This window comes from Colletotrichum godetiae (genome assembly GCF_030913485.1).
Source record: "Colletotrichum godetiae strain CBS 193.32 chromosome Unknown BDP55scaffold_42, whole genome shotgun sequence".
In the NCBI taxonomy this organism is placed as follows: Eukaryota; Fungi; Ascomycota; class Sordariomycetes; order Glomerellales; family Glomerellaceae; genus Colletotrichum; species Colletotrichum godetiae.
In genome coordinates, this window is record NW_026851290.1 from 1 (window position 1) to 108,676 (window position 108,676).

Consider the following 108,676-nt stretch of genomic DNA (forward strand, 5'->3'; position numbering starts at 1 on the left):
TTGATACGTGGTGTCGTGATTCTGCGCCTTTGGGACGACTGTGTTTGAAGGAGGATTCAGACTGCTCTTGAGTCTTGGCTGACCTTTCGGCCTTTCTCTCAGGTTACTGTTTGCTGTCAAGGCTAAGACCGCGTCGAATGCTCCAGGTCCCCAATTGTTTATGGATCGCCATTCGATAAACGCTATCGCAATTTGCCAGGGGTTCCTGGTTTAAAAAAAAAACGGCCCTAATTTGAACCTTGTGCAAAGCCCCAGCATTACACTATTTGCTTCGAGTCCTCGACCATCGTGGGCCGTGGCCGACGGGAGTACAGAGTACTCTGAATTCTGTGTGAATACGTACCTTCATTTGTCCGTCCTCGGAACTCATCTCTCACATCGCTCCAGACATTGTGTCTTCCTGATGTGCCACAAGTGATGGTCGCCTGTCGTTACGGTCCGCAAAACAATGCGGCTCGACCGCGTGATCAACTATGAACCGCCAAGTGCGATGTTGATTGAAGGTAAGAAGTAGCGAAGCCGGAATCATGAATAGAAAACTCGAAAGACGCGGAGAAGCCTTGATATCACAAGCGCGTAAAGCGGCACTCTACCAAAAATGGATACCAGCTAAGATCGCTCAACGAGTTGCCGACTCTCCGATACTCCAGCCGCCTCCTCTGGACATGGGATATGGGCGACAGGGATACGCTCATAATGTAAGTGCGTCATGCTCCCCAGACCACGGTGGATATCGTCAAGTCGGTCGCACCAATGCCGAGCATTGGAAACGTCGCCTTGTACGGCACATGATATCCAACATCATCTTCACCTGCTTACCGCCTCGCCTCACCTTGCTCCGAAACGCGATAATCATCCGCTGGCGTTATTGGCAATTGCATCATGGCCATCATCCTGGGATAGACACAGCCATGGAGATCTTCACACGATTATGAAGAGACTCTGAATGGGTATCAAGTTGTCTTACCCAAACTGACGGCAAATGTCTTGGCCTCACCGTTGTTGAGATGACAAGACAGATTGGAGCGGGCTATGCCATCGTCTGATGTTCTACCTCTCGCCCATCACTGGTACGGGCACTGCGCAGCCCGTTCTTGGCGGTGCTTCACTACCTACGTGTTTGCTTCCACGAAATCACCTCGGAATGGGACCAGTTGTTCCAGGAGGTCGTACTCGCCAAAAGCCCTCAGTCTCGAGCGCGCCTTGTCACAGCGCCAACATTCCGAGCGGCGCGACTGCTACCGGTACTTACCTGCATGAGACTTTGACGCGGTAAAAGCTTCGACTCCCGGGATATTGTCAATATCCAAGCTCGCTGGCTCAACAAGCCGAAATAAGGCTATAGAGATCGTCAGAATTTCCTTGGCGATTGAGAGCAAAGCGTGCGCCGAGCAACTCAATTTCAGCACTGGCGCCGTGCGTAAGCAATAGAAGCAGTATGCAAGCACGATGCAAAGCTAATTTCGGTTTTATAAAAGATATTCTCCCGAAGTTCGACAATGACACTGCACAGCCCTACGAGCAGCTGGCCAATATATCATAGCCTCCGTAGAGACATTAATCATCATCAATCGAATGGATTCAACACCAATATCCGAGCAGATACATGCAACCGCTGGTGCGTTGTCTGTGCCCCTTGCCGGCGGCATGCTTCCGGGATTCTGCAACGGCACCGGTATAAGCATACCCAGATATTGGCACGTATCTAGCTCGAAGCGCTGTCTCATCAACTCGGGCTAGCGACTTATTCAGGACAGTGTTGTTGTTTCACTGGTTGCTGTCATGTATGCATTTGGCGATCCCCATTGAACGAGGTTCCGGCCCATGTCGTTGAGTTTTGATAGAATATCAGCCGGACCACTCTAGCAGCTGACACGGAGCAACAAGGCTCAGCCGTACTCTGTACCTTACATGGAATGGACTCGAGAAGTAACGCGGTTCTGGGCACCGCTGGCTCGGCGCGCCAAATCTAGTGGTCGAGCGGTAGGCATGTTGCGTATGCCAAGCAGCCTGTCGCCCTGCAAAAGTTCGCATCCTGTCGGCCGAACTCTGTTTTGCGTTGACAGCTCGGTCCACTGGACTAAACTTAACTTGCCTTTACCATTGTGTATTGGAGGCTTCAGGGTTGCAAAAATTACCTACGGATACTGCGATCCGAATGAAGTCGAGAGAGTGACCAGCGATTATCGCTGATGTGGCAGACTCCCCCCCGCTTTCTCACGTTTGCATTCCAAGCTTGAGAAGGGCTCGCCAACAGCGGTGCAGGTCGTCAAACTGACCGACTGTCACCGCTTCCATGTCAACCCACCAGATTTCACAGTCACCCGCGTCGTATCCAGCCATCCGTGATGTTCGCTTGGATCGAGACCAACCAAAGCGGCATATCATGGGAGTTGAGGGTGTGCTCCAGAGGTTTTGTGACAGCCCTGTTAGCCACGACCTGTTTCAGCAGACATTCGCGACTGGAGTTGTTCCCCCACGCTTGTCGTGACTGCAGCACCCCTCCAGGAGAGACGGTGAGTGGCTCGCTTGTTACACTACTGCAGGTGGCCCGAAAGAGAGGTTCAACACATAGCAAAGTGAGCCAGGCCTTGGCGGCGGGCGCTGGCGCTGCTACGCCGTGCGGAGGAGAGGAGTGGATGGTGGGAAAAGGGGAGGACGGACGGATCATGGATCCTGTCAGTTGACCGTACCAACCCGAGAGACCTCGCGGACGACTTGGCGACCGAGATGCTCCGAAATGAGCCCCGGAATTTTGTGTCAGTGACCGACAGTCCGACAGTCGGTCCCATATACTGGCATGCGCTTTTTAGCCGGCGACGCTGGAGCCGCCAGTGGGCAACTTCCCAATGGGGCAAAACCGGGCGACTCGAAGGTTGGGAAACGTTTGACTGCCAGGGCGGAACCGGGAGGAACGGACCTCGCGATGTTGGAGGGCTGTCTTCCGTCCATTCTTCCATCGAGTCCGTCTTCGTGGTGTGGTATTTGGACGGATACCAAGACAACGGCGCCTTGCTCGAGCCTCGATGTTTCTAGTGCATTGTTTGACCCTGCTACACATCGTTGGCTTGGCTGAACTAAGAGTCTCTGGCAACTGCCGCCCTTACCCCCAACTTGCCCCCAACCCTGAGAATGGGAAGTTGTTGGGATGGCGTCGCTGAAACTCAAAAAATGATATTTCTCAGAAGCTCCCAGCGGATTGGACACGGATCTACATGCATACGAGGCGGTTGTCGCATTGAAATGCCACCTGGAACAGAGAGCAGCAGGTCTAGACTTGGCCGATGGAAGACAAGACGCGTCTTGTTCGTGGCTTACTCAATGTCTCGCGCTGGCTCAGAGCGCATCTCACAATTCTTCTACCGCTGCATCTGATGCCAGGGGGAGTGTGTCGACGAAGTTTTGGCATGCCAAAATCAGCATGCGATGTTCACGCCTCATCTCGAAATGGACGGCCAAGGAGATCTGCCGGGTTATTAATGGGATTATCGATTCCCGATTCCCAACGATCAGCGGCCTGAATCAAAGGCTGTGCCCTGTGAGTTTAGCCTTATTCGACTTCTCCTTGTACTCCATACGGATACCGATTCGCAAACTAAAACGTGGGGGCGGAGTCTCCCCGTCCTGAGATGTGCCATATCATCCCTCTGTCAGTTGAGGCCGAGAAGCGTTGTCGATACTTGACTGGAATGGGTTGAGTATAGGTTTTCTGACAGTTGGTGATGTGGCTGGCTGCCAAGCGAAGCCACCTCATGGGATCCGTTTAGGGACGGGACTCACCGTACGGGGAAACATTTCGAAACGGACTTATTCCTCCAATCGAAGCTCCTCCTTTGCCAATTCACCACCGTCAAAATTGTCACCAGCCTCTCAATCTCTGAGTCCCCCCCCCCCCCCCCCCCCCCCGAACTTTGCCCCGTTGCCTTCCGCCCGCTCGAGCCCTCGACGACGGGCTCCCGCCAAGCCAAGTGGCGGTGAGCTAAAGGCCCCCGAGAGACCTGGAGCTCGTCCGCCGCCCTTACCTTCGCTTCACTCTAATCCCCGTCTACAGACTACAGCAGCCCCCCTCACTGAGTGCATTTACCTTCACCTCTCGGGTCTTTTGCGGCATGCTTGACAGGGCTAGCTAGGCGCTACAGTGCGCTGGTGCCAGCAATGTAGTGTAAGTCGACAGCTGCTGCTGGTAAAAGGGGCTGGAAATCTCGCTTCAATGCTTGCTGCATCCTCAAGCTGGAGATGCGAACGACCTGTTGCAGCCCCTCCCCCCCCGGCTTGATCCTGGGGAAGCTCATGCGACTGCCTTCTGTTTCTGAACCTGAAGTGCCAATTCGGTTCGCCGTAGCTTTCCGAGCTGCAGACCGTCAACAAACGCGTCTGTAGGTATGTCCTGTCCAGCGCCCTCGTTCCACGGCAGGCGGGCAGCCGCGTCGAGCAGGCGTCTGCTTCTTCCGAAGACACTTGGGTCAACGAGATGCCCCGACATGGGCGGAGAGATATTAATCTGGGGTTCGCGGGGTACAAGTGGCTTACGGCCACGATACGCCGAATCCTCGATACGATGCTCCTTTGTCCCGGAGGCAGTCACACCCCCAGGAACTCTATCCCGGATGGGTGGGAGAGAACAGGCCATTCTTACACTGTCCGCACATGCGGCATCTCGAAAAATCCCTCATGGCTGATATGCACCATTATGGAGGATGGTGAAGATGACGGTCTTGTTTCCTCGCGGCTTGCCAATCATCCCTGCAGAATCACGCCCTCGCTGTATCCGTACCAGATACTTTGGCCAGTTCAGTCTGCAATCCTGCACACGATCCGGCCGTCGCAAAGCTTCTGCGGCTCAATACTCGGTCGATGGGCTTCGGACACACGGTCACGGACGTGGCATATACAGGTACTGGAGTTCGGCATCCATAGCTAACACCTGGCCATTTTCCGATAATTTCATTATCGTCAGAATTTTCCATTTGCATTGTAGGTTGCCATCGCCCTAGGTGGGGAACTGTGTCTGCAGCTTTTGACATGATCAGACTTTTTTTTTTGGCCATGCGTGCCATGCCGAACCAGAGAGAGCGCGAGAGCTTATCTTTCCCTCTCGTGTGGCGAAGAGGGCGATCGTCCTGGGCCCAGATCTTCTAGAAGGGTTCTCCAAACCCCCCCCCAAGCCCGAGTCGGCGACGTCTGCATCCTTAGTGGGCAGTCGCGCAGTCTGGCAGTCAACGCAGTCTGGCCCCAACGACGATCGAATGCCCAGACAGGATGAAGCAGCTCAGTCCTTGGATGGGCGAGCTTGGCGTTCTGTCTCCAAAAAAAAAAAAATTGCCACCATTGACCATTCACGCTTTGTCGAGCCTTGTCCCTGGCGTGCCCAGCTGAGGGGAAACCCTGACTGGGAGACGAGTGCTTGTGTTGATATGCCTGCGACTGGGCACTCTATCATTCTTGGTGGTTTGGCTTGGCTCGTTCGGCGATCCCCATTGCTCGACAGAACGATTCTTCTTCTGTGGTGGTGGTGGTGGTGAGCGTGCCAAGCCAGACGGTTTTAAAGTTTTCATTTTGCTTTCCCTACGGTCCACGGATACTCAATTGCGTAGGGATACGTGCTGCTTTTTTCCTCCACAGGTCCGTCTTGTTTTGGTCTGCCAGCAGCCTTGGTAGTTATACCTAGATGCACCGAAGAGTTAAGCCACTGCGATGGATTAAACGTAGCTGGCATTATTAGCATGTTGGTCAAGGTATTAGGTTCGATATCCGATTCGAGATCAGCAAACCACCCCCTACCTTATCCGAACATGGGGCTACCGCTACCTGATTTACATGGACGGTCCCTGGAACAGAATTTCCCCGTGCTCCCCCCGTAGTTCGGACGGAGTGCTAGGAAAAACAAAAGGATCGGAGGAAGTCGAAACTTCGAAAGTCGAAAAGACCGTCAGCTCAACATGGCGCGAGCGGGCTGATTGCAGACTGTGCGCGGTTGGGGGGTGGGAGGACGCGCAGCCCGGGGAACGTCACTCCGGTTCCCGGAGCGGTTTTGCTTATATCTCGGTACTGTTGTTTGTTGAGGACGGGAGGATGGACAGATGTCTTCATTGTCGTCCGGGTATGGCTTCCGGTCGTACATGTCCTCTCGGTCATGTTTTTCTCGTGTCCCTTGGTGGTTTAGGTGGGAATACATTCGTAGGTGACCTCGGATAAAGGCGTGGATCGTCCGGGAGGTGTAGCTTTAGTTGTAATTATAGCTGGAGGTCCGGTTCTGGCTGTATATGTGGCTGCAACTGGTAATGCTGATTTGCTTGATTCCGGGATGCGTACATTGATAGCTTACTGCTGTCTAGGTGTAGCAGAGCTCACTGTCTGGGAAGACAGCGGGGTAACTAGACTGAGAGAATATCTGGTTGGGACGCTCCGGGAATGGGGAGTATAGACTTGGACGTGGCGTTTTGCGGGCGATGAAACTTTGAGGTCTAGGGTTTTCTGCTTCCTTCCCGTCTTATGGGTTTCTCTTGGTAAGGCATGGGGACATGTCTTGCTTTTAAGGGGTTATTGTGAATATGGGTTGGCGTGAGAAATGTAGTACTGGATGAAGTAGAGGTAGGGCACAGGTATGTTGGGATTATTACTGTAACATATAAGGCTCTTTCCACTCGGCGTGAGCATTTCCCTTTCTCTCTGGCTTCATGGGGGAGGTTCATACGATACGAGGGAAGGTGATACCGTGCTAGATCCTGAGGCTCGGTTGGATGTGGGAGTCGGTGAAGAACGTATCCATTGATGTAGCTCGATATCTTCTTAGGAGGAAGCTTCATTAGGCCTTCGGTAGTGAGGTCGGCTGGGAGATGAGGTGAATTTGGTCAAGTGATGATACCGTTCGTGTTTGTACTGCGCTGGGTAGACCTTGCTTGACTATGGTTATACCTCGTCCCCCTCGCAGCAGTCTTTGAACACAAGGATAGAGGCGACCAGTGAGGTCTTGAATCTTGAGCTGTTACTTTCCGAGATCCATGCGTATGACAAGGGTTGCTTCTACGAATATGTGTTTCTACTGTGTAGCTTGGATGTGGAGTGATGGTTGACATCTACATTAACTGGATCTTGGACGATATTCTGCGGCTAGGGTAGTCGCTAGGGGGTTCATAAGGCCGTAAAGTAGTTTAATGACGTGGAGGCATCATGGTTGTAAGACTAGAGAACATTGAGCTGTTATTTGAGGTATATCATCACGGCATCACCTGATGATGACCAGCTTCTTCCCCCGTGAATAAAGGTTGAGATTGTATAGATGGATCTATTCCCCGCGTTGTCTTGCCCCGTTGTAAGAGCTTTGCCCTTCGGTTATTTTGGCCCTCGATGTGAGAGGTGGAACCAATCCGTCGTGAGTCTTGATGTGTTTAGTCTACAAGGCAGAGGAGACGAGGAGACTTGGTGCCGTGAGGGCTATGAGATGATTACATGTTCAGCCCCCACCCCGCTTTCTCCGTCTCTCCCTCTCTCTCTCTTTCTTTGTGTTTGTGATTTATCCAAGTTTAGGCTCGCTGGGGCAATCCGGGTGATGGAACGTCTTTGGCTACATCGAAACCCAGCTTCAGTTGCCAGTAGTCGTTCATCAGCCTGACCCCAGGTAAGTACCTATTGCATCACGCATGAGTAGTTCATTATACCTCTCATTATGATAGCAGATCTAGGTTCTAGTGATCGAGGGAAATGTGGGAGTTGCAAGGTCTTGATCGGTGTGTGATGCTCTGCAGTCTTGGAGAGTCTTGCGTTTGAACTTCGGTTGGCTCTTCTTGATTTCACTTTCTGATGTTGACTGTTCTAGGTAAAGCAGCTAATGAGGGGAAGCAAGCAGTTCCTTTCTTGGCCGTAGAATGAGCTATGCTCGAGGCAAGTTCTCGGAATGCGCACTTGGCTAACAAGGGAACTATCCTGGGTCTATAATTGCAGACGTTGACTAATGGTCAGAGATGAATGTTTCTCTGCCCTCAACTTCTAGATTACCCTAATTCGACGGTGTCAATGCAGTGCTTGCCTCATACTATAGACACTGGCCAAGAAGGGTCAGGACTTCCAACGGCAGAGCCACGCTCCACGTGCTCTGGATTCCTCTCACTAAGAGGCAAGTCGCTGGAACTCTCCAGATATCCCTAGGATATCAAGCACCATGAGGTTCTTCCAGAGACTCTCTTCCTCTCCATCGTGACGTCCGACATATCTTACGACAAAGAGAAAAGATCAAAGATAGTTTCCTCGTCATCTTCAATAACCTAACACACGAATCTTCCAGGGGCCAGATGGAATCACTGGTCCTGAAAACTCCACTTGTACTCTTTCTTGGCAATAGTTATGCACTGGGGTAGGGTCTTCCACATAATTGACTGAAGACGCCTGAGTCTTCTTTACCTGACCTTATTTACCGATTTAGTTGCATTGGAACGTAGTGCTGTCTATATCCTCAACGTGGTAATGGATCGAGATTTGAACCTTTCAAAAGAGCTCTTCATCCACGCACTTTGATCGCCAAGGTAAATATTATAAAGCGAGTGTTGTACATATGCTTTATATGCTTGTCTCTGGAATTCACTGATATCCTGGATGATGGACGCCTGTTTACCCCGGCCATGATGAGCGAGTCTTGCAACGGATTGTCTTGGGCTGTGGAACTCTTACGGGAACCAGCTCCCTCTAGTTTTACAAAGCAACAAAAGGTCTTGAGTAGCTCTATCGCTCCTCGTACGTTTGATACCTATTAAATTCTTTTTAGGCAGTGATAATTGAAGTTCAAAGCGCCTTCGCTAGTAACTCTACTTATGAGTAAGCAATAGGTTTTGATAAATTTTCCGTTATGTTATAAGGTCTCACAAAGGAGCAGTGAAAGACTGTACCATTGACGAGGACACTATGAAGATGATCTTCAACATTGAAGTGAAGAAACCTTGAGTCGTTCCTAAAGGTGCTTGGAGGCTTTTGAGTCTTGTTTTGGATGAGGGAGTGATATTCTCTTATAAACTTTGCTGCCACCTTTTCAGATCATCTCAATCATCTCGTTATACGTCTGTTCAGGACTAGGAGAGAATCCAGGCGCGCCGCCAGAAGCCTTGGATTGACATGCGGAATGGCAATCTGCTCAGCCTGCTACTGTGCCTGTCGTTGCGCCTGCTGCCGCTCCGCTTAACTTAGCTATACAAGACAAAGGCTTCAAGCAGCTACAATCACTCCTCTCTGGCGTTTGATGGCTGTTGAATACACTCTAGACAGTGATGATTTCAGCCGGAAAGGGAATAATGCCTTCACCTGGAACAACCCGACATGAGTAGTAAACCGTGTCAAGAAAGACGACTCACACTCCATGTCATTGTGGCGGGTTTCTCTTACCGACCACCGGGCCGGAATCCAGAGTTATCGTGAGAAGCGATCCACGTTGTTGTCTCTCAAAGTTGACTGGGCAGAGCAGTCGGATATTTATACCATTTGTCCTTTAACCCGCACTGCTTCCTCCAGATACCCAGAAAAGAGAGACCATGCCTCCAGGCATGAAGGCCTCACCACCTTACTCCCCTGCAAATTTGTTAAAAATCTACTACCATCACATGTTCGAGTTCTGAGCCTTCTGCATTCAGTATATCTTCTATTTCTTCTGCCCTGCTTCATGCCCACTCCAAGATCACCAACACCTGACGACTCCATGCCAGGTTACTACTACTACTTCCAAATAATCTCATGGCTCACAAGCAGATGAAACCCAGCGAATCGAAGAACTTCAAGAAACATCACGGGTTCACAGGCCAAGGTAGGAGGAAGGCGGTGAGTTTGTCCGTGGCTGAATTCCATGTCCGCTGAAAGCGGTACCTCGATTCCTCAAGTCGATGCTCAATTTCTCTCCCCCGTGCCTAGATAGGCGTCTGATAGGTGATGCCATCCAGATGGAAGGCTGCTGAAGTCTCCTTGCTATAGCAAGTCCTTATATCCAGTAAACTGATCATCAGGTCATTGGCAAGATTGAAACAGCTACCTAGCATCCTCGGCAGTAGAAGGCATACTTCGATAGCAAGCTGTTACCAACCTCACCGAGATCCAACCCAAACCAGAAACCTATACAATAACGTCCGAACAACTTCATCCTCTCAAAGCACCGACATAGTCCCAACGTGAGCTCTTACCTACTGCCCACACAGAAGGATGAGGCGTCGCCTCGTCCGAACCGAGTAAATCAGGAACGGCACCGTTACAGTTTATACCCTAGACTATATCTCCTGTAACAAACACAAGGAAGATCACTGTGCTGAACACCAGGCATGCCCAGACACTCACACAGCTCAAGACATCTCACGCACACAACGTCAAACGTAAGAATAAAATGCGGATTTTATACCGTCTCGACTTTGTAGTCTATTGAATTCTCCTCAAGTCGCCATTTGGCCAAGTTCCATAATCTAATTCCCCCGTAATCCAATGACATAAGGAAAAGAAGCCCATCGTCGCCCAACACACCCGTTGCCCAAAGACATGCCCATGAGAGAAAAAGGAAAAGAAAAAAACCCTCGAGGGAGAAGCAGACGGAAAAATCCGCCCAACTACACTCCCATTGTGAAATCGTGCTCGATACCAGGTGTGACGCTGGCCATGAACTGCGACAAGTTAGCATCATCATCACTCCTGCGAATTCTCTACGAATAGAGAAAAAGAAACATACCTTAAGGAAAACAACCAGATACTGATCCACCCGAATCGCAACCTCCTGCTCGTCAACCTCGCTCTGCTCAACCTCCTCCCACTCACCGTCCTTATCAGCAGCGGCCTGCGCATCCTTGACATCCAGCTTCCCCAGCTCGTCAACGAGCCCTTCCATCCCCTGGTCCCCGCCGACGGCCTTGCCCGCGCGCAGCTTCTCGCGTCGGATGCGCAGCGCCCCATCGGCGCGGTCGAGCATCGTCTTCATCACGGACGCGTGCTTGCACGGGTGAACGCTCGCCATCTTGATGTTGTTGGCGAAGAAAGGGAAGTCCTCGAGCGTCACCGTCTTGTCCTTGTAGTCGCCCACGATGTCGTCCATCATGGCGTGCGGCGGCAGCGGCTGGCCGTTGGGGGAGTAGCCCGAGAGGTAGAGGCGGGGTGTGCGGTAGTACGTTGAGTACATGATGTAGAGGGTGTATGTCCGCCGGCCGCTGTTGAACGCGGAGAGGGTTAGCAACATCTTCTCGACAACACGGGCAAAGAATGATCCCTACCTGTTCTTTCCGTTGTCTCCCGCATCCCGGATGATGGCCTCGTCGTCATCTTCATCCTCCATGTCCGGAATCTCGTCGTCATCCTCCACAACCTCCCGGTCTCCCACATTTCCCGAGTCGTCCACCGTCCGCACCTCCTTCACCTTGAGCGGTTGCGAGCTCGCCAGACCGCCGGTGCGAAGCCAGCCATCCTCATCATCGTCGCCGGCCCCGGAGCTCTTGCCGCCCTCCACGACGGCCTCCTCGTGGCCCGCGTCGCCGGCAAAGTCGTCGTCGAGTCGGCGGTTGCAGGGGACGTTGCGCGTGACGAGGAACTGCTTCCCAGGAGGCAGGTAACTGACGCGACGGCTATCGGCGTCGGCGTCGCCCCAGGACCAGGTCGGGAACTTGTAGACTAGGTAGTCGCCCGCGGCGACGAACTCTTCGGGGGTGATTTGGCCCGTCTGGCGGAAGGTGGACTTGTGCGACACCGGCGTGTACCGGTCGCGGAGCGTGTTGACGGTCGAGTAGAGGAGATTCATGGTTCAACGTCGGGCTGTACCGTGGGGGAAAAGCTTCGGTGTCTCGAGTCGGTGACGTCGTGTGTTGAAGGTATCGATGGTCTCTAAGTGTTTAGTTGCTTCGTGTTTTGCGGTCGTCTTAAGTATATCTTGCTGATGAGAAGGATGTTGTTTGGTAAGGGTAAGAAAGACAGCCTAGTCCTCCGCCGGCTCTCAGAATGATGTAGTTTGTCGTAGTTCCGCCTGATGTCGATGACTGGGAATCAAGCTCGTGGCAGCTGTTCAGGGCGATCACATGGATGGCGGGGTTGTCTCACGATTGGACAGGGAAGATGGTGGCGGGGTTGCCGCCTGCCTGGTCGATCTGCTTATCTTATCGGCCGTTAGATCCAAGCTACCTTCCATACTTAACATTATGGTGCGGTACTGAAGTAATCCGCTACGGCAAACGGCAGCTACCTCAATACAATTGCGCCATTGAAACCGGTGGAAGGGCACGGATCGCGTTGGTAAGAGCTGTTTTGCTCCAGCACAGGCTGCCTCTGATCCAGCCTGAAACTCAGGCCTCGTGGACTGGTAGATGATGGAACTCTCTTGCATACCCCATTTTGGAGTTGTGTTATTCCTGCTTTCGATTCCGTACATAGCTTGACAAAGTTGGTGGAAGAGGAACAAGAGAATATCTGATAAAGAAATTGCCATTCTTGCTTCGAGGGTGGCCGCCCTCGGCAGTTTCATTATGCCACTTGGACTAGGACGGAGCGTCATGGAAGCTTCTTTCTCATGGGCATCATGTCTAGAGAAATGTAGTATTCAGCCGCTACAAGGCTGTGGTATCTCTTAATCCTAGCATCCTATTCCTCCTCCTCCTCACTACTAACCTCCTCCCCTGCCTCTATCGCCTCCTGCCGCCTCTTCGCCGCGCGCTCTCTCTTGCGATCCAGCAACTTCTTTAACCTCGACGCCCCGTTGAAAACGCCATTTGTCCCTGATCCGCACGCGGCGCACGTAGGGTCCTTCCTATACCTCTTCAACGCGCAGGGCTCGCAGAAGTAGTGACCACACCTCGTGATGACCGGCGCCTTGTACGGCTCCCTACAGATGATGCAAGCGAATGGGATGTTCTCCAACATGGCTTCCTCGTCGTCGTCATCGTCATCGGCTTTGGTGCGGTCTGCGCTGGCAACGACGGTTCCCGCAATGTTCTTCTTCCCCTTCGTGACGTTCTCCCACTCCTTGTCGAGCTGCCATCCCTGCTTATAATCTTCTCTTGCGTGTAGGTATTTGCAGTTGTCGCCAAAACCACAGAATCCGGTTTGTTTGTACTAAACATGGTTAGTATCAATGACTTTAGGAGGTGACATGAAGGACCACTTACGTCTTTGCAAACGTCTGGGGCGAAATCGGTGACTGTGATGGTTCTGATATTCGTGGGCGCCTTGATTGGGCCAACCGTTTTATTTGGCGCATCTGGATTCTTCGTGATGAATGATGTCTGGTTCGCCAGGCCCTTGTATGTTCCGTCGGGGGCCTGTGAGGTCTTTGCGACAGCTCGCGTGCTACCTAGCAGGTTCTTTGATGAAAGAGCGTCCTTGCCGTCCTCGTCGTACCAGTTGCTTTGTTTCGTGGCATCGTTGGAGTCTGATATGGGTACACTGCGATCGGCGGTAAAGACTGTGGCGGAAAGGTCTTGTTTTGACTTGGCGTTGTCTTTAGATGAGGCCGTGATGGCGCCTGCCTTTGTCTTCCGCCTCTTGACCCGCTGGCCTGCTTCGTCTTCGGAGGATGAGTAGTCGGAATCGGAATCACTATTCGCGGGCGGTGGTGTAGCGGGTCTCTTGCGGATGTTGGCTTTGCCCTTTGCGCCGCGTCGCTTGAAGATGGCGACGGGCGCATCTGTTGCTGGGGCGCTGTCGGCCATGTTTGATCTGGGTCTCGTTGGCGGGTATGCGTCTGCGTTTGAATATGGATAGAAGATTCTGATTTCGTTGGTAGAGGATGCCCAGAAAGTCTTTGATGATCCGCAGCTAGGGCTAGGCAAGGTCGGTAGTTGAGAGAGAAGTTTGGGGTTACCCTTGGTCAACTTCTTTAGCTTAGATGGCGATCACTCACCAACACTCGGATTCAAGAATGCCTTCTAGAATGATCAAGTCAAGCCACAGGGCTGACAAATTGCGTGGCTTGCGCGAGTGACCCGTAGCAAAGCGCGAAACCAATCAGATGCTGGATGGAAAGGGTTTAGCGTTCTGGGGCGGCGCCGAGTCCAGCTGCCAGTCAGGAAAATCGGGAGGCTGGAAGACCAGGGAATGATTGGTCAGAAACAAGAGAGACTTCGAGGGTAGGTTACAGGGATGAGCTTCCCAGCTGGGTTAGCGCTGGCTCGTGGTGGGTTCGAGCTAAGATTGGCCAAAGTTATGCGACCAAAACGAGTTTACCCCAAAGAAACATCTGGGCGCGTCTTCATTGTTTTGAAGCGATGCAATATGGCGGTATGGATTGGCGGGGAAGAGGCCATAGATGGGCGACGATGGATGGCCGATGCCTTGCCGATGTCATGCGATGCCATGCCCTGCGATATGACATGACTGATTGCTTGCATGAGGATATGTATCCGCACCAGCTAGGGAGCGAGCCGTATTCTTTGATGGGGTCGGGACGGATGCTCAGATGCTGTTCTTGAGAACCCTCACTGTGCTGTGTGCCGTGTACGTGAGAGAATGCTGCCGTGTTGTTGGAATGGGCCGTCTGGATTGGCTACAAATGCGGATGTAGTAGCGGCGGCCACGCAGAGCGCCTCTGGCTGGGGGAAACAACGGCATTGGATGAACGAATGGAGACGCCTCCTGGGTGGTGCATGAGGCCATGGTAAAACAAGAAAACAACTGCACATCGAAGCCACAAGTTGACTTTGGACTACTTGTATGAAGCTGGCCTTCTGCATGCAGTAGGTCGTTGCCTATCCTAGGAAGCTGACTGAATAAGCTCACCTCCTGCATCTGTTTCCGAGGCCGCAGAGTGGCAGAGCCCCCATGCTGTGCATTGCCCGTAATCTTGAGCTGATCTCCCTGTTTTCTCGTCCCTGCAAATACCGCCCCAGTGGCTTTGCTACGCCTTGATGAATGGACCCCAGTGGTCTTCGCTAAGGCATGTTGAAATTGAGGGCTTTCTTATGAGGAGAGCTGCGCTGGCCGACGATGATGACGATGGTGGACAGGTGATCAGCCGTACGCCTGGGTAGTTGATCCAGCCAAAGGTGGATTTACATAGAACGGGTAGATAGTAGTACGGCAGATCAATGGGACGGATACCATACTCCATTCAAGTGTACGGAGTACGGATACAAAAGTAAGGTGCGGCTTAAGCAGAGCACGGAAAACTAGGCATTGCTAGTGTGATGATGTGTTGTTGAGCTGCTGTCAGTTGATCACCGGCTTCAAGCGTGCGCGCCCCGGCTGGGGTTGTGAGCACATTATCGATAAGCACCCGTACGACAAGACCATTTCCCACCATCCTCGAACGTCTGCAAATGGCACGAATGGAGCAGTTGCAAGGCAAACTGTCAGGTACCCGAAGTTGTGCAGTTGCACAGTCATAGGTGCAGGCATTCTGCAGCTCCACGGTGGAACCCAAAAGACAGCGAGACCTGGCAAGCACCCAGTGGCACCCTGCGTTCTGGACAGGCATGAGGGGGGATTTGACAGGCACAGGCTCAGGAACAGGTATAAAATGGATATCGTTGAGATGGGTCTCGCCTGTTGCTATTCCCAGTCAGGAGATGGGGGGAAACACAATTCTCGTCTAAACCACACTTCTTCTGGGTCCTGAACTCCTGGCCACCTGGTCTAAAATCACTTGTAGTTGTGCACGCATGCCGTAACGCGTGAAGGGGAAGAAGCGCATAGCTACGCAGTAATACGTAGTGAATAACAATGCCCTTGTTGCGAATCTTCTACTTCTACGTAGTGCCTATGTATGTGGTGGAAGTGTGGATTGTGTAAGGTAATGAATGAACGTATGAATGTATGAAGATTGAGGATACTTGAGAGTCCCTCATTCCACTTTCCTCCTTCTCTCTTTCGCGACTTTGCCCTTTTCCCAAATTAATTACTAACCCCTTCCACCTTCTCTCCCTCTATCCCTCCTTCTCCTCCCTTTCCCCTCCTCGTCGTCCGTCGTGTGTCTGTCTCTTTCTCTTTGCCGACGCCGACACCCGCCGACCGTCACCTTCGTCCCTCCTTCTTGTGCTTTCCATCCGGTCGCGTCACCCACTTCAGACGGGAATCGACCTCGTTGTTCCTCTGCGACCTCGATTCTTCCATTCAATTTGGAGGATCGCACCAGGTGAATAAGACACAAGACCAGCAACCAAACAGCGTCACAGGAAAGAAGAGCCCTGTTGCCGAATAAAGACGAAGACGTAATTGTCTATCGCCTTCATTATCGCGACTTGGACCTCCCTCTTGTTCTTCTGCTTTCCGCGCTGGTTCGGGGGCATCCCATCCTTCTTTTCACTTCGGTTTTTTTTTCTTTTTTTCATTCTAATTTACACTGCCTTTTTTTTCTATTCAAGCTTTTGTTACTAGTTACTCCCACCTTCCCTACAACCGCCCTAAAAAAACGAACAGGTATCTTACCTGCAGCTACCCGACCTTATTCCCTCACTACGTTACCACGGGCCAATACCCGTTTTGTTCTTTCTTACCTAGCTTTTGGTCCTTCCCTTCGCGCCTCCCTCCGTCTGCCGCCGCCGCCGCCGCCGCCGCCTCCTCCTCCGCGCTCCGCTACACGACAATCTTCCCGACCGATCGGTTTGCGACTCTACTTCAGCCAATACCACCTGGCGCTACTTTACCTTACTTTACCGTGGGTAGAACTTAGCTACTTACCCGGAGAGAGTCAGAGGGGTACCCCCAACGGTTCCGTCTCGTCACTGTTCACCGCCGCGCTCGCTCACCTCGTATTACCGGCCCGTAGTCAACTGCAGAATATCCTCAACTGAGACCTCAGCGCTCTTCGAACACGCCAGCTCATTTGCTTTTTCTCCCCTGGCATCCTTCGCCTCTATCCGCCGAGACTCACGGGAAACGGCAGACCTTCCCCTAATAATACTATTGTCTTATTCTTTGCCGCCGTTTTTGTTTCTCACTGTCCCTTTCCCCGGACATAGGCCGCTCTTTGCACAGCACACAGTCACACAACACACACACACACACACACACACACACACACACACACACACACACACACACACACACACACACACACACACACACACACACCAACAAACCCCGGTCGTTCGTTCTCCAAAGCACCTACCGCATCTAGGTTCTAAAACCTTCCATCGTCTGGTTCTTTCTTCTGCCCAACGGATCCTGCGGCTTTCTAAAAAGGTACGTTAAAGTGTCTGTGTGTCAAGAAGGGAAAAAAAGAACAAAAAAACAAGGGACGAAAGAGAAGAGAGAAAAAATAGACACCCCAAAAAATACAGCGCCAACCTGAAGTTCTGGCGCAAAAACAAGAGCAACCACAAGGGAAAAAGGTGCGGGCGCGTCTAGCTCATCCCACCACCCCGTCCCATCCTCTTAGCTGCATCCCCCGTGCAGATACTCAAGGCCAAACAACAAAGCCGACAGGCACTGCCTTGCTTCTACTGGTCGCGTAGCGCATTTTTTCTGCAGGACCTAACCATCGCTCCATAGGACCATCCTCACACACAACATTGAACCCGCCTGCGCCTGCGCCTGCGTCTGCGTACGCAGTAAGGAACCACTGGGGACCGCATTCCAGTCAACAACACAACAATCCATCGCACCGCACCGCAGTCGCTGTCCACTCCTCTGTCCTTCCTACCTTAGGTCACCTCAGCTGTGGGAGGGGAACACAAACAACAAAGTCCCCCGTCAACGTCAACAAAAAACATCACGCACCCCAGTCAACACCACTCTCTTCCACCTACTTCCCTTTGCGACCAGCCCCGACTTGCGCCTTCAATTCCTCGGCTTCCTTCTCTTTTTCACCTTCTCTCGTTTTTCCCTCTCTTCCTCTTGGGTTTTTCCCTCCCACGTGGGTGACGACATCTCGCCCTTCTGTACACGGCAGCCGGCTCTGCACGCCCCGCGCTTGTGTTGCAGCTCATTACCTCAGGTCACCCTATCCCCCGTTCGGTACCGGCTATTTCCACAAGCTTGCTTGACTCGGCCGATAATTGCGACAACACAACTGTCTGTTTACAACCACACCACCAAGCGACCGAGACCGACAAGTCGACGACGACAACGCTGCTCCGCGGATACGTGCACTGGATGTCGCCACGACGCATCTGACGGCGGCATCCCCCATTGTTCTCACCCAGCATGGCTACCTCACTCGCCGTCGATAAACCCCATCTGCCGCCTGCTGAAGCGGATATGAACGATCCTTTCGTATCCCCGCCCGGTCCAGCCCACAATCGCTACTCTACCTACGACAGCCAATCCTTCAGCTCATCGCCAGGCCAGGCGAAGCGCGCATTACAAGCACACATTGCAGATACCGAACGACGCCTCGACGAAGCCGGAAAGCTAGGAACCGCACTAGTCCACCAGCGCAAGGAACTTGCAGAACGATTGAAGGAAGTGGAAGAGCAGGAAACAGAAGGAGAACTCGCTCCCGAGTTGCGCACCAAGCTCGCCGATATCGAGAAGGAGTACAACGATGTTGCTCGAGAGACTGCCAGGGCTTTCTTGCCCAAGCAGAGAGTCCCCAGCAATGAAGCCGCTGGAGGTTCACCCTACGTCCCTGACGGAAGAATAGGAAGAGTAAGTTTGCGCCGAACACAAATGGCGCATGTGTGTTCTGGCTGACCATGCAACAGCGCTCCGTCAGTCCATCCAAATTTGAGAAGCTCGAGATTCAGGCCACCGGATCGCCTAGTAAGCTCAGTGTCCCGAATCGCAAAGTTAGAAACCAGCCCGCCAATCGCATCCACGATATCGAGTTTGCCGCCGAAATCAGCACATCCTTGATTGCCCAGGTTCGCAACCTTCAATCACTCCTATCCGAAAAGGACGAGGAGCTTCGCGACATCAAGGTCGACAAGTCCAAACTTGAAATCGAAAACGAGAACTTTCAACAACGTGTTAAGACTCTGGACGAAAGCGAGAATCGGTACAAGGACGAGAATTGGAACCTCGAGACTCAAGTCCATGACTTGATCGCTTCGCAAAAAGACGCGGCCGATCGAGAGAAGAAGCTCACCCAAAACCTCAATGTCCTCCAGGTGGAGAAGAACTCGGCGCAGAAGGAGCTCGATGATGCTAAGGTCTCACTTGCCAAGCTCGCCGAGGAACATGAGCGAGCTGTGAAGCACCTCGACCTCGACTTGACCACTTCAAAGCGAAACGCGGCCACGGCGGAAACCGAGAGAAATGCCTTGCGGAGAAAGGTTGACGATTTGATGAGCCAGAACACGGAGCTCGCCAAGGCCATTTCAGTCCAGCGCGGCCGTATGTCCGATCGCGACTTTGTTCGTGGCGTTAGCGACGAGGACTTTGAGACCGCGACAGACGGATTCACTCCTGAGCACTCACCGCCGCCCTCGCCCATCAAGGGTACTCCTCGCCACGCTATGCTGGAGTCCGAGACGCTCAAGAGCTCTCTGATGCACGCCCAGCGAACCATTCAGAGCCAAAAGACTGTTATTCACCGTGAGAAAACCGAGAAGCTCGAGCTTAAGCGACTCCTCCAGGACACGCGCGATGAGTTGGAGAAGCTCCGTACTGACGCCGCACCCGCCCCTGCTCGTCGCACCCGCAAGGTTGAGTCGAGAGAGTTCAAGAAGCCATCCCGCGGCTTGCTCGGCGGCCACCGTAGCAGCAGAAACGAGGTCTACCAGGACGACAACGAATGGGAAGAGGCCACTGAGATTGGCAGCCCGAGAACTTCACCCACTCTTCGCTCAAACTCCACCGTCCGCAGACCCGGTAGCCGACCCGGCAGCAGCTACAGACCCCAATTCACCGACGTCAGTGACGCTTTCGAGACTGCCAACGAGACTAGCGACGCAGCCTTTGAGACTGCCAACGAGCGTGGCACGGAGACGGAGGACTTCCAGACCGGCGTGGAAGACTTCTCTGGAGGCGATGACACCGAGACTGAGACAGAAAGCCCGTCTAAGGGTCGTGGACTGCGTCCTCAGACTCTTGTAATGGGAGGAGGCCGAAACTCGTACGACAGCACTGCATCAACTTCAGCCGATGAGGATGAAGAGTATATCGAGTACAGGACGCCATCGTCGCAGTACAACAACCAGCGCATGCGTGTCAGACTGGGACGAGGACTGGTGAACCGCCGTTCTAGGCAGGTCAGCGAGGAGCCAAACTTCCAGAGCAGCCCTGCCAGCGCTGCTACAGGAAGCGCTACCGGAACACCTCAGGCGACAGAGGGCCAGAGCTTATTCGCAGAGCTCGGCGAGCTTGAGACCAGTGACGCTGAGAGCATTGAAGAGACACCAAGCCGCGCTAGATCCGCCACTGCCGATTCCACATCCACATCGGCAGTTCCCACTCTGGCTCACGACTCGGTCAACTCCGGCAGCATGACGGACCCTGTTAAGAGAGCGGCTGCAGCTTCAAAGCCCTTGATGGTCGACTCTGGTATGATGACAGAGCCCATGATTGAGTCGCCTCCGTTGTCCCCTGTCAGCGTTGTTCACGATGACAAGGTTGAGTCAATGGCATCCATGATGGCCGCCAGCCAGGTCGCCCGTCACTTGTCCCAAGACGATGCCACCGACGGAGTGCGCTCCAGACCGTTATCTACACTGTCTTACAGTGACTCTGGTGCTCAGTACGATCGGGATATGGATGCTAAGCTGGCACAATTCCCCATGCCGCCATCTAGCCCGCAACACTTTGTTCTGCCGCCGCCTCCCGAGCTCAGTCTGTCGTCCATCGACGCTCAGGATATCGAGCCAGTCGTCGAGCCCGCGACGCCGCCTCCAGCTCCAGCTCCTCTGACCATGACATCCCTTGTGTCAGAAGTTGTTGAGCCCAAGGCAGAGCCCGAGGTTCCGGCTCCCGTTTTGGCTTTCACTCCGCTTGTATCGGAGATTGTCGAGCCGAAGGCTGAAGCCCCGGTCCTGCCTCCGACCCTGAGTATCTCGACTTACCTCTCAGAGGCGGTCGAGCCCGTGGCCGAGCCTGAGGTGCCGCCTCCGGTCCTGAGTCTGTCGGCTCTTCATGCCCACAACCTTGAGCCCGTGGCCGACCTCGAGATTCCCCCGCCGACGCTGTCATTGTCGGCCTTGCATGCTCATAACCTTGAGCCTGTTGCTGAGCCTGAGACGCCACCTCCTGCTCTTAGCCTGTCGGCGCTGCACGCCCACAACTTGGAGCCGGTAGCCGAACCCGAGGTTCCTCCCGCGGCTCTCAGCCTTTCTGCCTTGCACGCACACAGCCTCGAGCCCGTCGCGGAGCCAGAGCTCGCGATCCCGGTGCCAGACCTCACCTTGTCGGCCCTCTTGTCCGAGCACATTGAGCCCAAGGAAGAGCCTGAGACGTCCAGATCTCTCGCGGCGATCCCTGCTCCCATTCCGGTGCCTATCTCAGCACCAGCGCCGACCCTCAGTCTCTCATCCATTGCATCCGAAAACGTGGAGCCGCTAGAAGAGCCCGAAGTCCCCGTCGTTGTGCCCACTCTCAGTCTTTCAGCAATCGCCACTGAGCATGTCGAGCCCAAGGCAGAGCCTGAAGTCGTCCCACCGGCGCCAACACTTAGCCTCTCGGCGCTGTACTCTCACAACCTGGAACCTCAAGCAGAGCCCGAGGCCTTGCCTCCCGCTCTCAGCTTGTCGTCCATCGTGGCCGAGGACGTAGAGCCCAAGGCCGAGCCCGAGATCATTCCAGAGGTACCGGCGCTTTCGTTCTCGTCTATTGCAGCTGAGAACATCGAGCCAAAGGCAGAGCCTGAGGTGATTGTGCCCGCGCCGATACTCAGCCTTACGTCAATTTCTTCCGAGAACATCGAGCCCAAGGCAGAGCCTGCGCCAGCTCTTACCATGTCTTCGATCTCATTCGCAAACATTGAGCCAGTCGCAGAGCCGGTGGTGTTGCCACAGTTGCCCCCAGCCCTGACGCTCTCCTCCATCTCATCGGAGAACATTGAGCCCAAGGCAGAGCCTGAGGTTCCAGCTCCTCCGCCCGCACTCCTCGCGTACTCGAATATCTCATCCGAGCACGTCGAGCCTCGTGCTGCTCCTCAGCCTGTTCTGGACTTCTCATCGGTATTGTCTCAGCATGTAGAGCCCGCTATGGCGCCCGAAACCGTGGCGCCCAAGCCCAGCTTCGGTTTCTCCACAATCGAGTCAATTGAGACGCAACCCATCTCGCCCAGAAGCCCGAAGCGGGATGCTTTTATTCTTCCCCGTAACATGGATTCACCATTCGATGAGAAGGATGCGCCAAGAACGCCCTCCAAGAATGCTCTGATGAGCTCCGTCTTTGGTCGGGGAAAGAACAAGGCCTCCGACAGCCTTATTATTGCGGAGGACGACACTCGGCAATCGCCTAGCGACGAACGTCTGTCCGAGACTCCCGAATCTCAGCGGCCGTTCAAGGAGATTTCAACTAACGCCACCGGCCGCCCTGCACCTAAGGTCATCGTCCCCATGTCCGACTCAGGCGCCCAAACTTCCCTGACCGCCGAGGCGATTGATGAGATGCTCCTCGCAAAGACCAAGGACACGTCCGACAAGTCGTTGTCGAGCTTCGGCACCCCGAGCACTCCTGGCACCGTTCGCATTCGTCGTCCCTCTCATGACAGTCTCAGTAGTTTCTCCACCGAGAACAAGATGGATACAGCATTTAGAAGGCCAGGAAGTGCGAACAGCAACCTCGCGCCGACTCAACCGCTACCTCCTCTCCCGCCTAACCACAAGGAAGCCATTGAGGCTGCGAGAACTGGCTCGTCGCATAGTGCGGTTATGGGCCCCCCCTTGTGGCCTGCCTCTGCCATGAGGAACCAGCGACCGCAGACTCCCAACGGCGCCGCCAGACCGCAGTCCCCGCTGTCAATTTCGACATCAATGAAGGCGACGCCTGTTGCTCGTGGCACGCGCGCTGGTTCGGCGTACGGCACCGCTGAGGTTCATTCACCGACCAAGTTGTCTACTATGAGCAGACACTCTTCGGTGTCTTCGTTCGTCTCTGAGATCGATCACCGTTTCAACCCTCAAGCCGAGCTGGCTGCCGCAACAGGCTTCGGTCCTAACACCGATCCCCGCATGATCCAGGCCATCACGCAGACCATGATCGGCGAGTACCTCTGGAAGTACACCCGCAAGGCCGGTAGGGGAGAAATGTCCGATAACAGACACAGACGCTACTTCTGGGTTCATCCGTATACTCGGACTTTGTACTGGAGCTCCCGTGACCCGGCGACTGCTGGTCGCCAAGAGCTTCGCGGCAAGAGTGTGCCCATCGAGGCCGTTCGTGTGGTCACCGACGACAACCCAATGCCACCCGGCCTGCACCGCAAGAGTTTGATCGTCATCTCTCCCGGCAGAACCATCAAGTTTACCTGCACGACTGGTCAGCGTCATGAGACGTGGTTCAATGCGTTGTCGTATCTCCTGCTTCGCACAACCGACGAGGGCCAGTCCGATGTCGAAGAGATGGCCGGTGCCATTACCCAGGCTGACGTGGACGAGTTCAACCCGCAATTCGGCCGCCGCACCAACTCCACAGCCCGTCCCAGGCCGCCTCCGTCTCTGTCATCATACAACTCACGGACAACTCGCAACCAGTCTCCGGCAGTCGACATGTCAATGAACGTACCTACGCTCACACCGAACAAGCACTCGATTGCTCAGGCTCAGAGACCCACCATGGCTGGTAGGATTAGTGGCTACTTTGGCACCTTCTCGAGTCTGAGGAGCCGCTCCGCTGCGGCCCCGACCCCAAGCATTTACGAGGCGAGCGAGGTGCACGACAGTGCTGAAGACCTCCGAGAGATTATTGAGAGACAAGATCGGGATGCCGACCGGCTCGAGAACGTGCGCGCCTGCTGTGATGGTGAGTTGCCCTTTCATGTGTGTCAAAGTGAATTTCCGTTGCTGACTAACTATGACCAGGCAAGCACGACGTTGGTACTCTTCACCACCACCCTAAGAGGGGTCGGCCTTCTGGCGCCCATTCTCACTCTCACTCCCACTCCCACTCTGGACCCTCTACGTCTGCCACACCCATGAGCACCGTGAGGGCGCGATCTTAAAGTCGCTGCCAACGGGCCCATGGACATTTGTCTACATGCGGCTGTTGAGCAGTCTACCGTAATATAAACTATTGAAGCATCCTTCAAATCCACTCGCTACGCCAAGAAACTGGCCCGCCCCGTGGGAACACCCTCCCCACTCATGATCAATTCGCTCCCACGCAACGGATCACGACGTCTATGACAACCATCTCCTTGTCGTCTTTGCCTAGGATGCCCTGCCGTCCCGCAAGAGCCCAGGCCCCATTCTCCTTTCGGTTTCGACCTAATCTAGCTTACGACTGCATCCAGGACCCCGGCGTCCTACGACCAAATTTCATTAAACGCGTCCTGCCTAATATGGCTTGTCTCGATTATCAGAACAACCATTGCCCGACTACTGCCAGCCAAGATCCGAATACCCCCGGATAATTGCTATTTATGCTTTGTCCTATCCGACTCTGCTTTTCGCTGTTTTTTGCCGGGAGCGACCTTGTCAGGGTTTTAATTGTTTCACGGCACCGGCGAATTTGGGGGAAAGGAAATTAAGCATGGGTCTCCCTTGGGAAGAGAGAACAGAAACATTGGCGTATTGTACTACCAACTGTAATGGAGTCCAGTCTTGCTTCGTGTTCCTCTTGTCTCTTGTTGGATTGGGCTATGGCAAACACCACCCGAAATGGAAACCACACAAAAAAAAACACAACCCAACTTTTCTATGTACACCTTTTTCTTCCGGCTTTAAGTTTTCTTTGGGAACGTCAAAGTCTCCTTTTCAAGTTCATTGGTTTTCTTCAGGGGCTTCTCTTGATTGAGCTCCCTAGCCGAGCCCGTATCCTGAGAATTCAGGAGGAGTTTTTAGGGGACTATTGTAGATGTAGTTACTTGAATTGCCCTCTTTTGCCCTGAACTTCTCGTGTCCGCGTGTGGATTGCTCAAGTGACTGCTGTGCTTATCTGGTGACTTGTCAGTAGGTCCAGACTTGAATGTTCTGATGCCACTGTATGTGCGCCTATGCCGGTACTGTCTGGTCCCCATTTGGTGCCGTTCTGGGGAAAGTGGTTCGTGAAGGCCAGAGGCGAGTGAGAACGGGAACTCTTTGACTTTTGATCTGGTGTGGAATTTCCGTTGTTTTTGCAACGGGGGACACGTAATTTCCGTCCTGCCTCCCGTTCCTGCTGACTTAATGTATATGGAAAGACGGGACTCAGTCGGGTCTAATCTGCCTCGTTCATCCATGTCCAAGTTCAACTGGGATCCCCCCCTTTACATCAACCCTTCACCTGGGCGAGGGTGCTTCAATGGCCTTACATGGTAGACCACCACCATCGCCACCAGGGATCTTCGACGAAGCGAAAAGCCCATGGAATCTTGTTCATCAATAGAGCCAGCAGATAGAGTAAAGGCATGTGTGTACGTGTAGATATGTATGTATGTATGTATGTATGTATGTATACGGATCAGAGTCTGGTATCCTACACTCTTTGAGAAGAAATACTTCAAACTCCATGATCCGCCTAACCCGGTTTCCATAAACCCCCAAACATCCCATCCCATCCCAAAATAATGCCCTATGCCCACGCCCAATATCACGATGCCCAACTCCAGCAAAACATTTGGAAACACAACAACGCAGACACTCCGCCAAGATCATTACTTCACCTCGACGCTCGACCTCCCGTCTACACCGACAACACCCCCATCCTGCTCATCCATCCACGCAGAATAATCATCGTCATCCTCGTCGACACCTGGAGCATGAGCTGGCTTCACCACGATGGGATCCTCAAGCTTCGTCTCCCTACGCTGCGGCAACGGAGGCGGCGTCCTACTCTTGCTCTCCTCCTCTTCGTTACTGTGTTCCTTTTTGTCATCGACAACCACACGATCACGACCTCTTGTCTTCCCCACCGCGACATCTGGATCCCCTTCGCCGTCAGAAACGTCCTCGGCCCATGGCTGAACGTACGCCGGCGGGGGCATACTCTCCTCCATGGGCGTTGAGGGCTCCGAGTCGAGCGGCGCCTCGACAACCAACAAACTTTCACCGCCACCGTCCGCGTTCTTACTCGTGTCCAGATGACGCCGCGAGGGCAGGGGCGGAGGCGGCACAGGTCTGCGCTCCGACTTGCCCTCCGACGTCGCCGCCGAGTGAGGCCGTTCAGGGAGATTCGGCGGTGCAATGGGCTTGCGCTTCGGCACAGGGATCGTCGTCACCTTGGAGCCTTTCACAGGTGGAGGCAACGGCGTACCCGGCGGAGGCAGAGGCTGGCCCCTGCCCATCGGCTGGTTGAGGTCGAGCGGGGGATTCTGTTCCGTCGAAGCGCCATTCTTGGCGTCCTTGTGCTTTTGTATCGCGTTCCATCCCCACTGTCTCGCCGTAACCGCAGCGTTGGCTACGGCGGCGAGAGTCGTGCGCTTTCCCTCGCCGTTTGTCGACGCGGTCGAGTTCGTGCTGCCCGTGTTCTCCCTCCGGAAAAGGCCCTTGGAGATGGAGCCTGTAGCGCTTCTGACAGAGGCTCTTGAAGATGAGGTAGGTGAGTTCGGGTCAGCTGATTCATTGTTGCGCATCGACTCCGAAGACGAAGCTGTGCCTCGGCGTTCCTTAGCCATCGGCGTGCGGTCCGACTCGGTCTCATTATCTGTGGCTTCGCGTGAGGATGCAGAGGACTGGCTCGGCGCCTTCGCGACGGGTGGTGGTCTGGCGGGCGTCTCAGATGGCGTCGTTACCGGCGTTGACCTTGCTGACAGCGCTGCCATCATGCTGGAGGCATGGTCTGGGGGTGAGGACGAGGGCTTGAACACGTCTGCGTGCGCCGCGTCGGTGCCGACCACAGGGTTCGCTGGACTCGATATCGACGGCGACCTGAACGATTTAGGTATCGGTGTCGCAGTAGTCGGTGAGCCCATAGCATCAATGCTCGTAGAAGAACTGTTCAAAGGACTGTTTGGGCCCTTGTTCTGTATCTTCCTGCCGAACAAGCCGGTCGGCTGTGTGTTCTCAACGATTGGCATGCTGTGGCTCTTTTCGATCGGTCTCATGTCGCTTTGCAAATCACCCGTCTCTTCAAGGTGATCGACTCCCTCCACATCGCCCTCTCCAGCCACGTTGGTCTCCGTACTAGGTGAGCTGACAACCGCGTCGTCGTCGTCCCAAATACCGCCTCGCCATTTCTTGTGCTCCGTGTTGAAGAAGGGCATGTCGTCCCAGAACGGCTGCACCAGCGTCTCGGCAATGACCTCCTTGATTCGATTCTCAATCTGTCGTAAAATAATGGTGTACGTAATCTGCCTCGCGCTCACAATCGGCTCGATTGTCATTTCAATCTTTGGCATGCTGTGGAACGACAGCCATATTCTGTTACTTGGCGGGGGCTTGATCTTGAACAGCATGTGGCCCTCGAGCTTCTTAATGACCACTGCGAGAACGAGATCGACCTCGCGGACTTTGAAGCGTGCGCCTAGGTCTATACGGGCCGTCGCGGCGACCTCCATTCTGAAATTGCCGGTATACTTCACATCGGCCTCCATCACGCATTCTCCCTCAACATTCAGGTCTTTGTGGCGCGGATTCGTGATGATAGGTGCAGACTCGCCGGTATCGATGCGGCGAATAGCAATATTGGTGAGGAACGCAGGCCGCTTGACACGGGCAATTTTCTTGGTGAGCTTCTCACGAATCAAGTGCTCAAGGTCCGTCGTCCTGTAAATGCCCAGGAACACCCGACCAATCATGGCATTCAGCCACCTTGTGGAAAGGTGCTCCTCGGACGAGTGCAGCTTCTGGACCAACGCAATAATGTTCTTGACTTCGAACTGCTTCGGCCTAGGCGCCTTCCTCTCAGCGCCAAAGTTTTGCTCCTGGTTACGGAGCATGGCGAAGTAAAAGTCCTCCTTGGCAGAACAGTTTTCGGAGAAGAGGTAAAACGGCTTGGAGAGCTGGCTGTCCGGTCCGAACTCGGGCCCATCTGACCTCCGCGACAAACACAGCGCATTCCTCTTGATGTAGAGCTCGCCTTCTGGTGTGACGTCTCCTCCCGAGTATATGCTAATGTCGTGGTGCAATAGCGATACCACGTGCCGGACCTCGAGTTGTTCATCGTCGTCAAAGAGCATCAAGTGCCCGTGTCTGTGGCAGGTTAGTCTCCGCAGTAGACGAGCAGTTGCAAACGGATCGCAATGGAGGTCGCATACCTCAGTACGACATAGAAGACATTGCCAGCGTTTTTGGGACGCTGGCTCAGCCCGTTCCTGTTATCCAAGGGGCCTGGCGTCGGTTTCCGCTCGAATATGCTCCTGTACATGGTCTGATAGACGCTCTGGCTCGGCGTGGCGACGGTAGTCGAGCCGGTCGGGGTGGACCTCTCGATGGGCTTCGCGTTGATGCCCATGGGAGTGTACTCTCTGCACACGGCAAAGTACCCCGCCGCTACATCGTTATCCTGCGCCGAGCGCTTCGTGGCCGCCGCGGTGGCATCGTCCTTGCCAGCGGCCTTCACGGCCTCGAGAGCGGTGAGGTCGTCGCCGGGCTGGACGATGGAGCCCGGACCGCCAGCGGCAGTGTTGGCGGCGTCGGCGACAGCGTCGCGATTCGTTTCGGCATCCTGTCGGTACGGGAGGGTCAAGTAGGCGTGGGCGAAGACGGTGAGAATCACCAAGGGCAGGAAGGTCAGGCCTCCTAGGAGGTAGGTGATGAGGAAGCCGGTCCAGCCCCCCATCGCGCGGTCCCCGGAGCTTTTGCTGGGTTGCTTCCCTCTCGCACTTTGTCTGAACTCCTTCACTCTTCGCGCGGCACTTGTAGCAGTGCTGCTAACGGAAGGACAGCAGGCGGAGAGGAGAGATAGGCGGGACCATCGGCGCTTAGGTCGTTTACGAGACGAAGAGTGTTCGGGCGAGGGGAGAGTCGTATTGGATCGGGGAAGCTTGTGGCGACAGTTGGTGGTGGTGTTTGTGGAGCGAGAATGGAAGCTCTTTGTTTCAGGATGGGCAAGTCAACGGAAGCTTGGTGCCGTTTAGGAGGCTCAGCTAGGTAGGTATTCGGTAACTTTTTTTGTGTGCGTGTGGTGGACAATAGAAAGTGGACAAGATAGCTCTCGTGGATCTGGGTCTTGGCCACAGGGCGTTTCTGGATCGAGAAAATGGACCAGGTAAGACAATGGAGAGAAATATGCAGGTCACTGTGAACCTTGGGAACGTCCAATAGGCCGCTCTGACGCCGTCATGTGATGGTAGCTTTGCAGTCTTGCCCCTTGTGAAAGCTGGCTGCAAGCAACAGGCGAATGGATGGATGGGGACGGAGCGCAGAGGGTTGCAGCACTACTCAGCAGACCAAAAGTTTCCTTTTCTTTACGGATGGACAGGAGCACAGGAAGATGGTTCAGGGCGGATCGAGAGCCAAGGCGACCTACTGCGTACAAGCTGTTGAAGAGAAAGTATGAAGTGGCCTTACGGTGTGCCTTCCAGATTGCCCGAATGTGGAGAGTGGAAAGTGGAAAGTGGAAAGTGAAGCGGTAATAGCCACTGAGCTGAGGGTTCCGAATGACCCGCAGACCGCTGTTCCCTACCGCCTCTGGGCAAGTCTCCAAGACTCCAACTGCCCTGTGGCTCTGCGGTCGAGTCGGTAATGACCATCCCTGCACCTCATCTTTCCTGAACCTTTTACCCCGCGAGAAACAAGGAGAGGGGACCCCTGGCGAACAGTGAGGTCACTAAGCAGTAGTAGCTTCATATCAAGTAGGTATGTAGCACTGAAAGAGTTCGGCTCTTGGGTCTCCTTCTCCCATCTCCTCACGATGTCATCAGTCACACGCTCCATACACTACCTAAGCCGCCATCTCTACCTTCGTGCATGCGTCTGATAAGTAGTGCTTGTCTGAGGTATTCTACCGATACTCCGTTGTTCTGTACAGTACACGCAAATCGGACGGAGTCGCGTCCGTCCAATCCCATCCACCCACCTTACTCAAAACAGTGGCTTGCCCTTGCCGTGACATCATAACCTCCTTATCAATAATTTGTATCCTGCCTGAGGGCCGGTGCGCTTTACCCGCCATGCCGCCCCATCATCTTTAGACCGATCACCGACATCAACACCAACACTGACCTTATCCAGAGTCCAGATCCCAGGGTATCCAGCCAAACGCCCAAAATGACAATGACCACACCCGTAATGAAAAGTAGCGTATCCGCACACACTCGTACAACCTCACCACTCCAACGCGGCTCTCCCAGCCTTTGCGACCAACTCCCGAATAACAGGTTCCAGCGCGCTCTTCTCCGTCTTGAGCCGCGCGCCCTGCTTGACCCGCGAGTAAAACACGGGACAGTCTTTGCTATCGCACGGCACCTCATCCGCCGCCGGTAGGGCCGAGCAGCTCCGGCAGATCCTCACCACGTCCATGTACTTCCTCTCCTCGTCCTTGAGTCGCGTCTGCAGGTTGAATAACGACGAGGGAGCATCCTGCTGGCACTTGCCGCACAGCACGCCCTCCACCTGCATCTTGATATTGCACGAGATGCACGACGCCGACTTGAGGTACGACTCCAGCGTCTTCTTGCTGCCGAGCCCTCCAGCCGCCCCGAGCGTCTGGTCCACCCGCCGGATCCGCTGCACTTTGGGCATCTCGTCGTACCACTGCCGCACGTTGGCGCCCACCAGGTTGAAGATTCTTTCGAGCGGCGGGATGAGGTTCTTGGAGATGTAGTATTCCGCGTCCAGCTGCGAATGCGAGTCGTTGAGGAGGTCCTCGGGCGCTACGCACCGGTCGATCAGGCGCGCCCCCGGGGCCCCCGTGATAACGACGTACGGCACTCGTTCTCCGTACTGCGGCTCGGCGCGTGCGTCTTCGAGTATCTTCTTGGTGCTGATGAGCGCCCCCGGTGGCGGCGGGCCCTTATCGCTGTAAGTGCCGAGCTTCACCTCCCTCGCGTAACAAAAGTCCTGCACCGAGACGGACCCGCGCATGATCTTTTCGCACTGCTTCTGGAAGTAGGCCTTGACCTCGCTGAGGTTCGCCGTTTCAAACAGCAGCTTGAGGGCCTTCTCTTCAATCTTTTGCTCTGCCGGCGTGCCATCACGCCTCACCGTCTCAATGCCTTTGGCGTCGAACTCGGGCGTGACTTGATCCTTGCTTTCGTACTTGTAACCCACGTAGCGCTTCTTCGCCAGGAGAACACACGGGTGATAGACCTTTTCAAACTTGAGCTTGATCGGCCTAGGGTTCATATCAGTGATGGCTTTGGCAATCTCGTTGCCAATGTCAAACGCCTGATCCTTGGTCCGGCCCTTGAGGTACACGAACAGACTGTCCGTATCGCCATAGACGACCTCCGCGCCCCATTGCTCCTGTGAATGAATAAACGCAATTGCTCGCTCGAGCGTCTCGCGACCTGTCTGAACTATACTGTCGGCAATCTCAGAACAAGGCATACGGCCGGAGAAAGATGCCGATGTGTATCCGTAGGTGACGTTGGCCAAAAGCTTCAGCGCCAACTGCCTGTTATTCAGCAGCGCCTGCAATGTTTTGTCGTCCTTGTCTTGCTTCATCCCGCTCTTGACCATGACTCTGGTCTCCAAAATCTCGCCAAGCATCTTTGCCAGGAGAGATTTCCGAATCTCAGGCCGGACGTACATCATCCCGTTGGGTGTGATGTTGATATGGTCCTTGAGGAGCTCCAGCAGCCTCTTGTGTCTCTGATACTCGGTGAAGCCCATCTTGTTCATCCCCCGCCAATTGACAATCCTGCCGAGGAATGTCGAGTAGCATAAGTTGTAAGCAATCATGACACTAGGGTACAGACTCTGAAAGTCGAGTACCAATAGCGGGCTGTTGTAGAAGTCGCTTTGAGGCTCCATCACCAGCGGGAGACATTCAAGGGCGTTTTGGCCGCCGACTTGCTTCCGACTGGGGGAAATTAGCATGAAGTTCTCGGGCTTCGCAATCCTGAACATGATGGACTCGACCTTGAACTGAGAACCGCGAGAGAAGACCGAAAAGAAGTCCACTCCTAAAAGTCTGGCCTGCTCACTTGTTCGCGGGATGAGTTCGTTTGACTCCAATATCTGAATGTCGATCCTCGTTCGTGTCAAATAGTAGCGCGTCAGCTTATCGAGATCCCTCTGTCTACTGCTGTTGTACCACTGTGTCAGGGTTCTCCAGGAGTAGTGAGGAATGCGGCGGTGCAAAACGTGCCAGACGACGTTCTCCATGGTATACTGAAGCAGATTTAATTCTCCCCTCATGGCTCGCCAAATGTTGATCATGTGTCTGCCAGTCACGCGGATCGTCGATGTTGTGTTGAAGCCCCATCGATCGTTTTCTTTTCCGATGCGGCCGTGAGAGTTACTCTTCATACGAGAAAACTCGTCACATAGGTCGTAATCGTACTTTACTCGGGCTCGTTCGATGAGATAACCCCACGAGCTGCCATGAACCTCATACCCTGTCAGGATATCAGGATCGTGGTCTCTGACAATTTGTACCATGCGAACCATGACATCGAGCTCAGACGATTCCTCAATGACCTCTGCGGAAACATACCGCCGCATCCTCTGGGCCAGGGATCCGTCTGGCGATAAGACAACAACACCAGCAATTATACCCCCTGAAGCTTCCTGACTGCTGCTGGCGGTGCCATCTGCTTTGATAGACCAGAATATACACTGGACCTCATCCTCGTCGGGATTGGGAACAAATTTGCCTCTCGTGTTGACGTGAACCTCGAGGGCCATAGTACTCATGTACTGCGCCTCATGCTTGACGCTGGTCGATTTTTTCTTGGGCGAGTACTTGAAGCCATGCTTGTTTTTCGGGGTAGGCCCGTCAATCTGGGAGAGGTTGCGTCTTGTAGCTTGAGGGGTGCCCGTGATCTTTGCCCTAACGCTTTTTCGCTCTTTCTGTACGGGATGCTTCTTGTTCCACCAATCTTGAACTTCTTTGACGCTTGGCGGCGGTTGAGCTATCTCCCAGCTTCGGTATGAACACAAGCTTGCTTGGGCGTTGTAACGCACGTCGTTCTTGGCCTTATCAATGGGTGTGTCTGATTTAATGCCCATGCTGGCGGCAGATGTCCCAGTTGGGTCAAATTCCGCCAGATAGGGCAGAGTGTTGCTCTCGAGCCGGAATTCTCGGCCGGCATACTCTCTGGGACGAGCCGGGACGTCCTTTTCTTCGCTGTAGTAGGCATCTTGGTAAATCATGTCGGGAATCTGCAAGTCCTTCATTGTCGACGTGATAAGTTTGGGAGCCGGTGGCAGGACTCCAATCACACACTGACGCTTTGCGGAGAAGGATCCGACCGCTGTCTGAATCCGATGGAGCATTGTTTCCGTTCCTGTTTCGGTCCCTGTTGAGTCGGTTTCTGGAGTAGCGATTCGAACCTTCTTTGCTGGAGTAATCGGTATGGGCTTGCTTCGTGTCTCTTCGGGCGCTAGACTGAAGGAAACATGTTTTTGGGAATCCTTTTCAGCTTGTTGCGAAGCTCGGGGCTGGCTCATCTGACTCAATCGAAGCTTCGTGCCCGGGTCCTCCTGGCTTTTGACCACTGGAAAACCCAACAAGTGGTTGGCCGCGGACTTGGAGCCTGCATTCTGAGATGATCGTGGCTTGTCTTGAGAATTTGGGGGCAACATCGTGACCTGATGCTTCTCGGAAGCTGGGCTATTGCTTAGGATGCCTTTGAGCGACCGTTTGGGCGTCACCGTATTGGACACGGGAGATACTGGAAGCTCGGTTCTTGGGCGTTTGTTAGAAGACACTGTCGCATGTGGAGATATAGATCGCTTGACCGATTCCGTGCGGCAATGACCTAAGATTGATGGCTCGCTGAGTTTGGACACGAGCCCTTCTTGTTCAGCCATATCGAGCAGATCGTCCCAAACCGGCACCACTGGTGGGTTGCCGGTCTTCAACCTGCTGGCACAGACGCCTTCGTATTGCATCCCCAGCCCGTTGATGATCTTGATTGTCGGGTCGACAGCGGCAGGTTCGCTTCTGGATCCAGTATCACTAGTGACAGATGGCCTTCCCTTGATGCCAGGGCCTTTAATTTGACCGTCCTGCCTCGTCATCGGCTCGCCCATTTGAATAAGAGCCTCTTCGTCAGAATCGGCTGGATAAGGGTCGTAATCATCAACTCCGAGATTGAGTACGCCTTGCTCGTCAACCTCAATACTGCTGGCCGGATTCTTGTTTGTTGGTACATGATTTGACGGTAATCCGAGGGCCGGCAAAAGGTTGGATGGATATAAATCCTCTACTGACTGGAGTGCAGTCTTCACGGCAGCCTCCAGCGGCGAATGGTCCACAAAGGTCTCAAAGCTCGGCGGCGCGGACTCTTCCAACCCCTTTTCGCTTTCGATGAGCTTTGCGACTTCTTCTTTGTACTCTTCCTCGTGAATCCACCCTTGCGGTTGCGAGTCGCGCTTATTTGCAGACATTGACACCAAAACTTCTGCAGGAAAGGGGCTGCTTCCTGGATCTGCATTTGGCATTTTCAACTTGCGGCGACGAGTCTCGTCCTTCCACAGGCCAGCCATACTGTAAACAAGCTTGAAATCTTCTGGGAGTGGTTTAAGACGCTCAACAAAGTCGTGGTGGAGCCGGCGCTCCTTCACCATTCGTCGGTTGGTGATGTGTTGGACGCAAATGTCTACCTCGATGGAGCAGTGACTGACCCTCGGTAGAGTCAAGCCATCGAGGACTCGAGTCTTGGGAATCGTCCGATCATGCCAGAGGTGTTGGGAGTTTCCTTCTTTCTCAAACGAAGGGATAGGGTCTCTGAAGTATACATCAGATACATCCAAGTAGCCACACCCGTACAGATTGTAGTCGGTCATGAACTGTAGTAGGTACTGGAGATGGGCTTCGTAGGGTTGAAACTTCTGCTTGAGAATGACGCCTTGTTGAAGCAAGTCGGACAATCTTGTCATGACGATAGGATTGAACATGTAGATCTTCAGGAAGAAGCGGTATCCAACGTGAAAGCCGTAGAACGGCACCCCTTTGACAAGGGTGATGCGGGCGACGAACTTTGCATTTTCTCCGAATTGATCACGTCGATAGCTGACAGCCAAGGCATGATCAATGGAAAGATGAAGTCGATAGATGTATGCGCCCACTTTTGATAGTTAGCAAGGATCACTTAAGCGGTTCTTTTGCATGTTTACCATCTTCGGGCTCTAAGCTGCCGCGATACTCGACGTAGACGTATGGGAAGGCGCCATGGATATGAGCGCAAACTTTCTGTCCCGTCTCTGTCGATCCAAAAATCCTCACGACTGGAACCTTGGGGCCCTTCTTCGCCTGTGCAGGACCGACATCATTCCGTAATTGGGGATCGTAATGCGTCGGCGTCGCCTGGTAGTGGTCGATGCAGTTCAGCCGAACACGGAAGAGGTCCATGGTGGAGGACCAAAACACTCATGGAGGATGAGATGGTGGAAAGGAGGCCAGTATCATGATACAGAATAAAAGCACCCAGCTTGGTGCATGGTAAGACGGGTTCAATGACACAAAGAAGCGTATTCACGACGCGACCAGGTCATGTTGATGCAAGATCCGACGCGTGCCGGGCCAAGAGGGAACGCCCAGGGTCCGCGCAGTCATGTGGCAATACGCGTGACTCGGTGCTCCTTCAAGGCTTCCAGCAAACCGTGCTACCTCCCCTACTAGAGCAAGCGCGGCAAGGTGCTTTCTGGTGGGGCATCTTCCGGCAGCCTGAAGCGTTCCGCAGGCTTACCTTACGGATGGATGAATACCTTACCTTAAACCAAAAGGTGCTATTAGTCGTCTCTTCAGCCAAAGACTTGCTAGGGAATAAACTTGAAGAATTTGGTATTGGAGCAATTGAAATAGATAATCTTCAAATTGAAAGAACCAAAAGGTAATTAAGAAGGACAATAAGACCATTCGACGCTCAATTTCAAGTCATCCTTGCTATTCTTTACCATCTGAGAGCGGCTGCTTACATAAGACACATCAGCACAGGTGCCTTTCCTGACCTAAATTCGCGACGAGAATGCGCCGTCGCCTGAACTCTATCCAGCAACAACCCTCTCATACCCTCACAAACCGCCAAGATGCCGCCGCCACCACCGCCGAGAAAGCCCGATCCCAAGGCGTCCGCCGCCGCAAAGGAGGAGAATATCTACATTCCCTCTTTCATCAGTAAACGTCCCTTTTATGCCGGCGAAGAAGGCGATGATCAGACCGATTACCTCGAGCATCAACGTATCCAGAAGAAGAATGAGCAGTCGCAATGGTATGATCGCGGTCGCAAGGCCGGCCCAGCTGCCACAAAGTACCGAAAAGGCGCATGCGAAAACTGCGGCGCCATGACGCACAAAGCCAAGGATTGCCTCAGTCGGCCGAGAGCGAAAGGCGCAAAGTGGACCGGCAGAGACATCCAGGCCGACGAGGTCGTTCAGGACGTCAAGCTTGGCTGGGATGCGAAGCGCGATCGCTGGAATGGATACGACCCCAAGGAATATCGCAACGTCGTCGAGGAGTTCAACGAGATGGAGAAGCTGAGGAAGCAGGCACTGGCCAAAGGCGAGACGGGGGAGGAGGAACAGGACGATGGCGACAAGTACGCCGAAGAGAACGACATGAGCAAGCATCAAAGCACAGCTACTCGCCAGCTGAGAATACGAGAGGACACGGCGAAGTACCTGGTTAACCTGGACCTGGAATCCGCCAAGTACGACCCAAAGACGAGATCCCTTGTGGACAGCGGCGCAACCGTGGACAAAGCTGCGAATTTGTTTGCAGAGGAAGGTTTTATGCGCGGCTCAGGCGACGCCGGCGAGTTCGAGCAAGCACAGCGATACGCCTGGGAGGCCCAGGAGAAAAGTGGTGACACGACAAAACATTTGCAAGCCAACCCTACAGCCGGAGAATTCTACAGGAAGAGGGAGAAGGAAGAGGCCGACAAGAAGCGCGAAGAACGTGAGAAGAAGCTCAAGGATCTGTACGGCGACAACTCGCAGTACACTATGCCCGACGAGTTGAAGAACGTCATCACCGAGTCGGAAAAATATGTCGAGTACGACGAGAGCGGTCTCATCAAGGGTGCACCAAAGGTTATCGCTAAGTCAAAGTACCCCGAGGACGTTTACATTCACAATCATACATCTATCTGGGGCAGCTGGTGGTCAAATTTTCAATGGGGCTACGAGTGTTGTCATTCGGTTGTCAAGAACAGTTACTGCACGGGCGAGGAGGGCAAGTTAGCTTGGGAAGCTTCTGAACGGCAACGCACGGGAGCCTCTTTAGCACTCCAGATGGAGCAGCAAGTAGAGATTCCCAAGGCCGATGACACCCCGGTGAACAAGCCGGCGACCAAACGGACAGCGGAAGAGATGATGGGCGGTGTTACGGAGGAAGAGATGGAGGAGTACAGAAGAAAAAGGGACAGCGGCGAACGACCCGATGGCCAAGTTCCTGGGCAAGGATGAATTGGTCTAGACTACCTAGATATTTAGGCATGGCTTATGAGCATTGCATTGGACAAACATGATACCCATTTCCCTGTCAAATGTTCGCATGTAAGACGATGCCTTGAGGTTCCCTGAACTGAACAAGAAAAGACTTTTGTGTAACATTCATTCGTGGTATCCGTATTTGATGCAATCATTCCATTTTGCCTCTGGCGAACGCCGTGACTATAAACACCCCGATGATCCCAATGGTTGGTATTTGGTATGCCAACCATTCCCAGAGTTTTTTTGACCAATCCTTAGCACAAATGGCGATGCATTTACTCGTCATCCTCATCGTCGTCACCACCGTCACCCTTGGACTCAGCGGCAGCGGCCTTCTTTCTGCGGACACGGCCGGGGCGGCCACCACCGAAGGGCGAGGTGAGAGCGAAGTCGATGTGCTTCTGGGAGTCGAGACGGACGATGAAGGAGGGGACGTTGACGATCTGCTTGCCGACGCGGATGTGACGCTGGCGGATGAGGACACGGGCGTGGTGGATGGACTTGGCTAGACCAAGCTTGTAGACGCAAGTCTGGAGGCGGCGCTCAAGGAAATCCTCGACCTTCAGGGCCAGGACGTAATCGAGCTTCATGCGGGACTCGTCGAGGACACCGACACGCACGAGACGGCGAATGAGGGCATTGCCTTCGAAGAGACGCTTGGGGTCCTTCTCGTCGAGGGTCAAAAGCTGACTATGGTGTTTGTTAGCCCAAGGGATATCCCACGCGACCACTTTGCGACAGCCGAAAGAACATACCGGGCAGCACGACGAATCTTGGAGAGGGTAAGCTGGACACGCCAGACCTCACGCTTGTTGCGGAGACCGTACTCGCCAACGAGCTTAAGCTCGGAGTCACTATTATCGTATCGAAGTCAGTGGTGTGATTCACGACTTAAACAGAGCAAGCTCTTGTTCAGTGGCCGGAGAATACTGACAGACGGGCGGCCTCGAAGGGACGGTTGGGGACCTTGGAGGTCTTGGAGTAGGTGAGGCTGTTGCGCAAGATCGAATTAGCATATTGATTTCTGCGATGCGACTGAGAATCAGTCTACTTACGGCGCCATCTTGCCGACTCGTCGATATCCTTCGAATTGTGGTTGACGAAGAAAACGAAAAGGAAAAAAAGAAGAGCCTCTCGTGAAACTTGCAACACTCAATGCGAAAAATGGCTGTGGGGAGCGAGGGCTGACTAGCGCCTGTCAAAATGCGGGTCCTGTTCGCCTAGGGTCACGTGCAGTGCCCTTTTCCACAACGAAAAAAGAATTACGGGACTGAGTCAGCAAAGCACACACACGTCGCCGATTTTTTGCCTTGCCTGTTGTGTCTGGAACTTCGTGATCTTTTTCAAGACCCGACAACACCATCACCAAATTCCGCCCTCTACGACAACCACTCCGGCAAAATGGGTCACCCAGCGGGTCTTCGCGCGGGAACGCGCGTACGTATTACCAGCTACGAACTATCTCGAGATTGCGGCCGGATTGCTGACGGTTAGCTTGCAGTATGCGTTCAGCAGAAACTTCCGTGAGAAGGGTATGATCAAGCTCTCCACGTACCTTCGCCAGTACAGAGTCGGAGATATCGTCGACATCAAGACCAACGGTGCCGTCCAGAAGGGGTAAGCGAACAAACCCGCCCTCGAATTCGAATTGCGACAATTGGAAGACTGGAAGTCTTGGTTGGGAGGAATTGCGAACATGGGCGAAATACACGCAGGAAGAGAGGGCTGACTTGTCGAATTACAGTATGCCTCACAAGGTCTACCACGGCAAGACCGGTGTCATCTACAACGTCACCAAGTCCGCCGTCGGTATCATCATCTACAAGAAGGTGAAGCACCGCTACATCGAGAAGCGGATCAACATCCGCGTCGAGCACATCTCCCCCTCCCGTTCGAGAGACGACTTCATCCGCCGCGTCAAGGAGAACGCTGCCTTGAAGAAGAAGGCCCAGGCCGAGGGCAAGGCCCTCACCCTCAAGCGCCTTCCTCTCATGCCCCGTGACGCCCGCACCGTCGACTTCAAGGAGAACAAGCCCCAGACGGTCACCCCTCTCCCCTACGAGACGACGATTTAGAGTGTCTTTTGGGCGGTTTGTGGGTTCTTTTGCATGTGGTGTTTACGTGAGGAACGGAAGAATTCTAGCATGGAATGGCATCACGTTTTCGGCAACGTCCATAGGGAATGGGAAAAAAAATCCAATGACACTTCATCGTTCACACCTACACGAGGAAATGCTGCCTGTGAGACCCGTTGGCCCCTTTGCGATCCTGCCGCGATGCCTCGGGTCCTGTCATTGTTAGGTCGGAGGCATTGGCACAGGTTCTAGTGTATGGTGTTGTGTGCTCGCGGGAAATAAGGTCAACGTGGGATGCCTGTGAAAGGCAGGCGAATAGTTGGCTCTGCTGCCCGCCGGGCCCTCATGATACCCTCAGTCAAATGAAGAACACGATCTATGATCATTTACCATGTGCAAACATGTCATTGTGAACCGCTCCAGTGTTGGAGCCGTTGCATCAACAAGTTTGGATGGGGTCAACTCCTTCAATTGACTTGAGCTAATGGTACTCTGTAAGCTAGTGGCCAGCAAGTTATTAATCTGCCACCCTCAACATCAACTACGTGTGAAATAGCTGTGTGTGCTCATGTCAGAATTTCTGATGTCAAACTCTACACATTTTACAATACGTTCAAGAGCACCAGCTAGTATTTGAGGGTCGAGTCCTAGCCACTGACACGAGCTTATTAGTTCAGACATGATACATGCAATGCGCTTCTGTGACTGCGTTCCAGAAGCAAAACTATAACTTCTACCTTTCTTCCACGTTAGTTAGAACGGAACTACCAATCAATGCATTCCTCCAATGCTTCTTTCTATTAATTACTCGAATTACCTGGGAGAGCCGTGCAACGTCCTCTCCTTCATTGGAATCCAACGCTCATTTACTGACGGCGCAGGGGCCTTTGGAGCCAACTCTGGTGGCATGAACCCCACCATTATCGTCATTGGATTAGATCGGACAGGCATCGGCCTGTGGCTTCAGGTGCTTTGCCTCCGCTGGGACGCTGGAGGGGTGACACTGACACCGCTGCGTCCGCCGGATTAGCATTGTTCCAGATTCCATGCCCAACCTAAACCAAGTGGAGGATCGCAACCTACGACGACGGCTTGGCGCAATCCCGGGAGCTTGCGCATGTTGCAGAACCCAGCCACACTCAAGCTGCTCTAGACATCTCGGGAGCTTGGTCAACGCTGACGACTCTTTCCCGCCTCTCCCACTTGGCACGGAAGTCGCTCACGATATCTTTTCCTCCTCCAATTTCTACGGATCCTTTCCTCAGATCTGACCCTGGGCTTCACTGCGACTCTTGGGCAGCATTGCGTGCACGTGGAGCTATCTCCTTAAACCGTCGGGAGACGTCATTTCCTCGAACCATCCGAAACCCCCATTAAGCGCCCTTCACCTCCGACAAACACCAACGACCCCGCGCACGGAAAATCGCCCATCATGGCTGCCGTGCCCGATACCAGGCATACCAAGTCCGTCATTCTCAATTACCTTGAGACTTTGTGGCCCAGTCGAGGCTGTCTCTCCGCCTTTGCGACAGTGCACTGACATGCTGTGAAGGACCGACCAGGAGTTGGCGATCAACATCAAGAAGGCCACGAACCCCGACGAGACGGCGCCGAAGCGGAAACATGTGCGCAGCTGCATCGTGTACACATGGGACCACCGGTCTTCCCAGGCCTTCTGGGCTGGGATGAAGGTGTAAGTGAACACCATTGTAAGTCGAGATGAGCCGGTCGCTGACAGACAGTGCCACGTTGTAGCCAACCCATCCTTGCCGACGAAGTGCAGACTTTCAAAGCTCTGATCACGGTCCATAAAGTACTCCAAGAAGGACACCCGAACACCCTGAGGGAGGCTATGGCGCAGAGAGGTTGGATCGACAGCTTGAACCGCGGTATGGGCGGAGAGGGAGTGCGCGGATACAGCCCTTTGATCCGGGAATACGTTTACTACCTCCTGGCGAAGCTCTCTTTCCACCAGCAGCATCCCGAGTTTAACGGCACCTTCGAGTACGAGGAGTACCTCAGCTTAAAGGCTATTAACGATCCCAACGAGGGGTACGAGACAATCACAGACTTGATGACACTGCAAGATAAGATTGAACAGTTCCAGAAGTTGATCTTCTCGCACTTCCGTCATGTTGGAAACAATGAGTGTCGCATTTCCTCTCTCGTGCCCCTTGTGCAGGAGAGCTACGGCATCTACAAGTTCATCACAAGCATGCTTCGCGCCATGCACTCGAGTAAGTTGCATCGGACCCCCTCCCCCTTGGCAGACAAGGGTGATTTCGCTAATCGGGTACAGCCACCGGCGACGTCGAGGCGCTTTCGCCCCTACGAGAAAGATACGATGCTCAACATTACCGCCTTGTCAAGTTCTACTACGAGTGCTCAAACCTGCGCTATCTGACCAGCTTGATCACGATTCCGAAGCTGCCACAAGACCCTCCCAACTTGTTGGCGGAAGACGACGAGGCACCTGCACTTCCGGCGCGCCCGAAGCAGGAAATTGAGAGACGCCCCACTCCACCCCCTGAACCGAAATCACAGGAGCCAGATGATATTTCCGAATTCTGGAAGAACGAGCTGGAGCGCCAGAACCGAGAGTACGAAGAGCAGCAGAGAGTCCTTGAGGAACAACAACGTCAGCAGATGTTGATGCAGCAGCAGGCGCAGCAGCAGGCGCAACGGGACTTTGAGGAGCAACAGCGACAATTGGCGGAGCAGCAGCGCAGGGAGCAGGAGGCTCTGATGCAGCAACAAATGCAGTATCAGACCCAGGGTCGGCTTGCTGAGTTGGAACAGGAGAACTTCAATGCGAGGGCCCAATATGAACGTGATCAGCTTATGCTCCAGCAATACGACCAGAGGGTCAAGGGTTTGGAGAATGAGCTGGCACAGATCCAGGGACATTACGGCCAGCAGATCACGAGCAAAGATGAGCAAATCAGAGCTTTACAGGAGCAGGTCAACACGTGGCGGACGAAATATGAGGCGCTCGCAAAGCTGTACTCCCAACTTCGCCACGAGCACTTGGATCTGCTCCAAAAGTTCAAGTCTGTGCAGCTCAAGGCTGCCTCGGCTCAGGAGGCCATTGAGCGGCGAGAGAAGCTTGAGCGAGAGATCAAGACAAAGAACCTCGAGCTTGCTGATATGATTAGAGAGAGAGACCGCGCTCTCCATGACAAGGACCGTCTGCATGGTGCCAACAAGGATGAGCTCGAAAAGCTCAAGCGAGAGCTGCGCATGGCTCTGGATCGTGCCGACAACATTGAGAGAAGCAAAGGAAACGAGCTCTCAACGATGCTGTCCAAGTACAACCGTGAGATGGCCGATCTCGAGGAGGCCCTGCGTCTCAAGTCTCGTGCTCTGGACGACGCCCAGGCCAAGATCAGGAATGGCGATTCAGATCTTGAGCAGCTTCTCCGCGACAAGGAGGAGGAGCTGGAAGTTTACAAGGCTGGCATGGACCAGACGCTTATCGAGCTCAATGAGCTGAAGTTGAACCAGGGCGATACCGACACCGTCATTGACGGTCAGATTGACGCCTTGATCATGGCTAACCTGGACAAGATCAACGATATCATCGACTCTGTGCTACAATCCGGCGTGCAGAGAGTTGACGATGCGCTGTACGAGTTGGACTCGACGATGCAGGCCGGAAACCAGAACGCATCGCCATCATACGTGCTCTCGCAGATTGAAAAGGCCTCTTCCAGCGCCATGGAGTTTGCTACGGCATTCAATAACTTCATTGCCGACGGTCCCAACGCGACACACGCCGAGCTTATCAAGGCCATCAACGTTTTTGCTGGCGCTCTTGCAGATGTGTGCAGCAATGCCAAGGGTATCACCCGCCTCGCGACCGACGAGAAGAAGAGCGATGCTCTAATGAACGGCACTCGACAGTCCGCTTCTTCCACCGTCAAGTTCTTCCGCGGCCTTCAAAGTTTCCGCCTGGAGGGCATGGATCCCATTCAGAAGACGGATGTCGTCATCAACAGCAACAACGAGGTGCAGATGAACCTTCAGAAGCTGAACAAGCTCGTCGAGACGTTCGCACCCAACACTGGCAAGCTCGCAGGCAAGGGCGACTTGGGCGACATTGTCGATTCCGAACTCAGCAAGGCGGCCGATGCCATTGCCGCCGCTGCTGCTCGTCTCGCCAAGCTGAAGAACAAGCCTCGCGACGGATACTCTTCCTACGAGCTCAAGGTCCACGACGGCATTCTCGATGCCGCTATGGCCATCACCAATGCCATCGCGCAGCTGATCAAGGCCGCCACGGTGACGCAGCAGGAGATTGTCCAGGCGGGCCGCGGCTCGTCCTCGAGAACCGCCTTCTACAAGAAGAACAACAGATGGACCGAGGGTCTCATTTCAGCCGCCAAGGCCGTGGCGAACTCTACCAACACCCTGATCGAGACCGCAGACGGCGTCTTGTCGAACCGCAACAGCCCTGAGCAGCTCATCGTGGCATCTAACGACGTGGCAGCCTCCACGGCTCAGCTCGTCGCCGCCAGCAGAGTCAAGGCTGGCTTCATGTCCAAGAGCCAAGAGAATCTCGAGCAGGCCAGCAAGGCTGTCGGTGCCGCATGCAGGGCCCTTGTGCGCCAGGTGCAGAACATGATCAAGGACCGCAATGCGGAGGATGAGGCGGTCGACTACTCCAAGCTCGGAGCCCACGAGTTCAAGGTCCGCGAGATGGAGCAACAGGTACGTTTAATTTTGATTCGCGGCGTGAACTGTGCCAACTGCCGTGGGATGCCGGTGGCCGGAGACAACTCCGTCGCAGCCATGCTCGTCATTTGCGGCTAGTGCCTTGCTTGGCGACTGGAAGAGAAAAGAGAAATGCTGACGCGTGCGGCGCTACCACTTTTAGGTCGAGATTCTGCAATTGGAGAACTCCCTCTCGGCCGCAAGACACCGGCTAGGAGAGATGCGCAAGATCTCTTACCAGGAGGACTAGGGGGTTGCGATGACGACGACTTAAGCCGCGGTAGCGGCAGGTCTCGTTTCTACATTCCGTGGCCCGGAGTTGGACTCCGACGGGAGGAAGAGAGAGAAAGAGAGAGCGAAATCTTTTGTGGACTGCGGGTCGCCGCCCTTTTTTCGCAGTTCTATCTGAATCATCATACCTCGGTGTACTTCGGTCGTTTCTTCTTCGCAAAAGGGAGGGGGTGGTGTTTGTTTATTAGTTGATCATGCCTTCTTCATTGAGGATATATCTCCTCCATTCCCGGTAGGTTAATTCCGGAGTGGGTGCGAAGATCTTTCTCGTGAGGTAATGGGAGTATAGGTCATCATTTGATAAGAATTTTTGTTGAACCTATCTACATACCCCAACGTGATTGCCTAGATGTGCGTGAGCGTTTACCCAGGAATGGGGGGACTAGAAGATGTGACGAAGAGAAAAGTTGGAGGAAACTTCCGGTACATCCTAGCCTTAGCCTTTGTGCCTCCTACCTCCTTAACCCGGTCTCCGGATCTATCTCCGGATCTAGGTATTCCTAGATCTCGTCTCCCGTCAAAAGGTGCGTGGATGAGTAAGCGTGGCCTTTTTCTCGGCTTTCCTCTCATGGCTACGAGGCTTTGAACCTCGTCCCTCTACTTCAACTCGTGATGGTGGACCCGGAACGCGACGGATTCAGGGTTCATGCTCCGGACTATCTTCCCTGGAGCCATAAGAATCGTGGTGTGGTTGTCCTAGTAGCGACCACGCATGGCAAGGCAAAGCTGAAAACGGACGGGGGATTCATACACACGCCTTTTTTCTTCATGACCAGAATCCTTCAGCCCTTTTTTTTTCAAGCCCCTCCGTTGGAAATAGACCAAGGCTAGAGAGAAGCCTAAATGTGTAATCTTTGGACGCCTCTTGACTTTGTCACACCCCTTTTTGCACCCTCCTCCGTGCTCCCCCGCCCTGTTTTGGTGATCCGGTAGAGGGAACACGTCCGATTAGGTGGCTTTCCCCTTCCCTGCACCGTACCATGCCTTCCATAGAATTCATGAAGATGACCTAGAAGTTGGAATTCTCGAGCGGGTTCATGTCCGGGGGGTTGCGCGTGGCTTGAACTAAAGGACGACGAACCTTCCCTCTCTCCCCCCCTCCACCCAGCGACTGCCCTAGGGAGTCACTCTCTCATCCACGATGAATATGCTCTGCCTGTCAATCCGGTTCTCGGAGGCGTGGTCAAACAGAAAGCCAGAGCTAACACACGAAATAACATCGTTGGTGACGGGGGCTTACACTTCCAACTTGTGGCGTCGCCAAATCTACCCCCCCTTGAAGCCAGCCCGTGAGAAGGACCTTGGAGAGAGGGAGTGAGAGAGATGGATAGGTATCTCGAGACGACGGTTGAAGTACCTCCCACCTCGTCAACACTTCCCGAGCTTCACAGACTAGGCTCGAGGAATGGTTCCTAGAATTTGGTTGGCACTGTGGGTTTTTGGAATCATTTCTCGCGGGATCGTTGGGAAGATGATCCGGTTGGAATTATTTAGGGAGAATGGGGGATGACGATAGCATGTTGTCTCCTTCACATATGACTGTAAACCATGTCTCTCTAGTTGACTTGGAGTGTTGGAGATGGTACCCCAAGATGACTTGGATAGATTTCTCCATGTTATCAAACTTGTGTTGGAGGTAATCCATCACAGCCCAATTCCTCTAAGCGAATCTTCATTACTCCTGGTTTGGAATTGTGCTACAATTTCTCAACGACGTCCGGCATGTTCTGTGTCCACCATCTTCACCCCTCATCCTCCTCTCAGGCGCTCTTCGAAACACTGACACTCAGGCGAGCAGATCAAAAGAAGCAGCTTCATCGGCATCACCGTAACAGTCGGATACGCAGGATACCCCCCTCGTTTTACGTTTTGCGTTCTACGTTCTACACTTCACGCAAAAAGAAATAAAAGAAAAAGAAAAAGGGGGCGTATATCCAACAGACCCGTGAAAGCCGTCCGACCCGTCTGGGCAAGCTCCTAGTGCCCCCCCTCCCACCTCCCTAGATCATTCCCGCTCCGATCCAATCGCCAACGTTCCAGATGTCACTATTTATTCCAGTAGTAGAAATTAGTGGTGAAGAACCCACGCAGTGCACGAAACAAGTGTTCTCCTACTCGCGCCTTTCCCCTCGCGGCCGCCTCTCGTCTAGACCAGCCTTCTTCTTATTCTCCTGACGGCAGTTCTGTCTCACTTTCCTCTCCTCCTGCGGTCAAGCTTAACGTTTTGCGTCGATTCGGCACGCGGCTCGCGGCTTGGCCTTGGGGGTTTGGGTTTCTTTTCCACCCGAAAGCTGTGTAGGCGAGCAAGTCAATAAGCCCAACGACGGGAAGTAAGGTTGGTAGCGTTGGGCTCTATACACAAACCTCCACTCTCAGACACTTGACTCAGATCCAAGTCCTCCGAGATCCCGCGTTGACTCAGACACTAGAGTTCCCGCGCCAGCAATAAGCCTCCCGCTGCTTCGGAGAGGGGCCCGGCTCCCCGAGATTCTGGCGTGGGCGCCCCTCCTCGAAGTTGCAGTCCACACCTCCCGAGGGTTCCCGGGGTCTCCGCTGTCCGTCCGAAGTCGAGAACTTCAACTTCATCAGCGTGGCCCGTGGCTTTCGTTGGCTTGAGAGGGACCCTCCCCCATCTCTCGGGAGATGCCCACCTAAGTCTCGCCCTCTCGTGTGTATTCCAGAAGAATGAAGATGATAGGTAGCTACAATATCATCGGACGCTAGTCAGTAAGCAGTAATGCTCTCGTTCTCGACCCCTCTACGATGTATTTCTCTGGATGACCCAGGCGGAGAACAGACTGGTTCCAGGCTGTCCGCCCCGACGCTATGAGCACGATCGAGAACCCAGAGCATTTTCCTATTCCGTTCATCAAACGTTCACCTAGACTTAGTCCGCCAGATTACCCCAGGGTCCGGAAAAATAGGGCAACTAGGATGACCTAGTTTGGTAGTAAGAAAAGAGGCATGAGCGTCAAAAGCTCGCCTATCTAACGAATTGAAGGTGCTCTGGCTCGGTTTTTTTTTTTTTTTTGCCTGCAATAAGAGATGATGGTTACGATCAATAACAATTACCCGCAAAAGGAGCGACTGGAAGGCGAGCATCATCCCTACCGTGGCCTCTTGAGGGCCGATAGGGCTTCTTTGATTGATGGCGGTACGTGCTCTCTCCCAGTTCGAAATCAGTCGCCCTTCATCGCCAAGGATGCAGACTCGGGAAAAGAGCCTTCACATTGGCGGAAGCCCGCTGAAGGCGGATAGGAGTAGATGATTACCGGGTTCCTGGTGAAGAATGGCTTCTTTTGTTGAGTTAGCGGAAGCTTTGGCGCCTTCATCCTGCTCAAGGTTGTGTGCCATCTTGCCGAGACGCCAAGGTTAAATGAGACGCCATGTTAGTCCCAAAGAAACCGTTTGCCTTGCGTTATTGACACGGTTTGATGAAAGTCGAGGCATTTCCTCCCTGGCTGAGACGTCTTGCTTTGCTCCCTTTGATCCTGGTCGCTGAGCCCTGCTCGGAGGCCACGAGATGAAGGTTCGGTTCCGAAGTCGAGCCGGACGAGGGGCACCCTCACAAACAAGGAAGCACAGGTGATGGAGAGAACTAGGGGGAAGTGATGAAGTGAGCCTGCGAGCAATCCAATTAGGAAGTATCCTTCGATTTATGAACGGCGACCAAAAGACTTGAGGCGGGGCAGTCCAGGGGTTGCTAGCAGCCATGTCGAATATGCCTGCTGGAAGGCTCGGATCGCAGCCTGTCACGAATTCACGATCTTTGTGATAGAACAGAGTTGTGCGACCACACGTAAATGATCCATTCTTCGACCAAGAGTCTCCAAAGCGCGACCGTATATGTCGCCAATCGCTTTGTCTCCCACAGGGCTCCTGTTCAGCACGTATGTCAGTATTCGCGCACGATGAATCTCCCACGTCACGTAGTCTCGTTCGTATCTCGAGGGCGGCACAGTACGCCATGTCGGCTAACAACAACAAGGTTGTATACAGCCACCTCGTCGAACGTGCGCCTAGCGCCAATCTGTTGCCTGTAGCTGTTAACTCTATGCGCTTCCTCGTGAGGTACTGACTGCTGGCCTGCAATAAAGTGATCGGCGACTATGTCCCCCGTCTTCCTGTCCCTACCAGGCTAGAGCAGATTGGAATTTTAAATATTCCCTGTCTCGACCGTTGCTCTGTGTCAAGCATCTTGCTTTAGTGCTAGAAATCGGTGCAGCATTTAATCTTGTCGATTCTTTCCCGCAACAAACAAGGCTTGCGCTTCAGATCTGCTCTCCTGTCCTTTGCTTCCTTCCTCTTAGTGGTTGATAGTAAACAGCCAAGGACCACTGCCACCTACCGCGTTCGTATCGGCAACCCTTGCGAGCCAAGACGCGAACCAGGTAGAGGGAGTAGCTGGAGGCACTCAGAAACTCGATCCAGCCTGTGAAGTTGGACTCCCAGTAGGGCAGGGCAATGAGGAGAACATCAGACCGTAGCTACGACAGGATCCCGGTTTGGTAGTGGGGTCCGAGGGCGCTCCAGTCACGCAGCGCATGACTGTCACAGCTCCAGGGGGGCCGCCTGTCTTGGCAAGGATAAGCAGTATAGGGTCAAGTACCGGGTTCGTGACAGTTGGGGGCCGTCTATGTGGCTTTCGGTAGGAATGTCAACGCTGACCCTGAGGGTGATCCGTCGGACGGAAACCAGGTGCCGCTAGTTGGTCATAAACGTCTTGCGGAAGCCGTCGGATGTTGCCTGGTGGGGTTCAGGCGACTCCGTTCTTGTTTCCTCCCTGCTTATCTACGGATATTTCCCAGGCGTTTCTCTCGCGCATATGGTGTCAGTGGTCGTCATGGCGGCGGCCAGGGTGGGCGATTCTCTCAGATCCTGGGGTCTTCATGTCTGTTCGAGGCGGTGACAGTTTCTTGCTCTCGAGGCGTACACTTTGTTGGTCACTGTGTCGAAACTGGGAGCATAGGTGTGAGTTGGAGGATACGGAAAGAGCCGTGTGCATATCTTGGAAGTATCAGCCGATAGTTGCGGTCTGCGGCATCATTCTACTCGACAGGTGATGTCGGTGAATGAGGTGGCTTGCTGTGCCGCGATTGAATTAAAAATAAACAGCATACACTACGATCAATTTGGGGGAGGGTAAACCCGTGAATGACTCCGACTCCCCCCCCCCTCCCGTGGCCGGGGCTGTGGCTGCAGACTGCGGGATGTCGCAAGTCAGGGCAAGTTGCTCTCGTCGGTGAAGACAAAGCTTGGAAGAGAGAGGGAAAGAAGGGGAAGCAGGGAAGAGGCTAGCAAGGACGCACCCAACTTTTCCTTCTTGAGCCAGCATGCGTCGCATGAAGCGAAGGCAGGGATGAACGACAGCACTGCGTTGATACAGACTGAGCGGACCGCCCGCACATCTTGAGTCCGAGGTGGTGGCTTAACCAAAAAAAAAAAAAAAAAAAAAAGGCCCCCAGTCTACCAACGCGCGCTCTCCCACTCTCTCACTTGGAGCGCAGCGCAGTCTTCTCCCTGTCTCGATATCATTGGTGTTGCAGGGAACTTGGGTCCATCAAAGTACCAGATCCAGGCGTCGATCTCGACCAATGCGGGGAGATGTTTGCTGGGGCGGCTATGGCATTGGTGGCTTTGTTCTTGCGGTCAGGTTGTCCTGCATTGACAGTGGAAGTGATGTGCCCACCATATCAGTCTGAATATGAGTTGTAATACGAGAGCCGTGGCAGGTGTGGGTGGTAATTCTCCTAGCGTTCTTAGGGGTTTCTTCGTCTTCTACTTCTTTCGTTTTGATCCGTGAGGATGTGATGATGTTTTGCGATAGCTCGCCCGCATATCTGAAGGGTGAGACAGCAGATTGAGATTTGGGGAAAGAAACGGGGCCCGTGGAACGCACCAGTGGGCAGTGACAGAGTTGCGTGAGTGGCTCCCTGTGAAGGAGGAGACACGGGGGGGGGGGGGGGGGCCATGGAACCCGTCAAAGTCCAAGGTTCCTTCCTACCCAGATGGGACAATCTGTGCGTCCTTGTACAAGGTACCCATGTCTACATCCTGGCTGAGGCTGAACCAATAGGGTTTAGCCCGGTTGCTAATCTCGACGACCCTCGTCTAACCCCCCAATCATGCAGCCAAGGTATCAACGTTTGCTCCTTCTTGCATCTCTCGGTAACCAATCATAGTTGTCTACTCCAGAAATCACCGTTGGAACATCGAGGTTCCTTTGTTATTTGCTCTCTCTGCCAGGCCTGTTCCGTGCCTCTTCCAGCATCACATGGCTCTGGTTTGCTCCGGCTGTCTTCACTGGCGTGCGTGGTCATCGACCTCTCTGCATAATCTGACAGGGTCGAACGCGTAAAGGGTAAGTGTGCAAGTAATGTACTCTGTATTCTTTTGCCCCAAATTGCTTCTTTCATGATTTCTAATCGACACGCCTTTCCTAAAGTGATCCAGCCACGTGAAATGATGGCAATGACGCAAGAAACGGTAAGGCCATCACCAAACCCTATTCCCTACCTTTTGCTTCCCACCGCCTTTCCATAGCCAGATTGTAGTCCTCTTGCGCCTGAAGAGGCGGTCAACCCATTGCTAAAGACCAGCAAGCAGCTCCTTTGAGTCGGCCCCTAATGTTTCAGAAGAATGAAGAATTCCTCGTTTGCCTGTCCTACCCTTGACTCTATCATAGTAGCCCCATTGCAGAAAATGGCCCCCAACTTCCATCCTTTGCTAACCTCAATTTGCCTCCCATGCCTAAACCCGAACAAATAAGGAGAAAAGAAACAATCAAGGCGAAATTTCATCTTTCCTTTTTGGTTGTGACCGCATCATCTACCACCCCGTTTGGGCTGCCTCTCATGTTGGCTTGGTCAAAGTCGTAGTTGGCATCGTGCCTCTGGCGGAAAAGCTCGTCGAATGCCTGATCATCGAGTGAAAATGCCTGAGGCGAAAGCGTCATAGTTGTGAAAGAGTCGTTCATGGTGAACTGTTCTCCTTGTACACCTGTGTCAAGGGGTTCTTGCGGTGTGAATATCCCAAGGTCATGGACATGGTCTGGCGCTGAATGTTGAAACGCCTCGTGGTAGGAATTGCTGTTGAAAGATCCGTTGGCAACTAACGAATCCTCCCGACGTGAATATTCATCAGTGGCGTTCTCCGCTGGAAAGCAGATAATGTTTGAGCCCTGGGTTGACATCCGTGTCATTCCCCCGTCTTTTCCCATGGGATTTGTGCGCTGTGCCGCTATTGACGAATACGCTGGCGGACTAGAAAGGAGTGCAACACCATCCCGAGAAAATCCATCGGTTTGGACGTCAAAATTGATGTGCTGTTGATTCATCGCCTGGACATCTAATGCCGTCTGTTGAAAATCGCTTTGCTCCTGCAGCAGAGCATTGTTGGGATGATGTCGATGCTGGCCAATAGTGGGAGCTGCCTGGGGGAGCTCTGTATTACATCGGCTCTGACCTGCTGTTCAAGATCAGCATTTGAAAAGTCTTTTTGACGATCGTATCACTCACCCGGATCATAGTGATAGACTGTGCAGTGCTGATAAATCTCTTCTTGATTCGTGACTGCAGAGAGGCTGACCAGCGGCATTGGCGCTCGCACCTTTTGCCCCTGAGCATCTCGCACGCAGTAGGCGGCCTGAAATTGGTGAGGCTGACCGACCTCAGAAAGCTCCCAACTCCCGTGCGGGTAAGTTCCGGCAGACGTGAACATGTCGAGATCATGACGCGGCAAGACTTCGTTCATCCCCTGGGTTCTCAAAACAACGCGGGATTCCGGCGGCGATGGTTCCTCATTGTGAGACATTGTGTCTTGAAAGGACGGGTACACGAGTTTTGGTGAGGGTGAAGCGATAAGTGTGGTGTAAGTGCTTGTAGGGATGATGGGGAGTCTAAAATACAAAAGACAAAAGATAATAGGGATTTGGTAAGATGAGGTCAAAATAGCTTTTTGGGGGGCGTGATGAGAGAAGAAAGAAGAGACAGCACAAGATTGTATAAGCTAAAAGAAATGCCCCTTTACCGAATGCAGCGCTCGCGATAACATCTGGAGGAGACTTTTGGGTAAAGATTGGCCCAAACACTGCTGGAGTATTTGGTAGACAAGCGTGGCAGGAAGACACGAGACCAGGGAATTGCAGCTCGATCGCCTAGTCGCCTAAGCCTTATTAAGCTAGCAGATCTTCCACAATGTGGTGCGGCGGGAAATTCTCGAAAAGAGGCTACAAGTCAACTGTTGCCTCGTCACCAGCAAATGTTCCATCTCGTCGTCAAAACCTCGTAAAGGCAGTTTGGACAGCTCGCACGAGTCTGGGGCTGTGATACGTTGGCTTACGATTTGATTGAGATGCAGGTACTTGTCGTCGAGCACGGGCGATATCATACTCTCATCCAGGATGCTGGATTTTCAAGTTGGCGGGCAACGTTTTGCGTCGAGGCCAGCCTAGCATGTTCCTTGCACTGGCCGCCGCACATAGTCTTTCTGCTTGATTCTCAACCGGGCCGTCGGTGTTGCTTCTGCCATCGAAGGGAATTATACGCGAGAGAAAACGTTGTGTGCGTCGTTGGTTGCTTTCAACTCGTATGCACAGCCCGCTAAGCGCGCAGCCGACAGGGACACAAGGAGTCGTCAGCGTGACAGCGAGTGATCGAGTTGAGCCATAGACGCGATGTTCAGAGAATGATCACCGAGTCGGCGATCTGAACTGTACAAACATGTACGCCCAAGTAACGTATCATAAAATGCTTCGGCTTGCTTGCTATATCCCCTTGTGCTCCCAGCATTGACGCGATTGATACAATCCCCAGGCTTTCTGGACCCTTGGAATGCGGTTCCGGGACAGCTTCAGCGTCATGGCGCTCGCGCACGGCTGGAAGATGCCCAGCGCGGGCTGGGAGCAAAACGGCGGTTCTTGACCTTTTGGTGTAAGTCAGCAGCAGGTCAAGCATATCCGGGAAGAGGGGATATCCTTGAATAGAGACTGCCGCAGGCACTGCCGCAGGCATCCGTGAAGTAAGCCAAGGTAGTGGTAGCGAAGCGAGGCTGCAGCTGCCAGTGCCGAGGACGGAGAACACAAAGACTCGCCAAGGGACCGTCGGCGGCCGTTGACATGGTAGGGTGGATGACAGTCGGAGGCTTGCTGCGTGGGCTTGCGGTGAGGTAAGGTAAGCCTGGCTTCTGTTGCTCAAGCCAGGTCGAGGTACCTGCATCTTCGGGCCGTGACCCAGCCAAAATATCTTGTACCTTGGGGGGGAGGCTCCTGGGTACCTGTAGTGACTGAAGAGAAAGAGACGTCTCGAAGGTCACAAGTGCGTACAGTGTGAGAGATGCCGTGTCCCAAACCGGGGTCCGATCGTGGAGGTCCCCCGACTCCAATTCGAGGTTGGCTAGTATGTACGGATGAGTGTGGTAATGTGGTAAGGTAGGTAGGTATGCACGTTGGTGAGGAAAGTGAGTAAAGCAAATAGAAATAAGCAGGTAAGGTAAGGCGAGTACTCAACCAAGTATTCTCACACCCTCCAGAACCACCACCCCTCCCTCCTGCGTGGAAAGACAAACCCGGCAAGTGTAGTGTCTGGTGTCTGGCCAGGCCTGGAATGGGAAGCATTCATCACACACCACACACCTCAACCAACACACCCACGTACACCCCCCCTGCAGCTTACACCTTCTCCTCCTCAAGACATCGTCCCACAAAAGAATGCTGGGCCTTCCACACCACAACCAACCACGTCCTCGGCCAATTCTATGACTTCTTCGCTTCCTGAGGGGAAGGTGGCGCTTTCTTTCCCAAGTAAGGCCTTCTTTCCTTCCCATGGACTACTCCAGATCCATCCTGGCGCGGACCATGTTGTCTCCCTCAAATCTCTCCCGCAATAACTCCCGGATACCCACCGTTGTCATCCGCATCCCGCTTGATCTGATCTCTTATTTATGACCATCGGCACAGCCAGCTTCAAATCAAGATTCTTCCATCACAGCCCAGAAACCAGTCACCACTTAATCAGAACCTTAATTGATTTGTTACTTACTCAAACTCCCAAAGAGACACAAGATTACCCCTAATAGCCTATTGACACGGCATTCCACCTTACACCGCCATTTCCATTCACCATGGCGTTGACATTCAACCCTGGCAACATCGTTGCTCGCAACATTGATCCCACCCAAGTACAACCCGAGATCCTTCACATTGTGACAGAGATCTTAGACCTTCGCCTCAACACATTTGAGTCCACCATTGCCGTCTCCGCAAGAGACTACTTTGCTTTTGGCGAGGAGGGTCGGCTTTTCATGGCATTGCAGATGGGGTAAGCGTCCATATCGACTTCGTGTCCGTTTTATACTACTCTTTCATGCATCTCTAACAATTATCACAGCCGCATGTTGGGCCAACCAGTCATGTGGGTCAAGGACGGCATGCATTCCACCGTCGACAGATGGGTCCTTGGGCCTTGTGAGAGGTTCATCGCCGGACCACACATGATTGTATCCGTCAACGGTATTGCTGTCGTCGTCCCTCGACCACCACCGCAACTCCTCGAAGAAGCACCCGGTGCGACCACCCAGTTTGTCAACGCTCCTGAACGACGAGTCAAGATCACACGACCTCCCAATGCCTTCATCCTCTACCGCAGCGACTACCAAGCCCAAATCAAGCAGATGAATCCTCAACTTCAGAACAATGATATTTGTGAGTGCCTCAAGATCAATAGCCCTACACTATCTCGCTGACCTTCGAGAAGCCGGAATCCTAGGCAAAGCGTGGAACAACGAGTCTCACGAAGTCCGCGAAAGATACAAGGCTCTCGCGAAAGCCTACAAAGAGCGCCACAACAAGATGCACCCTGACTATCGGTACACTCCACGCAAGCCTTCCGAGAAGCGTCGTCGTAACCGGAGAAGCACCTCAACCTAATCGCCCTAGCCAACTCGTTCTTGAGATCGAGCTCAAGAATCGAAGGGCTAAATTGTTTACCACAGCATCGCTGCATTGGTTCCTATCATGCTAGGTCTCGATGACTGTGCAATACACTGAGCGACTGCAAGTTGCTGCGAGGCAGCACCCCCCTCTGCGTCCGTAGGCTGAATGTGCCGCTTCTCCCCTCAAAGCTACCTCCCAGCTTGCGTCAAGAAGCTAGAAGGCTTCAACATGTCATGCTCTGGCAAGAACTAGGCAAACACACTGTGCCTGGCACTCGTCCATACCTTGGTCAGCTGTAGCAAAAGATTTATCTTCTGCCGCCCTTTGGGCTAGCGGAGACCATCAAAGGCTTCGCAAAAGGCCTGGGGCAGCTCCGCACCGCAGAGCCTGCAGAGATCTTAGCTCCTCTACTCAGATATGCTCAGAAAGATGGGCAGATTCCAGGCGCACCATCGGGTGGGGGCGTTGGCGGCGCCTTTGCTTCGCCCAAAGGTGTAAGCTGGTCCAAAAGAAGCAAGACCCGAAAGAATAGAGCGGTTCTTGTCGTCGTTGCCCTAGAATTGGATATCTATTCTGCCACGATGCGAAGATGAGCCACCGCAATATTGATATAGATTGTTTGATAGATTTAGTAGAACAATAATTGAATCATAATATTCATATCTCATTGCTTTGATCTTCTTCTGCGTGGTCAAGGTAGCTAGCTGTCTTTTCTTACTGAAAGTAACGTGCACAACTCGTCATATGCCGTTCGCCGAATTCCATGTGACTCCATGTCGCCCTTGGAGATGGATGTGCAGTTACGCCCCCTGAGACTGGCCTTTCTTCCAATCACTGCTCCAGATAAAAGTAGGGCATCTCCACTCCGTCCCCTTTTCCTTTTCTCCGGACTTTCCCAGAGGACGAGCGCAGATGAAAAATGACCTGCCTGTGTGGATTATCAGCTGCAGGCCCTCGCTTCTGAGATGAATGGAAGAAGGAACAAGGTCGGGACATTTCGGGAGGGGGAGTGGAGGGTAGGACAGAGTCCTCGGTGGACGCATAAACGAGCGTAAGAAGGGGTAAGATGTGTGTTGTGTGGTTGGGTTGGGTGTTCACTTACCGCAGTTGACGCCCGGCTTCTTGGTCTGGAAGCTGATGCAGGGCTCCCCGTGCTCGCACTTTGGCACGACCCTCTTCCCCAGGTTGAACTTTGACCAAGATTCCTTGACCTCGATGGGGTCAAAGACCTTTTCTGAAGTCGTCTCGAAGGGCTTCGCGGATGAGGAAGGAGGCGAAGTGTCTTTGCCGCCGCCGCCGCCGGGTGACTCTGCCGTGCCCGCGGGGAGTGGGCCGGCCGTTTCTGACAAACCCGAGAGGGCACGGATTGGGCCATTTGCACTACCGCCTTTTACACCTGCGGCTTTGTTCTTGGTGAACGGTGATGGTGGTTGATTGGTCCTCGACGCGCCTGCTTCAGCGGGTGAAGATTGGGTTTGTGGTGAGGGGTTCTTTGGCTTGAAGAAGCCCATGAGGGTGCTCTGGGCCTTGCCGTCGGATTCGTTGGTTTTCGACTTCTTGGGGGTTCGTTTAGCGGATGCTGCCGATTCGGCTGGTCGTTTTACGAGCGGGTTGGTGGTTTGTGACGAGGAGGAGAAGGAGGTTGTCGGCTTGGGGGGTGGCAACTTTGCGGCACTGGAATGCATGGGTGCTTGGGAGGTGGCGGGCGCGTCTTCGGTTGCCGTTGTCGCCTGCGAGGCGTCTAGGTCTTGCGTCTCCTGAGTCGTCACGGGGTAGTCGCTGTCGTCTTCGGTGAGCAGACTGTGTGACTCGAGGGGAGTCGATACGGGGCTCGGAGCTGGCTTTGGGGCGGGCTTCTTCATGAACATGTCGCGGATGTTGCGCCGTCGGTCGAACTCGGGGATGAGTTTTGCGGATAGAGGGAGTAAATCCTTTTGTGACCACTCCCTGAGTCGTTTGCCGTCGTGGAACACGCCGCTGGGGTTCATCAGGTCGAGGACGGATGATTCCTTACCGTCTGTTGTGACGACGTCATTCATGACTGCGTACACGGGACAGTGATCAGATCCCATCAGCCCCTCCTGAATGTTGGAATCCGTGAACCAGTCCTTGATGCCCGACGAACACAGGATGTAGTCTATCCGGCTGCCGTTGTTCGCCGGGCGAGTATTCCTCTTTGTGTCCCAGCAGGTGAACATGCTTTGTCTGGTGGGATGGAAGAAGCGCGTCAAATCATGGAGGACAGGTGTCTCCTTTCCTTCATCGCGTTCGCCTGTGACCTGACCACCGACGACGAGCTGGTTGATGAACCTTCGGCTTGGCCCTTCCATCCACTCTTCGACCGTCATGCCTTCCTTGCGGAGCGTCTCCCTGAGGTTACAGGTATCCATCTCCTCACGAATGACGTTAAGGTCGCCCGTCAATATGACCTGCTTCCCGGCCGCGACAAGGTTTCTCACGCGTGCGTCGAGGGCGCCGAGGTAGCCCAGTCTGAAGTCATCGCGAGACGAGTCGCGGGTGGCAGGGCTGTAGGTGCCGATAAGGACAAAGGCCGGGAATTCGAGGACGACGCACCGGCCTTCCGAGTCGAGCGTCCCCTCGTCTACTTCGCTTGAGAGCTGGCTCGCGCGCGGGTAGCCGCCGATTTGCTGGTCTTCTGGCAGGTCGCGAAAGCTGGTAGACGAGTTTGGGGCAGGGAGGACACCTGTGATTCCTTCTTCGGCGCGGATGGGGCAGCAGGTTGCGTTCCGGGTATATATAGCGACACCGGAATATCCTAGAGTGAGAAGTGAGAATCCTGGTGAGGGACGATGGACGCCGTGAGCTTACCTTTTTTGTACCTAGGGAGGCTGAAGAAGACATCCCAGCCAGGTACTAGTACCATATCATCTTTGAGGTCTTTGCGTTGGATTTTCGTCTCTTGCATGACTACGATGTCCGCCTCGAGGGTCTCGAACATTGCCTGCGGGCTTTAGTCAGAGACACGTGTAAACCTGCGAGTAAAGAGGATAAACGAACGTGGAATGTTCGTTGTGTGCTCCATGGCTGATATCCGAATGGATTTCTCGGCAGTGTTAGTTGAAGTGCCTGGATATACTCATTTGAAGATGACATACCTGATGCCGTTGACTAAGGGACGGGGATTGTCAGTGAACAAGAACGTCTGTCCATGTACCAGAGACCAACTTACCATTCCATGTCACGATACGCAACCCCATCCTGATTGATAAATCGCTTGCTCCTGGTATCACGATTGAAAAAGACTCGAAATCACAAACGCCGGAATCACGTCGCTTTCATGCCCATGCCCGAGATGAGTTGCTGTATCAAAACCAGTGGTTCAAGTGCTTCCTTCGCCTCCAATTGCGTAGGTGGACGACCGGGATGTCAAGTTTCGAGTGCAGTTTCTTGGGAATTAGAATCCGTGAGAACCGACGCTGGGACGCCTCAATTAAACTGTCAAGCCCTGGTCAACGCGACGTAGCTGCCGTCATTGAAGTGATGAACGCGACGGTCTGCGCGGTGTCCCGTGATTCTCCACGCACGTGACCCAGTACGACATCATGCAAGTCGCTTCGATTTCATGAACGTAGCATATTCTTCTATCTCAATCACGTATGTCCCGGTGTGAATGAATTTTCTACAGATTTTGCACTGTTTTTTTATTCTTCATTCTGAAGAAGTCAGGTACCTGAGTCTAAGTCGGGAAGGTAAGCCTGCGGTGCTTGAGACGAGCGACTGGTGTTGGTCGAGGTACGTACCGAACCCGTGCCCTCCCTTCCTGCTTTCTCCGCAAATGACCTGACATCATTTAGTCATCCCCAAAGGACCATCTTGCCGCCTAACAATCCAGGCACTCCAAGGCCGTGAACGTTCCCGCTAGCCGAGCTCTGGATAGAGAATGACCTGATCCTCCGACTCCGACTTCACAAAACCTCGAAATCCACCACCAACGCCCACCCGGCCGATCGAAACCCCTCCCCTCCACCGATACACATCGAAACACACAAAAATGCAGCGTCAGCTTCTCTCCGCCGCCGCGCGCGCCGCCCGCGCCCCGGCCGTCCGCTCCACCGTCCAGCGCCGCTTCGCCAGCACCACCGAGAACGCTTTCATCAAGGAGCGCGAGGCTGCCAAGCACCACGCCGAGGGCACCACCGGTTCGTCTCTCTGCCTTCTCCGAGTCCGGTCTATTTCAATGTTCGAGTTCTGGCGAGCCAATTGGGTTCAATTGACCTCTCGAGCGGCGATGCGAGTTCGGGGTACATAGACATTGGGGAAAAACATGATATGCTAATATATTGAGTAGGCCTCTGGCGCAAGATCTCCATCTAGTATGCATACCACCCCTCCACAACCCTCAGTCGAATGCTTCCCCGAGTACCGAATCTGTCGTTCCGCGAGATATCTGCCCGGCCATCTCAGGCAATGCTGCTATGTTGAGTATCATGAGCGGCCGGAAAAGACCGCGGGATTTGATCCGGGAACTGCTGGGCAGGCACGGGAAACTCATACCAAGAGTGTAAATGCTGACACAAGACTTTTACCTTTCACAGCGGCTGCATCCCCGCCCTCGGCCTTGCCGCCGCCAACGCCTACGTCCTCTGGAACGAGCACTGGGACCACTGGAGCCACATGCCCCCTCTGGAGGAGCGCGTCGAGTACTCTTACCAGAACATCCGCACCAAGAACTACCAATGGGGCAACGGTGACAAGACCATCTTGTACGTTTCTCTGATTATGGCTTTCCCGGGTTTCCTCAATTTCGAGCGAGGGGTAACCAGGGGGTGAATTCGTGGGAGAGGCTAACACTCAAAACAGCTGGAACGACAACGTCAACTACCACAACCCCGACAAGGCTTAAATTAAGCCCGTTGAGTGTGAACGTGATATCGCTGATTCAGGAGACGACGAGGGAGCGATCCATAGACTCGGGGTGTGACACGCCTGCTGAGGGGGTAGACTATCCTGTACATTTTCCCTATGTCACAGCAATCGAGAGATGCGGCTTTCTAAAAACCTGAGAGTGTCACCGAGGTGGTATTCATGCCTTGTGCTACGTGAAACTGCCACTCATTGTTCCCCTCTCCAGACATGCCGAGGCTCTAACATGTCATATCGCAAGTGCCGCCGCCTCCTTGCGCAGAGCTACATACGCAGCCGCATAATCCGCCGCCAACACCTTATCCCCCGCAACCTTCATGATAGTCGCCTTCTTAGCCATCATCTCGCACTGCCTCGTGATATCCTCGATGCTCGAATAATGATCAAACGCCTTTTGTATAGCACCCGTAGCCCGGGTCAGGTACTCCCGCCTCTTGGCCGATTGCGGCGCCATCGTCCCCGCCATGCCCATGTTGGCGTCGGCAAGGTACGAGTACAGCTGCCCGCTCAGCGCCGCGGAATCGCACTCGAGGCTCCGCGGCAGGACGGCGGTTAGTAGCTGTGCTGAGGCCTCGAACTCGCCCAGCGACGATAGAATATTCGCGATGGCGCCGATGGCCTGCCACAGACAGGAGACCAGCCTCGCCCTCCACGCCATGCTGGCCGCGCGCATAGCGATGGTGAAGCCACGCTGCGGACGCCCGCATTTGTCATATAGGTGGACCTTGATCAGCATGAGCCTTACGCGGAGCGAAACGTCTCTCTTATCATCGCGTATCGCCGCCAGCATGTCTTCGACTTTGTTGAAGGCCGCCTGTAGGTCCCCTCTCCGCGTGAGGCAGTCGATGTGGAGGAAGTCAACGACGAAGGCCATGTCCGGTTCCAAGTCGTCTTTTTTGGACTGCAAGAGTTGTGACAGGAGCTGTTCTGCGCCGTCGAGATTGTTATGGTGCAGGTCCCGCTTCAGCTTGATGATGCCGCGGTACTTGTACCAGTATTGGCTGGGCTTCCACGACCGGAGGGCATTCTCATCGAGGGCCTCGAGTTTCTGCAGCGCTTCGTCGAACTTGCCCTTCGCCGCGAGCTGCGACGCCAAGCGCGATGTGACCTTGAGCTCGTCGTCAAAGATGGAGTGCCTGGCGTGACACCGAAGGAAAATCTCACAGTCCATGGCTGAGAGCTGCGACAATCCCAGCCTATCCCACAGCGCGATCAAGATGGACAGCTGGGCGCCAAACATGTTCTTCATGTTCCGCTCGACGATGAGATGGGAGCTGCGGACCACAAGTTCGACCGAAGTCGCCACGCTCTCGCCGTTTGCCAGGCCGAGCTTCGCCTCGCTGAGCAGCACCGACGCCCACAGCGTCCACATGCCCGTCTCCTTCGCCTTGACTCGCAGGTAGGAAAGACTCTCCTTGGCCGTGCCGAGTAGACTGTCTGCCTCCAGATCCCTGACAAGGTCCGGGTGGGCTCTGCCAAAGTGGAAGAGCCAGCTAAGTGCAAAGTTTAGACAAGTCATGTCGCGGTTCTCGCGGGCCGTCGATACGGTTTCGAGCATCGCTGCGACGGCTTCTCTGTAGCACCCAAAGTCTGCTTGCAAGACTGCTAGGTTCATCAAGGCGTATTGATAGAATAGTCTGTCTCGGTTCTGCATCGTGTAGTCAAAATATTGATGGAGGAAGTCGAACGCTGTAGGATAGTCGCCTGATCTCCAGGCATCAAGGAAACTACAGAGTGTCAAAAGGCTACTCATCTACATTGATCGGAGTGACTTGCCTTAGATAATGCCTCAAGCTAGGCACGAGAAAACTGTCGCCGAGAAGGTCATGAAATTGGTTCCTCAGTTCCAATGGTATTCGGTTGCCGAATTCTTCTCCTGTCAGCCTTGAATCCTGAAGATCTTGAGAGGTCTACTCACTCTGCATTTGCTCGATTTGGAACTCCAGTAAGAGCTCAATGTCGTCTGTGCTCACCGGCACAGCAGCAGGAGTTCCGTTCCTCACCATATCGCCATAGACAACAGACGTGAGCGCCGCAACACCCTCCAAGTCCCACTCTGACTGTTCGCCCGTCATGAGAACATTGTCGAAGCTAAGCCGGCCAAAGGAAGGGTTTCTCTTCCGGAGGTACCCCGCTGTAGGCTGCCGATACTGCACGAAATCCGTCCAGAGCTGCGTTGCGTCGTGGAAAAGCAGCCTCGTGAACTCAAGCTGGCATCGCCGCACAAACTGACCCAGAGGTGAGTTCCTCGACAGCGTAATCCCGGGCTTCTGCTGCTGCTCCTGCAACAGCTGCGCGGCGATGGTCTCGTCGCCGCCCGCCGCCCGCAGCAATTCCTCTTTCGTCTTAGCTAGGCACTGCGACTGGCGCGCGAAGAAGTCGTGGAGGAGGTCGAGGGAGTTGATGCCCCATAGCTTGGCGAGGAATGTGTCCCAGAGCTTCCGACCCGGTAGGCCGACGACGACGGAGTGGGCGCTCAGCAGCTTTTCGAAATCCTTGATGCCGATGACGAGGCTGACGGTGCTCTCGGCTTTCCTCCAGCGTGTGTCTTTGCTAGTGGTGTTTGTGAAGCTCTGGGGGTCCGGGTCGAGGAGGTGGGATGTGATGAAGGAGAGTACGGGGATGATTGCCGTGGCGGGGACATGTTCGTCTGTGTACAGCTCAATGAGGCCGAGGAGGCCAATCTTGGCAGGCGTGAGGTATCGTGCCATCGTTGGTTATGATGCCGGATAACGTGCAGCCTTGTCAAAAGATTCAGGGAACTTGGCTTTTCGGAAGCTCATCGAATGACATGAAAGGTGAACCCGTGGGCGTCGCGGTAGACCATGTCACCAGCGCTGAGTACAGGTGAGGTGAAGCACTACGGCGCGTCGCGCCTGCGTCAACTGAGAGCCCCTTAGCCACCAAAAGCAACCAGATGATCAGCCAAATGGATATGGATTCTCGGATTGAAAAACGACGTCCGGGGACTCGACGCCTAGAGATATCCTGTTTGTCAGTCTCGACGTTGTCAGTGAGGTTTCTGTGATGTTGGTTGTCTCCACATATGCCAACGAGAAATGTGATTGGTCACCAATGCTTCGACAGCACAAGTGCGTGTTTCTCGCGACTACCTCCACGCCATCCCTCGCTGTTCAGTAGTACGGGTCGAATCACTTTATTATCTTACAAGTAGCGAAACCGTTCCAACTGAATGGTATTATACAAGGACACAGTGACAATCCACCAAGTAGGTGTTCTTGTGTGCTAAGTGGCACGATATCATCGCTTCCCCTTCTAACATTGCCCCTGGTTTTTGACATGATGCATTATGTTTGTATGTCATCTTACAGATATTGCTACAATATTTGATGTTGAACCGAGCAACCTTCGGCCGAGCTGGTTGCTGATTCCAAATGCTTCCCCAAGCCAAAATGTACCCTCTGGCGAACATGTTCCATTCAGGAGCTTGTAGTCTTATGCCCAGACCGATGCCGCTCCCCTTTTCAAAGTTGATATCCGTTCAAAGACTACCATCCCTCCTCACGTCTCCTTCCAGCGAACGCTTTCCCCTTGTTTATTCTTCAACTCGCTCTCCCGCGCCTCTCTCGCCTCCTGGGCAGCCAAGATATCACCCTCACTACCCCCATCAACCTCATCAACATCATTTGTCGCCCAAATCCTCTCAATACAAAGCTCAAACGGTCCCGGCACCCTATCCGTAAGCCCCACGCCCACCGTCGTAACCTTGGACCGCAGCATCTCCGTCTGCGGCTCAATGACGAAACCGTGGTTCGTCCGCACGAACTCGTTCCACTTGACAAACACCGTCTCCCACTCCCCCGGCCGCTTCGCGAAAAGCCTGTGCTGGTGCAGATCCGTCGGCACCACTGAGTCCGTCTGTAGGTTGATAAAGTAGCTCCGGCCGTCTGACTTGACGCGCATCGCGAGGTAGGAGTAGGGATCAATGTCCCAGACCGCCTTACCGAAGAGCGTGGGCTTCTGGTCTGGCGTCCGCCATGCCGCGAAACCTGTGCGTTGGATTTTGGGGTCGTTTTTGGGGAGCTCTGTTGATATTGTGCCGTGGAAGCGGGCGTGGCCTGCACTTGTCGTCGGTGTGCTTTGTGGTGATGTTGTCGTCGTAGAGGGGGATGAGGAGACCCAGTCGAGGGCGCTGTGTGAGAAGCCGCCAATCTCTTGGTCGGACATGAGTTTGCAATCGTCGGTCGAGCCCGGTTTGCGGAAGTCTTGGAGGTTGTAGGGACCCGAGGGGCCATAGATGCCTTCGGCCTTTGTGGCTGCGCATTGCTACATTAGCTTTCTTGAACTATGAGATCCTGGAGAAGGGCAATTGGAAGCGGCAGAACCTACCAATTTTTGCGCGGCGCTTGAACTCGTCCATCGTTCGGGAGAATATGCCCTTGGCCATCAGCGAGGGTGTGGCGCGCATACTCGCGGTCGTTCCGCCGGCGCCGCCGACAGCTAAGCTTTCTAAGTGATGTTTCGGCTCTTCGGATTCGATGCGTACTTGCGCGATGCGCCCGCGGTGCTGTCGAGTTTGCGATTGGCAATCGACCTCCGTGCCTCTCTGTCTGTTCCGTTTGGGCAGAAAATTTGGCAGGTTCGGATCTCTGGTCACAATCTTCAACTTTTGCTCAGGTTAATACCACCTCCCGGCTGCTTGCTTTGGAGCTTTCGGCACTGATGTAGGTACATGGGTACAACGAGCTCGAGCTTCGTTGCGGGGGAAAGAAAGACCGTGTTCCGCCTCCAACGACACCTCATGTCCATCCCATGCCCTGCAATACCAACTACTGGTCTGAAGCCATGACAGTCCCAGCCCTGCCGTGGAAAATGTGTAGATTTATCCAGAATTACAATTCTGGTCTTTTTAATTCTGGGTTAATTAATTCGATATAATCCTCAGCTCAAAATGCCCTCGGAGCTTCAATAGGCCAACATTCTGACAACTTCCGTTCCATCTGTAAACCTTCACAGGCCTGGGGAGCATCATCTCGCGCCAGCATCACTGATTGATAAGACAGTCGATCTGTCCCATGGCTAGAAGAAGAGGATGGCATTCAATGTGTCACAGTCACACGCAATGTGGGAGGCTCGAAGTGGTCTACTCAAGCGTGCATTCCTGACTGATCTATCCGTAATGGTGGCGAGTGTCCTTACACCTCAAGTAGACAAGGTGCTCTCTGCACAAGAACCAAGTTCGTCTATGACCCCCAATTCGTATTCTCTATAACCGAGTCTTGCCGATCATCCGAGTACAAGATCAAGGCCCTGGCGTATCCGAAGCACTCCCATGCTTTCAAGTTTCCACCGTATCTGAAGAAAAAACCACCACCAAACTTTTGTTGAAGAAGAAAATCTTGAAGTAAAACACAAGATTTGAAGAAGGGTAAACACACTATTTTGAACCCGAGAAGGATTCGAAAGAAAGATTTGGAATGAACCAATCGAAGTCTGGAGACTAGTTGGAACGGTCGGAACCATCAGTGACGAAGGCCTGGTTGACCTCGGTGATGACAGGCTCAGACTGCATCATACCGGTGGCGGGCATCTGAGGGTGATAGGCCGGGGACGAGTAGGTCGCGAAATCGCGGCCGAACGGAGTCCAGAGGGGAGTGCCATGGCCGTAGCCCCAGAAGCCAGTGGGCGACTGCTGGACGGGGGTCTGGACGGGGCCGCCCTGAGCGTAGTACGGCATGCCATTGCTGTTGTGCATAGGAGTTCCGATCTGAGAAGGAACGGGGGGAGGAGCCATGGGGTACTGAACCTGGGTTTGCTGCATGGGCATTCCCTGGACCATGTGCTGAACCATGGGCTGGTTGATCTGTTGACCCATGGGCTCCGCGTTCATGGGAGACTGCTGAGCCATCTGCTGACTCATCTGCTGGCTCATGGGCTGCATGTGCATAGGAGAGTGCATGGCAGGCTGAACCTGCTGCATTGAGCCAGGCTGAATCTGGATCTGCGAAACCATCTGGGTGTTCATGGGCTGCTGGGTCTGAATCTGTATGCCCTGGTTGCTGTTGATCTGGGGGTGCGTCTGGGTCTGATAGCTATTCTGTATAGCCTGCTGCATGTTCTGCATGTTCTGCTGCATGCCATTGCCATTCTGCAGAGACTGCGTGGTAATCTTCAGACCATGGGTGTTGTTGATAGGGGCCTGCGAAGAAGTGCGCATGATGGAAAGGGTGTTCTGGGCAGCCTCAGAGGAGGGAGCAGCCTCGATGGCCAGGCTGGTTAGGCGCTGCTGAAGATGGCTCATACGAGCAGGAGTAGAAGCGACACTGCCATGGTAGCTGTTGCCCTGGAATGCGCGGTTGCTGCCGCCACCGTTGAAGCCGCCATAGCGACGACGTCTATCCATACGCTGCTGAACGCGGATGATGTGGCCATCGACGAGGGAGTCATTCTAGTGAGCATGTCAGTATGAACGTTCATCACACTTCAATCAAGTGGAACTTACGAAACGCTCAATAGCAGACTGGGCGTAGCTGACGTTGGTGAACTCGACAAATGCAATTTGCTTGGGACCGTCTATCCAGCTGTCAGTTTTATTCACGTAGGGATAGGAGGAACTGATTAAGACTTACCCTCATAAGCGCACTGCTGGGTATGAACGGCGACCACGCCACCAATATGATCCATGAGGTTACGGATTCTGTCGTCGGTGAAGCCGAGAGGGAGATCACCCATGAAGACGAAACGACTGTCACGCTCTGCAGTGTTGTTTTCCATGGCAGGACGGTGGGGCATGCGAGCCCGGATCTGCATGGCCTTCTTGAAGTCGTACGACTCGACCCTGTACGTGTGGTTCATGCGGAAAGCCCGAAGGACCTGCTGAGAGGGATCGTGGACAGCGAACTGGACTCGAACAGTGACCGGAAGTCCAAGCTTCTCCTGAATCTCCTTGTCCATAAGGTTGATTCTGTCAAGCGCACCGAATGGAGTCAAAAGCTCCTGGGCTTCCTCGATCGTCATGTCAAGTCGATCATGGCGGTAGATGATGTAGGTACCTATGTTTAAAAGTTAGTTTCAACAATCAAAACGTAGGGCAAACAGACTCACGATTGGCGCGCACAGTCTCGGTGCGGCACGGGCGACCAAGAATCAAGCTTCCTCTACCCTGGATGCGGGCTTCCTCGGCGTCCTGCTTTGACTGTGAATGCGTTAGTGAGGCTGTCGAGTGTAATGTCGATGTGGAAAGCTGCTTACATGAAACTGAACGAAGGCGTAGGGCATGCCGCTGCCGTCACGACGAATCTTGACGAAGGCAACGCCGAAGCGGTCGAACTCACTGATCACAGCGGCCTCGAGAGTAACGTCATCCTTGAACTCAGGAAGGCTGAAACAGAAAGTTAGTTTTGAGTACTGATGAGCTTCTCTGGATGAACTTACTTGGCAACGAAGATGCAAGAACCAGTGGGGAAGCCGAACTGAGAGTTATCGGCGACGTTGCGCACGAAAGATGAGATGCCCTTGCTGGGAGAGCCACCGACATACTCGTTGCGCTGAGACATGCCATTGCCACCGGACTCCGAGGCCTGGAGGTTGCTCTGACCAAGGGTGTAAGACACGGCCGCGACCATGGGGTCCTTGCCTGAGCCAGACGCGGCCTCGTTGAAGACGTCGCTTGCGGTGGTCTCGGGGACGACGGAAGGGGTGCCACCCCTGTGAAATTAAGTCAGAATAAGTCTAGAACGTGATGGAAAATCAGAACTCACACAGCAGCTGTGGCGGACGAAGTAGGACGCAGCGTCTTGGCGGCATCCTGAGAAGGACGACTATCAAGTGTCAGTGATGATGAGAAGATGCCATGAGAGAGATTTCACTTACGTAGGACTACCTCTCAGAGAGGAAGTGTTCAACTGCGCTGAGTTCTCGGCGGCCCCGAGAGACGCGAGCAAGCCGTACGGGTTGCCCGAGAGGTACTCGTTGGTAAGGCGGACGCCGCCGCCACTCTCGACATCCTCCGAGGAGGAGGAGCCGGCATTCTGCGAGGCCATTGCAGCAGCCCGGAGCGCCTGCTCACGGTCATGCTGGATGCCCAGCTGCCGGAGCCGCTCCAAGAACTCGGCTCTCTCAGCCGAGTCGGTCATCATATCCTTGAATGAAGCCATCGCGATTCTTGCAGACTGTCAGCTTCGATAATCGAAAGATTGGGTATGACAAAGTGATGCGGGCGAAAAGCAGTAGAAGCTTGAGATGTGTATGGAGAGGGGTTGTGGGTATGGGTTGTTGTGTGAAGAGAGGTGTATATGTTTTGATTGCCGATGAGTGAGTTGTGGAGGTTGAAGAAGGTAAACCAGCAAATGGTGGGTTGTATTTCGACAGGTAGAGGATAGAAGTATCGTGGGATTGAGATTCAAACCTCAGGGCAAGGCTAGGGTTTGAAGTGAGGCTCTCGTGGGTCACTCACCTCTCACGATAGTTGCTGGGAGGGCGAGAGCAGCCTCATGGGCATGGAAGTCGGCTGCTCTCGCCTTCTGTGAGGTCATGACCTCACTCACGATAATCGCAAAAGGGCGAGGGCAGCCTCATGGATGGCAGCCTCGTCTGCTCCTGCCCTTTGTAAGGTCAAGAGAGGCGAGAGCAGCCCCATGAGTTGTAGCCTTCTCTGCCCTCACCCTTTGTGAGGAGGTTGTGACCTCACTCACGATAGTTTCAAGGGGGGCAGGAGCAGCTTTGTGGATGGCAGATTGCTCCCGCCCATCGTGAGGTGAGGTCACGCCTCACAGAAATTTGCAAGGAGGGCGAGAGCACCCTTGTAAATAAGGGCCCCTGCCTGCTCCTGCATACTCGAAAGTTTGAGCGAGTTATTCGAGCAGAATTTCCGAGCAAATTATTCGAATAAGTTGTTGAAGCAATTGTTGGTGATTGGAACCAAATATCGAGAGAGCTGTTCAGGCAAGTAAATTAGTTGTCAGGATTCCGATTGAAGGATTAGTATGGGAGACTCTTACCAGCCCACTCATCGTTTCTTGGGTGGTGATGAGATGGGCTGCTCTCATCGCGATTTCGGGACGGCGGCTCTCGTCTGATGGGAGTGAGAACAAGTTGAGAAGGAGTTGGTGCGCTCCAAGTGGGGAGATTTTGTTCAACCTGGCACAGCTGGGCGGTAGGCAGAATACAAGGTGTGAATACAGCAGGTACAGGCCGAAGGCTCCTGCCTCAGGCGATACTTGACCCAGAATGAGGGTCGTTCTTGCCTTCCGTCTGATATACCTTTCCTGAGGTAGAGGTTGCGGTCAAATTTCCACAGGGAGAGATGGGGCATTGTGCATTCTGAAGACAACTGGTCTTCACTGCCTTATTATTTTAACAGGAAGATGCAGTCATAAAGCGATATTTAAAGCTTTTTGAACTTGGTCTTTGTCAAGTTACGAAGACACAATCCAAGAGGTTAGCATGCTTTATAGGTAAGGTAGGATACTGTCTGCTGATGAGAATGCCTTGTTGAGCACCCAAATTGGTACCTTTGGTAGAAGGTCTGTTTTCCAAGTCATTGCCGGCGCCCCTCCTGCTCCTCATCAACTTATCATTCTCTTTGCCCTTCTCACTTCAAGCGTCTCCGTTCTCGCCCTTCAATCACTGAATTGATGGATGTCTGATTTTTTCAGATTAGTTACCTTTTTTTTATCTTGCGGCTCAAACCTTTTGCAGCTTTACGGGTCCTTCGTTGAATCCATTGAACCATCTCATCAGTCCAGGAAAGGCTGCCATGATGATAATACTAGACAGTTAGATCGACGTAGCATCGGCTTGACGGTTAAATGCGTAAATGATGTTTTGTAACCTGATTAATTACAGTCACTAGGTCTCATACCAGCCTCTTATTGAACTGCTCGACCATGATACTGCATCGTCGGTCGGCTCCGGTAGTTCAAGACCACCAAGTCGCAAGCAGCGCTCTATCGGCTCAGCGTAACGATGGATGATGATGAATCTCAGCAACTAACATCTTGCTTCATCGTGGTCTTGGAACTTAAAGCAGTTCGCTTCATTTCTGGGCTCTCTGAAGTAGGAACTTGGGTGCATTTGCTGCTGTACAGCACGGAGGAGAGGTCCTGAAAGTGGAAGGGCCTTGGGCGTCTCACGTTCTCGGGGAACTCTTGACTGTATCTTGTCGCCCACCAGCCTGAAATCCAGTTGCGGGCAGTAGCAGGAGTACGCATGAGATTACTGAACCTTCCACTTCAAAACCTTCATGACTTGGCCCAGAGGTGTGTGTAATCGGAGGCTAGCTCTACCTTAGAACGCCACTTCCCAAGAGAAAGGGCCATGCCAAAAAGGTAGGTCCATTGGGCAAGGGCGTATACCATTCTTTCTTCGCAACCTCCGCTCAGAACACCTGCCCGCTGATTAGTAGATCTCCGTTGTATGGCGATTGGAAGGATGACACTTTCTTCACTAATGTAGCAGGTGGAAGGAAGACGATGGTTGGCAAGGACTTAAAAATATGTCTGCCCCTCCGACGCCTCTTGTTATTTTCCCAAGCTACAACACACCGACACATCATCACCCGCAGGCATTATCACAGCTATTGATTTCTTGGCACTTTGCTTCAACTATTCAATACCGGACACTTGAGTCCGCACAAAATCTACAGATATGGTCAACGACGATGTTATCACCGTGGCACCGAACCCTCAAACGCAGCAAGGTTCTCGAGAAGAACCCACCAGAAACAACGACTGTTGGGACTTCGAAAACATGGGAAGCCATCTCCAGGTAACACATATCGATGGTACCGTCACAAATGTCGACAGAGATGCTCTCGGCACACTGTTCTCGTCGGGCAGTACCAGAGTCTGGCTGATGTTACTGGCGAGTAAATCCAACCCACCTTCGTGTCGTTCACTAAATCTGACCGATGCAATATAGGCCCAAGCATTGGCTAGCACAGCTGCATGGATGAGCTGGGTAGCACCCGGGAACACGAGGTAAGTGACATGATGAGCGCAGCGCAGCCTCCCTTGGCACATACTAACAACTAACAATAGTGTGCTGTTCCACACAGACCTACCTCAGTCAGACAAGGTACATTGGACACCAATCATGTAGTTCATGGGAAGCTCCATTAGCTTTCTCTTCGTCGGTCGACTTTCGGACCTGTACGGACGGAGGTGGATCATCTTAGGAACCTCCTTTCTGGGAGTCGCCGGCTGCGTTCTCGGCTCCTTTGCGATCAACGCCGAGATACTCATCGCCGCCAACATCTGCAACGGAATAGCTGCTGCTGCCCAGCTACCTCTCGGAATTGCTGTAGCAGAACTCGTCGCGAACCAGGCTAGAACAAGAACGGTTGCCCTTACTACCCTGCCACCAATCATTACCGCTGTTTTGGGCACTGTCATAGTCCAAAATCATGCGCCCGAGGGTCATCCTTCGCAATGGCGGTGGGGCTATTACGCGGGAGCCTTTTTTGCTTTCTTCTCCTTTCTCTTGTACCTGGTAGTCTACCACCCACCTTCGTATAGGCAGCTCAACGTCGCTGGGAAGACAGAGCTTGAGATGACCAAGCACTTGGACTTCGTCGGCGTCTTCCTTTATGTCTCTGGCTGCGTTTTGTTGCTGCTCGGGTTCTGCTTAGGAGCCTCGTCATATCCTTCTGTTGGCAAGGAGGTCATTGGCACCCTAGTCGGTGGATTTGCAGCGCTGGTCTTGTTCGTACTCTACGGTGAGCGTGATCCCCGTTCGAATCAATCCTCGATGCACTTTCTGACGTGTCGCAGAAGCATTTTCCACCACGGAACAGCCTCTCATGCCCCCAAAGATGTTCAAGAATGTTCACTTCACAAGTCTCGTCACTTGTGCAACTTTCGCCTCAACGATTTTCTACGTCCTCACAATTCTCTGGCCGTTCGCTATCGGAAAGGTTTTCAACAAGCGCTCAGTAGACGTCGCTTGGTTTGGGGTACTGCTGGTTCTTGGTGCCACACTGGGCATATTCCTGGCGGCTTCTCCGAAACTACGTGGTAAACGTGTCAAGATACAGTGCGTCGTGGCGTCATTCCTGGTTGTGGCTCTCACGACTCCATTATGCACTATATCGCCTGGTGGCCATCAACGACTGATCGTTCTATTGGGCATATCTGCGTCCTTTGGTAAGTCTTGCGGCAAATCCTGGCCTTCTCTTAAACGTTTAATACTGATACATACGTCTTAGCTCTAGGTTACCTTGTTGCCATTGTCATCACCGGCGTTACGTTTGTGTGGGAAGCGCAAGACATAGGCCTCGCATCGGGAGTCCTCGGTGCAATGTGCAGCCTGGGCTGTGCCTTCTCGAGGACATTGTTTACCTTGTTGTTGCGGAAAAAGCTGGAGGAGGAATTGACCAAGGCCGTTCTTCCAGCTGTTCTGAGCGCTGGCCTGTTGCCTGAGACAATGTTACAACTGGGCGCCGTCATCAGAGAGCAGGCAACGAAGAACGGAAACACCAACTTGACGACGTTCACGTCATTGAACACAACAACCAAGCTTGCGATAACCAACGCTATTCAAACCGGATACGCCAATTCACTTCGATCGATCTTCCTCTTCATCATCCCTTTTTCTGTTATCCTCCTGATTGGCGCTAGCTTCCTTCCAGATCTGGACCAGTTCAATCCCGTCAAAGTTGCACGAAGACTGCAAGAGCCCAATGAATACGCGCCCCAGAACAATAGAGAAGCGGCCGAACAACCAGGCCTTGAGTTGTCAATGCTTGGTCGGCGTGTATCAGCCACAGAGGCAACCTGATCCGTTTCAAGTGTCTTCGTGACGGGGGGGGGGGGTTATCTGGATGCTTGGTCATTGGGGGGTGGACCACATGGAAATGGTTTCGAGCAGCATTGGCTCATTGTTCCAGTTTTAGAGTAAGAAAACAATACATGCAGGAACTGTTTCCGCGAAACACATTTCCCGGGCCCATACACGAGACCCTATTCAACTAATTCCAAATGGCACATTATGACCATGTGCGCGAAGAGCATGGCAACGCGAAGGGATTCGGGGATTGCCTGATATCGAATGATCGGGATGGTGACAGATGACGATAACAGTTGTTTTAAGGCCAATTGGATGATGTCGTTACTCACCGAAAGGTAAATTATGCCCATCAGATCCCGGCCGGTCTTTGGACTGATGATCGTTGGGCCGTTGGCTGAGGTGGTGGGGTGTGGAGACTGAAGTTCGTCCAAGTGGGAAATGTCTCGTCCACCGACAACCAAAGCTCCGATGGCGGGGCATGGCGGGGTGCAACCGACGTCGGTCGCTCACCCCAAAAATTATTGGGCCGGGGCGCCGCCGGCGACATGCCACTCCCCTCTTGACTCACATTGTCAACCCGCCCAATTTCTCTATTTATCTCGAACCTGTAGCCCTCGCTCATTCAGTCCAGTCCTCTTTTCGACAATTGATACCCTCGATACCCCCCTCTTCATCTTTCACAATGGGCGAATTCCCCGTCAAGAAGTGCGGTACGATTTAACCCCTCCTCCCCGCCATCGCCGCCCTTCTGCCTTCGGGAAATCTCGACATGGAGACATTGCAAACTTTGGCGCCTTTTAAGATGATTTGAACAACCCAAAGCTAATTGAAAGTCCACTCCCAGGCGTTCTCGGTTGCACCGGCTCCGTCGGCCAGCGCTTCATCCTCCTCCTCTCGCAGCACCCGTATCTCAAGCTCGTCGCTGTCGGCGCCTCGTCCCGCTCCGCCGGCAAGAAATACCGCGATGCCGTGAGGTGGAAGCAGGCTTCGCCCATGGGCGCCGTCGGCGACCTCGTTGTCCGCGAGTGCAAGGCCTCTGAGTTCAGCGACTGCGACGTCGTATTCAGCGGTCTTGACTCTGACGTTGCCGGCCAAATTGGTGAGTATTCCCTGGGGCTGCGACTCCAGCGCCCGCGGAGGATTATGGACAATGGCTGATCATTGCGACCAAATAGAGATGGAATTCCTCAAGGCCAACCTTGCCGTCTTCTCCAACGCAAAGAACTACCGCCGCGACCCCCTTGTGCCTCTCGTCGTCCCCACCGTCAACCTCCCCCACCTCGACCTGATCCCCCACCAGCGCAAGCAGCACAACCTCGAAAAGGGCTTCCTCGTCTGCAACTCCAACTGCGCCGTCATCGGCCTCGTCATCCCCTTTGCGGCCCTCCAGGCCGTCTTCGGCCCCGTCGACCAGGTCTCCGTCGTCACCATGCAGGCCGTCTCCGGCGCCGGCTACCCGGGCGTCTCGTCCATGGACATGATTGACAACGTCGTCCCCTTCATCTCGGGCGAGGAGGACAAGCTCGAGACGGAGGCGCAAAAGATTCTCGGCACTATCACATCGGACCTCACCGCCTTCGAGGACCAGACCCAGCTCAAGGTCAGCGCGGCGTGCAACCGCGTGCCCGTGCTCGACGGCCACACCGCCTGCGTCTCGCTCAAGTTTGCGCGCCGCCCCGCGCCCTCGGCCGAGGAGGTCAAGAAGGCGCTGCGCGAGTACGTCTCCGAGGCGCAGAAGTTGGGGTGCCCTTCGGCGCCGGAGAACCCTATCCTCGTGCACGACGAGCCTGACCGGCCGCAGCCGAGACTCGATCGCGACCTTGGCAGGGGGTACACTGTCAGTGTCGGCCGCGTTCGGGAGGATGAGAGCGGTATCTTTGATATCAAGTTTGTTGCGCTTAGCCACAACACTGTTATTGGCGCTGCTGGCTCGTCGATCCTCAATGCTGAGGCTGCTGTGCTCAAGGGCTTCGTGTAAGCAAATCCCGTAAAGACGGAGAGGAAGGGAAAATGTGGATTGGTATGGTTTTCATGAAGGATCTCAAAAAATATAGGTGTATGGGTGCATGGTTGGTCGCATTTATGGCATGGAAATATCACAGATAAAAAAGACAGGCAAATTCTGGACGTATGGTAGATGGATATTGAGCACATACCGCTGTGGACTTCCCACTTTTTAATATCTCGCATCTTCCCCAGGCAAACACTGGCATACTAAGATTGACACGGTCGTTGAAGTGACAGGTTTGTCGGCAGTCACTACTGTCTTGTCCTATGCAGAAGACGGGATTCTACCAAAGGTGAGGGAGGTTTCTCTGGTTTGGGACGCTACCTTGCGGTGCAAAGGTAGCTGTGGGAGGAGTACACTACTGCGGCTGCAGTCAGCAAATACTACATGGAGGTGAACCAAGCAGGCAGGCTACATCTCAAACTATCCTTCGATCCCTTGGCAGGGCTAAGTAAAGATCAGGCTGCGTCGAAGAAAGAACTGCTCTTTCTTTGCAGTCCTATCATAGACCTCCTGGCTCCCATCCCGCCTTGGCTCACATTCTTCCTTTCCAACATGCTCTGCAATTCCCTGACTATCGTCACCAACGACCATCACGATGGGTAGATTCAAGTTCTCCCAAAGTGATGGCGACAAGCTGCATCTTACTTCGCAATTGCAGCCTTCTCGACCTTTCTAATCAATTTCGTTTTCACTCTCTGGGCAAGCATACAGAGACGTGATACCATCATTGACGGCGTCGGTATTCTCCTCGATACGAACTGTTCAACCATCAGAATGCTGAATATCGGGATCCATATTTTGATCAACGTTCTTGGCATCATTCTTCTTGCAGGTAGTAATTACTGTATGCAGTGCTTGATGGCACCAACCCGACCAGAGATCGACGATGCACACGCAAGACAACATTGGCTCGATGTCGGGGTTGCTAGTCTTCGAAACTTTTGGAGCATAACATGGAAGAAGAAGATTGTCTGGGTGTTACTTGCAGCTTCGTCTCTTCCATTACATCTGGTGTTAGTGGATTCATTATCGTTTTGCATCTTTCCTTGTACTGTTTCTCTCTTCCAGAAACTCTTACTGATCGATCACTAGTTACAACTCTATCATCTTCAGCTCGACCTCGATGAACAACTACAGCGTCTTAAGTACGAATGCGTACATTTCAAAGAACGAAACCGAAAGCATAGTCAGCAGCGCTGAGTGGAAGAGCATATACGCAGGCTTTCTTGGCGACAACGTGGAGAAAATGGATGCAACACCTTGTATGGACGCCTATCGAGTCGCCTTCCAGTCCTCGCGAGGAAATTTACTCATTGTCTCTGATGATAAGAAGGACGAAAATCGCACGTCCGAGGTTTTTGATATTTCGGGATACCCATAAATATGGATGTGCGGCCAATCTAGCCAAAAGATTGCCGGCATACTCGCTGGCAACTCGACATGCGAAGATTATCTACGCGAATTGCGGCCCAAGTCGGAAGGCTGGAAGCCGCTAGGCTCAAGCGTCAAGGAATGTTACAGCCAAAAGACTGAAGAGCATTGCAAGCTCATATTCAGTAGCACCCTCTGCTGGACTGTGACGGCTTTCAACTTTGCCAAAGGCGTCTTGATGCTCTTCGTCGCCTTCGGGATGGGTGAGGAAGACCCTCTAATGACCATCGGAGATGCAGTGGCCTCTTTCCTCGAGAATCAGGACGAGTCGACTGCAGATATGTGCCTCAAGTCGAAGGACCACTTTGTTGCCCAACATTGGTCCAAAGGTCCGATACAATATGATCTCAAACCGCAACGGAAGTCTGTCGCGGTCACGCTTGGAGGGTGGTTTATGTGTTTCTTGTTGTATGCTTGCTTGTGTTTCCCTCCTTTCAACATATCAATTTGCTGACCGCCCTGCTAGGTACTTTGGACTGATTATCGTCTGTGCAAGCTTGCTGGTTGGAGGCCTGAATCACATGTCTGGTGGCGGCGATATTATCAAGCTTGGACTCGGCGCCATGCAGACCAAGACCATCCTGAACAGGAGCGACCTGGGCCAAGGATCTATACTTGGCAATATTATGCTTGTCAACACGCCTCAAATTATTCTTTCGCTCATTTACTTCACTTACAATGCCCAATACACCAGCATATCCCTGGTTACGGAATGGGACAGGTTCGGCAACGATAAGGAGGCAAAGAGCCTTCGCGTCTCGTCGACACGCAAAGGGGACCAGCGAGATACCTACTTCCTTCAACTGCCGTACCGCTACTCCCTCCCTCTTGTAATATTCTCAGGTGGACTTCACTGGCTCATTTCTCAGAGCTTTTTTCTCGTCAACCTGGAGGTATATGTTCCTTCAGCTGATGGCAAGTCTATGGTGCGATTAGTCGAGGGAAACTCGTTTGCCGGCGTGACAGCCTGCGGATGGTCACCACTCGGGGTCTTGTGCGTTCTCGTGGTAATCATCGTCACGATGGGCTTTCTCATCGTCGCGGAGAGACGTCGTTTGCGATTCGGGGTCATGCCCGTGGCGGGTAGTTGTAGCGCGGCCATCTCTGCTGCTTGTCACCCCGACTCGGACGAGGGAAAGACATGGGAGAAGGCTCTGCGACGGGGCATGGTAGATTCATCTGTCGTCGGGCACTGTTCTTTTTCTTCTGGATCAGTCTCGGCGCCCGTCCGTGGTCGCTTATACTCGTGAGCAACGTTCTGTCCTTGGGATGCGTGGGATAGGGGGTTTAAAAGCTTTGAGGTCAATGGCCTCAAAACCGAAGATGATTTAAGTAAAACGAGATTGAATGGGCCCCAAACAAGTTCCCCAGACATCTTCGGCTTACTTCCGCGATCTCGTGAGACATCTAATATATATTGCGAGAGTGTGTTAATAGTAACGTCAAGGCACTTCAAAGGGAGTCATATTCAATCCATATATGTTGCCGCATTGTTCGATATCAACAAGGCGTAGTACCTCCATAGTCTTTTCATATCTGGCAGTAAGTATATGATAGTTCTAGATGTAACGGAGCCAAGTAAGATGCATCCTCAATAGTCACTTACGGCATCGTGGCTAGGAGCAAACACCCTCGACATATTTGCGATTTCGCAGCTGTCTTTCGACATTACCCCCAACTCTTTACCCCAACAACTAGAACCAAGGGTCAATGTGTTTAAAGCAAATCAAACCACCACGTCACGCAGCGAACATTACCCATCACGCCGCACCAAGCAAAAACATCGTCACCCACCACAACCACACCACGATAGCTTCCTACAAAAATCAAAAACATACAACACCAGGTATTCGCTGGTCGTCACCGACCCAAATACTAATCCGGCCCTCATTGGCTTATCTATGGGAGAGCGGACGGGATCCCGAGTTTTCCAATGGGTATGGTCGTATGTGACAGTTTGACGATGCTAAGCTGATTATGACCTCTCCTATGTCAAAGTCCGAGACTTCATGATCTTATTTCTTTAAAGCGATCTCTCTCAAGAGATCTGCGATTAGTCTCCTAAATAAGTGTTCTGATCTGCTTTCAATGGGGTTATTCGTTGTAGATACTTGAGACTACATTCTTCGTGTTGCTGGCAGTAGTGCGTAGCATTAGGGAGCTTTGCTTGATTTGAGAAAGAGGGAACCTGATTTACAAACACTATTCGTAAACTACAAGAGATGTATATCGGTCTTCTGAAGAAACCTATCCTAGTTTGTCATTGGATTGTTGACTTCTACTGGTTCGAGACCTGTTGATGTCCCCGGGCTTCGTTGAAGATTCCGGACCACTGGCTTCCAAGTTGCGAACCCCGGACCCAGCACATCAACAAGAGAAACCCCATGTCGTTGACACCCTTACTCCCTCTTTCTGGTAGCTTTGATACCATCTGAGTAGTTACCGCCGTATTGACAGTACAACGCTCACGGGGACTTCTCGCAGCGTTTCGCGCCGAGTGGTATGGCCACATCAACAACCAGGCAATCCTTCAAGTCTTAAAATGTCAGAAGCCTGAGGACGAGTGTCAGACCACCGGGTCTGGCTCCGGTCCTTAACATGCTGCCAATTTCTATGTTGCATTGTTGCGTTCGGCTGAAGTAGTGTGGCATCTTGACTGGAGACACTCATTAGGCTCCAGATATATCAGAGTGAGATGGCTGACAGTAAATTTCCATCTTTAGTTCACCAAGAAATGTGGCTTATCGAGAAGCTTATCGACAAGCAGATGCTCTGCAATATTGCAAGAGACAGAATCCCACTTGGGCAACATGCGTCTTGTCCCGGCACTGCTTCAGGACTTCGAGAGCAAGCCACCCAATGATAAGATCGAAACAGCCGGTGTCGAAAAAGCCACGAGATCTTCGGTACTATTGCAATCTTCAGGACCCTTTAAGCCTCGAGATACCCGATCAATCGTGATAAAAACTCTCGCCCTCGTTACCTTTGGTCTCTTGATATCACTCAAAGTCAGCCGTGACTTGCAAAACAAGACCATTCCTCAAACTTATCGCATGGTCAAAATTCCACGCCTCTTCCCGCTCGGAAGCCATCCTTCCCCCGGTTCTCGTAACGCCTGTTATCAATTGACCAAAATGGACCAGCAAACAACAAAACCGACCATCTAAGATTCGGCAACTTGAAAAACATGCAAAACCAGATGGAGGTCAGATTCGAAGGGGCCTCGGCTCAAACGAGATGAGATGAAAATCACACCCCTACCCTGCCCGGATCCTCACGCTTAAAGCTCGAGCAAGCTTTTCCTCCTCATGCTCAAGTAGGTAGCACACTGTTATCGGCCGAGTTCAAAGTTTCTCGGAGCCTCGCGCCCGAGATGAACCCAGCCTGCAAAGCAACCAACAAAAACTCTCCGACACGTTTCCCACGTTTACTATTCTCTTTTCCCCCCATCCGTACGAAAGTAAGGTTTTTGCAAAGATTCAGCATAGAGGGGTAGAGGAGAATCAGTCGGTTTAGTGTTGTGAATGTTTTACCGGGTGTGCTGGAACCCCCCCTTGGACCCCTTTTGGACGACGGCAACTAGTGTAAACCTAGTACTACTCTTTAAAGGAGACGAGCAAAACAGGTCAAACAATGAACAACTGACGGAAACTGACATTCGGCTCCGACTTGGTCGGAAGGCGATTGCGAGAACTGCCCCATCCGCAAGTATGAGCTTCACAAACGTGCCAAGCCACCTAGCAGATACCGAGAAACGACAGGGGAAAAGAAAGCCTCGCAAGAAGCCCTCTTGTGGCGCAGCTCAAAGGTGTTCTTCGTAAGCACCTTGACCTCCTCTCTCTCTTCCAAGTTCAGGGTACTAGTACTGCTTGTTTGAGAAGAGACAGAGGGATGGAGAATGCGAGAGAGGGGGGTGGGAGAAAATTGGGAACTGGATAGTTGAGACGAACTCTGTTGAGGTCTGCTTTGCATGGGTGTCCTTACCTTCCTTACTTGGCTAGGTGTGGCTTGGGTCTTCTAAGCCGAGGAAACGAATGTTTATCGTGAGCTCTCTGGTTCTTGGACACTACTCAACCAAGCGGCAACGGCGGTTCGAAACGTTTGCTACAAGCTATGATATTCATTTACCGAGATCCATGATAGATAAGCTGGTGCGTGATAACTCGCCAAGAGGAGGGTAAAAGGGACATGCGAGGCGGGAAGAATCATAAGCCACGGCAGAATTCGACGCGGTTGTCGCCATACAACTCCATTCACCTGTGAAAAGCCGCGAAGAGTCCTACTTTTTTAAACGCCAAGACGGGCCGCAGAGATTGACTGTTTCTAGGACGAGTTGCGAATTGAGTAATGTTTGGTGCCGGCCACAACTATCCTCACAAAGTCGCCAGCCGTTATCAGACCAAACATTGACAGACCAGGATAGCGTTGACAAATCCATACGTCTGCCTACTGTAGATGCTTGGCAACCTACAGAAGCTCCATGGGGGGGAGCACCCTAGTATTCTCGTCTCTTGATAGGAAGTTGCTCGTTCTGCTGTGTAAGTGGTGCAGGCTCTGGAGCTCGGTCCTAGTCGGGGAGGAATGCGTCCTTGGCCGCGCGGGATAAGTCGCCTATATCCTTTGATATAGGGAAACACTCACGAAGGAAGCCTGCAAGTGAAACAGCCATGCGATGCAGGAGCAAAGCCACGGGAAGGGCGTTGGTCGGCAGCGCAATCCGGATAGGTGCAGAACGAGACACGAAGAGTCGCGGGAGCTATATATGGTCGCCTGATTTACATTTTACCCCCCCTTCTCTCGGCGTAAAGTCTGTTTTACGTTTCAAGAAAGAAGATCGGAAATGCGGATGGAGGTCGGCGGCCGATGCTTGACATGGGACGACGTTATGCGTGTGCTGTTTGTCGTCGCGGCCGGAGCACGGACTCATTCCGGCACTCAGCTTCGGGGGTGGGAGGGGGTCTCATGTGCGGGGAGGCGGCGAGCGTCTTCTGCAATTCTCGGCCCAAGCCGGTGCGTGCATGTTTACAACTGCGGCCCGATGACGTTGCTCCCTTCTGCTGTTTTTTTGTCGTTCTTGCTGCACAGTGCCCGCCAAGCCCTGAGGCTATGTTGCAGCGTCGACTGCAGCTCAATCAAAGGCGAAACATATTCTCTGTAGGTTTCCGATGGTGAGGATCTATGCACGAGAGACAATGTCAGGAAAGAAAAAAGTCGAGACATGCAAACCCGAGGCAGCTTCCGGAAGTAAAAAAGAAATGTGAATCTCAAAAATATTAGATGCCAAGGTGAGAGGTCCAGGGAGGGCGAGTGCTTATGGGATCAGGTTCAGGGGTTCAGCTTCCAGCGTCGTACTTTCTTGATGTGAGGCTCATCAGACGAGAGCGTATGGCTTGCGACGTAGCAAGACAGATCCGACGCGTCAGCATCGAGAAGCTCATGGGTAAAGAATAAGCAATGCTACCAGAAGAACATGAAATAAGCTGGGATGGTGGGGCTGCCAGCCCAACTAGGCGTCTGTGTGAAACACACATTCGGGATCCGGGGGAGATGGGACGAAGAGAGGATGGACCTGAACGGACGGACAGACAGGGGTTGGAAAGCACTGATGCTATTGTGTCAAGAACGAGGCGTCGGCCGTTTGGTTCGCGGGGGTTGGGTCGTGAGGTAAATTTGGAAGCAGACGGGCTGAAGAAGCAAACGACGGCGTGAGGAGGCGCCGCTGGGCGTTCTGAGACCCGGGAGAGCCCACGGACACGGAAGCGTGGGGTGGCCAGGCAGGTTCCGGACGCCAACCGTCAACCGCCATCAGCCAAGCTGGGCTGAATCGGGAGGAGGCGAGTGACGGCGATTGTTGAGATAGCGGGCGGCGTGACAGTCTTGGCCAAGCCCAGACCGGGATGTTGTTTGTCCTAGGTCACAAAGGGCAGTAGACGATAGTCTGCGAGGCTGGAGAGAGTGTAACGCATGGCGGAGATGAAATCGATAGACAAGGCCAACGATGACTAAACGCGTTAGGTCGGTCAAGCCAGGCGGAGAGACACGAGGGTCCAGCCTTTAGAGCGCAACGATGTCCAACTGCCGGTTGTAACTTGTTGGGGCTGTCGGTAAAGCTCAAAGAAACTATGTCTTCGTAGAGCCGCAAACAGTCATATTGGCTTGGCCCAGGTCAACTGCCATGGGCTTTCCAACGAGGAGGCAAGCTGGTCTGGAAGCAGGCACAGCAGGGTGGTAATTAGGCGATCAGGCGCGTCAGTGCAGACGCAAAAGCAATGCGCCGGGTTTGGAAGAGTAACGGACGGCGGCAATCAAGTTTGCGGAGCGATTGAGATTTCGGCGTGCAGCTGACAATTGAACATTGCCAGGGTCCTGGGGCCGGACCCACCGGTCTGCATAGTCCAGAACATGGCCTTGCCGCCACAGTGGTGTTGGTGAATGGTATCCGTACTCCGTACCGGAAGCTTGGATGGATTATGGAACGCCATTTCGTTTGTTGAAGGTAGCAGTCGGATTGGATTGTGCAGAGTTGGATAATGACCAGGCCATTCGGTAGGTGCCGCCGCACAAGCATGAAGATGGGCGCAGGCATTGTGAAGCTGAAGCACACCGCAGTCCTTTCTGCATGCTTCAGACTTGAGAGTTTGGGGGTTGAAGTGGACACGGGGTGACAGGGTGAGGTGGCACCGTGGCAATTGGAACTTGGACTCAAGGGGTTGAGATGCCAGCCCGGAGCCCGGCCTTGGTGCTGCTGAGGCTCTCATGCCGATGCCGATGCATATGCAAGTGCAGATATGCGAAAGCGGATGGAATTCGAGCCCCTAATGTGGTCAAGAATCGGGGCGTGGCTGCTGTTGACTCGCCGTTGATTCGAAAGTACGGAGTGCGAAGCAGGAAGATCAAATCGATAAAGGGGAACCGTACAGAACTAAGAATAGGAATGGGTGATGACGGGATGTGCAATGGTCTTTGCTGATCGTTCGTGACCTGAAACTAGCTGGGCCAATGTTGCAGCATTTCTTAGGCGACAGAATATGCGAGAGTAGAAAATGCATACGGAATATGGGGAAGATGTTGATCGTGCGATACTCGTATCTATTGCATAGCTTAGACCGTAGTCTTTATCCGTATCCTCGGAGGCTCAACAGAACCTAGATCTAAGGTATCACGTATCAAGGAAGCTTACCTAGTGTAGTTAGGGGGAGCCGATGCAAGAGAATAGTGCCATAATGCGACTAATCAGCTTCGAAGAGTGTTGAGACCGGGGTGCCGTAAGGGATGGAGATACGGATAGATGATATTCGTAAAAAAAAATGAGTTGAGACTTGAGAGCAGCAGACACGATGTTGGCTGGGGTGACCCGTGTCGTGTTCCAGCAAGGCGTGCGCGTCAGGTTCGGGGTCCGTTTGAACGGGCTGTGCCTAGTGCGGCGTACCGAAGTAATAAAGCGAGGGTTCGGTTCGGTGGAGCCAACGTTTGCATGTGCAGGCGAGCAGCAGGTAAATGCGAAAGGGTATCCGTACGGAGTAGAGTATTGAGGCCTGGGGGGGGGGGGGGGGGAGACGGCGGGAGGATCAGGTTCACCTTTTTCTTGGCTCTCGCGATTCTGGAAACTCTGGGTCTCTGTGGTCCGCGGAAACGAAATGGGGAGGAACGTGGGAACCTTACCTTGGTGCTTTGGTACTTACTTTACCTAAGGTACGTAGTAGAGGAAAGGATTCTGACGGGACTGACTAAGGTGAGACATACAAGATGGACAATCCATGCATAAACACACCAGGAAAGCTGGCTGTGTCAGCGACAGGCGTTCATAACTTTGACCACTTGAAGATACCTGCCCAGCTGAGACCAGCCCAGCGTCCGTGCTCTTGTTCTTTCTTGTCTCTGCCTCCAGGCTTCCCGTCACTGTCATCATTTCATGATCCTCTGCAGCTACTCGGCACAGCAGGAAGAGGAAGGAGAGGGAAAGTACCTTACACCTACGGACGAGGTAGGTACCTTGGAAAGAGAGAAACAATGTGCTAGTGTATTTATCGAACCAGCAAGTGAAGCCTGAAGGATAAGTGGGCAGCGAGAGAGGGAGCGAAGCGGAATGCGCAGAGGAATTTGGCCGAATTGAAGTAATCCCGAGGCGAATTAAATTGGATTACTTGCGGGAGAAACTTGAGACGTTTTCATCTCATTGCCATAACTCACTGCCATCGACACGCTGATTGGTAGATTCCCTTTCTGTTTTCTCAAATAAGGAATTGTTTTTCTGAGCAATTGGTTAAGAGGGAACAACAAAAAAAAGCCTGTCTCGACTCGCACACAAACGCCATTTGAAATCTTCTTCTTTCGATTCATGCGCGCGCGCGAGCCGTAAATCGCTTCTTGATCGTCGCCTGCCGTGCCGTACCTAGATCCAATAGTGTAGTCAGTGACGAGTGTGTGATCCAGCTTCAGCTCGCATCGCATCGGTCGGAGTCGTGCGTGTGGTGCGGGCCTGTCGGCAGCAGCGCCGATAGAAATCAGGGACTAGAGGTGTAATGACGGAGCTGGGTTTTTTTTTCATTGAGTTGTGGCTGTGACGGTATTGAGAGCTTGGCCCGTGTGAGAAAGCGCGCAAAGGGGGCGAAAGCGAATCACTAGGTATCCGTACCTAGGTAACTAGGTACCTACCTTCCTAGGTATGGAAAGGTGGTCGTCATCTCAAGCGGCCAAGGTCTGCCCACTTTGGCAACTGACCAACCCCCCGGTTCAAGACGCGCAGAAAAGATGCGAGAATCGTGAGCGTGGTGTCCAAGGCTAACGGCCAAAAAAAGCAAGGTCCACAATGACAGTTGAAAGTTGGTCTTGGATAGGTAGGTATCTGTAGTCCATACCTACCTGTTGTGAGAGCTGTTGTAACTTGTGAGTCGTGAGTGTGACCAGGTGCTCCCGACCAAACCGATGGCCCCAGTTCCCCACTGCGAGATCATTTGCAGCTTTCTGTCTTGCCTTAGCGTCTTCTGTACCGAAAGACCGACCGACCGACCGACGGCCCCGGGGTTGAACACGCGATGGGATGGATTGGAATGGGATGGGACGGGAGACATGTGCAGCTGTACGAAGTGTGTGTGTTGGTACTCCAACGTGTCCATCATGTCAATCATGTCCATCGCTTCTGTCTTATTGTCGTCACGTCGTCACACTCGGCTAGCTCACCTGCCACCAGGCCGCTACCTCATGGCCGACTTCCTAAACCCTGCTCGTGCACAACTTGCTTATGCCTAGTGTGGTGTATCAATGACTGAGGCTTGTGAGGGGGCATCTGTAGCTGAGTAAGATCAATACTATTATCCATCTGTACGGATAAGGTACATGAAAGTGCTTGAAACAAGATGCAGTTTGGACTGCATGACAACGCAAACACTCCAAACCTTGAGCACGCTTCTTTAATTGGAAATATCAAAAAACAATATGACGGCGACTGAGAATAGCCGCTGTATAAAGACAGATGAGGTGAGGCGAGGTGAGGACGTGAGTGAGGAGTGAGGAGTGAGCGAGGAGTGAGGAGTGAGCATCAAAACTGCAGGTACCTACTTCCATAACCTGGAAGGAACCCTTTCGGGCCCGTCCCAGTCCCAGCGATTGCACCGCCCCCACCCCTGCTCTGGCGGCTTGCCCAGACCCACACCCTCCTTGCTATTCGATGCGTCCACAACCACGATCCCACGCCTGTCCTGTCCGGTCCCGCCCCGCCCGGTCCAGTCCCAAGGAGGCACTGGGAAGGCGCTGGAGGTTCTTTCTCTCCTCCCGTCCTGCCCGCTGTCTGGAGTCTGCGGTCTCTGGCAGGACCGACTGACGCTGCTGTCGACATCTGGTCCCTGTCGTGCTCACAAAGTCACCACGCTCGACCCCGTCCAATACCACCCATGTCATCCGCCCAGTTCCAGTCCTGGTCCCTGTCACTGGTCATGGCTCTCTCGCGTCCCCAGTCTTTCGCTACTCATCCTATTCTCTCGCTGGCTGCTGCTCCTTTCACTTTGCCGCCGCCGCCTCTTTGCTCTGCCACCTGCACTTGCACTTGCACCTGCGTGCTACCTTACCACCTTCCCGCCCGCCTGCTTATTCGGCTCCTGCCAACCACGCCGAAAACACTCAAAGCCCAAGTCTGCTCCGCTGCTCGACTTCGACCTGTCACCTCGTCTCTTCTCCTCTTCCTTCCTTCCTATTTCTAACTACCTATTCAAACAACCCCCTCACCTCACCTTCTACTACGGCCTACAGTGACCCGCCTAATCCGCCAGTCTCTCACGATCACGAACTGCCTCACGACCACGCCTAATCCCGACCACGCCTAATCCCGACCACGCCTAATCCCGACCGATCCTCCAACAAATACTCATACACACACACACATACACACCAACATTGTACATTACCAGGGAAAGAGAATCCGAATCTCAACCTCCATAGCTCGCACCGCCATGGTCTCTTGCGGTTTTTAAAGGCCCCAACGCCCCATTCCGGCCCTCACAGTTCGGCCTCAGTTTGATTGCTAGCAACAATCAATCGGCATTTGCTCCGTGCATTCCGCCTGCCAGTCGCTTGCTGCTTGTCATACCTCACGCCTCGCGCCTGCCGTTAGACCCATCTCATCTAAGGTGGTGCCAGCTCTTGCCAACGCATTGTCTCACCATCCAACAACCCCAATTACCCAAGTCCATACTTGGTAGCTTCTGTCTCTCGTCCTAAGCGGGCTGACAGATTCAGAGGGAATGGATTCGTATGTCTCTCATCCTTCAATAACCAGCCCATGCCTCTCGTGTTCTTTCTCTTGTCTCTGCCTGTTCAGCTCGAGAAAGTCACGATCAACACCGGCTTGCACTTTGCACTCGTCGCCGTCAGATGGCTGTAACTAACCTTGTGTGGCACAGCTTTATCGCCGTCGCTGGCTGGGCACAGCATACCAGCCCCCAACCCGGTGGAAGACCATTTGGCCATTTTCGATCTCTGTCTTCAATAGCTCGATCTCCGTCACCAAGTCCTCGAGCCGCGAAAACGTCGAGTAAAGCACCTTCCGTTGTTGACATGCCCATCATGTCTTCCTCAGTAGCATCTTCGCCGTCACTACGACCCACGACTACAGTGACACCTCCAGATGATGACGGCGAACTGAGCACCCTACCCGACCCACGCAGCCGGGCTATGAGTCCCGCAAGCGAAGCTGATACTGCTCAACACCCCGAGCTAAATGACGAAGTCGCAACTCTGAGCGCCAAACTGATCAACGCCATCAACCACCAAACAACCCTCGACGACACATTATCCGCCACAAGACAAGAGTTGGAAAGAGCACGCGAGAAAATCAAGCATTTAGAAGAACAGAATGAATCCCAGAGAGAGATGCTCGCAGGCGATATTTGGATTCGTCGCAAGACCGCCGAGGAAGAAAAGAAAACAATTATGCTCCGTGTTACACAGGAGAAGAAACTCCGCGAGGACGCTGAGAAGGAGCAGAAGAGGATCGAAACAGAGCTGGAGAGCTTGTCCACCGCTTTGTTCGAGGAGGCCAACAACATGGTCATTACCGCGAAAGAGGAGGCGAGGTTGGAGCAGGAGGTTATCCAAAGAAAGAACGACAATCTGAGATCCCAGCTTGGCGATATGGAGGCCTTGCTGACCTCACAACAACAGCAACTAGCCGATCTCAAGCACGTCATGGAGCAGATGATGCTCGAAAGAGACGATGCTACGACCGGCACAGCTCCTTCGTCTCCCGGTTTTAGTAAACCCGACACCACGAAAGACGATGAACGCTCAGAAGGCCTAGTCGCTTCACCTCTCATGGACCCGACTTCGCCAACGTACCCTACTAGCTTGACGCATCTCATTCAGCCAGTTCTCAGGACTGATCTGGGAGCCTACGAGGATTTTCTCAACCTTACAAAGCTGTCCAGGAATCGTGCTGGTAGCCGTGTTTCATCTGGCTCATTTAACGGTCTAAGTGGGTTGGGTCTTGGTATGGGCGGCAGCACCTCAAGCGCTCACCCTTCCAATGCCTCGACTGCTTCCCTATCCACGACGGGGACTCCAGCGACGTCATCGCCGCAGACGCCGAATACCCCGGCCTCCGTCTCGAGCACGGCCTCAGCAAACTTGGGTCCACCCCCGCCGGCTCTAAAAGAAACCAAGTTTTTCAAGCGTGTCCTGGCAGAGGATGTTGAGCCGACACTCCGACTGGACATTGCCCCGGGCCTGTCCTGGCTTGCGCGTCGCAGCGTTTTGAATGCTATGAGCGATGGCTCAATCGTGGTGGAGCCAATTCCTGCCAATGCGCCCTTTGCGTCAATTGTCAAGCCGCAGTTCTACCCCTGTTCCTTGTGTGGCGACGCACGGAAGGATGAAGAGCACCTCCGAACATATCGCTTCCGAACCAGCGAGTCCGAGTCAGCCCAGAGATACCCCCTTTGCAAATATTGCCTAGGTCGTGTGAGATCAACCTGCGATTTCCTCAACTTTTTGCGCATCGTCAAAGACGGTCACTGGCGAGCGGAGGACGAAGACGCGGAGAAGGCTGCCTGGGAGGAAAGCGTCCGCCTGCGGGAACAGATGTTCTGGTCCCGAATTGGTGGTGGCGTCATCCCGGCCAGTCATCATCATTCACTACCCTTGGAGAAGAGCCCTCGAACTAGCCACGAGAGCGAGTCTAGAGACACAGAGCCAGAGGTAGTAGAAACACCTTCGGAGAACATTGATGATGCTACTCCCTTTGCCACTCCCCTCGAGGAGACAGCTAGCCAGCTGGACGCTGAGGAGTCACTAGCAAGACCAGAGACGCCTTGCCCGAGCAATCGGAACTCAACACTGTCGTCTTCGCCAGAGAAAAGCTCCATGGCAGAGAAGGACGGAGAGAAGCGACTGTCAATCAACATTCCCATCAAAGAGGAGCAACAAATTATCGTTGCGACAACCGAGGAAAAGGCCGAAGCTACAGCATAATCATGAGCGAGTTGTCATAAGCGATCAACCTTCGATTTTCGATACACACCACATACACTTAATCTTCGATACTGTATTAATCGCGCCCTACGACACCGTAGCAGGAATGCCGGGGCTCATAATGAAGATCAAACGGGAGGACAACACGGGGAAGCCAAGGAAGGGGCAGAACAAATTCACGGAAACGTGACTATAGGATGGACAGAGGGGTACAAATAACCCTTTTTTTTTTTTTTTTTTTTGTCGTTATTCTGGGCATTTTCGGAAGGTGGCATCGGCGTTTTGGAGAGCAAAAACTGTGTCCCATTTCCAAAGGGGGAACAAGGAAACAGTTGCCATCATGGGAGCAGGAGGGTGAAGCTGAATCAAGCAAGGCACAGTTGCTAGACAAACAACAGGGATAAGGAGGATGGGGAGATCACAGAGACAAAAGGTTACTGCATCGTAATGCCTTCGTATTAATGCCAAAGATGACAATGCCTCGAGCATTGGATGAACCCTCAAACCTGTCCATTTTGCACGAAGTAAAATTATGAATCTTGTCCTCCTGTGTTCAAGCCTGTGTGTGACGACTACTGCTGAACAAGACGGGTTATGATGGGGAATGGGTCACAAATCACAAATTACACGGGAGCAGTGTTTTAGTGGACATGTCATTTCTTTTTTGAATCTTACAACAACAAATGAAAAGTTTTGGACCTTGTCGGCCCCCATCCCGCCCTGCTCATTCCACCCCCCCTAGTCATGGCTTGGTATACAATGGGCGAATTCGACGTGGAGAGAAAATGGTGAGATCAAAGATGACTTGATCAACTTCCCCCCATCGGGTTGCACACACTCCAGGGCATGCCATTACAACCCAGCCCAGAGTTTCATCCCCTATTAGACAATTCAGAGCTCTTCCTGAGCAGTAGCCTCCTTGCCGCCATCGCTTGCGGGCTTGGCCTTCTTCTGCTCGGCCTCTCTCTGGCCCTGGACGCTCTCGGCGACCTTAGGCGCGGCGGCTGAGTCGTCGGCCTTGGACTTGGTCTCTTGATCGACGCCTTGAACATCGGGGTGAGGAGGGGCGACGTTTTGCTCTTGGGGCCAACCACCCTCAGGCATCTGAACCTCGTTTCCACTGGCGTCGACGACGCGTGTCCGCGTCTCGTATTTCGTCTTGAACTCAACCTTGCCCTCCAAGGCCTTCACCTGTTCCTCGTCGAGGAGGTTGCCGTCCTGGTCCCGGTACTCAACCTTCTCTTCGCGGGACAGAACCTTCTGGCCTGGGGCTCCCGAGACGGCCGGTTCCGCCTGCTCCTTCTGGGCCTCGCCAATGGGGATCTGACCGACTTGCCCGCCTGCAGGAGCGGCAGGAACCTCAGACTTGATAGGTGTCGGCGTGGCTCCAACAGCGGCGGAAGTGCGAGTGAGGAGCTCAGTGTATTGAGAGTACTGTAACGCCAGAAAGTAATGTCAGCCTCATTCCATCAAATTCACAAGCCCTGCACAAGGTGATTTGCCGAATCTCGTTTCATTTGGCTATCAACCAGTTCTCAACACCGATTCCGCCTGACCTGAGATAACCCTCAACGCAGGCATTACAGTCCTCTATCTGGCACCCCTCTACTCGGAATAAAAGCAGTAGTATTACTTACGTCATCAAAGAAGTTGTTGCAGTCGAAATCCCATGTGCCGACGACCTTGAGCCGGCTGCACTCTGCCTTGGTCCAGGCGTTACCGTAGGCCAAAGGAGAGAAGAGAACGAAGGCAACGATCGTGAGCGCCAAGAAGGCAACGGCACTAACGCGGTTGATGGCAGGGTTCTTGCGGATACCAGCGAGCGAGACCCGAGCAGTGGCGAAGTCAAAAATCGAGCAGAACGCCATGACTGCAAAGTAGAGGGCCGGGAAGTAGTGGTGCAGGAACAGCTGACGGTCCATCAGGTAGAAGGGGAAGTAGTGGAACGCCCAGCCCAGAACCGCAGTGCCGATTTCGTAGTCGAATCGCTTGAACGTAGTGTTGGAGTAATCGTTGCAGCTGCGCTGCCAACGGAGAGTTGCAATGCCCTTGAAGAGAACGTAAACGACGACAGCAAGAGTAGAGCTCCACCACACGATGGGGTTGCCCATGAGGTAAATCTGGCGGTGATCCTTGCCCCAGAAGTTGATACCGCGCTTGAGGAAGGGCCACGAGTCAGGACGAGAATCCCAGGCGTGAGATTCGACCAAGCCAGCGTTGGTCTTCCACATGACCTTTTGAAGCTCCCAGAACTTGCCAAAGAAGCCGGGGTGACGGTAGTTGACCTTCTCGACGTTGTCGCCGATCAGTTGAGGGTGTTCATTGTATTCGACATACCAGAGACTGTTGGGAAGGGTGCCTCCCTTCGCGCAAGTGACCTCCTGTTGCTCAGAGGCCCACTCAGGGAGCTTCACCTTGTGCGAGAAGAGGACACAGCCAGTCATGATGTGAACCAATCTGAACTTGGTCTCGATCGTGCGAAGACGCTCTCTGGAAGCGGAGCTGAGGGACTGCTTCTTGATGATCTCAATCTTGAACAAGTCGTTGGCGTCGCCCTCGAAGCCCTCATAGCCGTAAGCGGACACCTCGTTCTGCCAATCAGCCTCCGTCACAGGGGGTCTGACGTCGTGGGAGTGAAGGCGACGGAACGTGGGAGTGTGGTAAAGGCGAACGACATCGCCATCCTTGATAAAGACAGGCTCGGGAAGGTTGTCCCAGGCCTGAGTTCCGTTGATCTGCTCGCCGTTGATTCCAAGAGGCTGGGTCTGGTTCTCGAGGAGCCAGAGGTTGTTCTCATCCTTGTGGGGGTAGAGAGTGATCTGCTGCTGCTTGCTACCGGTGGGGTACATGAGGGGGTGAGAGTGCAGGTAGCCTCCCTGTGTGTTGGCGTGTCTGATGCTGACACGGCTACCAAAGGCGACGTCGGCGGCCACATCTTGCATACCCTTGGAGTTGAGAGTAGACTGGAACTCGGAGCTCATGAAGCCATCGCCGTCGCCAGGGTTGACCAGGCAAAGGAAGTGGATGGCAAACATGGCCATGTAGAAGCCGACAGGGATGATAACGAGGGCGAAGGCGCGAGCCATGAAGTGCTTGGCCCAGATGCGCGGCGTTACGTTCTTGGTGTCTCCGAGGAGAACCCAGAGCTGGACGAGGGTCAAGCTTCCAACCCAGGCAATGGTGAACAAACCAACCCATTTGATGCTGACAGTCGTACCCAGACCAAGGCCAGTCATCAAAAGCCAGAACCACCAGCTCAACTGGAAAGCCTTCTCGGGCCCTTGTTCATGCTGGTTCGTGAAAGACTGGAAGGAGAGGGCGGTGAAGGCGGTCGCAACCATAAGGGGAGAGTCGAGGAGAATGAGACGAGCTTGGGTAAGAAGACCGTTCTCTGTAGAGAGCGTTAGTGAGTGATTCGTAGGTGATTGGCGAGGCACTTTGTTCTTACCGAAGATAATCAGACTAGAGCCCATCAGAGCCGTAGTGGTGCGGCATCCGGTGGTCTTGAGAGTCAGGAACATGAGAGGGGCGAGTAGGATACCGCAAATGGCCGGGAACATGCGCATGGCGACGTAGGGAACGCCGGGCTCGAGGTAGTCCTTGCCAATGTCCTTGAAGTCGAAGTCGCCGTTAAAGCCAGCCAACCAACCGGTGAGAGCGATGAGCATCTTGGCCAGAGGAGGGTGAACATCCATGAAGAATTTGCCCTTGATGTATTTCGAAGCGAAGCCACCGAAACTGTAGGCGAGGATGTCAGCGACGATGCGCACGGGAGGGGAGGCAAGGGGGTTTCTGTGTGCTTACTGGACCTCGTCAAATACGACACTGGTGGGCTGGTAGATTCGGAACAGGCGAACGATGGCGGAAAGGATGGTCAAGCCGAGCATAATCTGGTAATCGGAAACAGGCAGGAGAAAGACATCGTTATCTTCAACACCGTCGGACTTGTAGCTCGGTTCGCGCTGGACAGGGAGTTTGCTATAGCCGTTGCCGTTGCCATTGATGCCATTGACCCCGTTGGCCTGCTTCTCGAGCTTGGGGCTCGGGGAGCGGACTGGCTTGGTGGCAGCCATGGTCGCAGAAGGGGTAACGATTCGGGGGAGATAGTCGGGATATTCGGGGCGGTTGCGAATGTCGTCCACTCAACGTCGAGGGCGGCTACGACTTGGTAGCAGGCGACGTGGACGACGAGAGCGGAAAGCGGTCGTCAGCACCTAGGAAGGTGAGAATGGTACGCGAGGTTTTCTCGCGTCGGTCGAGTGGCAGAGTGGTGGGAAAAGGGATCAACGAAAGTCGAGAAGGGAAGAGGTGGATTAAAAGGCCGTCATTTAGCAAAGGTGAATGACGGGCTCGGTAGAAGAATGCCCTCAATGGAACAAGAAGAAAAAAAAGGAGGATGCCTTTTCTTCCCGGTTGGAGTAGATGGAAGAAAAAGGGAGCAGGGGCAGGTATCCGTAGAGAATAAGGCAGAGTGCTGTTAAGGTAGAATCTGGGTTTACTGCCTGGCGGAAAGTTTAGACCGCGGAAACTGATGACAGCTGGGGGGGAGGCCAGGCTGGAAGGGAGGATAAGGGGGTCAGGGTCGGAGTTGTAGCTTAAGTGGCCTCATCCCATGTGGTTTGACAGCCAGCAATTGGTCGAAGCTAGGGCCTACCTGGGACCTGCCTGGCTCCATCCAGTGATCCCCCCTCCCCCCTTGAGTCCATCCACGCCCCCTTCCCACGATTCCCCATGGCCGGGTAGTTCCCCTAGACAGTAGACAGTAGGCAGTGTCTTCCTCATTAAACATGAAGACATGCAGTGCAGACACCCCTCCTTCTGTCCCTTCATTGCCCGCCTTCTACTACTACATGACCTTGTCAAGCTACAGAACTATGAAGGTCGGCAAGGCAGTCTACGAGAAATTCCCCAAGGTGCTACTCAAGTGTGAATGTGGTCCCTAAAAAGCTCGGGTAAGGGGGGGACCTGTGGACGCGTATATTTGGACCATCTCACACCCCACCGATGTGCCAGGGGGTACCTCTGGATGTTTTCCAGTCTGAGGCAAGAAGCACTTTACGCGCTTCACGGTGGTACCGAGTGATTGTCAGCCAGCATGTGAGGTGGTAGCATAGCCCCGGACCCCAACTACTTATATATCACATTGTCCAGATGCTTCTCCCACACAATTGGAAGATCTCAACACTCCATTGACCTTGTCCTCGACCCAATGTACAAGAAGTCATCGTTGTGACTGGACAAGTGTCCTCAACACGAGCTACACGTACCTTACAGATAAATAATTTTTAGCTCGTCCAATATCTTGGAGTACCTGCCTTGGAGCTGCGTTATCTTAGCTCCGGCCGCGTACCCGTGCTCCTCTAGCGCCAAAGGTAGACGGCGGGAGACGTGCTGTGGCTGCCCATTGTTCTCTCTGAGGTGCGCCCGGCCACAATACCTACCCCAACCGACAGAGTTCAGCTTCTCATCCGCCCAGGCGCACTGGCGCGTTGGACCCCATCCATGCCCTCCATGTCCACTATTGATGGATGCTGGCCTGTGCACCGGTACAATGCGGCTGAAAAAGAGACGGCGTACGTAAGGCAACTCTACCTCACACAACATCACCTGGGCCTATCCTTCTCAACTGCACCAACTGGCTCCACAGTCTATTTCCATCTCAGTGGTGCTACGCATCGAAGACGGGGTTCATACATCGAATTGGCCCCCATTTTCCTGCCTCTGGTGAGCACCCGGCCAGCCTCGTGGCAACTCCACCAACGCCATCTTGCTCGAGCCTCAAAGGGCTGGGCAGTGAGCAACACGCGTTGAGTGGCTGTTCCATGCCTCGCAAAGGCATGTGGGCAGGTGGAAGTTGGGTATCGGAATGTAACCACAACGGCCTCCCTTCATTCTTAGACATCCGCGTCTGATCTCAATCCCTTACTTCCCGCTTTGAGACAGCCGCCGGAACCAGCAATAATGATTGGCCCAGGACCTACTCAAGATCATCGAATTCGATTAGTGAAAGAGGAATCAATCAACTTTTGAATGGTCAGAACGTCGGAAAAAGTGAAAAACGCACCAATGTGGTGTAAGTGAGGGAAACTCGTCGGCGCTCAAAACACCAACTGACTTACTTACACATACATCTCTGTATCAATTAGGTTGTGCAGCTTGACCCCCAGTGTCATTCATAAACTACGATAAGTGACCAATCTGCGTAGAAATATTGCAATTATTATGCTTAATTCAAGGTTCAAACTAAAAAGAAGAAGACAAACAAAATATTCTACATGATCACTTGGAGAAAAAAAAAGGTGCAAAAGCTCGGCTCCCCTCTCGGGGGGCCTACGGGAGGGGGGCGGGCCTACGAAAATCACTGGACAGCATTTCCATCCTGTTCCTCAGATATAACAATGCTAGTGATTTTTCACGAGACTCGAGCTCGCGACCCATGGGAGCGGAGCAATTCAAACGAGAAGATTCCCCGCCACGCCTTGGGCCTTGGTGACAATATCGAGCAAAATTGTTGACTATGTAGGTAAGGTAGGTTGGTATCAAGGTAAACCACCTTCCACCTGAGGTTATTTGCGAGACTGAAGATCACCAAATGCAATGTGGAAACCATTGTGGCCCGTGCACTACTTCCTCCTAAACATCAGCTGACTAAGATACGTGCCAGCCGGTCCGGGTCTAGGTTGCCTGGGAACCTGCGAAAAAAGTGAACGAACGCGGCTTGTGAGCTTTACCTTCGTCTCGACTTCTACCCAGCTCCACGCGCCGCATCCTGACGACATCAACCCGATCTGCGCGCGCCCTTCCCCCACACAACATGGCCTCGACTGCGACCAACGGCGACGCCGCCGCCGTATTAGACGAACTCAAGCCTCCTACCGGTGTTGTTTTGCCGCCTCGCGAGATTCGCAATGTTCTCGAAAAAACGGCAGGTTACGTCGCGCGAAACGGTCTCATCTTCGAAGACAGAATTCGCGAAAAGGAGCGCTCCAATCCGAAGTTCAGTTTCCTCAACAATACCGACGCATATCATGCATTCTACCAGTGGCGTCTTGATGAGATCAAGGCCGGCCGCGGCACCGCCATCGCCGCTGGACGCGCCAACGAAGCAGCAGCACCCGTCGAAGAGAAGCCCCAAGGCCCGCCCAAGCCTCCCGATTTCCAGTTTTCGGCTCGTATGCCGCGCATCAACCAGAAAGATCTCGAGGTCATTCGATTGACCGCCCTATTTGTCGCGAAGAACGGTCGACAGTTCATGACCCAGCTTGCCCAACGCGAGGCCGGAAACCCGCAGTTTCAGTTCCTTATCCCGAACCACACGTTCCACAACTTTTTCCAACATCAGGTCGACCAGTACACAGCGTTATTGAGGGCCAGCGGCTTGGGTGGTGAAGGCGGCAAGATTGAGCAAGAGCGGATCAGCCATATACAGCAAAACATCGACGACAAGTACCATGTCCTGAGCCGCGCAAAGCAACGTGCCGAATACTCAAAGTTCCAGGAGGTTGAGAAGGTGAAGAAAGAGGAGGAAGACGAGAAAAAGAAGCTCGAATTTGCTCGTATCGACTGGAACGACTTTGTGGTTGTCGAGACTATTGTCTTCACTGATGCCGACGAGTCTGCGAACCTGCCGCCTCCGACAAATCTTTCTGAATTGCAATACGCTTCCCTTGAAGAGCGAAACAAGGCATCATTAACTAACCTTCGCATTGAGGAAGCCATGCCCGACGAGGATACGTCGTACAATGCCTACCCTCAGACCTCCCAGACATTGCCAGTCCACACTGGCTATGCGCCTCAGCAGCAGTTCCAGGTGCAAGCACCAGCAGGCTTCCAAGGTTATCCGGACAGCATGCCGCGACGATCGGCAGAAGAGGAGGAGGAAGAGCGGAGAATCCAGGAGAGGACAGAGGCACGTGCCAGAGAACAACAGGCACGCGCTGAAGCACGTGGTGGAACTGCTCCGATGAAGATCAAAGAGAACTACGTGCCCCGAGCACTCCAACGAGCGGCCAACAAACAGAGTGTCCAGATGGCGCTGTGCCCGAATTGCAAACAGCAAATTCCCATGGATGAGCTGCAGGATCACATGAGGAGTGAGCTTGATACCCGCCTTCCAAAATGAACGTTGAATATTGCTAACAATTTCTGTAGTTGAGCTGCTGGACCCTCAATGGAAAGACCAAAAGGCAAAGGCAGAGGCAAGATACTCCACGACCAACTTGTCCACGGCAGATGTCGCAAACAACTTGAAGCGTCTAGCAAGTCAGAGAAGCGACGTCTTCGACGGTGTCACCGGTCAACCCCTATCAGAAGAAGAGGCTGCCCGGCGCAAGAAGGCTACGATTCACAGCTTCGATGGTAACCCCGAGGGCAAGAGTCAGGCTCACATTAACCACCTACATAACCTGAACGTCGAGGAGCAGATCCGCGCTATTCACCAGAGATTTGCGGACAAGAAATAGGCGGTTACGAGCCAACGATAGCCGGATTGATCGGCCAAGATGCACGTATTAGATGCCGACGTCCGAGGTCTTGAGCACTTCGGGCATGACATGGCGCCGCACACAGCTTCGGCTGGAGGAGGAAGCTGAGGCAGAAGTCTTCAGAGTCGGGCTCTGGGATCTTGGCAGAGCCTGTGTACAGACACGAATAGAGGGATGGCTTGGAGGTGAGAACTCGGCGTTTACTGGTTGCTTGTTTTCAGAGGACTCATAGCGCCCCAGCATCATCCTATCACTTTTCAACCAGTCTATCGCGTCTACTGCGGCGAGTAGTTTGACACAGACGCTGGGATTCTGAACTGGTCGAGGTCTACTAGCCATGAGACGTGAGTAGGTGCCTCAGAACTGGCCCAACATGCGCACTGCACCTGCTGGTGGCCAATAATTGTATTATATGCCAGCATCAGGGAGTTGAGGCATAAGGGACATGAGGCCAAGATACAACGCGGGCGACCTGCAGGATAATGGTACTTCCAAAAAGTTGGGGTTCTGCTGAATGGGGTAAAGACATCCTTTTTAGCAATACAAATCCAACCTTAATTCCAACAGCAGCTAAAGATCTGGTTGGAACTGACGCAGTCTTATGTATAATGCGAAGAAGGAGATGCAGAAGTCCAATTACCCAACAACCCGGTTCTACGTACATTGCCTTGATACTAAGACCCGGTTAGCCAAACTGAAAGTGGTTTACAACTAGTTATTTGGGAACGGCTCCAGAAATGCCTCCCGGTCCACAAAGCGCCCCCCACCTGCTCAATTGGGTAGCGCTGCCGGTCACAGTTACGAGGAAGTGTCCCCTCACCTCGTACCCTCAGACGGCGCATCGGCTCAGCCTCCTCCCAATAATCAAGCGATTCGGTCTGTTGCGGCAGCGGCCGGGATTGGCGTTCGTCATATTGTCCCCCCGCAATTCACCGGGCAGCTACAGTAACAGGCACCCAGGTAAACCACACTGCACCACTTGCTTGCTTGCTTGCTTGCTTGCTTGCTTGCTTGCTTGCTGCCACCCTTTTTTTGTCGTAATCGGCCGCACTTCGCACCCGATTGGATTCCCCCACCTCCCTCCCACCTCGACATTTTTTCCCATAACGAACAGCCAACCTCACATCGCCTCGGCCCAGAATCAAGGACTCAGTCACGCAACACCAAAGAACGAGTCTCATCGATTCGTAGCAGACAACTGCCAAAGAGAAATAGAGGGAACAGGGGATCCCGAACAGCAGCCAGCACAGAAGAACAATCGTTCCCACCGAACCCGATATCGCGCCTGCGCATACCTCGACGACAGACTCCACGCCCTTCCCCCGCCCATCCCTTGCGCGAACAACGTGAGAAACAACCACCGCTTCGCCGACCACCACTCTATCTATCCCTCTTCCCGCCGAGGACAAGTCGCCAAAACGGATTCCGGAAGCCAGAACGCCGCTCGCGCTCCCAGCGCTGAGCCCACCTCTCCCACCTCCCCGACCGGATCACAAGCAGGCAGCCAGGCCTCGCCGCGCTTCCACCGGCCCATCATGCAGGCAATGCCGGATAACCGACAACAGTCTTTTGACGAAATCTACGGCCCGCCAGAGAATTTCCTTGAGATCGAGGTGAGAAACGTCCAGCAAGCTTCCACGACAGCAGCGCGACCCCCGTCCCCTCTAGCCTGTCAGGACAGTCCCGCATGCCCTTCGTCCCCCCTCAACAGCCTGCCTGCCTGCCCATGCTCTCATGCGCCCGAAGTAAGGGATTCAGTTCACAATCTAACAACCCCCCTCTAGGTCCGCAACCCCCGAACCCACGGCATGGGCCGCAGTATGTACACCGACTACGAGATCGTCTGCCGCACAAACATCCCCGCCTTCAAGCTCCGCGCCTCGAGCGTGCGCCGCCGCTACTCCGACTTTGAGTACTTCCGCGACATCCTCGAGCGCGAGAGCGCCCGCGTCACCATCCCTCCCCTTCCCGGCAAGGTGTTCACGAACCGCTTCAGCGACGACGTAATCGAAGGCCGCCGCGCGGGTCTCGAAAAGTTCTTGCGCATCGTTGTCGGACACCCGCTTCTGCAGACGGGCAGCAAGGTCTTGGCGGCTTTCGTTCAAGGTGAGGGGCGATTTCTTACTTGTCGTTTTTGAGCACCATCCTTGGTGCTGCGCTTGGCTACTGGGGCGAGGATTGCCACGATACCCGAGGCATGGAGAACGTGAACTGACGCAATTCCATAGACCCTAACTGGGACCGCAATGCGTGGTGACTGAAGCTCCGCATCAGCTTCTCCTCGTCTGTTTCGCGAGCACCGAATAAACTGCGCAAAAGGCCACCCAAGCACCATCGCATCGACACGCAGCTCGAAGAAGGGCTGACTGCAAAGAGCTCCATCTCTTACGAATGAACCCCTCTTGTACAACCTAGGTTGTTTGAAACCTGGGCGTCGGTTTGGACAAATTGAACAGGAAAAGGGGAAAGAAAGGTCTACTTCATGATGGTTGGGGGCAGGGGGCAGGATGAATGGGATGACCTTCCAAAGCGATCAGTTGCGCAGTGTTTTTTCTTCAGCTCTTGCCTCTTCATAGTGTTTATTTTGAGTTCTTTGACGACGTTTCGACATCAACCCCCAAACCAGCTCTTTTTTCTTTTTGCTAGTTTGATTACTTTTCCCCTGTTTGCGCCGAGCAGCAGCACGAAATCCCGCCGAGGCGGACAGCATCAGCGTTGCTTATCTCCTCGACACGGGAAGAGGAAGAGAAGGAGGACGACGATGATGATGAGATAGCGGGAGGAAGAGAGGGCTGGCGTTACCGAAAAATGAAATAAAATTGAGAATCATGACTATCGAAATACTCTCCACCATCTGGGACTGTGTACACACATGTGTGCAAATGGTGTAACTTCTGCAGAGGCCGTTGCACCGAGTATGGAAAGTCTGCGCAAAGAGAAGGCTCTAGATGGGTACTTCACCAGGGTCCTTCTCTACGCGCAAAGTGTACCTTCTTTTCTAGGGTACCTGGGAGCGGAGCGATTCCAGATTGTATTCTGGTAGAGGTTTGTTCTAGGGTACTTGCTTGCTAGGCGAATGTCAGTCAGCTGGGCCAAGTCTTTCGTGACCCGAACCTCCCTCCTTTCGAGATCTGAGAGATTCAACTCGGAGTAGTTATCTCAAGTAAGCTAATAACGTGCTGGTATGCAGTTAACGTGTCTTTCTTCAGATGTAGAAACTTCGCTCGAGGCGTTGTTGCGTCGCAAGTTCAAATTGTAGTAAATACACCACATCACTGCTCATAACACACACGTATCTGTAGTCTTCATGGGTTGTGATGTCTCTTTTTTCTTTTTTTGGTACATTATGATACACAGATGGTAAATCTTCTCTGTGAAGACGTTCCCCCGCCCCTCTGTTCAAAGGGGGTGGGCCCTACTTTTGGTTGCAGGTATAAGTTTTTGTTTACTCTTTTTATACAATTGTTCCCCAATCCTGTTCCTACAAAACGCCTTCTTATGCCCCCCTTTATTCTCCCCAAAAGAGTAGCGTAAATCAGTGAGGTGAATTCTGCGAGGCTCAATCCTGCCTCCCGTGAAAGAGCTTGCCTCCTCCCCTCTGCCGGTTTTGGGGGGAGGGGGGGTAAGAGGAGGTCCTGTCCTTTTAACCCAAGAAAGTCTAGAGATTGATGACGCCTCCAGCTCATATCGTACATGAAGAACCCCCCGAGCTTTCCTGAACGGCTGTTAAGGAGGGAGTTGAGAAGAGAATCGTCAAAGTAAACAGCTCTTCCCCCGTGATCCGTTGAGTCCGTTTACCCCCCAGAGCTGCGATGGTTTGCGTCGATCGTGTTGGTCGTGAGGGTTGTTGTTTTGTATATGTATTATGGTACAATTGAATTGTTACATCCAAAGAGGAGTCCTGGCCGGTCGGTTCGATCATCGCCGTTTGCTGAGACCCCTCGTTGGTGGTGTTGATGGTAAGTAGTCGGAAACCACATGTGGGATGTTCTTCTCTTGGCAGAGCGTTTGTTTACAAGCTCGCGTTGGCCTTGCTGGAGGCGCCAAAGAGACGCAGAATACCCTCGTACATGCCAAACATGATGGCCGCACTGGGGACGGTACGCATAAGGTGTGGCGTCAGACCGCCGTACAGGCCCATGAAGCCCTCCTCGATCCAGACGACGCGGAAGCACTGCCAGAGGCCAGTGTACTTGAGTTGTCCGTTGGCCAGGGGCGCCTGTCGTAGCCTCGTTCGCGCAACCTGTTTTGAAGTGTCAGCCAGTACATCCCGTGTAGCCCGGTGAGTGTCATAGGGGCGTCGTGGAATCATACCTCGTGGGGGTAAGCAAGAATGGCAGCGACCAACTTGGCGCCGCCAGCAGCACCAGCATTCCCCATCCAATCCACCGTCTGGTCCCAAAAGGTCTTTTCCCTTCCGCTCGCGACGATGCGCTCCTCGCGCGCCGCCAACCGGTTCTTGAGGTTCTCGTACAGCACCCACTGCAGCGTGCTCTCCGCCACGCCTAGGTAGCTCGCGCTCATGCCTTTGTACATGCCCCGGACGCCCTCGGTCCGCAGCACCTGCTTGATGCAGTCCCAGCTGTTGCGGTACTGCCTCTGTTGGATCCCGCCGCTCTTCTCCGCCACGTTCTTGTCGAGCTGCAGGCGGGTCTTTACGAGCCAGATGGGGTTCGTCGCCGTGCTCGTCGTCACTCCGGCCAGCACGCCCGCCGCGAGGTGGACGCCCGCCCCTTCCTCGCCGCCGTTGCCGTATTCTGCAATGAGACGCTTGCCGTTGCCGTAGGTGTAGAAGTTTATGCTCCTCGCGGGGATGACGCCGATGAGGTTCGGGCCGAGGCCCTTGAAGAGCGCGCGGGGGCCCTCAATCTTGTAGACGGAGCCCAGGATCTGGAAGGTCTCGCGGAGGTGGAAGAGGGCGGCGCGGTAGGGGGAGAGGGTGCCGACGGCCTGGGCGCGGGCAGCATGGGAGGCGCGGAGCTGGGCTTGGTAAAAGTCGGATTGGAGGCGGGTTTTGAGGACGTCGAGGGGTGCTGTGAGTGTTGCGGCCGTCATGCCTCCGACACTATAATGGTGGAAGAAGTCTTGTCAGTTTTCTTCTGTGTTGCCCCCTTTGCAAAATTTCTTTCCTGTCCAAAGACCCCCTTTCAACCTTTCCTTCCAACCAGTGAGGAAGATGGATGGAGCATAGGAACGAAAGAAGGAGAAGGTCAGGCTTGTTTTCAGACGTACCCTCCAGCAACGAAATGTACCCATGACTTTGCGAATGGTGATTCCTTCTCGCCCCCCACAGCCGGGTTCTGTTTTGTGTCGGGGATGATGTCGCCCGTCTCGCGGGACGTCGGGAACGAAGTCGTATCCGGGGCGCGGCGCGCTGCCGACCGGTCGCCTGTTGCAGACATGAATTCGGCGGATGCGGCAGAGTGAGCCATTCAGGCGGAGGAGAGGAGGAGGAAGAAGAAGAGGAAGAAGCGTGGCAATAGGGCGATTCCAGCCGCTGTAGCAGTATAGCTTCAGCTAGCAGAAATACCAAAGTCGATTATAAGATGTAAGAGAGGTTTAGCATTCCTTGTGACGGACTTCGGATGGCGAAATGGTAAAAGAGAGTGGTGGCGGTTGTTGATATCGAAGGGGAGAGACCGTTACGTCGAAATCATGTCGCGGGAGATAGGTTGGAGATGAGGGAACGGCTCGTCATGGATGGACGAGAATCTAAGATAGGATAGGAGCTGGGCAACTTTTTTTTTTTTTCCTTATCCCCGTCCATCTGCTTAGCGTGCTTGGATAGGTACCTACGAACGACGCGCCACGCTCAGATTTCAATCTTTGCGATCCACTTTAACCGGCGTGCCGGCTGTGACAGACTGTCTTATTTTGGCCCGTGCTTCCTATGGCTTTCCAGTCGTTGTCATTCGTCAAAGAAGCTATCCCCTGCTACCTTACTCTGGACCTTACCATGCTTACCTAATGTGTAGATATCCAAACACCAACTACAAACATGTGTAAGCCAGCCAGACCCTGACTGAGATTGCAAACAGCCCCGACATCACGGTCAAGTAGTTTGACATGGCACATGAAAGTGAGCTTACTTTATATCATTATGAATTTGTCTGATTTTTTGCTTTTGTTTCCAGGGCCGCACCTCGCAATGCACTCGCACATACGCACTTTACGCACTACACACATTGCATACACAAACGCACACACACCCCCGATACGCTCTTTTCGAATCCTGTTGCCCCTCCTATTCCCTCTTTAATGAGAGTATGGCGTTGTTGCTAAGGCGGCCCGTACCATGGATAAATAAGTCTTCTGCTGCAAATGATGTCGTTTGCTGGCTCATCGCCCAACCATGCTACTCGCGGGCGTCGAAGTGGCATCCCGCGCATCGGCTGCTGCAGTCGCAGCCGATGCCATGTGGCTGAGCAGCATATGGTCATTCTTCAGGCTGGGCAATTGGTTTGGATGCTGCTGCTGCTGCTGCTGCTGCTCCCCGCGGTGCGGGTGTGGCTCCGGCATCCACGCCTTGTGGTTCATCGGCGGGGGCGGTTCATGCTCCACGTCCATGAAACTGCTTGTCCTGCTTCGAGATCCGGGGTCTAAAGGTGACCGTTGGCGATGGTCCTGCTGGCCTCTGCTAGCCGGCCGAGATAAGTCTCCTCCTGGCATAAGATTCGCGGACGATGACGTTGGCGGGTGCGCCTGCGGCGGCGGCGGCTCATGGGACCGGCCGTCATGGGATCGACCGTCGTCCTGTGTCGGGTCATATTGTAATCTCCTCACCGGTGCCGGTTGAACCGGGCTCGGTTCTACGTGCGGCGCTTCGTCGGCGCTGCTGCTGGCCTCGCGATTTAGCCAGATTATCTCTTCTTCGGTAATCGTTTTCCACCCGCACTTGGCGTGCTTCTTCGTGCAGCCCTGGCAGGCCGTCAGATGCTTGATGCACGGCGACTTGAGCCTGCGGCAGCGGTCGCACGGCGGCCAGATCTGATCTCCCTTGTTCAACTTTTCTATCCTTGCGGTTATGATGGCCCGATGCGGCGACGACGGGTCATACGACGGATCTCTCTGTGGCATGACAGGCGGCGCATGTACGACGACTGGGCGCCCCTGTAGGGGTAGTGAGTGCGGGTGAGAAATTGTCGCGGGCGGTGTGTGTTGGCCCGTCGAATGAGCCTGCTCGAGGCCGGCGCTAGAGGGCACCCGAGGGGGGTAGGCTTGGGAAGATGACAGAAACTGCTGGAGCAGGTCTGCGTGCAGGTCGTATCCGGCTCCGTGGGCAACGTGGCCTCTGGAGTGGTTGACTGACTGAAAGGCCGAGCTGCTTCCTTGCTGCCCGCCATGGCGCGAGTTGATTCCGGCTCTGCGGCCGCTCAAGTGGTAGTTGAGCTGTCGTGCCCTTTTGGCGATCTCATCGGCCTTCTTGATGAGAACTTGTAATCGCTGCTCCACGATTTCCAGTGTCGCAACCTCAGCCGTCTCATCCTCTTCCAAGGGAGCCGTAGACACGACAGAGAACCTGTCCAAGGCACCGTTGATGATGAGCCGCCAGTCATCTTCCAGGATCTGGGTCTGAATGCCGTTCAAGTAGAACTGGCATGTGCGCTCGCCGTCATGCCCGGTGGTCAGAACGAACTTCTCGGGATTTGTTTTGGCAAATGTGACAATATCAAGCCAGCTGACGGGTGCCGCGCCATATGGAGGCGGTGGATTGGTGATAATGGGCCCCTCAAAAGCTCCCTCCATAGCTTTTAGAAGACGGGGCCCGGTGAGCTTGGCGCCCAAGTTCGCCGCGAGACTCTCATGTCTATTGAGAACTCCTAGTTGTTCACCGTTGAGCATGAAGTTTCATAATGTACACACAAGTTCAGAGGGGGGAAACCGTACCTTCGTACTGATTTAATAAACCAAGCACGTCCGAGAAAGTGTCAGGCTCTCCCTGAATGAGCTGGAGTCTGCCAGTACTGGCTTTGGATAGGTAATTGATGATGGATGCATTGCCTTTTTGAGTTGACAATTAGTACTAGTTCATGGGACGAGACGAGATGCAGCGCAAGCGGGTATGGCCGATGGGGCAAGATTCCATGGCACAGGACAATTAAGCATTGCCAAGGGGCTTGGAACAAGCGCGATGTAGATGGAGAGGAAGCCTGAGCTGGAGTAGAGATGAAGATGGAGACGGGAGAGATGAAGTTGGGGAAACAACGAAGAGGTAGAAAACAAGGTGCGGGCGGCGCTGGCAGGCAGGCCGGGGCGAGGGATCAATGGCGAGTCTAACCTCGATTGCCTCCGGGCGCGACGACGACAACGACGAGATGCAGTTGATGGATGAGATCGACGGCTCATGTTCCTTCAGCGCATCGCGACACGTTTGCTCTCTTGCTCTCTCTTTTTTTTGGATTTGATTTTCTTGCTGGAAACTTCGACTCTTGGATCACACACACACTGGCGCACCACACATACCTGACTGAGGCGGAGGAGGCTGGGGAATGCGATCAGAGTGAGCTGGCTGAGCGCCGCCGTCGTCTGCGTCCCGTTTCCGTTTATGGGGCTCTTGGGAATCCTGGGCATGCGCCATGGTGAAATTATCACCGGGCAACAGACGGGAAGATCCCGTGAGGTTAAGGTGTCTCTTGTTCTCCTTCTTTCCACCCTTCCTCGTTGTGGCCTTGTTTTCTTCTCTCTAAAGAGTAAGATTAACTGTAAAACAAAAGGTTGGGTGCGTGTGTGAGACGAGTTGTGGTTTGGGTGGAGTGGTGTAAAGTGTGTGTGAAGGCCAAAGGGCCCCGGGGCGTAATAAGAGGGATCCTAAAATCTAGAAGTTGGTTAGTTCATGGCGAAGCAGCACCTTTTGACGTGGTGGCAACCCAGCAGACAGGGCCCCAGTGAAGTGAGGGAGGAATGCCTGAGGTAACAGAAGGGACGAGAGAGTTGGGGCTTGGGATGGAGCAAGCAAGCTTTCGAACGAAAGAGGGACGAGAGATTTTGTTGATCGAAGGGGGGGGAGCGAACGAGGCCGGAGAGCCAAGAAAAGACGGGGGGAGAGGAGGAGGGTTGGAATCGGGGTTTCGCTCAGGATTTGTACGGGGGGGAACGGGGGACGTGGTCGGGGCCACAGGACGGGGGCTGGCTGGGAACTGGGGCGGAACTCGGGAGGAGGAGTACTCATAGGAAATAGGCGTAAGGTAGGTGTACCTCAGGTGGGAGAGAGGCAGAGTAAGGCGAGACAAGGGAACTTGGGTACCTTAACGTACCTTAAGGTAAGGTACCTAGGTTACTTACAAACACAAGTAGGTAGAGGGCGGATGGACAGGGTGACGGGATGAGAGAAAGAAAGACCGTCCAGGCAAGTATGTGCTTGCGCCGTGCGCGTGAGAGGGAATATGAAGAACCAGAGAGTAAGGCAAGGTCAGGTAGGTAGGTAAGGTACGCGAGAGTGATGGAGTTGGGATGGGACGGCTTGGAGGACGGGACGGGGAGAGAAGAGAGAAAGAAGAGCGGACGGGGGTACAGCTGCAGAGGCGAGTTTACGGGCGAATTGCCCAATGACAAGGGCCAAGCAGGTGCCGAGTTCCCACCGCAAAGCCGCAAAATCCCAAATTGGTTATGTCGTGTGTCGGTATGAAAGTGAGGTGAGTGAAATAGAGAGTGAGGAAGAGTAGGTACCGTACCTCTGGATGTGAGACCCCCAGGTTGAGGAACTAGGAGAGACACGACGGAACGGGAGTTTTGAAGAGTGGGTTCCCTTTTTCGCGACGGGGGGGGGGGGAGAGGGGCGGCACCCGTATGAGTCGGGCGGGCGAGTGTGTGTATGAAAGTGACTAGGCAATGGGAGTGAGTGAGTGAGAGAGAGAGAAAGAGGCGAGAGGCGGGATGCTAAGGTAGAGTGAGCGGTAGCCCAGGCACGAGGCGAGGTGTGTGTAAGGTAAGGTCAAGTAAGGTATGTGTGTGTGACGGTGGACGGCTGGGAAAATGCAGTGCAGGACCGCAATGGAAGGCAAAGATACGGTGCAGCAAGGGCGGAGGGAAGTTCCACTAAACGGATGGGGCCGGGGGTGGGAGAGGGGACCCGGCGTCCTTCTTTTTTCGTTCGTCGGGAAGGGAGGGAGCCTAAAAAGCTTGGACTGACGGAACCCGAGGACACCTCAGTTTGCCCTCGTACGGAGGGTCTAAAAAGGACTGGACAGTCAGTAGTGCTGTGTACGCCGGTATGGATAGAGGGTGAGTGAGCGAGTGAGTGTGTGCGTGTGAGTGAGAGAGTGAGAGAGGGAAAGAAGTGGAGGACCAGGGCAGGGCAGGGTCCCCCTCTTGGGCGCAAAGTGTGAGGTGTGAGAGGCGTGAGGCGTGTGTAAGTGAGATTGAGATGAGGAGGATTGGTGGAACTTGAGCGGGAAGCAGCGCAGCGCAGCGCAGAGGCAACAGCTGCCGGGAGTGAGTTGGGAGCTACAGCAGCTCCTAGCGTGGCATGAAAGGTGCAAGACAAGATGAGGTAGGCAGGCGATGGATGAACCGAGAGATACCCGACTGGTAAGATGTATCCGTATGGGCTGTGGTTACCTTGAGGCAGGTGAGATAAAGTGAGTTGAGGTAACGTGAAATATGCCAAGCCAAGGCAGCGGAATGTGGTGATGATGCGTGTGTGGACTAGGGTGCCAGCTCTCAGAAACGCTGCCCGCCCCGGTTCCCAAACACGCGCGAAAAGCACCACCCCAAAGCCC

The 108,676-nt window shown here is 53.6% G+C and overlaps 27 protein-coding genes across 27 annotated transcripts; 14 read left to right on the forward strand and 13 right to left on the reverse strand.

The window, feature by feature from the left end:
• Nucleotides 1-10,568: 10,568 nt before the first annotated feature.
• On the reverse strand, nucleotides 10,569-11,743 carry BDP55DRAFT_559409 (autophagocytosis associated protein; the record flags this gene model as incomplete). The annotated part of the gene is made up of 3 exons (XM_060569899.1): nucleotides 10,569-10,622; nucleotides 10,688-11,159; nucleotides 11,223-11,743. The coding sequence occupies 3 exons, from the start codon at nucleotides 11,741-11,743 to the stop codon at nucleotides 10,569-10,571; spliced, it is 1,047 nt and encodes a 348-aa protein (XP_060425906.1).
• Nucleotides 11,744-12,576: 833 nt separating this feature from the next.
• On the reverse strand, nucleotides 12,577-13,643 carry BDP55DRAFT_559331 (uncharacterized protein; the record flags this gene model as incomplete). Its single annotated transcript, XM_060569894.1, has 2 exons — nucleotides 12,577-13,047; nucleotides 13,101-13,643. The coding sequence occupies 2 exons, from the start codon at nucleotides 13,641-13,643 to the stop codon at nucleotides 12,577-12,579; spliced, it is 1,014 nt and encodes a 337-aa protein (XP_060425907.1).
• Nucleotides 13,644-18,075: 4,432 nt separating this feature from the next.
• Nucleotides 18,076-23,971, forward strand: BDP55DRAFT_731801 (PH domain-containing protein; the record flags this gene model as incomplete). Its single annotated transcript, XM_060579861.1, has 3 exons — nucleotides 18,076-18,519; nucleotides 18,576-23,772; nucleotides 23,832-23,971. 3 exons carry the CDS (start codon nucleotides 18,076-18,078, stop codon nucleotides 23,969-23,971), a joined length of 5,781 nt encoding a protein of 1,926 aa, XP_060425908.1.
• A 1,632-nt stretch (nucleotides 23,972-25,603) lies between these two features.
• On the reverse strand, nucleotides 25,604-28,668 carry BDP55DRAFT_559426 (uncharacterized protein; the record flags this gene model as incomplete). The annotated part of the gene is made up of 2 exons (XM_060569900.1): nucleotides 25,604-28,079; nucleotides 28,145-28,668. 2 exons carry the CDS (start codon nucleotides 28,666-28,668, stop codon nucleotides 25,604-25,606), a joined length of 3,000 nt encoding a protein of 999 aa, XP_060425909.1.
• A 1,487-nt stretch (nucleotides 28,669-30,155) lies between these two features.
• Nucleotides 30,156-35,352, reverse strand: BDP55DRAFT_731803 (DNA polymerase family B; the record flags this gene model as incomplete). Its single annotated transcript, XM_060579862.1, has 2 exons — nucleotides 30,156-35,068; nucleotides 35,118-35,352. 2 exons carry the CDS (start codon nucleotides 35,350-35,352, stop codon nucleotides 30,156-30,158), a joined length of 5,148 nt encoding a protein of 1,715 aa, XP_060425910.1.
• Nucleotides 35,353-35,556: 204 nt separating this feature from the next.
• On the forward strand, nucleotides 35,557-37,620 carry BDP55DRAFT_279763 (pre-mRNA-splicing factor SLU7). Its single transcript, XM_060566468.1, has 3 exons — nucleotides 35,557-35,833; nucleotides 35,933-37,451; nucleotides 37,577-37,620. Exon 2 carries the CDS (start codon nucleotides 36,030-36,032, stop codon nucleotides 37,404-37,406), a length of 1,377 nt encoding a protein of 458 aa, XP_060425911.1. The 5' UTR covers nucleotides 35,557-35,833; nucleotides 35,933-36,029; the 3' UTR covers nucleotides 37,407-37,451; nucleotides 37,577-37,620.
• An 88-nt stretch (nucleotides 37,621-37,708) lies between these two features.
• BDP55DRAFT_731805 (40S ribosomal protein S9) lies at nucleotides 37,709-38,496 on the reverse strand (the record flags this gene model as incomplete). The annotated part of the gene is made up of 4 exons (XM_060579863.1): nucleotides 37,709-38,123; nucleotides 38,189-38,287; nucleotides 38,368-38,424; nucleotides 38,489-38,496. 4 exons carry the CDS (start codon nucleotides 38,494-38,496, stop codon nucleotides 37,709-37,711), a joined length of 579 nt encoding a protein of 192 aa, XP_060425912.1.
• A 338-nt stretch (nucleotides 38,497-38,834) lies between these two features.
• On the forward strand, nucleotides 38,835-39,508 carry BDP55DRAFT_635335 (ribosomal protein L21e; the record flags this gene model as incomplete). The annotated part of the gene is made up of 3 exons (XM_060572761.1): nucleotides 38,835-38,870; nucleotides 38,935-39,050; nucleotides 39,178-39,508. The coding sequence occupies 3 exons, from the start codon at nucleotides 38,835-38,837 to the stop codon at nucleotides 39,506-39,508; spliced, it is 483 nt and encodes a 160-aa protein (XP_060425913.1).
• Nucleotides 39,509-40,629: 1,121 nt separating this feature from the next.
• On the forward strand, nucleotides 40,630-44,599 carry BDP55DRAFT_674482 (ANTH domain-containing protein). Its single transcript, XM_060575666.1, has 4 exons — nucleotides 40,630-40,972; nucleotides 41,061-41,201; nucleotides 41,264-41,745; nucleotides 41,808-44,599. Exons 1-4 carry the CDS (start codon nucleotides 40,941-40,943, stop codon nucleotides 44,318-44,320), a joined length of 3,168 nt encoding a protein of 1,055 aa, XP_060425914.1. The 5' UTR covers nucleotides 40,630-40,940; the 3' UTR covers nucleotides 44,321-44,599.
• Nucleotides 44,600-51,308: 6,709 nt separating this feature from the next.
• BDP55DRAFT_718477 (uncharacterized protein) lies at nucleotides 51,309-52,324 on the reverse strand (the record flags this gene model as incomplete). Its single annotated transcript, XM_060578411.1, has 2 exons — nucleotides 51,309-51,976; nucleotides 52,030-52,324. The coding sequence occupies 2 exons, from the start codon at nucleotides 52,322-52,324 to the stop codon at nucleotides 51,309-51,311; spliced, it is 963 nt and encodes a 320-aa protein (XP_060425915.1).
• Nucleotides 52,325-54,408: 2,084 nt separating this feature from the next.
• Nucleotides 54,409-55,412, forward strand: BDP55DRAFT_589023 (HMG box protein; the record flags this gene model as incomplete). The annotated part of the gene is made up of 3 exons (XM_060570905.1): nucleotides 54,409-54,828; nucleotides 54,898-55,211; nucleotides 55,264-55,412. Coding segments are annotated over exons 1-3 (660 nt in total), but the record flags the coding sequence as incomplete, so codon positions are not given.
• Nucleotides 55,413-56,063: 651 nt separating this feature from the next.
• On the reverse strand, nucleotides 56,064-58,941 carry BDP55DRAFT_674489 (DNA lyase). The gene is made up of 6 exons (XM_060575667.1): nucleotides 58,633-58,941; nucleotides 58,559-58,571; nucleotides 58,461-58,506; nucleotides 58,272-58,404; nucleotides 56,545-58,218; nucleotides 56,064-56,370 (listed from the first exon to the last, which is right to left on the reverse strand). The coding sequence occupies exons 1-6, from the start codon at nucleotides 58,658-58,660 to the stop codon at nucleotides 56,243-56,245; spliced, it is 2,022 nt and encodes a 673-aa protein (XP_060425917.1). The 5' UTR covers nucleotides 58,661-58,941; the 3' UTR covers nucleotides 56,064-56,242.
• A 218-nt stretch (nucleotides 58,942-59,159) lies between these two features.
• Nucleotides 59,160-60,431, forward strand: BDP55DRAFT_279882 (cytochrome c oxidase subunit VIa). The gene is made up of 5 exons (XM_060566469.1): nucleotides 59,160-59,195; nucleotides 59,258-59,602; nucleotides 59,752-59,776; nucleotides 59,999-60,166; nucleotides 60,264-60,431. Exons 2-5 carry the CDS (start codon nucleotides 59,455-59,457, stop codon nucleotides 60,304-60,306), a joined length of 384 nt encoding a protein of 127 aa, XP_060425918.1. The 5' UTR covers nucleotides 59,160-59,195; nucleotides 59,258-59,454; the 3' UTR covers nucleotides 60,307-60,431.
• Nucleotides 60,432-60,555: 124 nt separating this feature from the next.
• Nucleotides 60,556-63,037, reverse strand: BDP55DRAFT_559497 (anaphase-promoting complex protein; the record flags this gene model as incomplete). Its single annotated transcript, XM_060569904.1, is given in 3 exon segments — nucleotides 60,556-62,079; nucleotides 62,099-62,196; nucleotides 62,245-63,037. 3 exon segments carry the CDS (start codon nucleotides 63,035-63,037, stop codon nucleotides 60,556-60,558), a joined length of 2,415 nt encoding a protein of 804 aa, XP_060425919.1.
• A 504-nt stretch (nucleotides 63,038-63,541) lies between these two features.
• BDP55DRAFT_674497 (complex I intermediate-associated protein 30) lies at nucleotides 63,542-64,980 on the reverse strand. Its single transcript, XM_060575668.1, has 2 exons — nucleotides 64,677-64,980; nucleotides 63,542-64,603 (listed from the first exon to the last, which is right to left on the reverse strand). The coding sequence occupies exons 1-2, from the start codon at nucleotides 64,753-64,755 to the stop codon at nucleotides 63,849-63,851; spliced, it is 834 nt and encodes a 277-aa protein (XP_060425920.1). The 5' UTR covers nucleotides 64,756-64,980; the 3' UTR covers nucleotides 63,542-63,848.
• An 807-nt stretch (nucleotides 64,981-65,787) lies between these two features.
• Nucleotides 65,788-68,443, reverse strand: BDP55DRAFT_635343 (uncharacterized protein; the record flags this gene model as incomplete). The annotated part of the gene is made up of 8 exons (XM_060572762.1): nucleotides 65,788-66,735; nucleotides 66,790-66,860; nucleotides 66,917-67,339; nucleotides 67,392-67,482; nucleotides 67,539-67,668; nucleotides 67,722-67,994; nucleotides 68,048-68,107; nucleotides 68,160-68,443. 8 exons carry the CDS (start codon nucleotides 68,441-68,443, stop codon nucleotides 65,788-65,790), a joined length of 2,280 nt encoding a protein of 759 aa, XP_060425921.1.
• Nucleotides 68,444-70,934: 2,491 nt separating this feature from the next.
• Nucleotides 70,935-73,064, forward strand: BDP55DRAFT_731816 (fungal trichothecene efflux pump-domain-containing protein; the record flags this gene model as incomplete). Its single annotated transcript, XM_060579864.1, has 6 exons — nucleotides 70,935-71,132; nucleotides 71,208-71,266; nucleotides 71,327-71,363; nucleotides 71,388-72,003; nucleotides 72,059-72,430; nucleotides 72,493-73,064. The coding sequence occupies 6 exons, from the start codon at nucleotides 70,935-70,937 to the stop codon at nucleotides 73,062-73,064; spliced, it is 1,854 nt and encodes a 617-aa protein (XP_060425922.1).
• Nucleotides 73,065-73,755: 691 nt separating this feature from the next.
• BDP55DRAFT_559476 (aspartate-semialdehyde dehydrogenase) lies at nucleotides 73,756-75,051 on the forward strand (the record flags this gene model as incomplete). Its single annotated transcript, XM_060569901.1, has 3 exons — nucleotides 73,756-73,783; nucleotides 73,918-74,172; nucleotides 74,249-75,051. The coding sequence occupies 3 exons, from the start codon at nucleotides 73,756-73,758 to the stop codon at nucleotides 75,049-75,051; spliced, it is 1,086 nt and encodes a 361-aa protein (XP_060425923.1).
• A 628-nt stretch (nucleotides 75,052-75,679) lies between these two features.
• BDP55DRAFT_635346 (uncharacterized protein) lies at nucleotides 75,680-77,765 on the forward strand (the record flags this gene model as incomplete). The annotated part of the gene is made up of 5 exons (XM_060572763.1): nucleotides 75,680-75,683; nucleotides 75,743-76,097; nucleotides 76,198-76,431; nucleotides 76,489-76,923; nucleotides 76,982-77,765. The coding sequence occupies 5 exons, from the start codon at nucleotides 75,680-75,682 to the stop codon at nucleotides 77,763-77,765; spliced, it is 1,812 nt and encodes a 603-aa protein (XP_060425924.1).
• Nucleotides 77,766-85,440: 7,675 nt separating this feature from the next.
• On the forward strand, nucleotides 85,441-85,764 carry BDP55DRAFT_635348 (uncharacterized protein; the record flags this gene model as incomplete). Its single annotated transcript, XM_060572764.1, has 1 exon — nucleotides 85,441-85,764. One exon carries the CDS (start codon nucleotides 85,441-85,443, stop codon nucleotides 85,762-85,764), a length of 324 nt encoding a protein of 107 aa, XP_060425925.1.
• Nucleotides 85,765-86,338: 574 nt separating this feature from the next.
• BDP55DRAFT_674516 (uncharacterized protein) lies at nucleotides 86,339-86,829 on the forward strand. The gene has a single exon (XM_060575669.1). The coding sequence runs from the start codon at nucleotides 86,406-86,408 to the stop codon at nucleotides 86,709-86,711; it is 306 nt and encodes a 101-aa protein (XP_060425926.1). The 5' UTR covers nucleotides 86,339-86,405; the 3' UTR covers nucleotides 86,712-86,829.
• Nucleotides 86,830-87,236: 407 nt separating this feature from the next.
• Nucleotides 87,237-89,716, forward strand: BDP55DRAFT_674518 (GDP/GTP exchange factor Sec2p). Its single transcript, XM_060575670.1, has one exon. It carries the CDS (start codon nucleotides 87,382-87,384, stop codon nucleotides 89,473-89,475), a length of 2,094 nt encoding a protein of 697 aa, XP_060425927.1. The 5' UTR covers nucleotides 87,237-87,381; the 3' UTR covers nucleotides 89,476-89,716.
• A 394-nt stretch (nucleotides 89,717-90,110) lies between these two features.
• BDP55DRAFT_674521 (dolichyl-phosphate-mannose-protein mannosyltransferase) lies at nucleotides 90,111-94,019 on the reverse strand. Its single transcript, XM_060575671.1, has 4 exons — nucleotides 93,280-94,019; nucleotides 92,924-93,213; nucleotides 91,113-92,866; nucleotides 90,111-90,909 (listed from the first exon to the last, which is right to left on the reverse strand). The coding sequence occupies exons 1-4, from the start codon at nucleotides 93,546-93,548 to the stop codon at nucleotides 90,367-90,369; spliced, it is 2,856 nt and encodes a 951-aa protein (XP_060425928.1). The 5' UTR covers nucleotides 93,549-94,019; the 3' UTR covers nucleotides 90,111-90,366.
• Nucleotides 94,020-96,289: 2,270 nt separating this feature from the next.
• On the forward strand, nucleotides 96,290-97,937 carry BDP55DRAFT_731820 (Pre-mRNA splicing factor PRP21 like protein-domain-containing protein; the record flags this gene model as incomplete). Its single annotated transcript, XM_060579865.1, has 2 exons — nucleotides 96,290-97,568; nucleotides 97,627-97,937. The coding sequence occupies 2 exons, from the start codon at nucleotides 96,290-96,292 to the stop codon at nucleotides 97,935-97,937; spliced, it is 1,590 nt and encodes a 529-aa protein (XP_060425929.1).
• A 1,556-nt stretch (nucleotides 97,938-99,493) lies between these two features.
• Nucleotides 99,494-100,215, forward strand: BDP55DRAFT_731821 (PX domain-containing protein; the record flags this gene model as incomplete). The annotated part of the gene is made up of 3 exons (XM_060579866.1): nucleotides 99,494-99,571; nucleotides 99,743-100,064; nucleotides 100,187-100,215. 3 exons carry the CDS (start codon nucleotides 99,494-99,496, stop codon nucleotides 100,213-100,215), a joined length of 429 nt encoding a protein of 142 aa, XP_060425930.1.
• Nucleotides 100,216-101,970: 1,755 nt separating this feature from the next.
• BDP55DRAFT_696464 (mitochondrial carrier domain-containing protein) lies at nucleotides 101,971-103,390 on the reverse strand (the record flags this gene model as incomplete). Its single annotated transcript, XM_060577578.1, has 3 exons — nucleotides 101,971-102,201; nucleotides 102,273-103,023; nucleotides 103,191-103,390. 3 exons carry the CDS (start codon nucleotides 103,388-103,390, stop codon nucleotides 101,971-101,973), a joined length of 1,182 nt encoding a protein of 393 aa, XP_060425931.1.
• A 907-nt stretch (nucleotides 103,391-104,297) lies between these two features.
• Nucleotides 104,298-106,536, reverse strand: BDP55DRAFT_559354 (uncharacterized protein; the record flags this gene model as incomplete). Its single annotated transcript, XM_060569895.1, has 3 exons — nucleotides 104,298-105,778; nucleotides 105,846-105,959; nucleotides 106,422-106,536. The coding sequence occupies 3 exons, from the start codon at nucleotides 106,534-106,536 to the stop codon at nucleotides 104,298-104,300; spliced, it is 1,710 nt and encodes a 569-aa protein (XP_060425932.1).
• Between the last annotated feature and the right edge of the window lie 2,140 nt (nucleotides 106,537-108,676).

What these genes read in the sequence shown, in the direction of transcription:
- BDP55DRAFT_279763 (XM_060566468.1), top strand. Translation starts at nt 36,030, where the DNA reads ATGCCGCCGCCACCACCGCCGAGAAAGCCCGATCCCAAGGCGTCCGCC.
- BDP55DRAFT_674482 (XM_060575666.1), top strand. Translation starts at nt 40,941, where the DNA reads ATGGCTGCCGTGCCCGATACCAGGCATACCAA. An exon ending in TTCTGGGCTGGGATGAAGGT is followed by an intron (nt 41,202 to 41,263) that starts GTAAGTGAACAC and finishes GCCACGTTGTAG; the next exon opens with CCAACCCATCCTTGCCGACG. An exon ending in GCTTCGCGCCATGCACTCGA is followed by an intron (nt 41,746 to 41,807) that starts GTAAGTTGCATC and finishes AATCGGGTACAG; the next exon opens with CCACCGGCGACGTCGAGGCG.
- BDP55DRAFT_674489 (XM_060575667.1), bottom strand. Translation starts at nt 58,660, where the DNA reads ATGGGGTTGCGTATCGTGACATGGAATG. An exon ending in CCTCCCTAGGTACAAAAAAG is followed by an intron (nt 58,219 to 58,271) that starts GTAAGCTCACGG and finishes TTCTCACTCTAG; the next exon opens with GATATTCCGGTGTCGCTATA. An exon ending in GAAGCCGGGCGTCAACTGCG is followed by an intron (nt 56,371 to 56,544) that starts GTAAGTGAACAC and finishes TAATCCACACAG; the next exon opens with GCAGGTCATTTTTCATCTGC.
- BDP55DRAFT_279882 (XM_060566469.1), top strand. Translation starts at nt 59,455, where the DNA reads ATGCAGCGTCAGCTTCTCTCCGCCGCCGCGCGCGCCGCCCGCGCCCCG. An exon ending in CCACGCCGAGGGCACCACCG is followed by an intron (nt 59,603 to 59,751) that starts GTTCGTCTCTCT and finishes TATATTGAGTAG; the next exon opens with GCCTCTGGCGCAAGATCTCC. An exon ending in AACGGTGACAAGACCATCTT is followed by an intron (nt 60,167 to 60,263) that starts GTACGTTTCTCT and finishes CACTCAAAACAG; the next exon opens with CTGGAACGACAACGTCAACT.
- BDP55DRAFT_674497 (XM_060575668.1), bottom strand. Translation starts at nt 64,755, where the DNA reads ATGCGCGCCACACCCTCGCTGATGGCCAAGGGCATATTCTCCCGAACG. An exon ending in CAAGCGCCGCGCAAAAATTG is followed by an intron (nt 64,604 to 64,676) that starts GTAGGTTCTGCC and finishes AGCAATGCGCAG; the next exon opens with CCACAAAGGCCGAAGGCATC.
- BDP55DRAFT_674516 (XM_060575669.1), top strand. Translation starts at nt 86,406, where the DNA reads ATGTCATCCGCCCAGTTCCAGTCCTGGTCCCTGTCACTGGTCATGGCT.
- BDP55DRAFT_674518 (XM_060575670.1), top strand. Translation starts at nt 87,382, where the DNA reads ATGGCTGTAACTAACCTTGTGTGGCACAGCTTTATCGCCGTCGCTGGC.
- BDP55DRAFT_674521 (XM_060575671.1), bottom strand. Translation starts at nt 93,548, where the DNA reads ATGGCTGCCACCAAGCCAGTCCGCTCCCCGAGCCCCAAGCTCGAGAAG. An exon ending in GTCGTATTTGACGAGGTCCA is followed by an intron (nt 93,214 to 93,279) that starts GTAAGCACACAG and finishes CCTCGCCTACAG; the next exon opens with TTTCGGTGGCTTCGCTTCGA. An exon ending in CTCTAGTCTGATTATCTTCG is followed by an intron (nt 92,867 to 92,923) that starts GTAAGAACAAAG and finishes CGCTCTCTACAG; the next exon opens with AGAACGGTCTTCTTACCCAA.